This window comes from Protopterus annectens, chromosome 6.part0 (assembly GCF_019279795.1).
Source record: "Protopterus annectens isolate FY-2018-M chromosome 6.part0, PAN1.0, whole genome shotgun sequence".
NCBI lineage: Eukaryota > Metazoa > Chordata > Ceratodontiformes > Protopteridae > Protopterus > Protopterus annectens.
In genome coordinates this window covers 139,511,407-139,655,585 of record NC_056737.1, presented here as the reverse complement: position 1 = coordinate 139,655,585, position 144,179 = coordinate 139,511,407, and positions in this window count along the sequence as shown.

The following is a 144,179-nucleotide window of genomic DNA, read 5'->3' as shown; positions in this document are numbered from 1 at the left end:
TGGTAGATGTCTGTTGTGACTAAGTAAATGGTTAATGAATTCTGATTCAGAAATTTCTAGAGGATGCACTGTAGTTTTTGCCAGATGGAAACCCTCTAAAGTACTGACTTTACCATGGACTTCATAAAGAACTCTAGTATGATGGATGACATTCACTGACATTCAGAAGTACTACATGCATTCTGTGGGATTCATGAAGAATCCATTTTTATAGGATCATAGGAGGATACTAAGCTAATGGCCTCAGGGACCTTACAGCCTAGCCAAGTTCAACCTGTGTTCCCAAGGGTGTCTGTTTCAAGTAGACACTAAAATCAGCACCTATTGCCCCTGTCCAAGATGGACACAGATGGAAACTCTGGGGTGAATTTCCGGTCACCCATCCAATCATCCAACTTTTTCTTAAATAGGGCCAATGATGGACTCTGTTTAGCATGAATAGGAAGCTTGTTCCAAAGGTGGGGCAACCGCTGTGAAAAAAATCTGTTTCTCCACCAAGGTCTGTTGATGTCACATACCAGATTAAGGTCCTTTGAACTAGTGACCCATGTGCTATTGGACTTGTGAATGTTCAGTATTTCCATCAAAGGTGGGTCAGAGATTGCTCTATATGCAAGGCACAGGTCCCCTCTGAGCAGTCTGTATGACACAGAGTAAAGTCACAATGATTTCAGTCTGTCGACATAAGACAGATCTTGAAGACCCTGAATTTTCTTTGCAAGGAATCTTTGTGGGCTCTCCAATTGCTGCAGGTGTTTGGAAAGGAACATACCAAAGGGAGCGTTGTACTCTATTTTTGCCCTTATGAGGGAAGAGTACAGGGAGGTTATAACATCTTTTTTTCTAGGGGCAATGTCTTTACTTAAGGGATGAGCAATGTAAAATGCCCTTCTTACCACTGTGGAGACACTGTGATCGAAGTTAATGTTGCTCTCAATCTGTGTACCCAGATCTCTCACCACTGACTGTGTGCTTAGGGTATTGCTATTGATGTGGTAGTGTGCAGAAACATCACCCTTGCTGAAGAGGATGATAATGTCTTTTTCTATTAAGAAAACACAAAAAGAGCCAGCACCTTGTGAGCGTGAATATTTATTCAAAAAACCAGACCGGTTTCAGCTTGTAGCTTTCATCAGTGGTACATAGCATAAAGCAGTGATACAACTGCAATATATATTCATTGTCATTAAAGACCAATGACATAATTTCCTGTCCAAGAAAAATCTCGTCTAATACTAGATAATAAAAACAAATAAGTGATACAGAACACAATAAATTCCATACAGATTTACTGTTTTATTCTTTTTATCTTTTTTTTCTTTTTTTCAACTATTTTACTCTTGGGACCAACCCTAGAATTCTGGATAGTTCATAAATATATCAAAACCCATGAAAAGAAAGGAAAACACCACTGTTTATCATTTAATCCAGGTGGGAATAAACCCCCTAGTTTGACAATCCATTTCTTTTCCTTCATGTTTAATGTACTGTGCCACCCCATTTTAAAAGATCTGTTGCCCGATATTTTATCAGTGACTGTAAAAGTAAATTTTGCCATGTGATGAACCAGTGAATGTCTATAAAGAGCATCAGTGGCTCTCGCATTCCTAATATCCCCTAAATGTTCAGACATTCGAAATCTAAATTGTCTGGAAGCTTGGCCCACATAAAAGGCTTGATAGGTGCAAGTGGCCAGATATATGACCAAATCCGTTCCACAATTAGCAAAGCAATTAATGTTGTACAACTGTCCAGTATTTTTACTGGTGAAGGTTTTGGTTTTGAAGACATATTTACAGAAGGTGCTGTGTCCACAAGGATAAGAACCAACCAGTCTCTTCCCTGTTAATGTAGTTTGATGATAAATGGCATCCTGATACATAATTTTTTTGTAATGAGAAAAATGGGACCCTAAGGTTTTGCCCCGTCTGAAGGAAAATGAGCATTTGTCCCCCAAAAGGTCACCCAATTGTTCATTGGCCTTCAAAATATCCAATGTTTGTTGATAACATCAGTAAGTTAGGCTGTATTTCTGCCAAATGTAGTGACCATTCTCAAGGTATCCTTGTTCTCCTTCCTGGGTTTATGTTTGTATTCTAATAGGGTACCCCTGGATTGTTTTTTGGCCCCTTGCATGGCTGAGTTAACATTCTGTGTACCATATCCCCTAGCTAAAAATCTGTTGGCTAAATACTGCTGTGAAGAACAAATTCTTTTCAAGCGCAAAAACTGAGATTTAGGAATATTGTTAATGGTATGTTTAGGATGGAGACTGGAGGCGTGTAACAGGCTGTTGTATTGTGGATATTTTCGATAAACTGTAGTATGTAATGTGTTATCTGGTTGACGCTGTAAATTGACATCCAAAAAGTGAATCTCATTTTTATGAAAACTCACTGTAAACTCTGCCCCCCATTTGTTTCCATTGAGGTATTCAATGAATTCCTCCAAATAATCACTGCCTCCTTTCCATACAAGCCAACAGTCATCCAAAAAATGTCTCCATATGTCTATCTCTGGCAAATACAAGTTATGTAGCTCATTATATATAATGTGTTCCTTAACATATCCCATATATAAATCAGCATATATTGGGGCAAAGGATGCCCCCATTGCTATGCCTTGTATTTGCGAGTAACACTCATGTCTAAAATAGAAGACGTTTTTGGTAAGGACATGCTCAGCCATGCAAATAAGCAATGTGTTAAAACCTGGACGGTAGATATTGGTCTTATTTGGCTAAAATTCTAATGCTGTTAGTCCAGCCCAGTGTGGAATGCTGGTGTAAAGTGATTTAACATCCAGGGTGCACATCAACCAATGAGATTCCAATTCAGACTCCGATACAATTTGTAGAAATTCTGTTGTGTCCTTTAACCTAGCTCTAACATGTGACAATAGCGGTTGCAAATATTCTGTCAAAAATGCTAACAGTCCATGATGATATAGTTCCTGTGGTCCATGGGTGCACCCCCTTTGTGCAAAGGGATGATAGTAGCTGTTTTCCATTCCACTGAGACAAAGCCAGTGCTTAGGCTGTGACTGAAATGCGTGCTCAATGGTAATGCTAATTCTTGTTTTAACCCATGCAGAACACAGCCTGGGATGTTGTCTGGTCCCATAGAGGCTGTGTTTTTGGCCTTGGAGAGGGCATTTAAGACCTGCTCCTCAAAGATATTAGCCAAGGGACATGTGTTTCGGATGCTTTGTGGTATATGCGGCGGGGACAGCGGAGTGAAGTTTTCTCTGAACCTGTTAGCCAGCAGGTTTGCAATATCCACAGGATCTATGTATGTAGTACCATTAACTATGAGTTCATTGCAAATCTGGGCATTACCTTTGAGGTTATGGATGTAACTAAAGAATCCCTTGTGGTTATCCTTAGGGAAGGAGTTAACTTTGGAGGACTGCAGTAGGAGTCCTCTAAAGCTTGTTTAAGTTGAGGAGAGAGTGTTTCCAGTTTTGAGACTGTTCCTTTCTGCTCTTAGACAGCAATTTCTTTCTCTGATTATATAGCATGTTAATGGCAGTCGTCCACCAGGCAGTATTGCTTTTCCTTGAATATCTCGCTTTGGTCCTATCAGGTATGGCAGAGTCAGTGCAATTGTACAGTTGCTTCTATAAACTATTGGTGTATAACTCAGCATAAATGTCTGTTCCATCACTGGGGGGAGGAGCTTTGAAGCTATTTATGCTGTCATATAAAAGGTTGTGATTGGCCTTGTAGAAGTTTTTTAGTCTAGTTGTTGCTAGGGGGGGGTCTTGTGTTATACTAACTTCTAAAGAGACTGATTTGTGGTCAGATATTACTAGGGATGGCCACACACCGGGAGTGGTGCAGTGGTCTCCCATGTTGATGAGCACCAGGTCCAGGACGTTTGACCTCCATGTTGGTGTGTCTACCAGATTTTTTGATGAGCAAAGACTTTTACTCCAGACTTCACTTATGCTACACATTTCTGTAATGGAGCACCATATGAAGCATTAAAGTAGAACAATGAAAAATAATAGTTGTTGAGCAGTATGTGTTCGATAAAATATACTACACTACAGAACAGAAATGCCTTGTTGTTTGAGGCCACACAAGTAGGGACAGCCTTAGGTATAATGATGCCCTAACCAAACGACTCCTTAGCACCCCCTCTATTCCCCCTGCCACTGGCATGGCCTCCCACACCATACAAACATATTAATTTCATCTTCATTTTTCATGCTTTATCTATTTGTTGTATTCTTACACCTTTTTCCTGTCATTTCAACACACACTCACTGGGCAAGTATGCAGTATGATGACAATGGTGGGGGGGTAACTGAATTACGCCAGTGAGGTGGTCAGAGGGCTACTAGCCCATTGAAGCCATGGTGATCTAGATGCCCGTAAGTGTGTTTCTATAATTTTTTTCAGCCTTTTATTCCATTGATGGCCTGAACAAATATCATGGTAAGGAAAGGAACTTAGTCTATTTTTTCATGGAGGAAATACGTTTTATGCAAGGATTATTGTTAAAAAAAGTGAAAAAAGTAATTACTAATGCATTGAAAACTGAAAAGACAAATGCATGTAATGATATATGAATCATATCTGACAGTACTACCAAACACTATTTCCCCCCCTATAAAAGATACTCCTGTTCTTTGTTCCCCTTTAGTGTTATATTGGGGTGAAAGTGAACGCAGAGTTTTCCACAGTCATATATTTCAAGTTGTTGCTATTATACAACATGCCATCTTATCCCTATCACAGAAGACAGCCTCCTTTTGTACACCCATCTGATGTTAGATTGGGATGAAACTGAAAGAGGAAATGGGTATGAAATATATTTTAACTTTCTGGTGTCAGACTTACCGAACATGGCTCCTTAACCCTAACCCTAAAAGGCATTGGGAGCCAGACATGTAGTTGACTGTAGTTTGTCTGACGGACAATACTGCAAAGACATATTACTGAATACCACGTTTATCAAGGATTAATTGTGCTGTATTCCACACTACCATGTCTCCAATAATTTTGGTGTATTTAAGTCAGGGGCTGTGGAAGGTGATCCCCATATGGGGATTCAAGCCTTCCTGGAAAAATATGCTTCTTTCAATATTTACTAAAAGTTGCTTTCTGTGCTAGTATTCTGCAATGAGAACCACTATTTTGTGTATCCACAGGTAAAATTGGTTATGATGTTTTTTTTTTTCTCTGATATATATATTTATTTATTTATTTAACATTTGTTTACTGGGAAACAATATTGACACTACTCCTGATAAACCAACGCGCGCGCGCACACACACACACACACACACACACACACACACACACACACACACACACACACACACACACACACACACGCACACACACACTCTGAATGCCTACCTATAGGCAAACTGGAGGAATGTCAGTTCACCTACGACATATTTTTGAGCTGCTGGGTTGTATTTCTTTCTTTCTCACTTTTATGCCTTTCCCTGTTGTCACTCGTTCATCTCTAACACATATGGCAAAAAGGCTGGGGTTTTCATTTAGATGCTTTAATACATATAAACACATCAGGATGGATAGCAGCATCATAAAATATGAATTAACTAGTGAACAGACAGACCTTACATACATACATGCTTACATCTCAACAGCTAACTACAAAATGGCAGTCTAGAGTGCACATGCTCGTAATTATACACTTGTGCAAGCCCTTGGATAGCTCCTTGAAGGTATATACACACATATTGATCTACATCCTCCCGCTTAAAAAGATTGCCCTTTATACAAAACAATATCAGAGTTAGGCAGGCATTACTATGTACATTAAAAACAAAACACAATGTTCATGTCCAAGTTGCTTCTTATCTGCTACAGGGTTTAGAAATGCAACCATATCTCGTAACATAAAAGTTGGGACAAAATTTAGCAACAGGGACAGTCTGCAGTGCACAACTCCTATCAAGAATTTCTGGATTTGTCACAGGAACGGGAATGTCCTCTGGAACTTCCTCTGAAGTTGGAACACCAGACAACTCACTCTGAGATAAAGTGTCTTTCTCACAGGCTATGTGCTGTGGTATAGGCTCAGAAACCAGTCTCAAATACTTCCAATTCCACCTAAAGATTGCTCCTTCTGATTCCACAGTGTACAGTCTTGGCTCTGGACCAATATTTTTCACGACACCAATCCGATCATAACCTTTGGACATCTGCATCCTTACCACTTCTTCCTCTTGTAATGGATTGAGTGGTTTGCTGGTCTTATCATAGTAGGACTTTTGGGTTAGGTGCTTCTTCAACAGATTGGTTTTCACTAACCTATTGTTCTTGACACATGGGACCAACAATTGACTACTGATTGGTAATGTGGTTCTCGTTTATCTCGACAGAAGTATGTGAGCAGGTGAACCAAAGTGTTTATCACGAGAACATTTCTGAGATTTAAGAGATTCAGGAAAACATCACTATTGTTTCATTTTGACTTCTCAAGTAACTGTTTTGCACTTTGAAATGCACGTCCTGCCAAAACATTTGACTGCAGGTACTCAGGACTAGTTGTGACATGAGTAAAGCCCCATTCTTCAGTAAATATTTTGAACTGTTGGCTTATAAACTGTGTGTAATTGTCAGAAATAACTTTGTGCGGACTACCATGAACAGCAAAATGATGCTTCATCTTAGTAATAACAGTACTTGATGCTAGGTTTGAAGTAGGTTAATCTCGAACCAATTGGAGTAAGAGTCTACTAACACCAAACAATTTTGACCATTCCACTCGAAGATGTCAGTGGCTACTGCTGACCAAGGTAGTTCAAGAATTTGGTTTAGCTGAAGTGATTCCTTCTGCTGATGTGAGTTAGTACTATTACACATTAAACAAGATGAAATAGATATCTCAATGTCTTGTGACGTAGAAGGCCAAAATTCTAGTCCTCTCGCCCTTCTTTTGGTAGATTCTGTTACTGGGTGACCACGATGCAATATATTAATGTTCTCTCGTTGCTTAGACTTTTGAACAATTACTTTTGGACCTTTCATAATGATACCTTTGTCAGACAAAATCTCATCTCTGTATGGAAAATAAGGTTGCACTTCTTCAGGTAAACTCGATTGCTTTGATGGCCATTCTTGATTGATAAAGTGGTTAAGCCTCTGTAAAACTAGATCTGTGGCTGTGGGATCTATCAGCTAATCAAGATGTGTGGAAGAAAAATTTCTCACTTCCATGACTTTAAATTCAAGGTTCTCATTCTCATGCTGTTCTGTGGTGTTTCTGGGCAATCTGGATAAAGTATCAGCAAAATAAAGATGTTTGCCTTTCTTGTAGACAAGATTAAAATTATACTTTAGCAATCTTAGCACCATACATTGCAGTCGGGCTGCAGATGAATGCATTGGCTTTCTCAAGATAGTGACTAAAGGCTGGTGGTCTATTTCAATCTGGATAGGTCTACTATAAACATAGTCATGGAACTTCGAACATGCAAACACAATTGCCAAAAGCTCTCTCAATTTGGGCATACTGCATTTCATTTAAGGTAAGAGTTCTCAATGCATAGGCAAACAGGTGGATCTTCTTGTAGAATGACTACTCCAAGACCAAAGTTTGAAGCATCACAAGAAAGAGTAACTGGTTTGTGAACATCATAATATCTGAGAGCTGTTGGACTAGAAATTCTCTGTTTCAAGACATCAAATGCTATTTGGTGTTGCTCTAACCAAGACCAGGATACATATTTACCTGTCAGCTCTCTAGGCGGTGCTGAAAGTTGGCTCTAGTCTGGAATGAACTTGCCTAGGTAGTTGACCTTGCCAAGAAAACATTGCAGGACATTTCTCTAAATTTACATTTTAAGCACTCTGGGTCCTCCCTTGACTCAGCCGGTACAACAATATGATGGTTTTCCCCCTCTCCTGTATATACAGCAGGTGCATATACAAATGAACGCTCCCTTTCTCTGGCTTCTGACCGAGCTAAATTAAGTATAATAAATGCCTTTGTATGGTCATCTTAACCAGAAAATGCAGCCTGTATGAAAATGTTGTACTCTTGCTCAAACACTCTCCAGTTCTCAGCAGTATTGTCAAACACAAGTGCACTGGGTTTTCGAAATCCATCTGCCATGCCCACAAAGTATACACAAACACACTGATAATATAGACCTTGTAATTATGTATGAACAATCTTTCGGTGAGCTTGCAGCAACATTGAAATGCACAATAAACTCTTCAAAATACTGTACTTTGCAAAATATATTCTGTAATGGCTGTATTCTGTTAAATATGTCCTGTAATGGCTGTACTTTGTGAAATACGCCTTGTAATGGCTGTACTTTGCAAAATAGCTGTACGGTAATACTGCACAAACATGCAAACACTTTATATACCTTATAACTCGGTTATGTTTGCTCAATACAAAAAATAAATATTTTTCAAAAATGCAGTCATTTCCGTTTATTTTATTTGTTTTATGCGATTCAGACTTTATTTCAAACATTTTCCATAGTAATTTGAATATTTTTAGCAATATCATAGATATCGGTTTATATGAATATCATTTAGAATGTTCTGTATGCCTCGTTTCACATTTTGCAAAAAGGAAATAGTGCTGAGCAAATTTTAATATCTAAATTCCTTTCTGACCTTTTCTGCAAAGTATGCACATTTTAGGAATGATTCACTCCTTTATATTAGCTGTGCATCTCTCGGTCTTGCTTCTGGATCCCACTTCTGACACCATGTTGCTCATTCATCTCTAACACATATGACAAGAAGGCTGGGGTTTCATTTAGATGCTTTTATACATAGAAGTACAGCAGGATGGATAGCAGCATCATAAAATATGAACAAACTAGTATACAGACAGTCCTTACATGCATACATGTTTACATCTCAACAGCTAACTATAAAATGGCAGTCTAGCTTGTACATACTTGGTATTTGTACACTTGTGCAAGCCCTTGGATAGCTTCTTAAAGGTATATACACATATACTGATCTTCACCTGTCAGTTTCAAAATACAGCATCTTATATGTTTCTTTATATTACGTCTACCATTCTGTCCATTTTGTTTACAGAAAAGTGTTATGTTTTCATGTTCCACAAAAAGCATTATTTCCTTTACCATAATATTTTTAAAAAATAAGGTCTTTCTCATATTATAATTCCTTTTTGTTTCTTAATAGCTTAGCTGTTATCAATTCATTCTCCCAATATTGTTTGGTGATATGAAAACTCTGCATTCTTTATAGCCCATTTGCCTTCTTCACTTTTTTAAAAAAAATCTGTTTGATTTCATATTCCCTTTCTTATATGTGTAACCTCTCTGTCTTTCAACATTAAATTCCACCTGACACCCTTTTCTTTCTTACCATTTCTCTCAACCTGCAGACTTTGGAAAAAGGAGCAAAGGTACTTGAAAAATAGAAACATCCAGCTAAAAAATCTCGACATGTAATTAACATAAAATCTGAATAAGTAAAAAATGGATGACGGAGAAAAATGAAATTCACCAATAATCACCACAAATCTCCATACCAGGATCCAATAAAGGCAGTCCCACAGCTTGGTGTTAAAAGCCAATATGAAAAAAAATTTTTTTTAGTCCACAGAGAAACTTTTCAATCCACGAACACGTGGATGTTGCATGTTCTTCCTGGGATGTTTAACCTCTATTAAAGCATCATACTCAAGAATGCTCCGGTTAGTATAACAAATTCTCCTATCCACAACGGAATCCGTTTCAAACCATATTTACTTACACTTAAGCAAAAGGCAGCTAAGATCCTTAAACATCCCAGGAAGAACATGCAATGTAGTTCTAGCAACATTGACTTCATCTGATAACTAGCCAATCCATGGGGTAGGGTTGCTATGATGAAACCTGTGACTCTGCGTTCTCAGTTCGTGTTCGTGGATTGAAAAGTTTCTCTGTGGAGTTTTTTTCATATTGGCTTTTTACACCAAGCTGTAGGACTGCCTTTATTGGATCCTGGTACGGAGATTTGTGGTGATTATTGATAAAATCTGAATACCAAATAGTACATAACTCTTCCCACTTTCAGTAGAAATGTGGTATAGTACTCAGAAACATGTTCAAGAAAAAGGTTGACAAAATGATGGAAAAATGTAAGCACATTATAAAAGAGACAGTGCAAAATCAGTAAACTTTATTGAGCTGTATCACAAAATTGTACCCACAAGGTCTTTTATTTTTGCTTCAAGTTAAGGGTGTTGTACAATGTATATCTTCTTTCTTTAAATTATTGTTGCCACTAGTTTTTTTGGGTTTTGTAGTATGGTTTCTTAGTATTAGACAGCTTCAAAAATCATATGATATGAGAAAGATTTGGAAAATTGTGGGAAGGGGAAAGTCAAGCTTGAAAATTGTGACATAATTCCAAAAATAAGGGCATCCTAAATCAGTCTTGAAAATAGGGATGTGGATCTAAAATGGGAACAGTTTAAAGGTAATTTTCTTACTGTAATATAACTATTTTGAGCAAATAGAATTACTATATTTATATTTGAAAGTACATTTTTTATCTTTTTCAATAGATCCATGTTTTCATCTCTGTGTAGACCTTTATCACAGCTATACTTCATATAACTCTTCTTTCCGTCTTGTACAGACCAAATCAAAATATCTTCCCAAGTCTTAAACCTAAATACTCTTCCCCTACACAAACTAAGTCATTAAAGTAATATTCCCAATCTGTTGCCACCACTACAATCCATATAACACCTCAAAATTCAACTATTAAAACATCTTCAGTTTCATACCATTTTTCTTTTCAGTAATTGTAGAATGCCAACTATGAATCCTGCCCAGCCCCACTCATATTTAGCACCACAAATCTTACCTCCAGCAACCTCCCCTGTATTTCTTCTGTCTTCATAATGCAGGTACAATTAAAATAATATAGAACAACCAGATGATTTCCTTCCTAAGCACTCATCTGACATAGTTGTCATAACTGAACTTACTAGCTATGAGTATAATGGGGAATATATGGGACGTGTTGCAATGTTGACACTTAAAACATTCAATAAACACTGGTGTATATCCAGACAAAATCCAGAAGGACACCAACTTATCAGGATAATTATTAAACCAACCGCATTTAGGAAAGTAGCTACCCCCTTTCTTTTTAACCTCTTGTAATCTCTTAATATACAACTTTAAAAAGTTTCTTCATCTTGCAAAAAATATTCTTAATTTTCATTATTTTTATATAAGATTACTAGTTAAACAAAAATAAATTTAAAATTTAAAAATAAATAATTCTTAGCAGATCAGTGTCTTGTCCATGTAGTGTAAGAACCAACCAGCCTTAACCTTAAAACTTACAATCATCCCACCTTATCCTATTTGTTAGAAACATTACTCATAAAAATACCTGAATGGTTATTTCACTCCCTGTCAAAGTGGATATATCAAGAGGTGATCCATATTAGATTCCCCAAGTGTCAAGTGCCCAAGTCGCAACATGTCTAGGAGCAGAAGGCTGATGGCTGTCTTCCTTAGGAAAGTTCAACTGTTGTGGTTTCTAAACATCCACTGGCAGTCATTCCTTTGTTGTGAGAGATTTCATTCCTCATCATTTGTTTCTCATCTAAATTCAGCCTCAAAAGAAAATGTCACCCAAGTTAGAATACTGATAAAAAAAAAGTAAACCTCCGAGCTTGGGCATTCCAAGATGGCCACTGACTGAAAAAATGTTAGTGGGAGCAACAGGAAAACCAGTAATTCCTATAACTAGTCAGTAATGATCTTTGCTTGTTTAAAATTCAACTTCTAGCTGAAGTTTATTCTGTCTGGATATTTTCAAAGAAAATTTAGGAAAAATAATTATAAAGTAAAGAAAAGGAGAGGAGAGGATTGTTTTGGACAAGGACTCTGCTTAGACCAAGTAGGAATTGCAAGTTATAACTCCAAACAACTTTGAAGAGAACATTTCTCTGATACACTCAGAGATCTTTAAAATAAATGGCACCCTAGGGGAGTGCATAAAATCAAATGAAGAAAGACTGCAAAAAAACGAGAAAACGCAGAACAATTACTATGAGTTGGTTAAGCTGCAGAAGTAAGAAAATGAAATTAAAGACACACTGAGACAAAATGAGGCATCCCAATAAGAACTGTTTCAAAAGTGGATGATTTGGAAGACAAAGCAAATATGTAAAATGTGAGGTTTACAGCCATCCCTGAAAAGCTAAAAAGAATATACCTTTTAAGCATTATGCAGACTAATATTAGCAACTACACTGATGTCCTACAGCAGGACATATTAACAGAGATTGCACATCATGTTTATTTCCCAAGAAAGAGGTCTGTAGTTTGTCTGATAGGCAGTGAGATTTAAATAAATTATGCTATTATGCTATTTTCTGGGATGACATGATCAACAGACCATGCTGCTTTGCCAGAGATGGCCTGCACCTGTTGCCTTGGGATTCCGGATACTGGCTAAGGCTCTTGCCACCCCTATAGTGCCTTTTTTAGGCAAGGTTCAAATGAAAAATTCACCACTGTAACAGGTACAAGCAAGCAAAATCTGAGGGTAATGCTACTCAATGCTAGAAGTCTAATCTTCAAAATGCAGTCACTCGAGGCACTCCATAAATGGAGAACATTGACATCTGTGCAGTGACAGAGACCTGGTTCAAGGCTCCAGAAAGCACCCTTGCATTACCAGGCTATAATTCATTTCGCACCTTTTGGCCACCTAACCTGGACCGAAACACTAAAGGTGGAGGCGTGTCCATATTCATTAATGATATCCACACCTACAGGCTAGTTGCTCATCATAATGCATCCCAGATTATCCAAGTGCAACTAACTCTGGGCAAGACTGCAACCCAAATTGTAGCTTGCTACAGATCCCCCACCATGCCCCAGGATTCCCACTCCTCATTTCTTGATACACTGGAAAATATTAGGGTACAACCCAACACCCTAATAATGGGCTATTTCAACTACCCCACCATTAACTGGGAAAACTACTCATGTACCAGCTCTATTGCTTAACATTTTCTGGAATTCATAAATTCCAATGCCTTGGATCAACTTATCCACACCCCCACCAGGGGCAGCAATATCCTAGACCTGGTTATTACCAATATGGGCAACTGGTGTTCCACACCAGAGGTCAATTCCTCTTTGGTCAGATCCAACCACAAACTAATCACCCTAGACATCCAACTCCTGCCCCCATCCCCCATTAGGGAAACCACCGTAAAAAATTTCTCCAAAGCCAACTTCACGCTTCTTAAGACAGAAGTTGCAAACTTCACGACACCCATGCAGATGGACAATAGAGGTACGACAGTTGATTCCTGCACAAATGCACTTTATAAGCACTTACATGAGTGCATGGATCATGCTATCCCTAACAGAACCAAGATGCTATCCTCCAAAAAAAAAGGAAGCCAATCTGGTGGTCCTCTGCCATAAACAAACTCTACAACAGAAGAAAGAAACTGTTGCAAAAAAGAGTAAAATCCCATGATTGGAGGAACTCCCTGGTCAGCCTCAGTAAGAAGCTGAGATACCTCCAAAGCTAGTTATGAAAACAAAATTGCCACTAATTCTAAAGACAACCACAAAGCATTCTATAGCTATGTCAAGAATCTGAATGGCAACACTCAGATCTGCTCTGAGTCACAGAACAATGGCACTAAATATACAGTACCGATTGATATTGCCAACATCCTGGCAGATAGGTTCAGTGCTAACTTTACCTCTCCTCTCACCCCCTAAAGGGCCCATCTCTATACCAGAAGAATGCAAAGTTCCTGTAATCACGGCTGCATAGGAAAAGAACACACTCTCCAAAGCCAAGAACACAGCATCCATGGGACCTGACAACATCCCAGGCTGCATTCTACATGAACTACAGAATGAACTGGCACTCTACCATGTTAAATCATAGCCTCACCTCAGGCTTTGTGCCCACTGAATGGCACACAGCGATGGTTATCCCACTCCACAAAGGGTGAGCCATCACAGACCCTGGGAACTACTGTCCCATTAGCCTGATGAGCCTAGTCTGCAAGGCCATGGAACTTATAAACAAAGACATTGGTAATCTCCAAACTCTGGACCCCACCCAGTTTGGGTTTGTAAAAGGAAGATCATGTCTCCTAAACCTGATAGACTTCTTTGAAGCAGTCACCAAAGCCATAGACGAGGGTAAGGTGGTTCACACAGCATATCTAGATCCTGCCAAGGCTTTCAACACCATCCCACACTCTGGAATTATAGATAAACTCACTAAACTAGGTATAAATCCCTATGTGTCGCAAGATGGGTTGACAACTGGCTCACTGACAGAACCCACATTGTGACAGTAGCAGACTCCATATTTGACTATAAACAAATGACAAGTGGAGTACCACAGGGTTCAGTCCTGGGTCCTCTCCTGTTTGGTATCTACTTCTCTGAAGTACAAGCTAACACAGAAGGTCTTTGGCTAACGAAGTTCGCAGATGACTGCAAACTAAGAGCCATAATCGAAACTCCTAATGATGTGGGCATCCTACAAAAGGGCCTCACTGAGACAAATGCCTGGTGTCAAAGTCATGGCCTCAAGCTCAATGCCAAAAAGTGCATTGTCATCCCCTTTGGTAAAACTCTGCACCCATGAACAACCACATAGGCGGTAGACTAATTAACACCAAAAATATGATAGGAGACCTTGGGACACAGGAGGACCGTAGTCTCTCCTCTTGATAATCACATCACAACAGTTGTCAGGAAATCCTTTTATGTGGCACACCTCATCACAAAAGGTTTCTCATCCAGGAAAAAAGAGGTCATTGTTCCCCTTTACTTGTCACTCATTAAACCCATTATAGAGTACAACACCCCTTTTGGTATGTACCTTACAAGACATCTACAACAAAGAAAGGCTGCAGAAATACCTCGCAAAGAGGATTACCAGCCTCAAACAGATGCCTTATGCAGACTGTCTCAAAAAACTCCAGCTTTACTCCATTACATATCATCTACTCAGGGCGATCTCTGCCTAACATACAAAGCTATGTCAAACCCAGAGCTGTTGGACATGTTCCACTTAAAGAAATCCCAATCCCTCCGAGCTACATGCTCTAGGGACCTAAATCATGTCACCACAATAAACAGGACATGCTGGAGGGATAGATTCCTGTCCCAGAGACTTCCCATACTCTGGAAGAAACTACCTATCTATATCAAACAAAGCTCCTCATTAGCACTCTTCAAGAAAAATCTTGATGACTGGATGGGAAATAGGAAATTCACTGCAGGGATCACTTCTGTTGCTCTGCTCAATAGGGACACAAGAAAATAATTTTCTTGGGTGGCAAAAGCCAGGGTACCTTTTTGGCTAGGCTTATATAGGCCCTAGGGCCAATAGCCTAGTACTTACCTATGAACCTATGAATCTATAATATTGTATATAGTGCTACAATTTGACTCAAATGTATGGTGATGTGATTGCAGATATTATATTTTATTGCTTTAGATTTAAAAGGTCTGGAAAAAGAAAATGAGTATGGTTGATGGAAATGTAAGTACAACTATTTATTAAGTATATATAAGCTATTTATTGAATTAAACATTGAATTAAACATTAATAAAAAACAGTTTCTGAGTAAATAAAGCCATATTGCTGCAGGGGTGTGTGTGTGTGTGTGTGTGTGTGTGTGTGTGTGTGTGTGTGTGTGTGTGTGTGTGTGTGTGTGTGTGTGTGTGTGTGTGTGTGTATGTGTGTGTGTGTGGGTATAGAAATATTTTAGAGGTTTCAGCTGTGTGTTGAGTTGTAAAATGAGGCCTTGTACTAAACAATAACTTTTTTCAACTTAAAAGTTACAAAGTACAGAAAATCAGTGTGTTTAGCAAAACACAGTTAATGCAAAATATACATTTACAGCTGCAGGGTGAGAAGATTAGCACTAAAGAAGTGCATAATAGAAAGCAGGGGAAAAGGCAGAAGGCAATATGCAGAGATCTTAAAAACAAGTTGAGTATTTCTTTTTACTTTGGCATATGGTGATATTTTATAGGGTTAACAGTTCAAACTTAGTGAAAAAAATCCTGTTTTGAGTTGGTCTATAAATTTAACATTTTGTTCATTTTATGTGCTGGTGTTCCTAACTGCTAGAAAACCTTTGGGTGGGTGGCCTAATGGTTAAAGTGTTTGCTTTACAAACACAAGGTGCAGGGTTTGAGTCTCACCGGCGATAATTGGCTAGGCTTGTAAGGGCAGTTAGTTTAGTACTAACCTATGAACCAAGCATTAGTTATAGGAAGCACAGTAATTTAGGGCTGTCTAGATTGCCCTCTTAGCAACCTTCTTGAGTTGAACACAGTAAGCATTATTAAGGGGATGGTGCACTAAATTGCAGAGAAGGAGGTAATAGTAAGCATTTGAGCAGCTGCAACTTGTGATAATTAAAAGCAAAAAAAAAAAAAACAATAAATAAACCAGAGTTCAATAATATAAAATAGATGGTCAGGAAGACGAAGATTAAAATGCTTATGTAGATAAATGTGTAGGTTGGTTTACCTCATAAAAAAGAAACAGAGGTTAAAAAGATTTTAAACAACAATTTTGTTTTTGCTATTTAGAAAGCAGTAGACGTATGTGTAATAACAGAACAAACTTAAGATTTTAGGTTAATTAATGTCTGTTTTGATGGCCATCTAAAAGGGACACTTGCCCTGAAAAGAACAGTGTTTTTTTTCAATATAAGCACGTCATTATTTCATTCACCTGGGTACTTAAGAGGGTAGGCGAGGGACATAATATTAAGAAAAGTATTACAATGTGCAACAAAAGTCTAACAAAAGTTGTTCCAGTATTTTTACGTGGAGTAATGAAATGCTATTAACCTGGCATATGAATGTGCATGTCAGTACAGTGAAAAGGCAAGGCGGCATTGTCTTACATATGGAGGACTAAGGCAAAAGCATTAGTATTACAGAGACCCACTGAGATAGAGCAGAACATTAGAGCATGACAAAGAAGGGATTCAGGGGGATTATTCAGGAGCAGAAGATGATGAGGTAATAATATTACTGGGAAAAGGGTGTTGCTTAAATAATAGAGAAGGGAAAAAGGATTGATATTGAGAGCTTGTGGCAATGAGGGGCTATTGCATTGGAAATATAATTATTAACTTAGCAAGTCTCCCAAGATTGTGGTTTGAGAACTGATGATAATGTTAGGGGTATATAAACGGTGTTCAGCAAGTGGTCATAATTATAGTGGAAGAGTGGACTACTGCATGTCATAATGACGATGTGTCCTATAGTATGTAATAAGGAGGATATGTCCTATAGTATGTCATAGTGAGGATGTGTCCTATAGTATGTATTAATGAGGATGTGTCCTATAGTATGTAATAATGAGAATGTGTCCTATAGTATGTAATAATGAGGATGTGTCCTATAGTATGTCATAGTGAGGATGTGTCCTATAGAATGTATTAATGAGGATGTGTCCTATAGTATGTCACAGTGAGGATGTGTCCTATAGTATGTATTAATGAGGATGTGTCCTATAGTATGTAATAATGAGAATGTGTCCTATAGTATATAATAATGAGGATGTGTCCTGTAGTATATAATAATGAGGATGTGTCCTATAGTATGTATTAATGAGGATGTGTCCTATAGTATGTAATAATGAGGATGTGTCCTATAGTATGTCAGAGTGAGGATGTGTCCTATAGTATGTATTAATGAGGATGTATCCTATACTATGTATTAATGAGAAGGTGCCCCATAGTATATAATAATGAGGATGTGTCTTATAGCATGTATTAATGAGAATGTGTCCAATAGTATATAATAATGAGGATGTGTCCTATACTATATAATAATGAGGATATGTTCTATAGTATGTAGTAATGAGATGTGTCCTGTAGTATGCATTAATGAGGATGTGTCCTATAGTATATATTAATAAGGATGTGTTTTATAGTATATATTAATGAAAATGTGTACTATACTAAACAGTAATGAGGATGTGTTCTATAGTATGTCATAATGAGGATGTGTCCTATAGTATGCAATAATGAGGATGTGTCCTGTAGTATGTCATAGTGAGGATGTGTTCTATAGTATGTAATAATGAGGGTGTGTCCTATAGTATGTCCTAGTGAGAATGTCTCCCATAGTATGTATTAATGAGGATGTGTCCCATCATATGTAATAATGACAATGTGTCCTATAGTATATAATAATGAGGATGTGTCCAATAGTATGTAATAATGAGGATGTGTTCTATAGTATTTAATAATGAGAATGTGTCCTATAGCATGTAATAATGAGGATGTATTTAATAATGATGATGTGTCCTTTAGTATGTATTAATGAGAATGTTTCCTATAGTATATATTAATGAGCATGTGTCCGATAGTATGTAATAATGAGGATGTGTCCTATACTTTGTATTAATGAGGATGTGTCCTATAGTATGTAATAATGAGGATTTGTCCTATAGTATGTATTACTGAGGATGTGTCCTATAGTAAGTCATAGTGAGAATGTGTCCCATAGTATGTATTAATGAGGATGTGTCCTATAGTATGTAATAAGGAGAATGTGTCCTATAATATATAATAATGAGAATGTGCTTTATAGTATGTAATAATGAGGATGTGTCCTATAGTATTTCATAATGAGAATGTGGCCTATAGTATGTATTAATGAGGATGTGTGTTATAGTATGTAATAATGAGAATGTGTCCTCTATGTAATAATGAGGATGTGTCCTATACTATGTAATAATTAGGATGCGTCCTATAGTATGTATTAATGAGGATATGTCCTATACTGTATAATAATGAGGATGTGTTCTATAGTATGTAATAATGAGGATGTGTTCTTTAGTATGTAATAATGAGAATGTGTCCTCTATGTAATAATGAGGATGTGTCCTATACTATGTAATAATTAGGATGCGTCCTATAGTATGTATTAATGAGGATATGTCCTATACTGTATAATAATGATGATGTGTTCTATAGTATGTAATAATGAGGATGTGTTCTTTAGTATGTAATAATGAGAATGTGTCCTATAGTATGTAATAATTAGGATGTGTTCTATACTATGTAATAATGCGGATGTGTCCTATAATATGTATTGATAAGGATGTGTCCTATAGTGTGTATGAATGATGATGTGTGCTATAGTATATAATAATGATGATGTGTCCTATAGTAAATAATAATGAAGATGTGTCCTATGCTATATAATAATGAGGATGTGTTCTATAGTATGTGATAATGAGGATGTGTTCTATACTATGTAATAATGAGAATGTGTCCTATAGTATGTAATAATGAGGATGTGTCCTATACTATGTAATAATGAGGATGTGTCCCATAGTATGTATTAACAAGAATGTGTCCTGTACAGACCTCCCAATTATCCCGAATTACTCGGTTTTTACCAAGTTTTGGGGTCAAAATGAAGGGGTGCCACGATTCCCGTGTGGCACCCCCCCCATTTCCGATGTTCTTGCTTTTTTTTTTATGTTTTGAATTTCATCGCTGTTGGAGCTGACATCATCATGTGCGCGATGATGTCAGCTCCATCAGTGCTACCAGCCAGTCGGAATTGAGCTCAAGGAGCTCATGTCATTATTTACGGCTGGCTGTGTGCGGGTGGGAAATGGGAATTAAACAGCAGCAGCACTAATGCTGCCGAGAATGGGCTGGCTAAGGCTTTACTTTACTTTTTTAAACTGCTATGCTGAGAATGGGCTGGCGACTGGCGTTACTTTATTTTTGCACATTTCTGCCGAGTCGGTGCTGATGTAAATGGACTTTGGGCTTCAGGCTGAGAGAACGGGATGAAGCAAGGCAAGGCATTAGGTAAGGAAAAAAAGTGTGTGTGTGTGTGTGTGTGTGTGTGTGTGTGTGTGTGTGTGTGTGTGTGTGTGTGTGTGTGTGTGGCTGGCTATTCACTTATTGTCATTTTACAGGTACGATGCCTAAACACTACAGTTGTGCATGTGCGGTGCAGGTGAGTGCACACACTTATGAGTGTGTATATTCATGTGGTATGACCATATTCAACTAGAATGAAATGTTGTGCCAGTATAAACTTTCTCACAAAAAAGAATGTAATGTGTAAAATGATAATAATAAGGGATGAGAAACATATATGCTTTGAAGAGAAATGCTGCTAATTAACTGTCACAGAAACTGGTAGGGCTTGCATAAATATACACAACGTCATTTAAAGAACATAGGCAGGCAAGAAAGGAGCTATGAAAGCAATCGTAGCCTGGCTGCTTCATGCATTCAGTAATTGAGAAAGCACTGCTAGAAATACCTTGGTCTAAAGATTAGATTTGGGGTTTCATTCCTGTTTTTAATAGTTGAATGTTTTTATCTGTTTTCCAGAAGGAGCAAAAAAACTGTTTAGAAATTAGAAATGTCTTTTATGATGGAAATGTTCTGAATTGGGAAGTTTTATAATTATTGGTTCATGCATTTTCTTTCATTACCTACAGTACAGCCTACTATAAAAATGTTCATTCAAACAATAAATTTAAAATGTGCTCTGTCTAGCAAGTGTGCTGTATTATACAAGGACTATAGTTTAATAAAGTCAGGAAGGTGCATCAAAGAAAATAATGCATCATGTATGTTTCTTGTTTTGTGTGCAAGGAGCCAATGGTTTGAAAACAGCCCAAAGGTAATCTTTATCCACCCCTGGCCAGATGCATTTTCTTTGGATGTGGTACGGGTTTTAATGCTGTTTCGATGAATGGATGAATATGAGTTTCAAGGGCAGAGAAGTATTAATGCCAAATCTGTTTTCATCGTGAGACAGTATTGCTTTGTTTATCAGATGTCTGTTAGTGTTTCTGCATTGATGTGCTGCAAAATGTAAAAATAAAATCCAAATAATCATTGTAGAAGTAAAGCAGTATGCAAGCACACATTCGTGCTTATGGTAAATGGGGCAAATAGCCAGGTAATGGGATACTGGAATGGCTGCAGGGGGACCCTGGTGCCATATTTTGGTTGCCTGTTCTTCAGTTTGTGTTCGAAAGTTGGTATCTCACAACTCCATTGGAGTGGGTGGGGTTATGTAATTATGTATGCAAATTAGATGTTAATCAGTGTACAGATTTGTACCTATTTTTCATGGGCCTTATCCAGATTTTTGATATTTCCAGGCTGAGAGGTATGGCTATAGTATATATTAATGAGGATGTGTCCTATAGTATTTAATAATGAGGATGTGTCCTATAGTATGTATTAATGAGAATGTGTCTTATAGTATGTAATAATGAGGATGTGTCCTTTAGTACATAATAATGAGGATTTGTCCTACAGTATTTAATATTATGGATGTGTCCTACAGAATTTAATATTAAGGATGTATCCTATAGTATTTAATAATGAGGATGTGTCTGGGGGCCCAAAGATTTGAACATCTTCCTCTTACTCTGGCACTTATTGTAAGGGCAGTGTTCCTTCACAGTCCACTTAAAAGCATGCATCCTGTTCTTTCTCCTGCCTAACTAGCCTCCCTACAATTGCTTTATTTCATTTCCAATGCCTAATAAAGCTGCATATGTTGTTTTACTTTCTGTTTCTCACTTTTTGACTGCTAATGTAATTATAAGACCTTATTAAGTCCTGCTGTTTTTGTTCTCCTACTCCATCTTAACAGCGCAATATCTTTATAAACTCATATTTATTTGTCCAGTGTCGGATGTGAGGCACTTTGCAATGCATCCTTAAACTTGGTCAACACTGCAGTCTGAAAAAGTTTGATCTTAGGCTCCCTATTCACCTCTAAGAGTTAGTCAGAAACTGAAGAAAAATCCTTTGCGGTAGAAGAAGGGAATGTTAGGGGTATTGAAAAAGGTGTGAAAATATATTACTAGTGATTAAAATGTTTAAAAGTATAAGAAAATATGCCAGGTCAGTAGGTATATGATTTTAATATGATGACGGTTATTCTGGATGCATGTTAGCTCAAATCCCATCTGAGTCATTTAGACTGGACTATATTCAGTAATTCAGGTATAGAAGAAACAATTATAAAACTAACCAAACTACCCCAGCACCTACAAAAGTCCTGTTAATCCACTATTTTTGCTTCTAATACCCCAAACCACCATATGGCTACAACTAGATTTAAAATCTAGAGAAACTGTTTGACAAAACTTCATTCCTCTGCATGGAGTAGCAAACCTTTGCCTAGAAGCATGACTTTGTCCCACTTTCTAATTTAACCAGAAATCCAACCAATGATATAAAGGAAATCTTAACAGGGATAAACATATCTCATTACATGCAAAACCCAAGTATTTCTAGAAACAAGTGAGCCAGTTAATAGAAAGAAAACCTGAGAGTAACCGATTTCCTTCAAACCTCCATGAGTACTCTATACCTTAGCAATGCCCACACTAAGTTATTTTCATTCCTTAATTTCAATAACCCAAACACACTCCCACCAGATTGTGTCTCACCAACTGTATATTCCCCTTTTGCTTTCCTCAAGGAATGACAGATCTTGAACTTAATAAAATTGTACCTGACATACCAGTAGGAACTGATATTGTACATCCTTGATTTTTAACCCTTCATACAGAGCACCTAAAAATCTTACTTTATCATATCTATAATATAACACTGTCATAATTTCATTTCACCAATTGGAAGCAATCAAAATTACCCTAATCCAAAGTTTTTTTAACAGAAACTCTGTCTGACTTTTGGCTAGATGGTATGCTTCCCAGTCTAGACAAAATACAAACAACTTCCCAGTTATGAATATCACTTCTTTACAGGAAGGAGCACCATCACCCTAGCATATGACATTCTAATGAATACAGAGAAAGGCTACCTGAATGGGTCCTTAATTATAGCTATCAAAGAAGCCTTTGATCTAGTCAACTGCCACCCCCTTTTCTTTCCAATGCCCGGTTACCTACTGGCTTTAGCCCAAAATCCTCATAACTTTTCAGGCACTTCCTCTTAGACAGGCATTTCTGCAGGGAAGTCAGTTCCTCCCTTCTTTCCAGCTTCTCCTTATACCCCCTCCCCAATGTATTTCCTGATATTTTGTCTTCTCTCCTCTTCTTTTCTCTCTTTTTATTAATCATCTCCCAACCAGTCTTCCTGACTTGCAATCATTATTTACCCAGAAAACATGGTTATCTTCCAATCCAACTGTTCCAAAGAATGATTAGAAAACAGCTTAAACAAGACCTCCTCTGGATAAATAGTTAGCTTAAGAAAATGATCTTAATATTAAGCAATAAAAAAGAAAATAAATTCATGAAAGAAAACTGGTGTATGGTAAATAAAAACAACCATCCCATGAAAGAATCAAACCCTTCAGACATCTTTGCATTTAGCTTGACCAGAAACTGGTCCTTCCCTTAGATCAGTCAAAAATCCACAGTTTTTGTCAGGAAAATTAGCTACATCCTTTCCCAGAAGGAATAACTGCTATTGGAAAAGGAATAATTTCTCCCATAGTTGGAATGTGATCTCCCCATTGTTGACACCTCTAAAAATATTTTATGCTGTTCATAAACTGGGAAAGAATTTGCTGATTCATAACACTTGCACCAATCCCAAAATATTATTCTGTTTTGCCAGTAAAGCAAAGAAATGACTTAATCTTAGTCTCAGTATGTAATAAACTACAAACATTTCCCTTCATTACTGGATATTAATTTAACTGCGGTGGTGGTGCTGCGGTAGCGTTGTCGCCTCACAGTTAGAGCGTCTCCTGTGTGGCGACATTAATGAATGAGCGTTCCTTCATTGAAGGTTGTGCATTAGGCCCGGCAAGCCAGCACGTAAAACTCTATTGCCGATCATTAGCAGACCGGAGTTCCACTGTGGCGACCCCTAACCGGGAAAAGCCAAAAGACACAAACAAACTGGATATTTATTTACTCAAACTACTACCAGCTTAGGCCCTCTCCTTCCAGTGTTCCTTCTTTGTGTATGAGCTGTAACATACTTATTACTGATAGCTTTTTCATACTAGCCCTAAATTTCTGAGAGATACTGCCCATTACTTTCAATGGCAGCAACATCTTTACTGAATTTAGATCTGCTTTTAAAGATTACCTTAAAACTGCAAATGCAAATACTTTAAAAATCAGCCATCCCATTTAGATCCAGTATATATCATCAATGCATATTAATTGTTTAACAATTACTATTGTTGTGTTTCATTTCTTAAAATGTAAAATGCAGATAAGCTTATCTATGGTTTATGTAATTCTGTTAATATAAGAATGTGCAATACCAATGTTTAACCTGCAATGTAAATTTCAAATGTTATTGCTTTTGTCTTGTCAGTGTATACTCAGGGGGTATAACACATTAAAGAATCAGTTTATTTAAGTCTAGGACTTGACTATTTCCACTTTTTTATAGCTTGATGAGAGTTATCAAGTTATTATACTAAAATCCTTTCAAATTAAATCATCTGCACCATTTCGGAAGGCTGACTTGTGAAACTTCTTAAATATTTTTCTAATACCTTGCATACTCTCAAAGTGATACAAGGAGCCAGTCTTAAATTTTGACTCTATTCAATGAATGTTTCTGTATCCTGGGAACACATATCTGATTACTTTCCACCTTTATAGTCTTTTGGAATTATGATTAGATCATTTTAACTTTGCTAAAAAATGTTTTAATGTTCCAGTACCTAGACACACTTCACCTTTCCAAAGAGATTTTGTGTGGTTTTACTGGGTGTAGACAAGTTTATCATCAGCCACGTATGTGACTCGGATACTATTAGATAATATGACAGAGTACTGATGTTGGCACTGTCCACTCTTGTCCTGCCGCAGATTTGTTAGACTTGAACCTTGGCCTAATTTAGATGTGACTTTGCTTCCAATGTTTGAAGAGGAATTGACCTAATGGCTGGGCACTTGGATTACACGTACTGTAGAAAACTGTTCTGACATATCTAATTGGTTTAATATGTTAATTCGGATTTGCTTATTTGATCACCTTAAACAAAGCCCTGTTATTTCCCTTCCCCATTATTTGTATATAATTTATTGTTTCCAAGCCTTGTTTATAGTATATTCATTTAAGTTATAAGTAATACCATTAGTTGTGTAACAAGACAAAATACCACTGCTAATTAAGGATTTCTTCAGGGTTTAATATTTTTATATAGAATTTGTTATTGAAGCAAATATGCATGACATTAAATCTTTTCTCTTTTTCTGAGGTGCCTGGTCTGTGCTCCTTATCACTCAAATCTTTTTATCAACACCCCTTCTTTGTATTCCTTCCTTCCATCCTTCTGTTTCAGATTATTTGGTTTGATATTTATTAAATCTTGTTTAATAAAACAAATTCTCCTGTGAGAGGCCAAAGTCATGTCCTGGTATAATGTCCAGGATTAGTTTCTTTACCACAAACCCATTTAGTACCTGGTTGGGCTCCTGCTCCGCACCAGCCCTAATATAGTTTAGATGCCAGACAATTAATGAATGTCATTAATTCTCACTGCCCTAGGGTACTCCTTCATAGTCTGTGTAATGTCAATAATGCTGTTTGATCAGGGTCAGCTTGTCCTAGCCTTTAAAATACTTGGAAATGCTTGTTCAGACACATTTCCTTCCCATGCACCAAGGATCTGCTGGGCCTTCATTGATTCATTTTAAGCATGCCTTGGTTAAGACTGCTACACTAGAGTAATGTAAAACAAGGGCTTATTATTGCACTGACAGGCTGGCACTGTATACACAAACCCACCTGAAACATGTAAGATAATGAAATAGATTTATATGGCCAGATACTAGTAAAAAATCATTATTATCTTTTATGACAAGAAGATCCTGAACAAATAAAAATGGAAGTAGGAGACAGCTGGGTCCATTGCCCAGATCAGTGTGCTCCTTTTTAGGGAGTGTATAACATATCAGCACCTGTTAAGTAAGTAGATCAGGCCTCCAGGTTTTCATTTTATGAGTCAGGATTATGGCTCTCAACACTGAGGATTATTACACCAAATTGTGGTGACTTGCACTGCTCACATCTATGTGAAACTCTATAGCCTCTTTGGTGTGATTCTTTTGACAATGCCTTTCATGAATTACTTGGGCACACCACTAACTGCTATGTACTATTTAGCTTTGCACAGCTACTTGATGCCGTCTTGCACTTTTTCATCTCATCTTTAAGTGCTTAGAATCGTGCTTATTATGAAATGAAAATTCATTCTGGTTATTTTCCAGTGCAGCGAGGGCATCTTCTTTAATTAATATTGGATTTAAACAATAGTTTTGCAACTACAACATTGCTACAGTAACTGTGTTGTTGTAAATATTTAAAATATGTCAGCACTTGAATGGCATGCTAGTAAGATATCATATAAGATTTCTGATTTTAAATTGTTGTTGCATTGTGCTGATCTGTGATTAAAATTAACATATGGCACCTACACCACAATCATCTTTACTTTTAAACATGAATGCTGGAGCTGCATTAACCATTATGCATTTTACATGTGACAGGTTGAAGTGCTGATACACAAAGACAAGCCCATTGGAATAAGCAAAGTCTTAAATAAATGAAAGAGTAATTTGTATATCTGTAACAGTGAAATATTACTGAATTCAGCAGTCCTTATGTAATTAGAATATGCAGTAGTTACCTGTCATGACTTAAGTTAATGAAGGAAAAAATTAAGTCAAACCACAGTTATTGTTTTATAGCCTTAATAACTAAAACAAAATATTCCTTGAGAACCCTTAGATAATCTGAATTGCAGTTATTATGGATTTGATTGAAATAATTGACGAATAAATGAAGCAACACATTGTAAAAGACTTGATGTGTACTCCAAAACAACATATATAAAAAAAACACGAATAATAGTTTGAGGAGAACTCCTTGTCATGCTACACTTGAGTGACACTTCTGATTTAATATGATTCATGCTCATGCACAAAATAAATAGCTCTGGAACATATTAAAATACAGTCTGCATGTCTCTGAATTACTCGGCTGAGCAGTTTGGAAAACTGCTTAACAAAGCAGCATATTGCCATACAGGAGTAAGAAGCACAAAACCTGCAACATAACACGGACGCACAACATCAACCCCAGGTGCACACAAACAAATATAAAGACATACAGGTTTGCATAGACTCTATCTTACACACGTGCGCGCATATACACACACACATACACACACACACACACACACACACACACACACACACACACACACACACACACACACAGATGTGTACACTGACATAGACACATATAGTGTCAGTGCATTCTGAATCCACAGCAGAAGGAATCAGGCTTACACAAAGCTACATATATAAGTCCAAGTAAGCAGCCAAGTGTATGCAAATAAGAAATAATTTACACAATTTTTCTTTCTTTTTTCCCCATCTTCTTATACCTATCCTTAACTGAATACCTTAACTATACTCATAAAATGTGCATTATATGATATCTTACTAATGTCATTCTGTTGATCTGCAACTACTGTCTTCTAACCTACATTTTATTTTTGCATTATTGTTTATGGGCAGGATTCACGAAGGCTTGCACGGAGTGTAAGAGATGTGCAACACTCCATGCAAGCCTCGCAATCCAGGAACAGCCCTAAACTCCATGTAAGAGACCAGCTAAAACATCTCTTACACGGACTGGGCGTGGACATGCTAAATACCTCACTTGCAGCCGAAAGGTATGCAAATGAGGTATATTAGCGATCCATGAAGCAGAAACCAGTCCGTGTAAGAGACGTTTTAGCTGCAGAAATGTACTCAGTTGACAACTGAGTACGTTTCTGCAAACTCCACAACGGAGCCATGTCAGCTCCAAAAAAAGGGTGCATATGACTCAGGCAGCATGCCAATGGCCAAATATGTGGCCATTGGCAAGATAACCCAATGCAAAAATATTAAAAATATGTTTTTTTTTTTCGACGATCGCCGATGTTTAAACTCAGCGCAGCCCCGCGCAAACGGGCTGCGCTGTATAAAACCATAAAAAAGAAGGTTATAAACCCACAAATGTGGGTTTCATGCAATACATGGAATGACAATGCAGGGACCAGCAGACCAAAAACAACATGGCCACCGTGTAGTGGTTGCTAAGGGGGGAAGCTGAGTCTAAGACATGTAACTAAGCATTAGTAGGCAATGTCATGTAAATGAGGGTTAGGATACTGAATCTCACAGTCACATAGCAAATGAGCACAGTCTGAGTAGTGTAAGAGATACATAAGGGGGAGGAATAGAGTAGGAGATAGGTGACATCACAGGGGGGAATGGTAGAAAGAAATGCAGTTCATTGGAGGTCAGTGTAACATAACAGATGACAGACACAGATCATGGAAAGAGGTGTGCCACTAGATAAGTCAGGGAAAGTCAAGAAATGGAAGGTGTACACTGTTACTTACACCAAAGTTTCTTGCTGGGCGTGCATGCGCACGTGTGAGCACCATGAAGCGCGAGTAGGGCAGTGTGCGTGCGTGTAAGGCAGACTGAGCATGTGGGAGCGTGTTGGGAGATGTTTAACACTGTTTGCACTGGTGTGCGCGCATGTAGGGCAGGCTGAGTATGTTGGAGGCTGTTGGCAGACGTGTAACAGTGTTTGCGCAGGTGTGCGCGCGTTTTAACCCGAATAAGTAGATTCTGAACCGTGTAAGCACGTGTGCGCGCGTGTAAGCCACTGTGAGCGTATTTCTGATGGTATGCACGTTGATCCCCCCTGAGGAAACAGAAAGGAAAAAGGAAGCAACAGAATTAATAGGAAGCTAGCAGGGATAACTGCTGAAGTTAGCAGGTGAAAACAATTAGAAGCAGGCAATTACACAGGCAGAATAGTAGCCCAGCCCAGCACTTAAAACTCTGCAAACAGTAGTGCAGGATGTTTCTCTTAAGAGACACTGCAAGACAGGAGTAAGCTAATAGAAGTGAAAACTGAAAAAGCTTCACTCAGAGCAGAAATGTTAGGGGCTGCCATAGCCGTCATAATGAGACATAGGCGACTTGCTGAGGGTGGTGACAATGCAGATGGTGCCAGACAACCCACAGTGAGGAGACGGAGAAGAGTGTACAGGCCCAGGGTCACCTACCACGGGTTATATGAGCTGGAGATAGTAGAGTGCTATAGAGTGGACAGAGAGCTCCTGCAGCAAATTGTTGAGCTGTGCAGGCCATGCCTCACACACAGAACCAACAGAGGGGAACCCATCCCAGTGGAAACCAAGGTATGTGTTGGCCTAAGAATACTAGCAACAGGTACCTTCCAGAGACCAACTGGCGATATGATGGGGATATCACTGGCATCAGCCTCCAGGGTACTTTACCAGTTCCTGGATGCCATGTCAGCACATGACGGTGATCATGTATATGTCCCCAATGCCCGTGAGGTATTGGCCAGCAATATGCGTCTCTTCCAGCAAAGAGCGGAATACCCTGAGGTAGTGGGTGCAATAGACTGCACGCACATACGCATCAAAGCACCAGCCGGTGAGCGGGGTAGGGCCTACATTAACCGCAAGGGCTTCCCCTCCATCAACTGCCAGGTCATGTGTGATGCCCAGGGCATAATAATGAATGTGTGTGCTGGCTGCCCTGGGAGTTACCACGATTCCCACATCTGGCATTTGACGCAGCTGTACCAGACATTTGCTAATGGGGACATCCCACACGGACACCTAGTGGGGGATGCAGGTTATGCACTGGAGCCGTGGCTGATGACACCCATCAGAAACACACACACACCTGAACAGGAATGCCATAATGAGGCACACGCACAAACACGTAATGTAATAGAGCATGTGTTTGGGTTGCTCAAGTCACGGTTCCGGTGTCTGGACACATCTGGTGGAGCCTTGCAGTACACAACAACTACATGTACCCAAATTGTCATGGTATGTGCTATGCTACATAATATGATCTTGCGAAAACAGCTGCAGCAGGACCAGCATAGGGCCGGGCCAAACAGCCCCCCACCATTGCCAAGGACATCACAGGCAGAGCGTGACTCGGAGGAGGAACAACCTGAGCCTGCCCCAGTAGGCAGAAGGAGGCGTGCCCAGTATGCCCTGGCCTTGGCAAAGAGGCAACGCGTAGCACATACACTGGCTCAGTAGGAACCCTGGGAATGATACCCCCTCTGACTCACTCAAATAATAACATGGATGCCTAAAATGACATGACCTGCTCACAAACATGTACAGGGAAGTGTAATATGCGCATCCGACAGAGGCAGCCCTGCAGCACCACCTGAGGCATGAATGCCATGTGTTAAGTAATGTAACACCATGTACTATATGCACACCTGAGCACCCTGACTAACATCCACCCTCACCAAGCATGAAGCCACAAAATGACGATGGGGTGATCAAGTGCAATAACTGGCTGAAGTAATGCAGTTAGTCAAAGGGGAGCCAATGTGTTTCAGGCTGGGTGATGCACCACCTGCTAGGGGTGGCGTGCACCTATCATGCCATGCCCCATGGATACTGGCAAAGGCTGTCAGTACCCACAGCATGCCCTGAATAGGTAAGTCTCAAAACACAAACCCACCTTCATAGGTTCCACAAGGGATAGGAACCTAGATGTAATGCTACCCAATGCCAGAAGTGTAAACAGCAAGATGTGTGCAGTGTAAACGCACACAGTATGGAGAATGTAGATACCAGTCCTGTAATAGAGAACTGGGTCAAGGCCCACATCAGCACCCTAACACTACTAGGTCACACCTCATACTGTGCTGTACAGCCACAAAACATGGAACAAGCTACAAAAGGAGGGTGACTAGCAATAAATGTCAAGGATAACCACACCCCCATGTTGGTACCACAACAAGAAGCAGCATGGATTAGCCATGGTCAAATACCAATGGCTAAAACCACCTCCCGGTATATAGCCTGCTGCAGACTACTGTCCTAATACCAGGAACTGCACCTGGCCTATGTTGGAATACATGAATATATCAAGCCCCCCAAACCACATTATATTGCTTGACTGAAAATACCCAGACATACACCAGGAGCATTATACTAGCACCAACACAGTAGGAGAAAATTTCCCAGAATCCATTAACCAAAATGCCCAGGAACAATGTACCACTCCCACAAGAGGGGTAAGCATACTGGATGTGATAATCAGCAACATGTGTACTGGATGGCAAGATGAGAAGTGTACCCCTCAACGGTAAGACCAGACCATAGAGTAATCACACTGGTTATACACATCCTGACCCCAGTCCCTGGCCAGAATACCACCGTGAAAAACATGTGTAAAGCATAGGTTGCAGCCCTCCAAACTGATGTTGAATCCACGAAAGGCCCTGTGCAAGTGCAGAATATGGGACACACCACAGAACATGTTATACAGGCATTCCATGAACACAGCCAGAAATGCTTGGAGTATGCAATCACAAATAACAACAACACACAATGCCATACACGCAGGCATCTGGCATGCTGGACTCCAGCCATTACCAAACCATGCAAGAGAATGAGGAAGCTACCACATGATAGAGCAAACATAAAAAGGGAAGTAATCACTGATCAGTAGTATAGCAATAACATATGTCCACACATACAATCCACTAAGGCCAGCCACAACAAGTAGAATCTGTGAATCCAGAGGCAATGTGACACCAGTCCCAAGTACACAGACAACCACAACACCCCCCAATAAATACAAATATATGTGATAGATGCAACCATGTATCCAAACCAGAGGTTGAGCTCCACCAACTGAGTACTGTCAAAACTAGTCAGGAGGAGAAGGTAACCACATACACCACAAACCCAGTCCCACATAGACCTACCACAACTGTAAACCAAACACATAATCACAGACAAATATTCCCGGAGGCCTTAATTACAAACACACTACACCAACAGAAGCCTCCAAAGCAGATCACAAGCAACCACAACCTTCAAACATAGCACATGCAACGAATAGTACGCAAAGCTGGTGTGCCAAACAGTCACAGGCCAGAAGGAGAAACAACATGCCTGATACAGTTGTAATAGGTGTCTGTATAGGCAGACACACTGCTGTCCCACTCACCAGATTGAACAAGGGAAAGGGTAGAGTAAGCTGCCTGTAGGCTGCCACAAAATGCCACATAACACAAGTACGCAGGTCACCACAAAGCAAGCAGAAATATGATGCACTCAATGTCCATGCTGGTGTGAATTACCTGAGATGTACCTCCCTGGTCAACATGAAAACAGACATGGATGGTCCCTCTGAGTATGTACCCCAGGCCGGTATGACACTGGCTGTGTGCAGCATCCAACCCTCACCAAGAATGATGCCACAGTACAAACACAGAATGCTCATGTTTAACAGCTGGCACAGTTACAGCTGTTAGTCCAAGAGGGTCTAATGTCTGTCTGCTTGAGATGTCAAGCATGACAAGCCATGCTGCTGTTCCAGGGATGGCTTGCACCTGTTACCCCTGTGCGTCTGGATACTGGATAAGGCCTTTTCCGCCTCCATAGAGCCATATGTAGCAAGGCCAAAAAGACTACCCACCACCCTAGAAAACATAAGTGGTAGGAAACATAAGGGTAATGCTGACCAATGCCAGATGTGTAAACTGCAATATGCATGCCCCTGAGGCACTTCCCATTATGGAGAACATCGATGTCTGTGCAGTGACAGAAGCCTGCTGCAAGCCTAGTGATAGCACACCAGCACTACTAGGTTATACCACATATCATGTGTTATGGCCCCAACACCTGCACCAAAACATCAAAGGAGGGGGAGTATCCATATGCAGCACAGACACCCATATGGCCAGGTAACTGACAATGCACAAAGCAGCGGACACCACCCATGTGCATCTAAGTGTAGTCCAAACTGCTGTACAGTCTGTAGCATGCGACAGACCACACTCTCACACACAAGAACTCCACCCAGACATCCTGAAGACACTGGACAGTATGAATGTCCCACCAAATACCAGACAAGGTACACACAAATTACCACATAGGTGGCAAACCATTATGTATGCAAGGAGTAATCAGGGACCTAGGGACACAGGTCGACAGTAATCTGTCATGTGACACTCACAATGCCAATGTGGCTAGGAAGATTGTCGATATTGGACACCGTATCATGAAAGGATTCACATCTACATCAACAGAGATCACTGTGCCGCTGTACTGTTCCCTTATCAGACCCATAATCTAGTACAATGACTCATATGGGATGTACCCACGTGACACCTGCAGCGGTTTGGAAGACCTCATAGTTACCCCACCAACAGGATAAAGGGTGTGAAATATATGTCATATGCTGCCTGGCTGTAGACACCCCAGCTGAATGCAGTCACAGACTGCCTACACAGAGGCATTGTATGTCTGTTGTACAAGGCCATGTCCAACACAGGAGTAATGGACATGCTGCACCACAGGAAATCAAAGCCATTGGAGCTGTGAGATTGACAGATGTCAGCCTCAACACATAATGAAATAAGATGTGCTGGAGGGACAGATGCATAACCCAGAGGCTCCCCACACCCAGAAACAGGATCCCAATCCATGTTAGGCAGAGCCCCTCACTGAAACCCCTCAACAGGAATATTGCCAAGTGGATGGATGATCGTACATGTATACACTGGGGTCCTCACTGTGTCACGGCCAGACAGAGGTACAGTGAAGGAATTCATAAATGGCCATAATAGAACATAGCAAGGGGTGGTGAAAGACACACACACTCTGGCTAGGCTTACTAATGGCCTAGGGTGTATAGCCTAGTATGAACCCATGAACCTATGAAGATACAACACGTACAGGACACTAAGGATAATCACAAGGCTTACCCAACTGATGGTAGGAACCATGTTGGGTATCCACAGATATGCTCCAAATCACACAGATATTACAAACAACATACCAAACACACACACATATTGCTAACATACAACCTGTCAGGTGCAGTGCAAACACCGCCCCCCCCCCAGAGTGCAAAATACCTATCCCAGCAGACTGATGGTCCCCTGACATTGCAAATGCTGAGGTAACAGCCATCATCTGCAAAGCAGAACACACAGCAGCAAAGGTATGTGATGGTGTCCTGGGCTGAGGCCAACATGGACTCCAAGAATAATGGAATGCCAAATCACACTACTGCCCATTGTCAGCCTTACCACAGAATATGTACCCAAAGAGCAGTGTACAACAACAGTGGTCTATCACAACAAAGGTGTTGCCTGAATGGATACTGCAAACTACCACCCCAGGATACTGACAAGCTTGTTCTGCACAGCTATGGAAAGGATCAGTATGTACCGCAGACAGAAGGCTATTGTGGACCTACTGATACTGGACCCTACACAGTGTGGCTGTCGTAACTGCAGATCCTGCCCCTAAACATGTTTGACCCATTTGAAGCAGTCATTAAGGTCATTGATGAGGGCAATGTGGTCCACACAGCGTAGCTGGACTGTGCACATGCTTCTAGACAATACCGTACGAGTTCAGTATGGATATGTTCACCAGCTTAAATATATACCCCTATGTCAGTAGAGGGGTTGCAAACCAGACCAAGGACAGAACTGACATGGTCAGACATGCCGCATCCATGTCAGACTACAAAGCAGATATGAGTGGCATCCCACAAGGCCTGGTCTTGCCCCCCCCCCCCGTTCTGTATATATGTCCCATAGGTATAGGCCAACATGGAAGAACTGTGACTGAACATGTATGCAGAGGAGTACAAACAACCCACCATATCCGACACCCAGCTGACACAAGCAACCCACAAAAGGGCCACCTACAAACAGACAACTGGAGCCATAGCCATGTCAGCAAGCTAATTGCAGAACTGTGTATAGACAACCACCGTGGATATACAGTAAGTGCCCACAAATTACCACACAGGTGTTAACCCATGACGTACCTAACATGTAATGTGAGACCTGGGTACAAAAGGTGATAGATATCCTGCAATGGACAGACATGTGGCTGTAGTGTTTGCAGAAACATATACTATATACCCACCCAAACATGAAGGTTGGCAGATGTAGATAAGGGGAACTCACTGTGGCTCTGCAGTCATCCTCCATCAGCGTCACAATTGACTACAATAGCCCCTGTGGGATATACCGCAGCAGACACCTCCATCAACTGTAAAGTCCACAACAGTACCCCACCAGGAGTAGAAAAGAGCATGAACAGATGCCATGTGTTGCCTGAGTAAACAAACTGCAGCCCCACACACCGCCATACTGCCCAGCTACAGGCAAGCTGTGCCTGATGTATGAAGCCATGTCCAACCTGGAATCAATGAACATGCTGCACCTTGTACAATCTCAATGGCAGTGAGCTATGCACATAAGAGACCTGAACCCCAGCACTGACATACATAGGACAAGCTGTACAGAATGATCCATAACACTGAAGGCACCCCCACTCTTCAGTAAACTCCTGGTACAGGTCAGCCAGAGAGTCACATATCGACACCCCTCAAGAGGAATCCTGATGAGTGGATGGGAGATGGTAGGCTAACTCTGGGTATCACGGTTATGTCAGAGGTAGACAGAGGCACAGTATACTAACCATGACATATGTCATGGCAAACTCCAGTTACAATGTGTGTTGAAGGACAAACACACCCTGTGACTTGCATCAGAAATGGCCTAGGGAACATTGCTAGTGTTTGCCAATGTCCACCCATGTTGTGGAATACACTAGCAATGTTGGACGAGCCTGGTGTAGGTAGTCCATATCTGAACATAATGCAACATGGTCATATGTGCACAACTGGCCCCTACACAGTCTGTTGTGCTCACTATGAAGATGTCAAGCAGTCATATGACTAAAGCCCAGGATACTGTCCACCACAGTGAAAGTACTGAACCAGTACACTATACAGTACTACAGTGTTAGGTCATTATGAAAGTATGTTGAAAACTGTCTGCAAAGTATCCCATGCAGTCCCTGCAGGCACAGTATAATCCCTGTTGTGGCAGACATGTAGCAGTTGGCCAGTTAGTACACAACATGACACCCAACACACAACCATAAACGTGAGATATTTTTGAAGTTCACACACACCCAAATATGTGGTGGACTTCAGAGTGCAACATATGGAAATCTCACACTGGGCATGCTCGCACACTTTGATAAATGAGGCATATGTCAGACAACATGCCATGGAAAGGCTGAACTGGGCATGCTCACACACTTAGGCCATATCTCCATTTAGCAGTTGGCCACACATAACTGGTATTTGTACGTGTCAGTCCAGGAACCAACCACAACACAGCAATCTGCCCAGTGCACACAGTAAATGACTACAGAGACATAAGTGATATAGTGGATCGCCGTCATATGCAAACATCTTCCACAGATACACAAGTTGGTCATAGGAACAGGGAATGCTATGGCAATAAAGACCTGCAAACAGTAGAACAGCACAACAAATATTGTGCATCCGACAATTGAACATATGGGTGTAGAGGTCAATACTAGGCTTGTTGCCCTAGGGAATGACAGCTCAGCCAGAGTGTGCTTGGCATCTGCATCCCCAGGACAGTAGGCTACTGTGCCACTGTAAAGTAGGTCAAAGAAGGCAACATGTGAGGCTAGTGAGCTGTGCCTCTGTCAAGCAGGGGCACCGTGGAGGTCCCAGGGATTGAATGTGCTAAGCCACAGCCATGTTGTCGGTGTGTGCTGGGAGAGGGTTGCTGAGGATCTCTGACAGTAGGTGTCCGTCAATAACAAACTGAGGGGAGCCCTATCTGCATTCTCTGGACGATTCCACTGTCAACACTGTGTTGTAATGATTATGTGTGAATGAAATGCCGTGCCAGAACTGTTCACAGATGTCCTCCCTCTGTGGGCTACAGCTCTGCAATGTATTAGCTCACTCTGTCTGTTGTATGGCGCATATATGGCTGGTGTACAGCTGACAGGTGTCTTGTTGTGGAGCAGTCATGGGTATATGTGGGATAGCATGATCAATGCAAACCGTACACATGCTCATAGAATGCAATTGTCAAGGATTATGCTGAGTGGCCAGTATAGTCCCCCAGCATGGGTCCTCTGAAGTCGTCCACCCCAGTCTTCACAAGTGTAGAGTCTGCTTGTGCTAAATACAGTTTGTGTGCAGTGACAACCTTGCCTGGGGGTGGAGATGGGATATGGATGTCCAGGGAAAGGTGGGTATGGTCAGATATCAACAATGGTGGTCTACCTCTGGTGTGGAACAGTGAGTACCCACGTTGCAGATGGACAGGTGCAACATGTATTCCCCCATGTGGCTGCGGTGTGTGGTTCTGCCATAGCACATGGACCCACAAATTGTAGTGGCTGTAGGGTAAAGTGGTAGAGGCCTGAGTAGTTCTCACACACAATATGCCTGTACCTGATGTTAACAACTGGAATGGTGTATGTGAACACCTGCATATCCCGGCACTGTTCCCAGGGAAGCTAAGTGTGTGTCCTGGATGTGGGTGTGGTGTTCTGGACTGGTTGTGTTGTGTGTTACAGGTCCTGTGGTCACAAAGCATGGTATAGAACATAACCTGCCAGTGCGATGTGCATATCTGACCCTGACGTAGGTGGCTGCAAATGCATATATATGCTATCCCCCACCTGACAGGTAGTACTACATGTACATACCTCTGCAGAAATAAAGATGTCAGCACCCTATAAATACTGCATGTGTAGAACAGATGCCCAGTAATTTGGATAGTGCGCTCTGCTAATGCGTCTTCTTCAAGTGTCATAATCTAGTTAGGTAGGGGTTTGAATCCCGCAAATGCTCAGTGGGTGAGTGGGGTTTGTGTGTGTGAAAAGCTGTGAGAGGGAAATGTCCCTTTTGGCAACTGGGAAAACACACTACAGGATGCACATTCTCCTTTCTAAACACAGATGATGTCAGCACCCTATAAGTACAGCAGGAGAAGAGAAACCTCCCAGTAATGCAAATAGCGTGCTCTGCTAATGCATCCGTCTCAAGTGTCATAACATCGGGAGGTAGGGGTTTGAATCCTGTAAATGCTCAGTGTGTGTGGAGGGGGTTAGTGTGTGTTCAAGACTGTATGAAAGAAATATCCCTTTTGCCAACTAGGAGAACACACTACAGGATGCACATTCCCCTTTCTAAACACTGATGATGTCAGCACCCTATAAGTGCAGCAGGAGAAGGGAATCCTCAAAGTAATGCGAATAGCGCTCTCTGCTAATGCGTCCGTCTCTAGTGTCATAACATAGTTAGGTAGGGTTTTGAATCCTGTACATGCTCAGTGTGTGTGGAGGGGGTTAGTGTGTGTTCAAGACTGTATAAAAGAAGTATCCCTTTTGCCAACTGGGAGAACACACTACAGGATGCACATTCCCCTTTCTAAACACTGATGATGTCAGCACCCTATAAGTGCAGCAGGAGAAGGAAATCCTCCCAGTAATGCAAATAGCGCGCTCTGCTAATGCATCTGTCTCAAGTGTCATAACATAGATAGGGGTTTGAATCCTGCAAATGGCAAGTGTGTGTTTGGATGAGGGGTGTTAGTGTGTGTGCAATTTTGTGTGAGGGAAATGTCCCTTTTGGCAACTGGGAGAACACACTACAGGATGCACATTCCCCTTTCTAAACACAGATGATGTCAGCACCCTATAAGTACAGCAGGAGAAAAGAAGCCTACCAGTAATGCGAATAGCGCACTCTGCTAATGTGTCCGTCTCGCGTGTCAGAGCATAGTTAGGAAGGGGTTTGAATCCTGCAAATGCTCAGTGTGTGTGGAGGAGGCTAGCGTGTGTGCAAGTCTATATGAAAGAAATATCCCTTTTGGCAACTAGGAGAACACACGACAGGATGCACATTCCCCTTTCTAAACACTGATGATGTCAGCACCCTATAAGTACAGCAGGAGAAGGGAAACCTCCCATTAATTCAAATAGCGCACTCTGCTATTGCGTCTCTCCCGAGTGTCATAATATAGTTTGGTAGGAGTTTGAAACCTGTAAATGGCATGTGTGTGTGTTTGGATGTGGGGAGTTTGTGTGTGTGCATTAACGTATGAAAAACATGTTAGTTTTGGCAATCAGGAGATCACACTACCTGATGCACATTACCCTTTCAAAATACTGATGATGTCAACACCCTATAAGTACAGCCAGAGAAGAGGAACTATCTAGTAATCTGAATAGTGCACTTTGCTAATGCGTCTCTCTCACGTGTCGTGACTTAGTTAGGTAGGGGTATGAATCCTGCAAATGGCAAGTGTGTGTGGGGGTAGTAGGGTGTGTGTAAATGCAAGTGTGAGAGAACAGATCCTTTTGGCAAATACTACAATACACCAGATGCTGCATATTCCCCCAGTAAACACAGGGGATGTCACCACACTATCAGCACAGCCAAACAGGGCTAGTTGGCCAGTAATGCCAATAGTGTGCTCTGCTACTGTGTCTATTACCATTGTCAGAGTGCAGATAGGTATGTTTTGGTAACCCACAACTGCCACGTGTGGTTGTGTCACACATTATGACCTTGTGTGGGTCTTTGTACATAACAATGCATGCCATTGCCTAAACCAGCAATGGCATTGTACACATGATGTATGTGTGTGACACATACACATAAATACCTGTGACCTGGAGTAGTTACCATGTCTGACACATGCCTCGAGTGGAGAAATGGTATTTGCAATGTATACCAATATGACTGTGTCCTACTGTGCAGGGGCCGCACGCGGTATGTGTCTATACAGTGTGGGTGTATATGGTAAAATACCTACAGCAGGGGATACACATCTGGTCTGGGCCATATAGTCTACATGTAGTTGATGTACAGGTGCTGCATGTTCCCACCTGTTGTGGTAGTGGTAACATGTCATTCCACTGCAATTCAGTGACCACATGCTGTGAACCCTTCAACTAGTGTGTTGTAGCTACAGTAATGCTCACGCACAATGTCTGGCTGGATGCAGTCCAGCCATATAAAGACAGTTCTTGAGACTGTCATATTGCCAGTGTTGTTATGGAGGATAGGTGGTCTTCCTGTGTATGGGAGGGTTGTGTGTGCCAGGCTATGAACTAGATGGCAGTCCGACACACTGTTAGCTGCACATGATTAGGCCCTGATGCTTTGTGCTGTGCCAACAACCTGGAGGTGTGTGTATCTGTGGTGCCTTGGGATACCACCCCCCTGTCCATGTGTGTTACATGTGTAGGGGACGACAGGCATGGTATGGGGCATAACCTGTCAGTGATGGGTAACACCTGTGAGCCATGAATCAAGACTCTGGTACTGCACAGACATTGCAGTTCACCGTGCTGAGGACAGTGTCCAGTGCATGCATCTTGCGGTGTACACTGCTGTTGTTGTGTAGCAGCACTGTTAGTGTCCTAACCTGTGTGATACTCATGGAGGTGGCTATGTAAACCGTGTCCTGCAGCATAAGGCAGTATGTGTGTATCAAGGAGCTTTGCCAATATACATCGGGCCATGGGTGTCACGTGCAAGATGACCCTTGCACATCATTGTGGCTTCCCTAGCATGTAAGCACACGGTGACAGCCAGCGTATACCCTATGAATGACATTGGAGACTGAGCAGAATGTAGACATACAACACCCTTCCCACATATAGTGGTAGCATACCTGGTTAGGGTATGTTGGCAACCAAGATCAGGCTCATACTGGCCTGTGCCACATGCTGAGAGATCCATTCTATGTTCCCTATCATGTAGTCCAGGGAGGTATGTCTCAGGTCAGCCATAGTGGCATGGCCAATGAGTGAGTCATATGTGTCCATGCCTCTGACTGACCTGTATGCATGTGTTCTGTGGTGGACCATAGTGCCCCTGAGGCATATCACTGTGACCTTCACCAGATACAGCCTGTTGAGTGGGATCCCAGTGCAGCACCCGAGACAGGTACCTGACACATCTGTAGCAGGTGTGTTGTGTAGCCCTACAGGCTGTGAGTGTGTGGCACATGGGATGTGTGTGCCATGTGTGGCATGTGCTCTGTTCCGACAGAACATATGCCTGTGTGCCAGTTGCGGAGGTGTGTGATGCTCAGGCAGGATGCTATTCTGAGTCCCCACGTATGCCCCAGTGTGTTCAGCATGCTGTCAGTGAGTGTCAATGTCTGACTTGTATTGTAGTCACTGTAATATTTTTTATTTATTTATTTATTTATCTTACATTTGTTGACCGGGATAGTTCGACTGGATGCGTGTCCATTTTCAGCGGAGGCCCGGGGAGAAAAGCTCCAAGGGTAAGCAGATACAGCATTACATAATACCAGCATTACATATTACAAACAGATTATTTACAGAGATTACATAAGTAAGCAAGTTAAACATTTCCACAGGTTAAAGTTAGTCCTGAGCACAAGTCAGGATTAAATTAAATTACACACTAAACTGGTTAACAGATTTTACACATTCGAGTTAGCCAGGCTTGATACATTGACATAGCCAGTTAAGTGACAAATGTTGTTTGAGTCTAGTGTTAAATTGACCTAAGGTGGAAAGTAAGGTAATATCAGCTGGAAGTGAGTTCCAGGATCTACTTACAGAGTTTGCAAAGAGAGAGAATCACCGGCTGTGTTATTAATTTTGCTAGTCTGAATTAGTAGTTTGTTAGAGGATCGAAGCGGTCTAGGATTGTTATAGGGGGTGATAATATTTTAAGTGCAGGAGTATTGTCCGGATTATAGAGGATTTTATAGGCCATAATCAGTTGGCTATACTGTATTAGGCTAGGTAGTTCAAGCCAACCAAGCTGATTTAGATTGATGCAATGATGTGTCCTAAAAGGCAGCCCAGTGGCAAACCTGGCAATGTGGTTGTAGCAAATTGAGTGTTTGTTAAGGACAGTCTTGTTCATATTCGAGAGTAGAGGGAATGCATACAGAAGGGTTGAAAGAAGGTATGGCGAGCTATGGCAATTTTAGCTGGAGGGGTTAGGAAGGCTTTTATTCTGTAAAGTGACCCTAGTTTTTTATTGATGGTTTTGATAGTTTGGTTAACATGTAGGTCACATTTGAGATTATTGTCTATGATGACACCTAATAGTTTAGTAGATGGGTCAGGGAGATTATTGTGCCATCATTTGATTTTATGGTAAAGGTGAAAGCGGTAGACCTACGTGTTGGTGAAATAACAGCAGTTTAGTTTTTGGGATTTAGGATCAGGCGATGTTCAGAAAGCCAGTTTTCTATTGTATTAAAGGTGGTCTGGGTAGCTGACCATAACTCTACTGGAGATGTGGCTGAGCAAATCAGAGTAGAGTCATCAGCATATTGGATACAGCTGACTTTTGGGATGACAGTATAAAGGTCGTTAATGAAGATGGAGAACAGCAAGGGCCCTAGTATAGAGCCTTGTGGTACTCTGAGGGTGTTAGGTAGAAGGTTAGAGAGTTTGTTCTGCCAGAGGCCAGCCTGCTGTCGACCATGCAGGTAGGATTGAAACCATTGGAGGGCTCCAGTATCTAGACAGAATGTTTGCAGGGTGTGGATTACAAGTTGGTGATCAACCATATCGTATGCCTTGGAAAGATCCAAAAGAGGGCTGAGGATATATAATTATTGTTGCGATTATGGTTTATGGTGTTAGTAAAGGCTAGGAGGCCTGAAGTAGTGCTGTGATGAGGACGGAAGCCATGCTGAGTGTCTGCCATAAGGCGATTTTGGATTAGGTGGTGCATGAATTGTCTATGAATAAATTTTCCATAATCTTTGCAAGTGGAGAGAGTATAGCTATTGGCCTATAATTGGAGAATTCAGTAGAGCTGCCTCCTTTGTGAAGTGGGATTACATAGGCTATTTTCCAGATGGTGGGAAATTTAGCTTCTACCATGGTTCGTTTGATTAGTTTTGAGACGGGGTAAGCAATAGCATCAGCTGATTTTTGTAGGTACTCGGCAGGGAGTTGATCAGCAGAAAGTGTAGTGGGTTTTACGGTTTCAATCAAGGTACGGATAAGTGAAGTGGCGACTGGTTGGAAGCTGAACGCAAGTAGGTTTCTAGGGGTGCTACTTTCAGGACCAGGGAAGGTAGGAGGTAGTTGGCTAGCTAGGGCTTGAAATGTCTCAGTAAAGAATTGGTTAAAACTATCAGAAACATCTTCAGGGGTTTTATCAATAGTAGCAGCAGGGATTGGGGTTGAAGTTTGTCCAGGATGTAGTATATATGACATGCCACCTGACAGGGTATGGCATTACTGGGTTCAGAGAGCTCAGTCCCCAGATTGGCTGTGTGGTGGCATCCCACACATGTGTTGTATGTTCCTGGCCAAGGGTGATGGCTGACTGCATACATGTGGCAGCTGTGACATTGCCACATGACTCACATAAACCACAACTGGACCATACAGGTGATTCACAGGTTACCTTTGCACATGCTACCCTAGTAGTGTGATTGCCATGGTGAGTACCAACACATAGGGCCAATGGGGTACAACATACTGAAGGTGTGTATGTGTGGGTGTACTGCTACTGTTTCATAGCACTGGCATATATGACTGCACACGTGGGTAAATGCCAGGTAAGACATGTGCAATGTGTCACAGGCAACGTACATGCATACAGGGCAGACAGTGACGTTCTGTCATGTGTAAACTTGACATACGTATCATACGCTATGCAGATGTCACTAGGAGTCTACAGAAGCACTGTAACTCTGCATTGCAGGTGTAAGCAGTGTTCCAGGGAACCCCAAGCAAACATGCATGCAAACAAAGCTACAGTAAGCAGGGCTGGAAGTAGTGCATTGTACAACAAAGAAGGGGTAACAATAACAGTAAGTAACAATGCAAATATGTAGGCACTATCAACATGTACCCAGGAATACACAGCGCAGATGCCCATGGTAGAACTGATATTATGTCATAGTTAATTGTGATTTGGATTACATTGGTACTGCACACATATCAACATGTGCAAACATCCACATTGCATAGTCGTTGTGGGCAACTTGACACCATTACTGTACATGTCCACCATTGCATATCACTACTTGCATTAGCTTCCCCCCTGTGCTACCCATGTATGCGGCTATCTGTTGACATCCTTACCACCGGCATGCAATTATGTGCAGCTGTTACACTTTGGTATGTACTATGGGTGCAGATAACAATTCAGGACATTCATACGGTTACTGCATCAGGCATGCTGGGATATACACACAGTCATAGCAGCACACTGTACTGTTACCACCATGATACTACTAATACACTTCCATGTAGTCACCCTGTGCATCAGCAATGTGTTTACCTGTTCCCGCAATGATGTTGGAGATTGCAGGAGGTGGCACAGTGTCATCATATGCACAGGGTGTGAATTAGGTATGCCTGAGTCAGCCAATGATACCACCAATTGACATGTGTGTGTATGTGTGTTGGTGAGGGGCAGCAGTACAGGGTGGGGCAGTGTTGGTGCAGTGTGTGCGTGTATGTGGTTGCCCTAGGTGTTAACATTTTGCATGTGTGTATGCACGCACACAGTTCCACCTCATGGCTGCCATATACAGGGGTTTGTGGACAGCCACAGACTGCACCTGGCAGGTCATACAGATCAGTGTCTGTGGGCACGAACACGGTACCTGTGCCTGGCAGGGGTGCTACGGACCGTATCCAGTACTAAGCCAGACTGGGTACTGTCATCAGAAGTGGGAGTGTGTTGACTGGACACAGGTCCCTGTTGGGACTATCCAGAGCCACGTGCACGTGGTCTCCTGGGGCGTTCTGATGACAGCACAGACCCAGCATTGCTGGGGCTGCTGCTGGCACTATGGGGGCATGCGCAGGCCTGTTGTCGTCCGCGCCGACTGCCAGCTGCAGCTGTTGCTGGCATACGGCCACGTCGATGCCGCAAATGCCCACCATTGCCCTGGCTCATGAACATTTGGTTGTGGAACTGCTGTAATATGTCCCCACAATGTCTGTCTATGACATCGGTGAAATTACGGATAGCATCCGCGATGTCACGCATACTGTCAGTCATGGCTGTGCGACATGCTCTCAGCTCCCTCAGACCCTGTCTGGTGTACCTTTCCATACGCGACTGTGCCTGCATGACAGCCCAAAACATAGCTGAGGTTGACAGACCTCTTTGGGCACATCTGCCAGAGGCAGTACACCCATGGATGCTCCCACGAGAACCCATGGGCAACTGTCTGTGTGGTACCATCGCAGGACCCTGCCCATGGCTGCTGTGTGGGGGCGCATGTGACACAGGTACCACATTATCCTGGTCAATGCCCACTGTATCCTGTCCATCACCTAGGGACAATGGTGACAAAGGATGTACTGGCAGGATGACTGTGCACAATGATGGGGTTGACAGCTGTGTACTGTCAATTGGCTGACCAATGGCGGACCCTGACACACCTTCCTGTACCATTACACAAATATCATCATTACCAGTACCTGTGGCACCAGATTCAGGTTCCCTGCTGCAGGACACCAGAGCAGCACCAGAACCTGTGGGAGGAAGACAGGAAACACAGTTTACAGTCTCCACACATTGTTACCAGTGATGCACTTATGCACACATGCACACATGGACACATGCACACATGCACACATGGACACAGGCACACATGCACACATGGACACAGGCACACATGCAGACATGCACACGTGGACACATGCACACAGGCACACATGCACACATGCAGACAGGCACACATGCACACATGCGCACATGCGCACATGCACACGTGGACACATGCATACATAGACACATGCACACATGCACACGTGGTCACATGCACACATGGACACATGCACACATGCACACATGCACACATGCACACGTGGTCACATGTACACATGCACACATGCACACATGCACACATGGACACAGGCACACATGCACACATGCACACATGCACACGTGGACACAGGCACACATGCACACGTGGACACAGGCACACCTGCACACATGCACACATGGGCACAGGCACACCTGCACACATGCACACCCCGCAGTATACACACAGAGCACTACTGAGTTACACTAGTGTTACTAGCACTATCAGGACTATTATAGGTATTGTTAAACACACTCACCAGCATGGATGGCCTGCCTTGCTGTAAACCCGGAGGGACCTGCAGAAATGATGAGATTAATGTCAGTGGGCACAACTGTGCCATTGATATTGCATATGATGCAGTGCAGTAGTACACCAGTTGCCTTTCACATGTCAGCTGCTGATATTGCCAGTATCACACATGCACAATTACATACTATGATGACAGATACATACCACGGACACACCTTACACATGCATAATCTAACAGTGTACAGAACAGTCAAGTGTACATATGGCATATTACCTGCACGCTCCATGTCGTGCTGCTGTGTGGATCCAGCCTCCATCATGATGCAGGTGTACTGCTGTTGCTGTTCCGGGGCTGGAGCCACAACACTTAGGAGTAGCCCCTCCAGTCTGGTGAGGGGGGGATGTGTGGCCACCCCACCTCCTGTGGCAACCTGTTGCCTGTGGATATCTGATGCACCATGATGGACACTTCTGATTAAATCACTGCAGTGATGTCGTACCTGCTCATATGTCCTATTATGCGTGCCAATATCATTTACCCTACGGACAAGGTCTTGCCACAGTGCAGCCCTCTCCTGCTGATTCTGACTGGTGCGGGAAAACAGGATGTCATACTTCCGCACCTGGCTCTGGTGTATCTCCTCATCTTCCGCTGCAGAGTAGGCGGGATTACGCTGATGCGCCATCTCCCTGGAAGAGAACACAAACAGGATATCAGCAGACTATGTCAGCAATATATGGCACACATACTATACATGATACTCATGTGTAGTGATATACTACTACTCCCATATGTTGCATGTGTGTGTGTCGTGGTGGATACACAAGTACATGGCCAGATATCAGTGCTCAGCCAACACCTGTGCAACAATACCTTCCACATTCCACACAACATAGTAGCATGCCCCATCGGTCAGCACACACTGACAGGTCCAATGCACAACTTCTCTCTGGGGGTTCATCCCAAGGTACTGTATGTGGGACGCCATCCACTAGTGTGATGTGGACACAAGTTACTCAGCCTGGATATACATATCTCACCACCACCACCAGCACAGTAGACTACTTTGATATGTATGTGATTAGACAGTTATTCACTTGTTAGGACTGAGATGGTATCCATGCAGCACACTGGGCCAGTGGAAGCCACAACCCACACTGATGACCCCTTTGCAAATGCTTACCATGGACATGCCACAGATTGCATGGAACTTGCACACACATTTCTAACCCAGACCCTATGCACAAAGATTAGGCATCCTGTCCGGTGGACCCCAGACAGAGGCAGATTGTATAACAATAGCAGGAGGCTACTGCAGGACAGAGCAGATTCACATTAAGGGAAGGCATCTGTGGTCAGCACTGGTACTACGCTACGGTCCCTCATAACAATGGCCACGGCCTACCCTGGGAGGGAAATGGCCACAAACACTATGGATAACCACAAGGCCTTCTTCAGTTATGTTACACATATGGACCAAATGCCGCAGATATGCTCTGTGTTAATACACACCTACTTAACATTCACCAAACACACAGATATTGGCAACATTCTTGCAGACAGGTTCGGTGCACGTATCCCCTCCTTCTCCCCACCAGTTGAAATAGTTATCACAGCTGTATGTAACCTCCCTATCATCTCACATGTCCAGGTGAGGGCCGCCCTCAGCAAAGCAGAACACACAGCATCACTGTGACCTCATGGTATCCCTGGATGTGTGCTACCTGCACTCCAAGAGGACATACAACCGCATATAAGACTGATAATTTATCTTGGCCGTACTACAGGATATGTACCTGGACAGTGGCATACAGCAACAGTGGTCCCACACCACTAAGGAGGCACCTCGACTGACCCTGGGAACTACCACATCATATGCATAACTGGCCTGGTCTGCTAAGCTATGGAATTATGCAGTATGGGATGCATATGCAGTGATATCGGGTACCTGCAGACACTTGTTCCCAGCCAGTTTGCCTTTGTGATGGGCTGATCCTGCCTTTTGAACCTGGCTGACCTTTCAAAGCAGTCACTACAGCCATTGCTGAGGGCAACGCACAGACAACTGCTGCCAGGATCATGGCCTAACACTGATTGACATATAATGTATAGTCATCCCCTTTTGGCGGAACTACGTACGCACAACATATCACATGGACATACCTATAGATACAGACCTATGACACATTTGGAGGGTTCACAGTATGCACACTATTAACCTGCTACTTTGCATTACCTGTGTTTGTCGCAGCTGGTTGCGTTACCACTGCTTCTGATTCCTGCTGCTACTGTCACTGCTGACAGCTTAGAGTCACAGTGTGTAGCGTGTTTTTTTTTTTTTTTTTCTCTCTGTCTCGGTTTGTCTCTCTCCCTCTGTCTGCTTCCAGACAGTGCAATGAATGTATTGCATGTGTGGAGTGTTAGTACAGGATGCTTTTGTAGGTATCTGCATAGGTCCATGTGATGGCCTCTGTACCAATTGTAAGCCAGCATTTGCTAATTGCATACAGCCAGTTGTGTACTGATTGCAGTTCTCACTGTGATTTCAGGACAGTGCTATAAAAGGGTATGTGAGATAGGTGTTGCCCTTTCAGATTGTAAGGGCGGGGACCATGCTGGTATGCTGTGGACACTGTTCTGTGAGTGTAAAGGTTAGTATCTCTCTCATGATTCAGGCTGTGTTGTAGATTCACATTTCTCCATTCCTCTCTCCTGTTCCCTGTAGTAAGTGTGTATGCACAATGACACCTACAACTATATATAGATATATATATATATATATATATATATATATATATATATATATGTACATATACATACATTTATATATGTACATTAACTGACATTATTACCTACAAGTTACCAACTAGCATGGCTGTTTCTGTTCACACACTACTATTATGGGAATCCAGTAGTTTTGACAGTAATTCTACATGACATGCTTTGGGTACTACACATCCTATATTCCCTTTACATTCATCCCTACTATTACATGTTATATTTATTTTAGCACAATGCTCTTGCATAAGAGTCATGGCTTAGTGGTAGGTCATACAGACTACTGTTTCCAAGGTCCTGGGTTCGGGACTGACAGTGGGATTTTATTTTGCTTTTGAACTGAGTACAGGACCTGTCAATCAAAGTGACTAAGGCACTTTTAAGCAGTTGTAACCAGGTTAGCGCTGGTTTGCGCAGAGCTCACTCATGCGCACCGGCGGTTAGCTCTGCGCACACACGTGCACACCCGCTTACAACCGCTTAACAGTGCTTACTCTGGTGCACACCCACGCTATTTTCTTTGAAAGAAATGAAAATGGGGAGACAGGAAAGTGGTGAAAAAGGGGTCACAAAAAGGGTAAGACAGTAGGGAAACAAGCTTGGGATTTGCAGAAGGGATGTAGGTAAGGTCCATAGCTGCCCATTTCTTCATCAGCAACAGCTGTGCATATGTATGTAATTTGGTGTGACATTTGAAACCTTCACCCCTGAGAGAGGTGTCAGGACAACAATAATACTTGTTGTTCAGCCAATTGTAATTGATAGTTTCCATGTCCAGCAGACATGTGTGCGGAATGGGCAGCTATGTATGGGGCGTAATTTTTTTGTGGGTACAGAGTGCCCTTTTTTTTTTTCAGGTGAGAGTGGTATGTCAGGTGAAGGAAGTACAGCTGGGGAGGTATGTTGGGTAGGTAAACAGACAAGACAAACAAGACGCATACAGGGGCGGTGTATGACACGTGTGGGGGGGTTACACATTTGACGGGGACGGAGGTTTGGATATCCAGAGCCCATGAGCCCACAGATGGCAACAGTGGAACTGATATCCCCACCCATAGGCAGTTGCCACTGTTCCTTCACTGCCCATGATGGGGCTGTGCTGGGGGCTGTGTAGGCCGGGCAACAGGCATGCCCATAAGTTGTGCCACCCATGCCTCAAGCTGGTGTAGGGGCTAGAGAACAGAGTCCCGAATCTCCCTACGCACCACAGTCTGGACGCTACGGAGGGTGAGTGGTGGTTCTCCTCCGGCCACACTTGCAGAGGGGGGGCGAGCCCCATCCCCTGCAGCGCTTCCAACCGCAGGTGGCACAGGGCCACCAGAGGAGGGTCCAGACTGGGCACTAGTGCCAGGTGCACTCGTCAGCTGAGGTGGGAGAGGTGGGTCCGCTGGAACCCGCCTTCCCTGTCGTCCTATGTTTTGCATTATATCATGACAGTTTGGGTTAGTGACATATTATACCATTCACAATTAGTTGTAACAGCATGCATTAGTATTCCCATTAACCAAACACCCAGATATTCACACCATTGAACAGCGAGCATAACACATGCATAATTTGAACAGCAATACACAGTCCAACAACATGCAGGGTTGATTAATGGCAACAGGCCATCAGGTTTGGATGTATGAACAGGGCAGATGCATCAATGGACATGCAAATATATATGACCCAACAGGACAAATGTCCAGGGGTGTTAATTGTGATTGCACATACCATTTTCACGTGGAATGGGTTATATGTGGTTATAGGGTGGGGTGAAGAAAATAATATTAACACCTTTGAATACCAATACATATGCTGTACATTTCTAATAGCTGCACATATATACACACTACTGTTCTAACTACAGTTTCCTATATGATAACTATTTCAACTTGGTGATAGGACTGTTACTGCAACATCAATATACATTTTATTGTTCTTCATACACATTCATATCTAGCTTTGTTCAGCTACATCATCCTGCTACATTTGCTTTATATAGCTGTAGACAAGTGTGGATGTTTTGTATATCAGACAATCATACTATCTGCATATTGCAGACTGAGAGCAACATATCCAGATTTTGGGATACACATTCCAGATGCAGCAACACTTTGAACAAATTTCGCTGTTTGGTTTTGATTCTCACATGCATTTCATTCTGTCTTGACTGCAGTATACTTTATTCAGGGGTCATTACTACTGTATTGCTGGATTGGGTTATATGTGGTTAAAGGGTGGGGTGAAGCAAATAATATTAACACCTTCGAATACCAATACATATGCTGTACATTTCTAATAGCTGCACGTATATACACACTACTGTTCTAACTACTGTTTCCAATATGATAACTACTTCAACTTGATGATAGGACTGTTACTGCAACATCAATATACATTTTATTGTTCTTCATACACATTCATATCTAGCTTTGTTCAGCTACATCATCCTGCTACATTTGCTTTATATAGCTATAGACAAGTGTGGATGTTTGGTATATCAGACAATCATACTATCTGCATATTGCAGACTGAGAGCAACATATCCAGATTTTGGGATACACATTCCAGATGCAGCAACACTTTGAACAGATTTCGCTGTTTGGTTTGGATTCTCACATGCATTTCATTCTGTACTGACTGCAGTATACTTTATTCAGGGGTTATTACTACTGTATTGCTGGATTCATGACACTTTCTCACACTCTCTCACTTGTTTTCATTTTACTATTCAGGATGGTACTTACTTCTAGGCTTTATTGACATGTTTTACCTGTAGTTATTACAATCCTTTCCAGCAGTCTCACTTCTGTCATGTTTCAATATTTCAACAGGGATATATTTCACACATGTGATTTCATCATCTTCTGCAGCTATACTTTTCAGCCTGCTGCAGGTTGTGTACAATTTTCTTACAGATGGGGCATTTTTATTTCAGAATTGATGTCAGACATTTTCATTTTTCTGTTTGGCTTACAGGCTGCAACACACTTTTGTAATCAAGCAATACTTGCAAACACTTTCACACTGTTACTTGCACATTTTATTCCTTAGTGACTACACTGCACTCTTTTGCTGACTGTCATACTTTTATATTTCTTTACAGTTACTGGTAGTGGATTACTGACCTGCCTGGTGGCGCAACCGCACCAGCCTATCACCATAGGCTCTGCGGTTCGCAGAATGGACACCTGCAGCTGTAATATAAATGAAGTAATATTGGAATACACATCTCCATAATATCAGCTAGTTTAATTTCTTACATACATAATTAAATGCAACTTACTCAGTAGTGGGGCGTTGGGCATTTGCCGGGCCTCGTGGATCCAAAGGTTCAATTGGTCCTGCTTGCATCTCTTCAGGTCCGCATGGTGGTGACGGACCTGCTCACCAGTCCTTGGAATCCCTGTGGCACTGGTGAGATCATGAGCCAACCAGTCCCACGCCTCAGCCCTATATGATCCCCACAGGACCTGGCCCTGCATGAGTTGGGCCTCATGATTGTGGACTAGGAGCCAGACCATGTACCTGGACTCCTCAACACCCCACCTCTGTGCTCGAAAGCAACTACCCTCTCCTACTCCTGTCATTCTGGCTGCAAGTCAGTTCTACAATCGTTTATGCTGTGTATTCCCACCTATGGGGCTTATATAGTCCGTTTTTCCCGCACATATCTGTGATTGGCCATTTTGGAATTGTATCAACTTCAGTAAACCTGCATTGTCATGCTCCAGTTTGTATTCATTCCTATGTATTAGCTATTTTTGCATTTATAGGTGCTGCTGTCACGGATTCGTGGTTCAGTACCTTGACTATGGTGTATAGTATCCTGGGTTCGAACCTGGCCATTACTTTTTATTTTTTATGACTGTCTAGACAAGCTGAGGGGTGTGTCTGTGTAAAGGCAGTTTTGATATGGCTTGCTCAACGTTGCCCGTCGGTTAGCTTGTTTGCGCAGTGCGCAGCTCTGCGCAAATGGGGTACACTGGTTTAAGCCTCATTTGGCTATCAGCATGCATATTACACTCAGCTCAGTTAGGGGCACATAGATTTAGCTTGTTAAACCACTGCTCAGCTACGGGCACTCATTTTGCACCAGTTAAACCACTGCTCACCTACGGGCAGATGCACTCACCCTGTTAAACTGTAGCTCAGCTATGGGCACATCTGGCATTTTTTATTGTTTTGTTACCTCACATTTCTTCAATATAAATGGGCTATTTCATTACATTTTACATAAAATGTGATTTTTTGTGTACATATTTGTCAGGGACTTCTTTCGTGCTTATTTGGCTAAAAATAAAAATTGGTGTTGTGGGGGCTCGAACCATGAATGCCTGCTCTTCAGCCAACATCTCTACCGCTACGCTATTGCTTCTTGGCTTACTTTGCATATTTAGTTCTTATATGCTCTCCCACTGACTGCTAACTGTAGCTGCGCTACGGGCACGCATAAGCGAACTCACGGTTAAACATCTTTACAATTTAAAAAAAAATTATGTGATGTTCATTTGTACATTTTATGTTCATAGTCTGTGGGGACATGTGCTGTGTTGTGTTTATTCACATTTCCATGGACTCTGTCGTGGGTGTTTACTTTGGGCACTTTTACTCTTCTGGGGGCATGTCCGCTTACAGGGCTTGGCCTACGGACATGCCCCCTACTGTCTTACACGGACCGTGTTAGTCTTAGGTGTGATTCAGCATGCTCTCATGAATATGCAGAACATGCTGACATCACTCCGTTTAACTGCAGCCTCCGTGTATGAGTTATAACTCTTGCACGGAGGCTTCGTGAATCCTGCCCTATATGTATGTAAATGTTGAATCACTTATGTATGCAAAATATCTATAGGTATACAAATGCTGAACTACTAATGTGTTTTTTGGAGCTTTTCTTTCTGGTACTCCACTGAAAATGGGTGTGAGCCCAGTCAGACCTTCTTGGCAAATAAAAGTGAATAAGTAAATACTGTAAAAGAACTACTCACACACTGTTCCAGTGTTAACACCCACACCCCCATACGCATACACACGCTACACTGCACTATTTCTGAACAAAGTAGAGATGCTTTGCTTCACCATCTGATTATTCTGCTGGGATTCATCGGTGAGTGCAGCTAAACTGCTGTCAAAGCATTTGCATTTTGTACACAGTTCTGTAAGCATCTTGTACAGTGAGTCACTGTACTAGGCAAGAATCCTTTCAGAGTAATACATTAGATGCCCAAGTGCCTGTTTACGATAGGCTACACCTACACACTGAATGTGGTTCCAGAAACCTTCACTGTTCAGCTGAGCACAGATACGTTACTGAGTGGTGAGGTGTAAATAAATTGGGAATCTGTTGTGTTATGTTGAAAGTCACTTATGAGAGTTTCAAGCTCTCTTTGTATTCCAGTGACTGTGTTTTGCACGTAACAGTTATTTTGTTTTATTTGTAAGTAATGTTGTTACTTCAGAAAAAATGTAATATCTGCATTCCTTGTGTACATCTGTATGAAACAGAAATTCCCAGATGTTTTTGGTAGAATTATTTTTTTACAGATGCCACTGTATCTGTCAGATATGTTCTAAAAACTACAAAACTAGTGAGTCCTACTGTACATGCATAAGAACAACAGTATGCTATTGGGACTAAAATTCACCCTAACCTACAATGTCTCAAAGTAAAAATATATGCTTAAGAGTACAGAGGCGAAAGATACAGCCCCTTGTGATTGAGTGAGTGTTTGTATGTTAGTGTGTGTGTTTGTGTATGTGTGTGTGTGTGTGTGTGTGTGTGTGTGTGTGTGTGTGTGTGTGTGTGTGTGTGTGTGCACATACAACATATGCGCATCATGTAACCTATTTCAAATCATGCAAGGATGTTTTTGCATCATGACACTTGAATCAGCAGTTAAATTTACTGCCTTGCTAAGTTGCAGAGCAGTTTTTGTAAAGTGTCCCTGGCTGCCAAAACAATGAAGAAAAACACGCTTGGCCTTTTCTCACTTTTGAATGCCCGTTCAGCGATTTTCTTACATAGTATTCTCTGAAGAATACATGAGGAGACCACATATACCTATGAATGCCCTTTATTATGTGTGATGACACTGCAGCTCAGACTTGTTTGGTTTGGGGTTCCCAAACCTTTCACCGACAGTACAGCATGTGATCATTACACCACATCAGTCATTTATATTGCAGTTCAGAGATGACTGGTAAGTTAAATTAAGCACTAGGCAGGAGTCTGGATTGTTTCACAGAATCAAATGCTGGGATGTCTTATGAGTTCTCCAACATCACATAGACATGCAGAATGAGACTTCTGTCAATGGGATATCTGTCATCATCATATTTAGTATTTGATCTATAGGTATGTGGAATAGTCCAGATACCCCTTTTTAGCCCTGGCATGCAACAAATGCAAAGGGAGAGTTATAATTTGAAAGCCTAAAAGAGCATATAGAAATATCCCGAGGCACAGAAAATTTTAAGTCTATATATATATATATATATATATATATATATATATATATATATATATATATATATATAGTACTGATGACTTCATTATGTGCACAGCTCCAGATACAAATCCAAATATACACAGAAAAGAATTTTACTAAGATTAGGTACTGTTATTCAAATTTATAGTATGTTATCTAAACACCAGTTTCAGGTCACTAAATGAGTAGCAATATTTGAACAACTGTAATCATAGTTGGCATATTAAGATAGTTGTGAAAACAGATTAGCTATTATCATTTCTTATCGATGGTGGGAAAAGATTCCAGTTAGAAGAGGCTATGTTTTGATCCTTTTAGGGGTACTGCATTGCTAATTTAATAGTCTGAGGAAATAGCTGTAACTTCTGATTGAGAAACAGTTTTCTAGAACTAAAATAGCTTTTAGAAACATTTGAAAGTTTGAAACTTGACTGCCATCTTGCAGAAACCAGCAAAACATGAAGCTCACTCTTACATATTAAAAGCAGGGAGAAGGTTATTGGCATCCCCAGATCCTGCCCCCCCCCCCAACACCCACACACTGCATGCATATACTCAACCCAAGATTGCTAAAATATAAAACCTAGGAATATAGTAATAGTACAAGAAATAGTATATAAACAGAAATGGAAAGAGATCAGAATAAGTAAATTTGTATATGGTTAAAAAATAGAAATATGTCAAGGGTGTGAGGTTGGCATAGTGTTTAAGGTGTTCACCTTATAGGCACAAACTGCTGGGTTTGATTCTCACATGGGATAACTGGCTGGTCTTGGAATGACCCACAGCTAATTTATGCACTTAAAATGCTATGTACAACTTTACACATAGTAAATAAAATAGAAAAAATGTAAAATCATCTGACCTATAAATGAATAAATATGAAAATAATAACTGACTTCCTGCCTATAGTAAACCAGGGAGATAATGTGAGGTAAGGGAAAGATGATTCTAGAAATATTCAGTTTGGTCAACTTATAATAAAAGATTTTGAACACCTGGTTAACTTTTCTTATTTATAATAACTCATTCAATGGCTTTTTAAAGATGATGCATACTAAAAAATGAGACACATTAATATGAATCAGAACCATGAGCTAAGCTTTGTTAGTCTAATGGAGAGCTTGACAGGTAGTCCGTTCATCTTTTTAAGCAAACTAGGAATACATTCTTCCACAGTAGAATGTTTTAGGGTTATATCATTAGGCAATTTTTTATTTGTTTCAAAAATTTTGTCCATAGCTGAAGATTTCATATTGTTATATATAAAGTATATAATATGTTCTGTATATAAATGCACTTTCATCATACCTGTGTTTTTTTTTTCTCTTATATAAATGTCTGATTTTAAACGCATATCTATTAATATAAATTGATTTAATACTCCAGTAAGGAGGGGGGAGTGTATTCAAATACTTGCAATTACATAAAGCTAAAATAATAGTTCTACAGTAAACACATTTACTTAATAAGGATGCAAATAAACTTTCATTAAAGAAATATTTGGCTTAAGCAGGTTCTGGCTTTCAAGCTAAAAGAAGAAGCACCCTTATTTTTGGAAGAACTCACCAGTAATGCCTAAAGTAAAAGTTACCTGTGTATTGCCACTGATTCCAAAGACAACCCCAAAGCATTCTACAGCTATGTCAAGAATCTCAATGATGACACTCAGATCTGCTTTGAGCTACAGTACAATGGCACTAAATGTACAGAACCAACTGATATTGCCAACATCCTGGCAGATAGGTTCAGTGCAAACTTCACCCACCCTCTCACCCCCCAAAGGGCCCATCAATATACCAGAAGAATGCAAAGCCCCTGCAACCATGGCTGCACAAGTAAAGACCGCACTCTTCAAAGCCAAGAACACAGCATCAATGGGACCTGACAACATCCCAGGCTATGTTCTGCATGAACTAGAGAAAGAACTGGCACCCCACCTAAGTACCATGTTCAACCATAGCCTCACTTCAGGCTTTGTGCCTACTGAATAGCTCACAGTGATGGTTATCCCACTCCACAAAGGGGGTGCCACCATGGACTCCAGGAACTACCGCCCCCATTAGCCTGATGAGCCTTGCCTGCAAGGCCATGGAACGTATCATCTTGGAGCTTATAAACAAGGACATAGGTAACATCCAAACTCTGGACCCCACTCAGTTTGGATTTGTAAAAGGTAGGTAATGTCTCCTAAACCTAACTGACTTATTTGAAATAGTCGCCAGAGCCGTGGACGAGAGTAAGGTGGCGCACACAGCCTATCTTGACCTCACCAAGGCATTTGACACCATCCTCCACTCTGGAATTATAGATAAACTCACTAGACTGGGCATAAATCCCTATGTCACAAGATGGGTGGCCAACTGGCTCACTGACAAAACCCACACAATGAAAGTAGTTGACTCCAAATGCAACTTCAGACCAGTGACAAGTGGAGTACCACAGGGCTCAATCCTAGGTCCTCTCCTGTTTGGCATCTACTTTTCAGAAGTCCAGGCTAATACAGCAGGTCTTTGGCTAGCAAAGTTCACAGATGACTGCAAACTAGGTGCCATAATAGAATCACCTAATGATGTGGACATTCTACAAAGGGGCCTTACTGAGACTGATGCTTGCTGTCAAAGTCATGGCATCAAGCTCAATGCCAAGAAGAGCATTGTCACCCCCTTTGGGAAAAACACTGTATCCATGAACTACCACATAGGCTGTAGCCTACTAAACACCGAAAGTGTGATAAGAGACCTTGGAACACAGGTGGACAGTCTCTCCTTTGATAATCACATCACCACAGTAGTCAGGAAATCCTTCTACATGGCACACCTCATCACAAAGGGGTTCACCTCCAGAAAAAAAGAGGTTATTGTTCCTCTCTACTCATCGCTCATCAGACCTATTATAGAGTACAACGCCCTGTTTGGTATTTACCTCACAAGAATCTACAACAACTAGAAAGGCCACAGAAATACCTCACTAAGAGGATTACTGGCCTCAAACAGATGCCATATACAGAATGTCTCAAAAAACTCCAGCTCTATTCCATCGCTTATCGCCTACTCAGAGGTGACCTCTGCCTAACATACAAAGCCATGTCAAACCCAGATCTGTTGGACATGCTACACTTAAAGAAACCCCAAGCCCTCCAAGCCACATGCTTCAGGGACCTAAACCTTGACACCACAATAAACAGAATATGCTGGAGGGATAGATTACTGTAACAGAGACTTCCCATGCTCTGGAACAGACTACTCATGCATGTCAAGCAAAGCTCCTCATTAGCCCTCTTTAAGGAAAAAGCTCGAGAATTGGGTGGAAAATAGGAAACTCACCCTGGGAATCACTTCTGTGGCTCTGCTAGACAGGGGCACAGGAAAATAACTTTCTTGGGTGGTGTGGCGAAAGCCAGGGAACTTTTTTGGCTAGGCTTATATAGGCCCCAGGGCCAATAGCCTAGTACCTACTTATGAACCTATAAACTTATGATAAAAATAGTATGTTAAGCATTTTATAATTGAGTGGAGCAGAAAACTATATATTTTGATGAACTCTTATTTGATTCCAGGAATTGGAGCTAATGATGCAAAAAATTATTTAGATACTATAACCTGTTATATCTAAGGTAAATTCATAATGGCTGGTGATTTTAATTGTATTTCATCAGATAAAGATTCCACTACAGATATAATAACATCTTCAGCCAAACACTAAATTAATTTTTTAAATCTAAAGAATTTAAACAATATACTTACTTCAATTTACCCATTATTCATAAAGATATGGAACACAAATAAAGATTGATAACATTTTTGTCTCAAATAATCTATCACTTATCAGAGAAATTTCAATAGTTTCATTACCATTATCAGACCATAATGCTATATTCTTTAATATTATTAAAAAAAAAACTCATAGTCTAATATATCACAGGAGATTACCAGTGTACATTACTAAAATAAAAATATTCAGGGATTGGTATGTTAAAGAGATCAAACATTTCCTCGAAATAAACATGAATGGTAAAGTATTTGACACTGTCCTGTGGGATTCACTAAAGGCTTACTTAAATGGAAGAGTTACAAGATGGTATATTAGTAAAACAAGAGAATGGAAGAAAGAACTGAATCCAATACAAGTCAAAATAGACACACTAAAGTTAAATCTAAAACCAAATGGCATTATCAGTCAGTCTGAACTTAAATACAACATATATTGAAATTCTAAATCATAAAGTTTCAATAAATCTGGAAAAACATAAACTTCAGGCATATTCAGTAAAACCCTTTAAGGTTGCATAACCTTGCTCTTAGATCAAAGAAAATGAATGAATGAACTAAATCATATCAAAGAAATTATAACACATATAAATAATAAAAAAAGTAGAATGGATATTAAGGCTATTCTTGAGGGATTTAAAACATTTTATGAAAATGTAAATAATTATACAAGTAACCTAGATAATGATGATATAATTGAAAATTTTCTAAGGGAGAATATAAATAATAAATTAACAACTGAACAAATAAAAAACACACATTAGACCATTCAATTTAACAGAAATAAAAGATCAAATAAAAAAGTTAAAAAATAATAAGGCACCAGGCTTAGATGGTCTTATACTAGAACTATATAAAATACTACTGGATGATGCAATTAAAATATTAGTCTACAGAGAAATAAAAACAACTGCTAAAGTCCCCATCATGGAAATATTCCCTTGTATCACCTATTTTCAAACAAGATAAGGATCTTACAAAGTGTTCACTATACAGACCCATTTCACTTTTAAATGTGGACTACAAGATTTTCATGTCCATTTTAGCTAACAGAAGTAATCTACTTATAGCTAAACTAATTAACAATGGTCAAACTGGGTTTATTTTAAATTTAAATAGACAAAGGATAATATAATAGGAATATGAACATTAATAGACTGTGCAAATAAAAATAAAAAAGAACTTTCTATCATTAGTCTTGATTTAGATAGGACTTTTGATTCAGTTAATTGGTCATAGCTGTTTAAACACTTAAAGTGTATAATTTGTCACCTGAGCTAATTGCATTAATTTCTAAGTTATACAGTAGCTCTTGTGCTTATATTAAAATAGGTTATTTTCTTTGTAATTCCTTTAAATTACAAAAAGACATAAAAGGCTGCCCATTATCACCTTTACTTTTTGCATTAGCTATTGAACTGTTTGCTAATAGTATTAGATCCAGTAAGAACATTACTGATATCAAAATAAAATAAGATTTCAAACTAAAGATTCAGTTCTTTGCTGATGATTTTTTACTAACAATAGGATATATAGAAAATTGATTAGAGCATTTAATTAGTTCTTTGAGCCAGTTTGAAGAAATCTCAAACTTAAGATTTAACAAGTACATTATTAATTAATAAAAATGTAAAAAAATATATACAAAAATATTCTGAATTCAATTAGATTAACTTCTGCTGGAATAGTAATCAAATAACATACTTTGGTATAACCATTATGTCTAATAGCGAAGAAATGATACAAACGAACTTTCAACAGGTTGTTGATAAAATTTTAAGTTTAGTCACAAATTGGAACTAAGTATTCTTTACCATGGAAGAATGATTAATGTTTATTAAAATGGTAATTCTCTCTAAAATATTGTTTGTCTTACAATCTTTAATACTATCAAAACAACTGATGAAGAAGACACATAATACTCTACTTAAATTATTTTGCCATCATAATAAACCATGAGTTTCCTTTGACTGGCACTGAAAAGGTTGAGATAATGGTAGAATATGATTCCCTGATCTTCAATTGTATACTACTTCAACAATTGAAAAAGTGATTCATAATGGAAACAAATAAACCAAGAAATATTATTAGTAAATAATAAAGGTACTGTAAATGTTGTGATGACATAGACAAGAGTACAATATTTATACATCCAGTAACCAGGAAAAAGTTCACATTTAATGTTTCTGTCACATGTAATACAACTAGTGTAGTATATATGGCTTCATGTATTAAGTGTTCAGCTTTCTATGTAGGAAAAAATACTAGAAAGGTTAAAGATAGAATAACAGAACATAAATGTGATATAGTAATGCATTAGCAAAGCATGTAAAAGAAAAGGAAAATGACCATAGTTTTATGTTTAAAGTTATTGGTCAGAGGAATAAGAGTATAAGAGGAGGAGATATAAATAATATACTTGAAGTATGTGAATGTGAATGGAATTTGCGTTTGGAAGCTGATCACATACCAGAATTAAATACAGCAGTGAATTTGAAATCAATGTTAAGGAAGAAACAGATGTTGGTAAAATAGTTAAATGCAAATATTTTTTGATGTATTTTTGATGTATTTTAGCTTATAACATTAATAGTTTTGATATATTTTAACATACTACATTAATGCATTTTAGTTTATTATACTATGATTATGGTCTACATAATATCTGAAAGTGTTTTATGCCTAGTTTATTACAATTGGATAATTGGGGAATTAGTTGGCTGTGTCACATGGTTTTACTATTTAAATATGGTTCAAGGTTTTTTTACTTTTGCATAAACACACTGAAGGAGGGTTTTATCCGAAAGCTGCTTTGTGATTTTGAATAAAAAGTTTATTGTACATTCAGCATGTCCGCATTTTCATAGTGTTTGTTTTAAATAATAAATGTACCACAAACAGTCATAAACAAATAGTTCTAATAGTTTTACCTGGTTATTATAAGATGTTTTTCATAAAAGGTATTACATCCGCTTTTCAAATTCACTATTTAAATAATATAATTTCCTCTTTCCAAAAGTTTACATATTCTAACCATTGTATTAAACACTTAATATTTTCGATGTTTCCAATTGCATATACAAATGACTACTTAGAAACTCAAAACTTCAACAAAATGCTGTTATTGAAACAATAAAGTGATATAAGCTATTTGCAAACCAAATAAAATAAAAAATCCAGGCCACAAACGTAGGTGCAAAATCCTTTATAAATCCACAAATAATCCACAGATGAGCACTTTCGTCTGATCACAAGACTTCTTCAGATGTAAGCTATTTGCATAATTTCTTAAATGATACTGATATATATATATATATATATATATATATATATATATATATATACATATACATATATATATATATATATATATATATATATATATATATATATATATATATATATCTATAGGATGTTTGCTCGAATGAGCAAACGTCTGAATCCATAATAACCGAACACACTTTAACGAAAGCACTTTTAGCGAAAAAGCGCTTTTGTTAAAGCATGTTACAAAAAAAAAAATAATAAAACACTACATTTAAGCCCCCCACCCCCCTAGTTTAATATTCTCCCTCCGAGACTGCACTACAGTGGGGAAAAGGGAAATTTCCCTTACCCGCACTGCAGTATAGCCTCGGCAACAGGCATACTTACGCGAAAGTGCTTCTTCCATTTGGGTTGCATATATATATATATATATATATATATATATATATATATATATATATACAATAATATACAATAATTGTATATTACCAGTAATGAGGATAACTGGGATCAGACCGCAGATAATTAGAGGAGACCCATGCATGGGATAAAGAATTTAGGAGCTACCTCTGTTCATTAGTAGTACAGGGGCAGTTCTTGAGTAGGTTTTCTGTTTCCCATCTATAGAGCCAAGCTATGCTTGAATATGGACAGGGATGAACTTTGTTTAGGTAGATGGGGAGTCTGTTCCAGAGCAGTGATATCCTGTGTGAGATATACCTGTTCCTCCAAACCATTCTGTTGATGTTGCAGAAGAGCTTTAGATTCCCAGTCCAACTATTATTGAAGCCATTTGACTTGCTGCTGTGCAATACATCCATCAGTATTGGGTTGGAGGATGTCTTGTATGTCAATCACCGGTCACCTCTTAGCATTCTGTAGGATACTGAATATAGTGACAGGGTCTTGAGTCGGTCCATGTAGGACATATTGTTTAAGCCTTGTATCCTTTTAGTAAGGTATCTCCGTTGGCTTTCCAGTTGTTGTAGAATGATGCTGTACAGACTTTCCGGTACTCTTAATAAGTGTGTAGCATCATTCCTGCTGTTCTAAAATCCTTTAAGTTACTTTGCCATCTTTAGCTTGCATTACTATCCAAAAGATATGAGTCAGTAATTTTCTGGCACTTGAATGCTGGAATTGCTCACTGCATGAATTGAAGTGGCTAAGCTGCAAATGATCATGCCTATGAACCGATAAGGAAACAAAATAAATTAATAAATAAAAAAATAAAATAAAAAAAACATCATTATAATCTAGCAAGCAGCACTAATACTTGTAAGCATGAAGAAGTATTTCAGGTGATCATATTGTAAAAAAAGGACTGTATAGCTTTATTTATTTAAAAAATAACAGAGCCTTTGCTATTAAAAATATCCTCACAGCTGTGAAGCAGAGATCTCTCTCCCATGTTTGAACCTTAAAAGCACTAGTAGCAAATCTTTTCCCCATCCCATCGTAGTGTGATAAAACTCTAAGGGTTTAATTCATTTCCAAAAGTGTAAGTGATTTATTCTTGCATTAGGCCTGTCTATAAAGCAGGCTTATACTGGAGTAAGTCACTAAAATTGAGAACAAGTGTTTTGGAATTGGGGCAGGCTTACACTGCAGTAAATCAGTTATAATGAGAGTGAGCAAGCCTTGGAATCTGTGCCTAAGTATGTAAAAACTAAAGCATGCCATAATTACATAGAAAATAAATGTATATGAGCAGTTTAAATTGTGCACATGATACATAAGATTAATGTTGTGTGGTTAGCATCATTCAGCAGAAATGCAGCAGTAGAACATATATAATTTAGAGTGTACACAGCATAGCACAGCATAACATAGCATAGCATACCTGTATGATACACACACAGGGATTATGCACCACTAACATTTATGAAAAGACTAGGAATGCAGCTATTTCTTCTGGTTGCTGGGCTGCAGAGAGAGTGAAGGACATTGATTATTTCAGTCCCAGGGTTGTTTTCTCATGAAATCACATTGCTTGGCTAGGAAAAATGAAAATGATTATAAAAATGATGGTCAAGAGACAGAACCAACAGGTATACAGAATTTGATACCACTGAAGATGAAGTTTCAGAGAAAATGTATACGCAAATGTTGCAAGTGTAGAGAGGACATGAAAGCCCAAACATGTAATTTAAAAGGTGTGTTCATCAGGGCTGTCTTAGAAAATATCAAACTTCAAGTTATGGTTTTGCTCACTTGTTCTGCTTTTCATCAAAAAGGAAGCATCAGATATTTAACATTGCAAATGTAGGAGATCGTATATCATGCAAACAGAAAAGCGAAAATGATGGTAACAAAGCAAAGCAATGCCGCTCTAGCTTTGCAGAAGTTTTAGAAACAGAAAGTAGCTTGACTGTCGCACTATTCGTTCACAGTATTTTTCATAGCAATGTCTAATATTAGACTGCATTGCATCTCCCTGTCAGCAGGCGTCAGCTAACATACTGTAGCAGTAAGTGAAGGTGTTAGGAGACAGTAGGTGTAATCTATAAGAAATCCATTCATCGCACAACACAAGTTAAACTACCATGTCTTGGGGATGGAGTCTGGGTCACTATAGTACTTTCAGAAGCTCTGTACTGCACTGGACATGGTACTCCAATCCTTGCATCCTGGCGGGAGAGGTTGGATGCATCAGTGTTTCACATGGAGCATTGCCATTTGTTGCTAGTCTAAAGTGTCATGGAACCACTGTGGAGAGAGAATGTCATATTGCATCATTCAGTGCTAATAGCCTGCAGTAATTATGTTTGGCAGTTCATGGCAATCACCAAGATATTGGCATTTGGGTAGGTGGATGGTGAGGATGCAACATCCTAGAAGTAACAGTAGTGGAAAGGTGCCCAGACACATTTTTATTACAGGTATAAAGTTAGTGGAGAAGTCACAGGGGTTCTGTTTCATTTTACAACTGGGAATATGGAGGAATCCCATATTAATTAATTTACCAGACACCTAGTGAAATGATAATTGTATGCTATGTACTGCCAGTCAGGACTGCCACATTTATACACATTGATCTCAATATGCATGATTTTTCTTTCCTCCAAATAAGCGGTGAATGCATACAGGTAACCTCGTTCAGGACTGGGCAAAGTACATGAACATATACTTGTATCTGAGGCAGACTAACAGAGCAGGGATGAAGCACATTTGCAGTTACTGTAAATAGTGGAAGATACCTCCATTTGTTTGTGCTTTATGCCGCCAGTGTTACTGTGGTGATTGGCTTACCCAATATACCTATGGCATATCTATCTTGTGTTTAACAAGCTCTGCTGTACAGATATCCATTGCCTAAAGCAGCAGGCATTGCTTTTCTGCATGAAGAAGAAATTATATATATATATATATATATATATATATATATATATATATATATATATATGGGTATACTTCAGTAGACTGAAATGCCATATTACCGGCACTTAAAAGGCCGAGACCAAAAGCCCAACATTTCAAAAATGCGACACCACAAATGCCCGACTATCACATACCCGAAAATACCAGACAACAATTGTATAAAATACACAGCATAAAACATCTCCTGAAAAACAGTACTTTCAAAATACATATGTGCTACAAAACACATTGTAACTCACACATACTAAAAACACATACACTGATAAAAAAAAATTAATCCCATAAATTTACCATAATGTTAATAATCTACCAAAAAATATAGCACATTTATACAAATAAAAACACCGGAAATTACAACATATAAATTAACCCGCCAACTAATACAAACCCAAACCAAACCCACTGAATATGCATAACAGTAACTAAAGCACTGACATGAATATTTAGTAGGAAATGTTACAACTAAAGAGAACAATTGAAATCCAAACAAAACATTTATGTAGCCTACACCCCCCCGAGAAGCTGCGTTCCCCCCAATCCCCCTGCAAATTAAGTATACCAACTCCAGGATCACACTGTAATGTGCAAATGGGCTGATTTCATATATATCACTGACCTCAGACTGTTGGCATTCCAATCGTTCAGTGTTCTGAATGCCGGTAATTTGAAATTTCCTTCATATGAAACCAGTGTTTTGTCCCGGTATTTTAAATTTTGGTAATATGGCATTTCTGTCTACTGAAGTAGACCCATATATATATATATATATATATAGATATATATATATATATATATATATATATATATATATATATATATATATATATATATATATATATATATATATATATATATGGTTTCATATGAAACCATCGAAGTTACAGTACATCGAGGACGACTACATCGAGACTGGACCATCGAAACCAGATAACAGCGAAAATACATATCGTCGATATTCAAAACATCGACTGCATGGAAGGTGCAGAACACACAGCATACAACTTATAAACACAGTTATAAATATACTCCGTACATACTGTAATGTAAAGAAAACAAGAGACGGTATCCACATCCGGTTACGTGACGTATTTAGCAACTGCGTTAATTTCTAGTGACGTATTTAGCAACTGCGTTAATTTCTAGCTAAATGTGAGACCACAATGGCGGAATGCTGCAGTTATACACCAGGTACTATAGGTACGTTGTAGGCATTGCTTAAATCCCAGCGAAATAAAGATATGCTCGTTGTAGATGGATATGTCTATAATTTAGAACGGAGTGTAGAAACTAAACGATACTGGTGCTGTAAGCAAAAGCATGTAAACAAATGTAAGGGACACTGTGTTACAGTATCCCTATCCGATGGCGAAATGTTAATGAAGAGTAATCCTCACAGCCACACTGGAGATCCAGGGGAGGTAGAGCGTTATAAGATGTGCAGCTATTTAAAAGAAAAAGCCATACTGTCCCATGACACACCATGTTTAATAGTTGAGGATGTTATGGCAAGTTGTAGTCTGAGTAACGTCGCTAGTGTACCTAGTCGGAAATCTTTGCTGCAACAAGTGAGAAGAGTGTGAAAAATGAACTGTACAGGGATACAGAGTAGTTCCGTTACACTATCTGATATAGATATATCACAGTACAAGTTGAAGGAAGGTTCTTTCATTAGCAAGAAATATGTAGATGAGACCACGAGAGTGGCAGTTCTCGTTATTAGTACAGCTAGAAATTTGTGTGATCTGAGCAAATGCAGAATATGGCTGATGGATGGCACATTCTTCTTTAAGGGATTAATGTGTAAACAGTTGTATAGTCTGCATGGTGTTGTGTACTTTGGTTCCAACAGTAAGACATTTCCATTGCTATATACGCTGATGTCTAGGAAATCTTTAAAAAGCTATAACATTATGTGGCATTCTATTCTAGGTATGCTGTCTGAGCTCAACTTAGTACCTCTTGTAAAGTATGTCCTGTGCGACTTTGAAATAGCTGCCATTAAGAGCTTACGAAGTAATCTGAATGGAATTGTTCCTAAGGGATGTCTTTTCCACTTTAGCCAAAACATATGGTGGAAATTGCAGAATCTAGGATTAGCTAGTTTATATAACAGGTGTGAGCAGTTCCAACTGTCTGTGAAATCTCTTATTGCACTGTCATTTTTGGGTGAAGATGAGGTTATGACTGCTTTCTACCAACTGAAAGGATCATTCCCGCAAGAGGGACAACCTTTACTTAAGTATTTCAAAGAATGGTATCTCTTGGGTAAACCGAGAAAGTTTGCAACAAGAAGTGCAACATGTATACGTTTTCCCCCTTTGTTCCCTAAAGAGTTCTGGAATGCCTCACAACTAAATGTTGAATCCCTTCCTCGTACACAGAATGCCATAGAAGGATGGCACCATCGATTGAAATGTTTATTGGGGAAGCGTGCTAATGATTTATCCCTGCTTATGTCAACTCTAGCTAGGGAACAGAACAGGACAGATGAAATACGTCTTCGTATACTAGGGGGGTTTCCTGCATCTCCGAAGAGACGTAAAGTAGTAATGAGGGAACAGCGTCTTCAAACTATTCTTCAAAATAAGGACTCATATGACACATTGAGCTACTTGCACGCTATAGCTATGTTATTGAAGTTGTGAATGTAACACTGCGACACTTGTACATATCTACTACATAATTAGCGGAATTATACTGCCAAATTGCGTGCTAAGCGTGGTTTACACTTTGTTGAAAACACCAGATTGAGGTGTATCTTTGACCTTACTAGTGTACATTTGAATATTAATTTTGAGTTCCTAACACAGAGCAGTACTGCGATGTTGCGTGACACGTTGTACGTCTTTATTTGAAACACCGAGTTTAGGTGCTACTTGAGGTTTACTAGTGGACATGTTTGTGTTAATTTTCAGTTGCCAAAGGAAACTACTAACGGGATGTTGGTTGAAATGTATGCTCTGAACATGCTGTCGTACTGGAGAGGGCACGTTTATTTAAGATGTGTTTTGCTTTACTTTACGTATATATCACCATGCACAAGTGTTGCGACATTTCTGTTTCGACGTTTTCGAATTCCGACGTTTTTGAATTCGACGTACCATGCACAAGTGCTGCGACATTTCTGTTTCGACGTTTTCGAATTCCGACGTTTTTGAATTCAACGTTTTGGACATCGACGGTATACATTTTCGATGGTTTTAGCTTTCGATTAACAGGTCCCACTCTTCTCACTGTCGATGTACTGTAACTTCGATGGTTTCATATGAAACCATATATATATATATATATATATATATATATATATATATATATATATATATGTGTGTGTGTGTGTGTGTGTGTGTGTTGTGTATATATATATATATATATATATATATATATATATATATATATATATATATATATATATGGGAACACTTTACAAGCTCGAAATATTGAAATCTCGAAATTCAGTATTTTGAATTGATAAAGTGGAAGGATCAGAAGATACCAATCCCAGAAGTCAGAAATTCAAAATCTCGAATGCGGGAGATTTTGAATTAGTCATTCTGGTGTTGCGCTGTGTTCGTGGATTCAGGTAAGTGTGTATGTTTAAGGTTGTTTGGTAGGGGCTGTAGTGTGTGTTAGTGTGTGTTGTTACTGTGATGTGTGTGTGCAAGAGGAATGTAGTTTGTGTGGTGGTGTTTTGTGTCTGTGTGTATGTAGTGCAACCTTGGAGTTAGAATATTTAAGTAGGGGGGGTGTGGGGGCGCATATCATAAGGGTAGGTGTGTGTGTTTATTTAGTTGTGTGCGTGTGTATTGCAATAGTGTTTGAAAGTGTTGGGAGTTTGAATTTCATGGTTTTGCAGTTTCAGGTTTTAGGTGTTTGTGATTGTGTAGTTTTAGTATTTGGATTTTCTACTTTATGGGCTCGCGATTCTGTAATTCGAGATTACAGAAGTCCGAGCTTATAAAGTGAATCCATATATATGTATTTATATATATGTATTTATATATAGATAGATATAGATATATATCATATACTATACTTCTTATCTATTTTCGATATTGGAAATCATGCCTCCCTCTATCTTTAGTCTATTTATTTTTATTACTGCTATCTAGACTATATTTTGGATTGCATTCTTACTAGAATTTTATGAACAGCTTGTAATTTACTTTGTAATCAGCAGAATCTCTGTGACTTAGTGTTCTTTAATTATGTGTGTATTTAGTGTTGATTAAAAATTTTAGAACTTGTCTCTGTAGCTTTTCTCCCCAGGCCTCTGCTGAAAATGATCTTTCACCCAGTCGGACTATCCCGGTAAGCAAAAGTAAACAAATAATTAATATACCTATCACAGACTTCACAGTACTGAGGCCTGCCTGTGTTACAGAATCATTTGTAGGGAAAGCAGCACCCCTGATTCCTTCCAGCATTCATATTTTGTAGTATGCAGCAATGGCATGTAGAAGTCCTCTCCTCGAATTTTCTATATTTAGACAATCTCAGAAGGCCAGACTAATATGGTATGGGAAGCATAAATTATTTTGAAATACCTTAGATTTGTCTTGGACCTCATTGCATACACTGTTTGCCTGTGTACTGAATAAATTATTACTTTTCCCAGATGGCATAACAGTAAACACTACAAACATCATAGCATCACTTGAGTTCCCACGATTTCTATTGTGTGTTAGGTGTCTGGAAGGACTTCTAGCATTATAGATGAGGTGCACAGCAGTATATCATATAAACACAGTGTCTCTCTTCCGGTCAGGATAAAACAGATGAACAGTTGTGGGTTCAGTTTAAGCAGCTTTATTACATACAAACACATCAGGATTGAGGCTTAGTAACCTAAACTTAAGTAAACTTATATACAGACTGACTACTGCATGTTAACACTCTGGCTGTTCACTCAAAATGACACAGCTGCCTGCATGTGCTCTCTATTTATATGCATGTGCCTTCACTTTGGAATTCTTCTTAAAGTCACAACACAAACTCTGTTCTACATCCTCCCTCTTTGAGAAATAAGTCATGCACAGTTATAATGACAATAATCATTGACATGCAGTTGTACAGAGATAATCCTTTGTCATGCAATTATACAGAACTAATTACAAGTGAAACAATCATGTCAAGGTTGCTGTTTACTCTAGGTCTGGAAATACAGCCTTATAGTGTGACATATAAATTAGGACTGGGACATCTGGAACATCAGCAGGAATGGGAATAGGTACTAAGACATGTCCTTCAACAGGAACATTGTATGGATTGCTCTGAAATCTAGAGTCTGTATCACAGGTAGGATGCTGCGATATTGATTCTGACACCAAAAGACGATGCCTGCGATTTCTTCTGTATTCTATACCCATAGATTCTACTAAGTAAGATCTCGGCTCAGCACATACACCTCTCACTTGACCAATTCAATCAAAGCCTTTTGCCGTTTGCATCCTCACTGTCTCTCCTTCTTTCAATGGATGAAGAAATCTGCTCATTTTATCATAGCTGCATTTCTAGAATGAATGTTTTTTGAATAGTTCGGCTTTGATTGCTCTGGTGTTTTTAGCATTAGGCTCCAACAAACTGGAACTGATGGGCAAGGTTGTTCTTGTTTGTAGAGATAGAAGTATCTGAGTAGGAGAGCCAAGTAAATTGTCACGGGGTATATTTCTGAGTTTAAGCAAATTCAAGGAAACATTGGTAGTTTCATTCTTTGGTGTCTATATTATATAATCAAACTTTTAAAAGTTCGAACGTCATATGATCGACACCATATAATTGAACTTTTAAAAGTTTAAAAATGTAATAAAAAAAAATAAACCAAAGGAAAAAACCTACCTGAATGGTTTAAGTAGGGGGGCAAGCCCCCCTGCACCCCCACAACCCCCGCTCTTTAAATATACCAACTCCAAGATTGCACTACAGTGCAGAAAAGGGAAATCTTCCCATTCCACACTGTATGGAGCTCTCCGTTGAAAAGTTTGAGCTTTTAAAAGTTCGATCATATGGTGTTAACCATATGATGTTCGAACTTTTAAAAGTTTGACAATGTGATATAGACCCATTCTTTGACCTTTCTGGTAATTGCTTTACACTTTGTACTGGACGTTCAGCTAGGCCATTTGACTGTGGGTACACAGGACTACTGGTAACATGGATAAAGTCCCACTCTTTTGCAAATTTTTAAAATAGATGATTGATAAATGGCAGCATTGTCAGAAATAACTTTGTGTGGACCACCATGGACTGAGAAATTATATTTCAGCTTAGTAATGACAGTACTGAACACTAGGTTAGGTACCCGATCAATCTCAAACCAATTTGAATAAGAGTCTACCAACACTAAGTAATGTTGACTATTCCACTCAAATATATCAGTGGCTATTGTTGACCAAGGTAGTTCAGGAATCTGGTTTAGCTGAAGTGTCTCTTTTTGCAAATGCAGTTTAGTACTATTGCATACTGAACAAGATGAAAGCACTTTATCAATATCTTTTGACTGAGAAGACCAAAATACTAGTCCTCTCACCCTTCTTTTGGTAGTTTCAAAACCTGAGTAGCCACGATGCAAAATCAAGATGTACTCATATAGTAAGGAAGTAGGAACAACAACTTTAGGCTCTTTGAAAATGATACCATCTTCCATCAACATCTCATCTTTGTAAGGAAAATAAGGTTCCACTTCTGTTGGTACACAAGTTTGCTTTGATGGCCATCCACCATTGATGAAGTGGTTGTGCTTTTGAAAAATTGGATCAGTCTTTGTATGATCTCTTAGCTCATTAACTCTTGTTGTAGAAAAAAATGTACACATCCATGACATCAAAATCAAAATTCTCTGCATCAAGTTTTTCTGTGGTATTTCTGGGTGATCTGGATAAGGTAACAGCCAGATAAAGAAGTTTGCCTTTTGTCTAGGCCATTTTGAAGTTGCACTTTTGTAATGTGAACATCATTCTTTGTAGTCTTACTGTAGCTGTATGTATAGGCTTCTTTAAAATTGTGACTAGAGGTTGATGATCAGTCTCTGTCTAGAAAGCTTGGTCATAAATATAATCATGGAACTTTGAACATGCAAACACAATTGCCAAAAGTTCCTTCTCCATTTGAGCATACTGCATCTCAGTTTGAGTAAGAGTTCTAGACATATAGGCTACTGGTCTGCACTCTTGAAGAATAACTAGACCAAGATTTGTCTAAACATGGGCTAAACTCTTGGCTAGGCTTATAAGGGCATCAAAGCAAATAGCCTAGTTACATCCTATGAACCTATAACCTCCTATGATCCTAAGACCGAATTTTGAAGCATCACAGAAAAGAATTACTGATTTCTGGACATCATAGTATCTTAATGTAGGCGGACTGGCAATTTTCTGTTTCAGGTCATCAAATGATCTCTGGTATAGTTACAACCATGACCAGGTAACATTTTTGCATGTCACCTCTCTTAAGGGTGCTAATAATTCACTGAAGTCTGGTATAAACTTACCCAAATACTTAACTATACCAAGAAAATGCTGTAAGGCTTGGACATTGTCTACAGCTCGCATCTCAAGATTGGCTGTTTATTTTGAAGGATCTGGTCATAAGCTTGAACTGGTAAATAAATGGTCAACATAAGTAACTTCTGGTAGTCTGAATTTACATTTCAGAGGATTGAGCTTTAGATTCATTTCACATTATCTTTCCAGAACTTTCCTGAGGTTTCTGTCATGCTCTGCTTCACCACTGCCTCCAATTAGTAAATCATCTACTATTATAGCACACATAAAGCTTGAAAAAATTGCTCCATTGCACACACTGAAAGACTTCACTGTCAGAATTTATTCCAAAAGGCATTCCAAGAAATATGTATCTACCAAATGGTGTACCGATTGTAGTCAGTAGTGAAGATTTAAGATCAAGCATTACTTGCCAAAATGAACTCTGCGTCTAAGACAGAAAGAACAGTGGCTTTTGACATGAGGGTCGCAACTTTCTTGACTGAACACATAGGTTGGTGGGGTCTCTTTAATGCTTTGTTTAAGTCTCTTGGGTCAATACTTATACTGATTTCATCTGAGCTTTTCTTATGAGCAAATACCATGAAAGGCAGCCATTCAATTGGTTCTGTAACTAGATAACTCACACCTTGCTGAACCATTTTATCTAAATGGACCTTGACTCTATCTTACATAGCTATTGGAACTCTTCTCGCTGGCCTGACCACTGGACTAAGCTCTGGGTCTAATTTTATAGTGTACACAACTGGAGGTTTGCCTAGCTTGTCATCGAAAATATCCACACACTCTGTGAAAATAGCATCAGTGAAACTAGAACTAAGACATGTGCTTACATGATGGAATTCTTTGGTAAAATAAAGCAGTCTCATTTTTAAACTGTCTCTGAGACCTAATAATGATTGTAGAGGTCTTTTGACTACATAAAATTGCAAGCTGCTACTCTTTCCAGCTGAATAGCATGAAAACACTACTGAGCCTTCGGTTTGAATCTCTTCATCTCTATAAGCAACAAACTTCACCCAATTGGCTGAATTGCGTTGTTCACCAGCTCTTACTCTAGCAAATGTTTCTGTTGACATACATTACACTTTGAATCAGTGTCCACTTTGAGCTCTGTGGTTTACCATTAATCAGGACAGTACAAAACACTTTGTTTTTTGCCAACAAATCTACTACATTAACCTTTTCACCAACCACTGATACACCATCTACAAAGAGTACAGTTGCAGCTTTCTATACGATCAACTTGCTTTTTTGAGTGACCTTGCCTAACAAATGAATCAGGCTTGCTTGATTTACAAAGCTTTTGAAAGTGGTTCCATTTTTTTATACTTGTGGCATTGCTGACCAAATGCTAAGCACTTTTCTCTTTTGGACTTGTGATTGGCACCACAATTAAGACAGGTAACAATGAGACTTGATTTGGGTTTTGCTGACTCACCCTTGTGCTGCAATGAGCATGTCCATTTTACTGAGCTAGTCTTAGAACTTGCTGGAAAGATACAGGTTCTCCCTGGAAATGCCACAGGGGCTGCAGCTGCCATGTGGTTAGGCCTGTTTCTGTTAGCCATGTGCTGCATGCTGTCTACGTTTGCTCTAGAGACTGCTGAAACACCTGCAAGCATATTTGTGTGCCTTTCTGTAAGCTCGTGTATTTGACAAATGTCTATGGCTTTACTCAACATTAAATCACTGTCTCAAAGCAAAATCTTTCTCACTGCAGCAATATTAATGCCACACACAAGCCTGTCCTTTATCAACTCGTCTTTCAAATCACCAACTCTACACATTTTAGCTTTGCTTCTTAAGTCAGTAATGTAAGCTGCAAAAGTTTCTCCTGGCTTTTGATCTCTTGTATAAAATAAGTGCCTGTCCAATGTAACATTTGTCTGGGGGTTACATATTTCTCTAAATGTATGTTTCAAGCACTCAGGGTCCTCCCTTGACTCAGCTTGTCCAACAGTATGACGGTTTTCCCCTTCTCCTGCATAAACTGATGGTGCATACACAAATGAATGCTCTCTTTCAATGGCTTCTGACCCCACAAGATTAAGCAGAATAAATGCCTTTGTGCATGCATCTGTATCAGAAAAAGCAGCTTGTATGAAAATATACTATTCCTACTCAAATACTCTCCAATTCTCTGCAATATTATGATCAAACACAAGTGGACTGGGTCTGTGAAATGCCTCTGCCATGCCAACATACAGTAAAAAAGACCCTTGGAATTATGTACGAACATACATACATACACAACAGAAATTTATGCCAGAAACTTGTAATTATGCTCAGCAGCACAGTACACTCTTCAAAATAACTGCACTGTCTGAAATAAGTCTCCACAGCACAAGAAACCCTTTTAAATCACTGTACTTTGTGAAACCACTCTTATCAGTGTAAGAAACAATTTGAAATGACTGCACTTTGCAAATGAACTGCACTTTGTACACAGTAATCTCTTTAAAATAATTGTACTGTAATAAAGCACACTCTGCAAACACTTTGTACACTTTAAGATACTTCAAACAACTCTAGTTATACTTTTAATAGCTTTAGTCAATGCAAAATAGTAGCTCATATCAAAACAGTGGTCATTTACTAAAAAAAATGCAGTTGCGTTGCTTTTCCATGCTCATTTTTCCCTTTTATTGTACTCACTATGCTTGTTTGACGTTTATTATTCTCATTAAGCAAATCAGAAATAGTTCTGAATGCTCTCATAAGTATTTTGAATAACTTTATCAAATACTATGGTTTCGAACATTTCATTTAATCAGTAATGCGTTTTGTGCTTTTTGTTGGATTAATAATGTGTTTTGTGCATTGTGAATGCTTTGTATTGTTTTCTTTACTAAATAAATAATTTATGCAAATTTTAATTACCTGAAATTCTTTTCTGACCTTTTTTCAATCATTTGAGCAGGTTGGGGTGAGTCATTCCTCTATATGCCTCAATTTCTAACTATGCACCTCATGGCTCAACTTCTGTCCTCTTGTTGCTTAGACATCTCAGTTCCAACACCATGTCATTTAGGCATGCCACTTCTAACACCATGTCATTCAGACATCCACTTCTAACAGTGTGTCATTCATGCATCCCGCTTCTGACACCATGTCACTCGTCCAGTCAGGATAAAACAGGCAAACAGTTGTGGGTTCAGTTAAAACAGCTTTATTACATACAAACACATCAGGATTGAGGATGTGTAACTGAAACTTAAGTAAACTGCACTCATACTGTACATGTTAACACTCTGGCTGTTCACTCAAAATGGGACTGCTGCCTGCATGTGCTCTCTATTTATAAGCATGCACCCTCACTTTGAAAGGCTTCTTAAAGTCACAACACACACTCTTTTGTACACACAGGTGCATAAGATGGTTGAGAGGTGTGTTACATTAAATTAATTCATATGTTTTTTATCAGTTTATGAGTGAAGTGTAAGTGTGTTTAATCATTTCATAGGTGTACAGCCTAGAGATCTACTTTGGTGGGCAAATTTTGTATCACCAGAGCAGAATTATGCATGTGTAGTGGTGATTAGCATGTTGACAGAGTACGTTTACTATGAGGGCGAATATTACAAACATCACAGAGGTGTGGCTGTGGGGGCAGCTTCAGCTCCTGTTTTTGCTAACATGGTCCTATGGTTTTGGGAAACCTCCATGGTTCTGAGTTCACCCTTTTCTTCCAAGTTGAAAGTTTATTTGAGGTACCTGGATGACATTTTTATATTGTGGAAGGTGACTTGGAAAAGTTAAAATCATTCCTGGATTACTTAAATCACTTTACTGACTTCTTAGAATTCACCCATCAGTATGACAAACAGACCATAGACTTTCTTGACATCACATTACACAAGAACTCTGAGGATCACAGGTAGGAATCTAACATATTTAGAAAGAACACCTTTTCAAATGCATATTTGCATTTTGACAGTCAACACCCCATCTGGCAAAAAAGAAATTAGTGAGGGGACAATTAATTAGACTCAGCAGATTGGTTTCTGATGACACACACTTTCTAACAGAGGGCAACATATTGTGTGGTATGTTCAGAAACAGGGGTTACCCCAAGAATATGTTAGATGACATTAGTCGATTTGTTATGGAACATTGAATTCCCGCTATGGTCCCATTTTTAGACAGTCTAAACATACGATGGGCACAAAGAATACCTTTGAGCAAAATGTCAGTTTGAGTCCTGATAACCACTCACAGGCACTGGTTTTACCATACAGTAGAGATATTTACTCTTTAAAGAATGCTATTAATGGTCATTGGTGTACTGTCTTTGGAAGTCTTGGGTTAACCAACAGGTTGAGGGAGCAGCCCAGATTTGGTTTTAAGAATAACAAAAAATTCAAAACATTATTTGAATTTAGTGAACGCTGCAAAAGTAAATTTACTAAGAACTGGAGGGTGAAATTGTTTGGAGCATGCAAACAGTGTAGATTCATTCAAGAAGGTAGTGGTTTCCTAGTACATGTTTTTCCAAGACTGATTATTGTCAAAGGCAGATTTGATTGTAACACCAAAGGGGTTGTGTATATTGCCTTCTGTTCATCTTGCTCAGCATTTTATGTTGGGTAGACTGTTGGACCTTTAAAAACAAGAATTTGCCAGCATGTATATGCAATCAGTAAGGCACATCAATTCAGTGCCCTTTATAAGCATTCATTGCAATGTAATGACTTTAAAAGGTCTTCTTTCACTATTTTGGAGAAAGTAGAGCACTTTGAGAGAGGTGGTGACTGGGAAACATTTGTTGAAAAGAGAGAGCTCCACTGGCAGATTTTACTGAATGCCACCATCCCCAGGCATTAACAACATAATATCTATTAAGCCTATTTTGAAAATCAAATCTAATTGCCTGTCTTAATGTGGCAAAGTCAAGGATATTTGTCATCATCATCTTCTTTCGGCTGTTCCCATTAGGGGTCACCACAGCAAATCACCTGTTTCCATTTCTTCCTGTCCTCTGCATCTTGCTCTGTCACACAAACCACCTGCATGTCCTCTCTCACCACATCCATAAACCTTATTTTAGGCCTTCCTCTTTTCCTGTTACCTGGTAGCTTCATTCTTAGCATCTTTTTCCCAATATACTCAGCATCCCTCCTCAGCACATGTCCAATCCAACGTAATCGTGCCTCTCTGGCTTTGTTGCCAAACCTTCCAACCTGGGCTGACCCTCTAATATACTTATTCCTAATCCTGTCCACCCTCGTCACACCCAGTGCAAATCTTGACATCCTTAATTCTGCCACATCCAGCTCAAACTCCTGCCTTTTTGTCAATGCCACTGTCTCCAACCCATATAACATAGCTGGTCTCACTACCCTTTTGTAGACCTTCCCTTTCACTCCTACTGGTACTCGACTGTCACAAATCACTCCTGACACACTTCTCCACCCACTCCATCCTGCCTGTACTCTCTTCTTCACCTCTCTTCCACACTCACCATTACTCTGAACTATTGATCCTAAGTATTTAAACTCATCCACCTTCGCCACCTCTACTCCTTGCATCTTCACCATTCCTCTATCCTCCCTCTCATTCACACACATATATTCTGTCTTAGTCCTGCTGACCTTCATTCCGCTTCTCTCTAGATCATATCTCAATCTCTCCAGGGTCTCCTCCACCTGTTCCCTACTCTCACTACAGATCACAATGTCATCTGCAAACATCATAGTTCATGGGGACTCCTGTCTGATCTCGTCTGTCAACCTGTCCATCACCATTGCAAATAAGAAACACAATGCAACTCCTTCCGACATTCTCTGTACTTCTCCATCAACACTCTCAGAGCAAAGATCGCATCTGTAGTGCTCTTTCCTGGCATGAAACCATACTGCTGATCACTAATCATCACGTCCCTTCTTAACCTTGCTTCCACTACTCATTCCCATAACTTCATGCTGTGACTTATCAATTTAATCCCTCTGTAGTTACTACAGCTCTGCACATCACCCTTATTCTTAAAAATCGGTACCAAAACACGTTTTCTCCATTCCTCAGGCATCCTCTCACTTTCCAAGATTTCATTAAACAAGCTGGTTAAAAACTCCACTGCCATTTCATCTAATCACCTCCATGCTTCCACAGGTATGTCATCTGGGCCAACAGCCTTTCCATTCTTCATTCTCTTCATAGCTATTCTTACTTCCTCCTTGCTAATCCATTGTACTTCATGATTCACTATCCCTACATCATCCAACCTTCTGTCCCTCTCATTCTCTTCATTCATCAACCCCTCAAAGTACTCTTTCCATCTCCTCAACACACTCTCCTCGCTTGTGAGTATGTTTCCCTCATTATCCTTTATCACCTTTACCTGCTGCACATCTTTCCTAGCTCGGTCCCTCTGTCTAGCCAATTGGTACAGGTCCTTTTCTCCCTCCTTATTGTCCAACCTTTTATACAACTCTTCATATGCCTTATCCTTAGCCTTCGCCACCTCTCTCTTTGCTATGCACCTCATCTCCTTATACTCCTATCTACTTTCTTCATCTCTCTGACAATCCCACTTCTTCTTTGCCAACCTCTTTCTCTGTATACTGTCCTGTACTTCCTCATTCCACCACCATGTCTCCTTGTCATCCTTCCTCTGTCCAGATGTGATACCAAGCACCTTTCTAGCTGTCTCCCTTACTAGCTCTGCTTTAGTTACCCAGCTATTTGGTAACTCTTCACTGCCACCCAGTGCCTGCCTTAACTGATCCCTGAACTCCACCTTACAATTACCCTTTTTCATTTTCCACCATTTGATCCTTGGTGCTGCCCTCACACTCCTCCTCCTCTTCTTGATAACCAACGTCATCCTACAAACCACTATCCTATGCTGCCTAACTACACTTTCTCTGGTCACCACTTTACAGTCTCCAATCTCCTTCAATCTGGCCCTCCTATATAAGATATAATCCACCTGTGTGCATCTTCCTCCACTCTTGTATGTCACCCTATGCTCCTCCCTCTTGTTAAAATACGTATTCACCACAGCAATGTCCATCCTTTTCATAAAATCCACTACCATCTGACCTTCTGCATTCCTTTGTTTAACACCATACCTACCCATCACTTCCTCATCCCCTCTGTTCCCTTCACCAATATGCCCATTGAAATCTGCTCCAATCACCACTCTCTCACCCCTTCATCCAATTCACTCCAAAATTTTTCTTTCTCATCCATTGCACACCCAACTTGTGGAGCATATGCACTAACAACATTCATCATTACACCATCAATTTCCAGCTTCATAAACATCACTCTATCCAACACTCTTTTCACCTCCAAAACACTCTCAGCATACTGTTCCTTCAGAATAACTCCTATGCCATTTCTCCTCCCATCCACACCATGATAAAACAATTTGAACCCACCTCTGATACACCTAGCCCTAATCCCCTTTCATCTGGTCTCTTGCACACACAATATACCAACCTTCCTTCTGCCCATCATATCAGCTAGCTACCAGTCATACTGCCAACATTCAAAGTTCCGACCCTCACTACCACAGTCCTAGCCTTTCTCCTCTCTTCCTGCCTTCGGCCATGTCTTCTGCCTCTTCTCCTCCTTCGGCCAACAGTAGCCCAATTTCCGCCAGCCCCCTGTAGGCTAACAGCACTGGTGGCAGTCGTTCTTAACCCGGGCCTCGACCGATCTAGTATAAAAATGTTTCTTGGTGTCTGCATGAAATGTTTTGGTGAAGTTTTACACCGGATGCCCTTCCTGATGCAACCCTCCCCATTTATCCGGGCTTGGGACCGGCACAAAGAAATACACTGGCTTATGCATCCCCAGTGGCTGGGTTCAAGGATATTTGTAATTTTCAATATTTTTATATGTATTTTTTATGACATAATTTTTTACGACATCCACCAACTTTTTTCATTTAATTTTATTCTTATGAAAGCATTTAATTTATATATTTTTATATTTTAATTATTTGAAGGAACATTTATTGACATATATTTATTTTATGCAGTACATTTTATGTAAGTATATTTTATGTATTTTTTAACTGTGTACTTCTAGAGTTATTTTAAGTGTGCATTTAAGAGTGTTTGTTTGTTATATATAGGTTCATAGGTTAGCACTAGGCTAACTGCCCTTGCGAGCCATTGTAAGCCTAGCCAATTATCCCTTGTGAGATTCAAACCCTGCACCTTGTGTTTGTAAGGGCAACCACCTTAACCATTGGGCCACCCTCCCCTTTAAATATTGTTGGTTCAGGCATGCAGCCTCTTTCTGAGTCTTTGAAAAGGAAGGAAGTAACTCTGGTACAATTTCTGATGAAGTTTCTGTGTTTTGGAACGAAAGCTCTAAATCTGTGGTGAATAAAGATTTGGCTGGGACTTTTGGTGCAGCGTTTTTTATTTTCAAGTTTGCATAGTTTGCTGTTTTGTGGTTTATTTTATTCATGTTGACAGAGTAGAAAAGCAAATATTATAATCAAGTTCATAAAGGTACAGTTTAGAATTAAGAAGGTTGTCTATGTTTTTCTAATAGATGATCAAGATGCCGTTAACGTAATTATATGCATTATAGTAGACAGAGCCTAGCATGCATGTACTGTAAAAAAAAGGCATGAAAAATAAATTGTATGCTTTATCAGGGGGATGGGGTTAAATAGCTGTGATTGATATGAAGTGCCAATGTGTCGCCATGCAGAAGGGGATGAGCAAAAAAAAAAAATGCCTCAAGACTTGTGAATGTGGAGTGGCATGTATGGATGTAAAGCTTGAAGACAGCACATTTCTGATAAAGAGAAGAATAACGAAATATTGAGAGGGGACATAAGGGGCATTTTGCAGGTAAGACCTTCAGTGTTTATTGATATTGCTTAATAACCAAGCTGTTGCACCAGTGTTTGATGGGATATTGATACAAGTGTGGTCCAAAGTGCAGTATAAACAGAACTGTAACTATATGGCTAGGAGACATATGAGGATTTGTCTGGAGTGAGGTGGAGTGGGGAAGGAAATCATAGTAGACTGTCGAGGAATAGGGAATGTGGGGTGACTCAGGGTAATGGTGAAAAAGAGAATGTAAGGGAAACAGATGTGAGGAAGAACAGGTAGAGGAAATACATTGAGTGCAGCCAGTACAGGGAATGGGATGCTGGCATTACAGGCAATCCCAGGTCATTTTTTTTAATTATGTTCAAAGGAATGTATTTTTACAGGCTTGGGATAGAGAGATTGAGATCGTATATGCAGGGAAAATGTTAAACATGGGTGTAGAGAGGGAAGATGAAGTTCAAGTGCAGAATTATCACAAAAAATATAACTGGAGTGTGTAACCCTATCAGAAGAAGAAGAAATATAAGGATGCTGGGAAGGAAAATTAGTGAAAGAGGAGGCATGGTTGTAAACAGTAGGGGGTGAATATGAGTGGCAGCTGTAATGTGGAGTCTTCTGCAAAAGGGTTGATGAGGTTTGTAAAGGAAAGTGGGATGGTAGTACATGATAATGGTGATAGTAAAAGGAACGCTGTGGAAGTTAGAAGACACTTATGGGCTAAACTTGAATAGAGGTGATTTTTATTTAACTCTTTGTGGAATGGGAAAATCATAAAAAGCGATGGAACTGGGAACAAATATGAGATGTTTTCATGTTACCACGCAACCAGAATTTAACATATGTGATAAGAGAGGGTAGAGTATTATGCCCAGAAAGACCTGTGGGATGATCAAAAAACTAGGATGTTTGCTAGGCAGGGCAGGGCATATGCAGGAGGTGAAGTATGAATTCTTTATGCATTCTTCATGGATGTGAGAAGCCAAGGGAAAAAATGGTTCAGAAGGAAAGGGAGATATTAGAGGAAGGAAAAGGAGACATAATGGAAGGAGCTTGTCTTGCTAATGGATGAATGAAGTAAGAAGAGGTCTGTTATTTCAGGACCTTCCAATTACATTGAGTTATAATGTGATTCACATAAAACAGTACAATTGAGAGCAGGAAAGGCTAGAAAATATTGAAGGGAAGATATAATTAAGAAACCAACATTTCATATGAATTGATTGAAGCTAAGTGTTCAGATGATTATAGAAGACCCAGTGGAAAAGAATCATCATGACTTGCAGTCCATAAGAAAGCAGCCATTGTGGAAGTAGAAAAAATACAGCACATGCTGGCAGGAAGAGGTAGCATAACAGAGATAATGATCTTGTCTGGGATTTTGTGCATAATGTTTCATATAACATTTATACATTAACTAGCAAGCAGTTCTAGAAGAGTGTGATAATTCTTTTTGGGCACAAAGAGGCAGTAAGGGAGAAGAATGAATAACTGGGCCAAAGTCAAAAATACCAGACATGTATAGCCAAACTCAATGGGAGAACAGGGAGAGAAGGAGATAGAAAAAACGGATGGTTTCTCAGAGTAATGAAGGAGTGGGGATGAGGGTATACAGATGTAGAGTGCAAAAGGGAGAATAGGAATTCTCCAGTTCAAATGTATATAGCTGATTAAAAACTAAGGAAAAATACACATGTAAAAATTGAAAAGCAAACCAAAACTATAACACAGACAAGTGGCATAAAGCTTAAGAACAATAAATTAGTTAAAAATAAAAAAATATATATTAGAGCTAAACAAAAAGGAAGTTACAGTTAATAAAGGCTAATTGAATTAAAGCTTATCTGGTGAAGGGTAGAATTCAGGTAGCCCTCCAAGGATGAAATATGAGATGCTTCCTGAACATAGAAGGACAGGTACAGCTGAATATCACCAACATATGACAGATAGTAAATAGCAGTCCCTGCAATGACCTCTAAGGAAACAAATCAGTCAAAGGCCAAGTACCTTACTCCATGGTGCACACCTTTAGGCACTCAAGCAGATCCCATGATCCACAGTGTCAAAAGTCATGAAGAGGTCATGCAAATCAGCACTGAATACTGCCTTTAGTACTTCAGAATCAGGAGGTCATTTACAACTCTGACAGTAGGCTTTGTACTGTGTCTAGTTCTAATTTCAACAAAATAAAATAAAAACCAAGAGTCCAGCCATCAAAGCAAACAAATATAACACATACAAAACATGAATAATTGTGAAGCATGTACTTGCTTCTTTGTAGACAAAACCAACTAGAAATTAAAAGAAAGAATTAATTATCATCTCTCTGAAATATAAAGGAGGGTTCATTCAAATGCACTGAGTAAACATGTTATAAGTTTTGGTAATGAATATACTTTTACATTTATAGTCCTGCAGAAGGTGCAGAACCCCAAAAGAGGGAGAGACTTAGTTAATTTACCAGAACTGATGGAATATAAATGGATTACTTATTTTAGGGCTGATACTGCCCCTGGTTTAAATAATGTTAATAGTCTTAAACCGGTTTTAAATAAAAGACAATGTTATCAATGATTTTATTTTTTTCATTTATGTTCATTTGTATCTTATTCATGTTTTCATGTGGTTTATTTTACCCTGGCTGCTGTTATAATTGATTGTTGTTGCCTTTATTACATGTATTATATGTACGTTTAAATGTGGTCATGTGATGTGAGGATGTGTTTGATAGGCTGATGATGAATATAAATGATTGGCTTTAATTCAATTTTATATGCATTGATAAAGAACTGGTAAGGTTCAAAAGCTTTGTGTTTAGTAGTGTTTAATAAATGGTGTTTGCTTTGATGGCTGGACTCTTGTTTTTTATTTTATTTTGTTCTGATAGGCGTTGTAGTTGAGTCCACTTGGCCACCTACGAAAGGCTTTTTGAGTTATTTGTTCTAGTTTCAGTCAAAGATCTAACAAGCCATTTAACATGCAACAGGAATACAGCTGTGCATAAAGCATATTATGAGTGACCTTACTGATAAAAGAAAAATTGCATCAAGTGGTATCTCCTTAGTCAAAGCCTTCTTTAATGAATAAGGAAACACCTTATTTATTAATGAGGCTTAAACTCACCAGTGAGAAGCTGGTCTTGGCAAGTCAAGACAAGTTTTGATTAGACTTTTTAAGCCCCAGACCAAGAACACAACTGCTCAGACACATAACTGAAATGATGTCCATGAACTAGTTACAATTAACATAATCAAGACTTGCCCATCAGAAGTCCAAGTTACCTATCTCTGATAACCAACTGCACTCAAAGGGTGAATCCTGAGGGAAGGAGAAGCGTACCTTCATGATCTTGTTTGTAAAAACTTTGCAACTTCCTCACACCTAACAGAGGAACAATGATAATGGTCACCAGATAGGCTTACTTGCATAGTCTGTTGACATTCTGCAAGACTGCAGCCTGATCCTGTTGGACTTGAGAAAGAAAAGCCAGCTATTATTTTAGCTGGATAAGTTGAGTGTTTTAGTCAAGAGCTGGAAAGGAAACTTATCTTGGGATGTGAAAGAATGGGATAACTCAGGATGAGACTATACAGAAGAATTTTGGCAGCCCAGATGAATAGAACACTGAAGTACAATATCTGTCTTAACAGATGTAGTGTAGTTAGTGGATTCAAGGAATTGTTTAAGATATTCTATATGATGTTTTGTACAATGATTTACAATGAATGTTAAATGTTAGAGTTTAAAAGTTCATGTTTGAGCGTATGTGTTGAATCACATTTTGTTATATTATTATAAACGGTTTGAATTTAAAATTGACCGTACACTAGACTGGTTCTTATAGTAATTATTAAGGGATTATACAAGGGGAAATGGCACAGTCACTGATGTAAGCTGTAAATTCACCATACATAAGGACTGCATAATATGTATGGAGTATTCTGAAATGTTTGTCCAAAAAATAATTTGTTTAGAAAATGATGGTACACCTTAGGAATCATGTGTTCATGCAATTCCTATTTAAAAAACAAAGTTTGCAAGAAATCCTATTAGAATTTTACTCTCCTTTATTGCCCCCAGGTGGAGTGCCAAGCAAAATGTGCTCATATGCCCCTCTTCACCATTAGTTGAAGTGATTGTTGACCCCTGGCCTAAATGCCTTCATTGTAGATACCACAGTACAACTCTTAATGAATTAATATCTCACTCACTTATTCACTCCCTCCTTCAGCCACTTTGGGTATAAAGCTTCTTGTCATTTTTATGATTGAGATATCCACTCCACTATGGATAAGAACTCCCAGAGAATGATACTGCTAATGTGGGCCACATAATATATTCAGTGCAGTGACCAATTCAAAATAACATTGATAATAGTGAATGACTGGATGTTTAATGTTAAGTTACTACAAAATCATAATCTTAGGAGGGGCACAGAAGAATACTGTGGTAAAATCAGGGGATATACCCACATTATGATGTATTAAGAAATATATAAGGCAACAGTTTGTTTCTCTAGTATGCCCTCCATTCAAAACTTCCTACAGACACTAACAAATATGGATACCATTAAAATCTTCAAAGATAAAGAACATCTGTTTATTGAATCTACCTGCAAATGCTACCACACCTGTGGTTAGGTAACCTACCCTTCATGAATAATATAATATATGTAATAAACATGATAGAGACATATTAAGGCAGAGGGTCTATATTATAAGAAGGAATGCTTAAATGTCGAGCACCAGTTTGTCGACATATTATAAGCGAACACTCTTATAAGCGAAACTCTAAAGATCTAAAACATTAAGTTCGAAATGTCATAGTTGGCCAACACATGCCAATGTAGCAGTGACGTAAAGATCTGTACATTGTGAGTTATGCATGTTTACCTTAATTTTAGTGTGATCCCAGAGTTGGTATATATAATTAGTATGGGGTGCAGGAAGGCACAGCCCTTCTTCAAAAATTAGAGAAAAATCAGTGTATGTGTGTTAACTGGTTTGTGTTTTGGGAAAGTGCCGTTTTGGTCAAGTGTAATTTTGGAGATTTACTGTTGTCAATTGTTATGGTTACTTCTTTTACTTTACAAACAGGAAGGATTGTAGCGTATATTTAGGGTGTTGGCTACAAGTGAAATTTACTGTGTTTGCAGTTCATGTTCAATGTGGCAGTGGAGGATTGGTGTTTCGGTTTCAACTTTGTCAGCATTCGCTTATAAGAGCATTCACTTAAAATGTGTCAACAAAGATGTGTTCGACATTTTAAGCATTCTTATAATATAGATGCTAAGACAGATTGGGCTGATGGGCAGGGATGACGTTGGGGCTTGGGTCAGGCTACTGGGGCCTGAAGTGTGCAAGTTTCCCTGGGAAACAAACTCACTCACTATAGCTCTGGCCATGGACAGAGTTCAGTGAACTGGTCTATCATGCCACACACACGCACTGAGTCAGGTAGAACAATGTAATGAAATCCAGGTATCATCCTTTGAGGATGATCACAGTTTGCTGTTCAAGATGACTTGAGTATTCACGTATGAATGCTGGATTTATTTTTTCTTGTTAAGTTTAAAACTTCTGTCCATATTAAATTGGGCATGTAAGATTATATTGATTAAGTGTAGAACCACATCACAGAAAATTACCTCTCTTCAAAACAGCAGAAATACTTTGGTTGCATGAGGATCCTATTAGCCATCATATAAGAATTATTACTTCAAATATCAACAGTGTTATCATATAGACAGATGTAAACTCTACTTCCTGTAAAAGTATATAAACTAAACTCTGCCATGCAGACCCAGTGCAAGTTGTTAGGTATGCTTTCCTGTTGAAAGAGGGAAGGAAACTGTATGCCACTAATATTCAGGTGGCATTCACATGTTTTAATTACGCATCAAGTGAGTTGTTACCATTATGTTAACAGTATCTTCTCTCTGGATATGCTTTATGTGAAGCACTGTGTATTCTCATGTCTGACATAGCAGTCAAAACAGTGTTCAGACAAGAAGTACACAAGACATTTGTAGGTGGTTTAGACATGTAGTGATGGTGCTGGTGGTAAATAAATTCATTTACAGAAATAAATCTCTCTGGATGTTGATTTTTACTATCTGCAGCAGGGATGGATGAAGTGAGAATGATTTATAGGAAAATCTCAAGGCTATAATGTCCTAGTGAGTGTTTACTCAATATGGATGCTTGTTGCATTAACCGATAATAGAGCACAGCATTTACTGATACTGTGAGGCTTAACTAATATGCTATGTATCTTAAGTGACTGTAACAAGAATTTTGCTGTGAAGATGCCCATTTTTCTGTATTTATTTGCAGCATGTATTCAGTGTGGTATAATTTATAGTAGTAAGCAATCTGCACAGCATTTACTGATACTGTGAGGCTTAAGTAATATGCTATGTATCTTAAGTGACTGTAACAAGAATTTTGCTGTGAAGATGCCCATTTTTCTGTATTTATTTGTAGCATGGATTCAGTGTGGTATAATTTATAGTAGTAAGCAATCTGATATGTTTGTTACTTTATTGCCACAAAGGCAAACTGAATTAAATGCCACTGTTATGAGAAGGATCTTCTTCTTTCGGCTTTTCCCGGTTAGGGGTTGCCACAGTGGATCATCTGTCTGCTCATGACTGGCAGTGGAGTTTTATAGTGTCGAGTTGCCAGCCCGGCACCCAACCTTCCACAGAAGGCACACACACACACTCACACCTAGGGGCAATTTAGAACATCCAATTCACTTACTGCATGTCTTTTGGATGTGGGAGGAAACCAGAGCACCCAGAGGAAACCCACATGACCACAGGGAGGACATGCAGACTCCGCACAGAAGACACCCCAGCCGAGAATCGAACCAGAGAACCTCTTGCTGTGAGGTGACAGTGCTAACCGCTGCACCACCGTGGCCACCCTATGACTTGGCCTTTGTAGACTGTACTGAAAAAGACCACTTTCTACCATGTAATTTTGTTTAAAGATGAGTTAATACAAATTATTTCATGGAAATCTGCATGTTTTGCCATTGATAATTTAGCTTATATTTGTATTGTTCTGCTATTTAGTATTCACACTGATGACTGAGACCATTTTTGTTTAAAACTTGTCAATCAGGACAGAGCATAGTTACAAAATAAATATTAAATGAAAAAAATAGAGGGCAATATGCTGAAAAACAATTGCAGTGTGGTGCCGTGTGGTGTTAATACAAGCAAGTAATCAAGTTTCCCCATCTTATAAACAGAACTTCTGGAGGGATATCTTGAAAGTGATAACTTAAATAATCTATGATGCTTTACTATAAGGCATAACAATAGAAATGAATTACTAACAATTAATCAGACCACTGCACATTTGCTAAAAATACAACATCTATTGAGATTTTTTTTATCTTTTAGTGAATCTAAAAACTTTAAACAGAATTCCCTAGACTTTTCTACTTGTGTTTGAGAATGAGTGTATATAACTTGCATATATAGTTAACATGCCACCTGAACTGCTATGTGGGGTCTTGGTTTAATACCAAACCTTTAAAATGTCCACGAGTGTATATAGCTGATTAACATACTGGGAATTCAAGGACTGATACCATAAATCCAACAACTTCAAAACATTAAGTACAAGCTACTTCAAATAACAGTGAAGTCTGAAACTTGCCATTTCACATTAAAAATACTGCATGGCTGTATTCCTATCTGAGGATCTACAGCACCCATTACTTATTTATAACCCCAAGATCACTGCACCTTGGAGAAGAGGAAATTCTCTGAGATACAAAAGATCTAGTACACATTTCCTTGCTATCACACTCAAATGTTCATATAGTTAAGTATTTACACTTAAGTTCCTCAGACATAAAGTGAGAACGCACCTAAGATGTGATCTATAACATGCCACGCTGTAATATAGCAATCACCGATGTGTGTGGTATATTGAAGATTTACACACGGTTGGTGTGGTTTAATCATGAGGGCGAAATCTGAGTGATTAAACAAAGACAGCCATGGGTAATGGGTAAAAAGCCATGGGTCAGTCTTCAATATATCATGCCCAGGAGTCAGTTATTGCTATTATACAATGGGATTATTTAAGAAAGAAATTACTTACTTTTCTTAAATAATGTCTTTTTATAATGAAGCCATGGTGTTCTTCTGCACTGTTTCCATAGTCTGCTGCTTTGTTGATGTATTATGCTTGTGTATAGGACTTAACATCCAGGAGGAATACAATGCAAGGAAAATCAGGTAAATGTCTTTGGTTTTGCATAACATACCTGATTCTTGTTGTATTTTCTTTGCGCTCTTTACATATCTGTCGACCTCTTAGCTCAAGAAAACTAGAAAGCCTTAGCATATATTAACAGAAGAAATTCCATCGGACCAGACGTTTTTCTGTTGGTATATGCTTGATTTACAACATGCTTGCTTGTTGGGCTGACCAATCAGCATGCATGTTTTTGAATGTTAATGTGCTACCATTGTATAGTAGTAATTTTACCAACGCTTGATGTTAACTCACTGGTGAACTATACAGCAAATAATCAGAATGTTGAATGTTGAGAAAAATCTGTAAAAATGATACTTGTGGTTTATATCATTCCCACTACTAAAATGTGATGTCTTTATTGGAGTGTTAAGCAAGGCCCTAGACTGATTAACCTATGTGTCTCACATAGAAATAAAACCCTGCCTTAGTATTTTTGAAAAAGGTCTTTATCACTGTTATCTGGGCTGAGGTTAACTATTTATATATCTAAGCAGGAGTCAAAAGACAGGTTAGATTTTCCACACAGTTCTGGAATGCTACACATCTGGTGTCAGTGCAAATCTAACCTTAGTTGAAAACTGAATGTGTAAAATACATTTGAATAGTGGTTTGAAAGTTGCATGTAAAGCTGTCTAAGTAACCATTTAGTTTAGTTACAGAAACGTTGGCTTTAACTAACAATAGCAGCTAATCTTTCAGTGTATCCAGCATCAAATACTAACAAATAATGAATCTACTTATTCCTAGGTGCAACAATTAAGTCGGTCAAAATAATGAAGGCAATGAGTATATGTTACATAATGCATGTTAAGTTCAACATCTCTTCTTATTGAATAACAGCAAACACTGTAACATCTGGTAGCTGCTGAGCTTCAGAAATAAATATGCCCATGGAATAAGTCAGTTTAGATATTCGGGAAAGTTACATTTTCAAGTTAATACAAATATAATGCATACTAGAAATGTTACCAGCAATGCTTCAACTGTCTGACTTGCTGGAATTTGACAGGGCATTAATGTGGCGGGGTTAATGTGTGACAATAGAAAAATCAGCTAATTATGTTTTATTTCAGGAGTTCAGAAAGTGGCACACTGCATTGCTATCATGTACCCTAGCCCCAATACAGGATATCATACTACCTCTTCAAAGATTAGTTAAATGACCTTCCCCATGTTTGTGCACACAAGGAAGTGGACATGCATTATGCTTCTAAAGACCAGAGAAGCCAGTGTGCTATTTAACCTTTGTGTTCAGTGAAATACTGTTTAACCACAAATTTCCTGTCTGCACAATTTTACAAAACTGTTGAATAGACAGTGATCACAATGGACAGACAACAGTTGCAATGCAGCTATATAAAACAGCTATGCAAATGTTAAAGTTCATTTACTAACAGCTAAAAGTATTTTACTGAAAGTGCAGCAGTTGAAGGCAGTTGTTCCCAGCATGCCATTTGCACTTGTATGCTGCCCTTGCTGTTTCCAATACTTACAAGATCCTAGGTGGACTATAATATATATACAAAACACAGTCATGTCTTTGATCACTTTGCCCTACTAATGAGTCTTATTGCAGTGGAAGGCTTGAAAAACTGTTCGTGTTCTCATCCAAAAATTTGAGTCAGGACAAGAGTTTGTTTCTGAGAGGAGGGAAGCAGCTTATGAACCTTTGATAACTTTCCACAAATAATGAATCATGTTGTTTCTGAGGTCTTTGAAAAGGCTTTATTGAGATGTCGGATTTTCAGCCAAGGTATGAATCTCTGTTTGGGTGGGGGCAAGGGAGAAACTTATGAGCTAGTCTACATGAGACTGTCTTCCTAGTTTCTGTCATGGAGAGACTAATTATTTTAACACCACTTTTACCACTAAGGACAAACACTATTAATTATTTTTTGCAATGCATAACTACAGTTGCAGTTACAATGCATGCACTTCATTTGAAAGCCTTCAGTGATAAAATACAGAGTATGAAAACAGACTAGAAAATGTTTTTCCTATGTGCTCATCAAATAACTATTTTAGTGGAAACTCAAACATGGACAACTTAAATTCAATTACATCTGAAATGAAATACCTGACTTTGATTTGCTGTTTTGGAAACCAGACCAGAATATCTTCTGATGGAGTGGGGTGGGGGGCAGGGGCAAAATCTCTTTAGGAATTAGGTTATGACATAATGTTGTGCATAATTTTATGGCTACATTTATGGATTTTTTTTCTGACAGGCTTAATTTCTTCAACACATTTTAAGAGGGTTTTCTAACTTATATATCTCTTGTATATAGTCTTAAAGTTCCATAGTTATGTTAAAAGCCACAAAACAATTTTGCAATATCTTTATTTTCTCAGTTTTTAGGATGTCATGGAATATTTTTGGAAAAAAAATCATTGTGGAAGGTACAATGTGCCGTATGGAAATGTGACAAAGTCACATGGATCATAACATAAAGTGCTTTTAATCTTCATTGTCAAAATGACATGTACCTTCACTTGACAAGATGATATATGATTAGCAGGAGCGTTTCTTACAATATCACATCAATATAAAGTCATATCTAACTATGGGAAAACCCTTCTGTTTCTTCTTCATATGAACCCATTTTGCTTCCCAACACAGATTACAGAAAGAATGATTCCATTTTTGCTAAGATTGTTCTGTATTTTATCAAAACTGATTTGAAATAATCAATCTAAATTAATTAAAAAATTACTAGGTAAATACTGGCCATAGAATTGTATTTCAGCTTGTTGTTAATTGTATGCAGTGCAGACTATGGCATCCCCCTCTGCCACTTGCACATCTATACACAAACATACCAATCCCAAACAATTCTTGATTGTAAAAACCTCAGATGTCTGATTGTGATCAAACGAATGAACAAATACTTAAATAGTGGTCATAATAATGTATTTCTTTTCATCACTATCAGGCACATACATTGCAAACTTCCCTTGGTGCACACTTTCACACATGCGTAGACACACCCATACTCAAACACATTTTTTTTTCTTTTTTTCACACACACACACACACACACACACACACACACACACACACACACACATGCACGCGCGTGTGCATTTAACTATTAAAAAATATATACTGTTGTACAGGTTGGCTGTCAGTCTTGATTATAGATTTTATTTAAGAAAAACATTTTTTCTCCCACTTGCAGCACCATCTGCAAGTCATCCATATTCTTTCACTTTTCATTGAGGCTGTCTTGTGCACTAGTCACTTGATCCAGCCCGAGCCAATGGGAGAAGCTTCAAATTGCTTCATCTAGCAGACCAGGCATCACCTACTGAAATATCATTTTTATCTTGAAAGTGATAAGAAGACCTTTAATAAGGCATAGTCCCCTTTATAGTTGTACCTAGTGTGGAGTGAATGGGGGAGGGGTGTCCCACAGGTGCAAACAGTTAGAATATGTGAATAGTGAGTGCTGATAGTCTGGGACTGCAGTACTAGCATGAACGCTAATACTGTATTTGCAGTCACAGCTTAAGAACTCAGGATGTGCAATTTAACTAGAGCAAGCTGCTTGTTACATTTGTAGCAAGGAGCTTGGTACAGTTTAAGACAAAGTGCAGATTTTTTTTTTATAACTCTCAAGTGTAAATTAAGGGGGACCAGTTTTGGGTACTGCATAGGGCCCGAGATGACCTTGATATGATTCTGGTTCCCTTTTGCTGTCTGGTTGAATATGCATAAATGCTGGGCTGCTTGAAAACTCACTTAGTCAAGGCAACTGACTTTTGACTTTTTAGTAGATCAGAGTCCTGAAGTGGAAAAGTCAACTATTTCTAAGAAAAAAAAAACACACACACACACACACACACACACACAGATGCGCTCATACAGACGCACACACACACACACACACACACACACACACACACACACACACACACACACACAAACACACACAAACTCAATCAAATAGAGTAATTTTACTTTGAAATAACAGTAGCCCAGCATTCCAGTACCATGGGACGACCATGGAGACAGGTCAATCATATGCCACAAGGCCACACTTGTTTACTCTTTCACTGACTGGATTTTAATTGTGAAAAAAATATAGATGAGCAACTTCAGCAATAGATCATTTCTATGTACCTACAACAGCATACAAAATAAGTTAAAAACAAAATTCCAAAACAGACCAATAGTACAAGCAGAGTAAATGAAGTGGCCATTGTGGCTGCCATGAAGTCTAAGATGGAACCCTTTGCTATTTTTATAGACATGACTTGTAAAAGAATATTAGGCTCAAAAAATACATAGAGACTCATGGCAACCTTTAGAAAAACTTAGCAATGTTCCTTTTGGTAAGGACTATATGTTTATTACTATTGATGTCACTCATCTGCATACTGTCATCCCTCACACTGTCGGCATTGACTAGTTTGTGGCTACCCTAACTACACACAGTGAATCTTCTGCTCTCCAGATTAAATTAATTGAGAGTTAGTCCTTTTTTTCTTTGAAGGTGAGTTTTATCATTAGGTTTCTGGGTTAGCCATGGGGGCAGCTTGTGCCCTCATTTATGCCAGTAGGGTATTGAGTTATTGGGAAGAGAATTTAATTTTCACTTCTGAATTGTTTTGGCAGGGGGTTGCATGTTTTAGATTTCTTGACAACATCCTTATTATATGGAAAGGGATCCCTGATCAGTGGTTAGAATATAAGAAAGTATTTGATGCAGCTACTGAATTTTTTTCTTTTACATGCCAGTTAAGACATGGCAGCATTGGTTATTTAGGCATCACTCTAGGGAAAGACAGCACATCAATAAAATATACTTCAGACATTTTTCGAAAGACAACTTTTTCCTATTCAGACTTACACTATGCCAGTTGTCATCCCTTTTTCCAAAAGAAAGGCATAGTAAAGAGACAATGGTGTGCTTGTGCAGAGCTGTTAATGGTGGCCTCAATTTTATTCATCAGATTAACTTGCATTGTTTATTGCATGAGGATATCCGAGTAATCTTTTAATAGAAATCAAGCATGGAGTGCTTAGTGGTAGATCTCCTAAGTTTTCCCACTGCTAGGTAATGCTAACAGTTTTATTGAGATACTAATGTTACATACTTTATATTCCAGTAACAAGAGAGTCAGTAACAGCTTGTCATTTATTTTACTGTACATTACTGATGCTTACAAATATGTGAACATTCTTTGAGACAACTGGAACACAATTTTTACTGATGAAGTTATGGCTAGACTGAGTGGCCCCCCCTTGAGTAGTGTTTAGCAGAGACTGAAATCTTAAGAACTTATTAGAATTAGAGCCAAGTTCCACTCGTGTAAAGTAGAGACCCATGGCCAAATGTGGTGATTGTAAACAATGTCACTACATTCACGAGGGTCCTTATATTTTAACTGAGGTGACAGACAGATCATTTCCCTGTCCCTGTGAAAGATCATGTGATTCCACCATGGTGGTATAAATGGCAATGTGTACCTCCTGTCCTGACTTTTATACTGGGAAAGCCACTCGAAAATTCAAGGAAAGGATATGCAAACATTGTTATGAAATTAAGAAGAAGAAATAAATACCAACACTTTATTAAACACAGCCTGGTTTGCACTAACTTTAAGAACTTTGTATTTTCTATAATGGATTTTATCCAACATAGTCCTAAAGGGGGTGATGCTACTATTTTATTGGAGCTCAAGGAAATGAACTGGTAGCTTAGACTTAACTCTAATATCTACCCTGGTCTTAATGACATTATTTCAATAAGTAGTGGGCTTAAATTGAGAATTTTGAACTGATGATTAACTTAGTTTAATGTTAACTCACAGCTACTGTGTTTTTTAGTATTATTATAATATTTTCTATATTAAATTCAAGATGAATGTAAGATTTTTAAGTAAGAAGTTTTATGTTGCCTTAGTTTCTAAGTCCTTTAAGGTTGATGTTTGGTTCAGTGTATTAACTAATCAATTATGCAACATCCTTTTCTTGATTGGTTTAAGGTTTTATAAATTGTGGATTTCTTTCTGTGCACAGTTTACTCTGAATATGTTCTTAATTTAGAATGAAAGAGCTTAATGCTACAATAAACATTGCCACTTGATTTGCTCTGCTGTACTGTTGGACTGTTTTAGAACGTCTGTTCTTTTTGTTGCCGATTAATCATTTATGTTTGACTCTTTGGGATCTCAACGACTTTACCACATATGACTTTCCTAACAAGAAGTGCAAAAAATAACTACAACAGAAAAAAAAAATATATATATATATATATACATATGTGCAATAACTATTAATTAGTTCATAAATCTATTTCCCTTATCCCTTATGTTAAATATAGTCACATACCTCAAAAGTGGTATTTCATAACCCTTGTGGACTTTCTGGTAAAGAAATGCAAATAAATAAATACTGTCACCTTAATTATCCTGCATTGACTGACAATTTTATAAATCACTGTATTTCCAGAATTAATGTAAACATTTCACATTATTCCTCTACCATTAGCTGTGGGTCACCTTAATCCTATCATTGCTATCTTTGCAGTTTTTGGAGTAAAAAGAGAGACTCAAAGGATGCCAGAAAATGAACCATTAAGTATTAATTCTGAAGCATCTCTGGCTCTTTCTATCTATGTGACATATACATATATACACATCCATTTAATTACATACACAAATTCATATGTGTAACTATTTAGCTGCAGATGGCTTTTCGGTCTGTCTAATCAACCAAAATAATGCCGATGCTACCATCCCATGGGTGCACCCTACTATTTTTATAGTATTCCACCTGTTCCATGACTTCATCAAGATCCCTGATGTTTTAATCTGCACCTCCATTCCAGTAGTTCTTTTTAACTGTTGACCACCCCTTCAGTGAAATGGTATTTCCTCATGTCTAGGCTAAACAGTACACAGTACACAAACCCTTCCACTGTCTCTTAGCAGAAATAGCTATTCAAACATCTCACTCTCCTTATTCCTACACAATACATATACCCTACACAAAACAAAACATTCCCACAACCACTCCAAACTCAAATTAAACAACACTAATCTTCCTAAACCACTGTCACATAAAAATTACACTAATGCTGTTATACACCTCCTCCTCTCTCACACAATGTGGCGATATCCACCCTAAGCCTGGCCCTACACCTTCAACCACACCAAAAACCCACCAGCTTCAACTGGTAACAATAAACACATGTAGCATATGTAAAAAAATTACTGAGTTCCATGCATGGCTATCCAATCACACCCCAGATATTGTAGCTGTAACAGAAATGTGGCTAAAACCTCATATTGCTGATACTGAAATTCTTCCCCCAGGGTACAACATACTTTGTGCTGATAGACTCCACAGAAAAGGTGGTGGTGGAGCACTAATCTATGATCACAGCCTTAACATAGCAATCTATCCCAAACAACCCCCTATTTTTGCTAATCTTACTAACTTCCCTTCAAATCAACAAACATATACATATAATTATAGCAATAATCTACATCCCACCAGGACAAAATATCCTCCTCCTTGAGGACTTTTTATCATGGGCAAACCAAAACATCTCACAGGAAACCATAATTCTAGGCAATACAAACATTAACTGGCTAAACCTAACAACCAATTCTCCAGTCAATAGCATAAACCTAGATAGCTTCACACAGCTCATTACAACTCCCACCCACAGCCTATCCAGTACATCTGAATCCACTCTAGACTAGATGTTAGTATCTCACCCACAAAATTATTCCAACTCAGGTACCTTACCTGACATACTAAGTGACCACCACCCAGCATTCACCCACAGGACCCACCTTCAAATATCAAAAACACATACCTACAAAACATCCAGAAATCTCTCCCACTTTGACCCTGACATATTTGTAAGTATTGTAAAATCCCAAAACTGGCTCCCGCTAAAATCATTCCCCCTAGATGATGCCGTTAACTACTTCAACAGACTCTTTGTGGACACACTAAATAGCTTAGCCCCTACTAGAATCAAACGTACCAAGGCTAACCATGTTCCTTGGCTAATTAAATCAACAAATCAAAACCTCCGTCATAGAGATAAAGCATGGAAACAGTGGCAAAAATATAAAACTAACCAAACTGAACTTGCCTATAAGCAACTCCGAAACAATTGCTAAAAACTAGTCATACAAGATAAGAAAAGCTACTTCTCCTCACAGCTATCCACCACAAACAGCAACCCTAATACGTTTCGGAAATCCGTTTCTACATTACGTAATCCTGGCACACCACAAAATCCATCCCCAACACCTAACAAAAGCCCACAGCAAAGCCCACAGCAAATCTCTCATGATTTTAACACCTATTTTATTACTACTATTCAAAACTTAATCAAAGACCCTAAAAATGACTCCTCACTTAAAAATAAAGCCTCCCCTACACTTGACTCCTGCACTAATAATCTAACAACAACATCATTTTGCATCCAACCCATTCCCACCTCACAAATAGGCAAACTTCTCAGTAAACTTAAACCCTGCTCCCTCTCTGCATATAAACTTCCCCCTGAATATTTAAAGCTAGCATCAAGCGCAATTGCATACCCAGTCAGTATACTAATAAATCGATCCCTCTCTGAAGGCTATGTCCCAAACTTATGGAAAAAATCTATCATCACCCCACTTCATAAAGGTGGAACCTTCCATGACCTGTCAAACTACAGCCTAATCTCAATACTTTCACCACTATCAAAAATATTAGAAACATGTGTGCATAATCAATTACTTAAACACCTCCAAGATAAAGAGCTTCTCTCTCCCACACAGCATGGCTTCCATCCAGCACATAGCACAATTACAGCCCTGCTCTCTTTTACTGATACTGTCAACAAAGCCCTTGACTCTGTTCTCTATACCTCAGTAATCCTACTAGAACTGTCAACAGCTTTCGACACAGTATCACACAACAAACTACTGTACCAAATATCAAAACTAGGAAGTTCCCCCAATTCTGTCAAATGGTTCACCTCCTACCTCAATAACAGGAAACAGTAAAATGGCAAAATGTGCAATCTACCTATCAAATAAACAACATAGGAGTCCCTCAGGGTTCCATTCTAGGGCCACTACTTTTCAATATATTTATCAATGACCTTCACAAAGTATCTCCACTAGGTAACCTGATCCAATACGCTGATGATTCGACAATTATTTCTTCCGCCAATACCTTCCCTGACCTTCTCAACATAACCCAAAAGGCTTTTACCTCAATAGAATCCTGGCTAAATAATTCTCAATTACTACTAAACGCCAAAAAAAACAAAACTACTCCTATTCACTTCAAAACCACCTAACATAGACTTTAAGGTTTTTTCTAAAGATGGAATTGAAATAGAAATAACTAAAACAGCCAAACTATTAGGTATAACAATAGATGACAAACTCACCTTTGAACCACATATTCATAACACAATAAAAAAGGTTCTCTTCAAACTAAGCAAACTGTATAGACACAAGTTATACCTCAATAAGCAAACCAAAGCTAAACTAACAAGTACCCTGCTCTTCCCTTCCCTTCTATATGGATGTGCTATCTTCACCAATCTACTTTCATCCCTTAAGAATAAACTGAAATCCTGCTATTATAAAATAGCTAAGTTTGCCTCAGGTAAACCAAACCGTACACACCACTGTGAAGCAACTGCAGAACTCAACTGGCTAAAATTCTCAAGCCATCTTTCTTATATCCAGCTAAAACTAGCACATAAATTAATCTTCAAGCCCCACCTCTGCCCCTGCTTCATTCAGTCATACAAACGTACAACCCTGCATGGCCACTTAGATCCTCTCAGAAACAACTAATAAAGGTCATAAAACCTAACAAAGTCTATACTCTTATAGCAAAACTTTGGAACAAAATTACCCTCCCATATAACACAAATGGAATCTGCTAAACTCTTTAAATCATCATTCAAACTACACTACCAAAATAACTTGTCCTGTCACTGCACAACAACTAAACCTCCATAGCCTCCCCACCTCTTGCCAAACCATCCTATAGGGTAATCTCAACTAACCCCTGTACATATTGCTGCCCTTACTGCCTAACCTTTTTCTCCTTCTCCCTACCTCTTGCTCCCCTTTACTGCTTTTTTTCCATCCTTCTCCCTGCTTCTTGCTACACTACCCTATGTGACACTCACAACTTACCTGACTAGTACATCTGCCCTTTTACTCATGGGATTAACTCTCTGCCGTGCTTGAAACCTTTCTGTTAATTTTTATCTCAAGGTGGAACTACGAATAAGTTCTCATAATGTACTGTATTGAATGTACTACCATTATAGAACATAATGTGCATTGAGTATGATATTTGCATAGAATGTACTACCATTATGTTATATAATGTACAAATGTTTCTATAACTCAATATGTCTTAATGTTTTGTATGTACTACCTTGGAGCTTTTCTCCCCAGGCCTTCACTGAAAATGGGTCAATGGCCCAGTGGACTTTCCCGGTCAACAGATGTCAATAAATAAATAAATAAACCTAGTCCCTTTCAACAAGCAGTTGTACACTGTTCTCCCTACATCATCTTCCTTTTTCAGTTATGTGCCCTCACTCTTACGTCTTATAGTTTGCACCCATACTGTACCGTGGACTGCCTAATTTTTCCAGTGAGTACAGTTGTAGTCTTCTGTTTTATCAGTTATTACCAGAAAAGTCTGACTGGGCAAGTACTCTTTTTCACAGAACACCCAGCGGGGAAGAAGCTTTAAATGCATTTACACAAGAAATTGTGTAAGCAGGCATCATGTTCTGTTGTCACACAAATTAACAAAAAGTATGTGGTTACAGATTTGAGACTGATATTGAGGTAATAATAAAGTATATTAAATATGCAAAATGGTGCAGTGAAACATTGTTGCAAAGTGGCAGTGCAAGAACAATTTTTAAAAGATGCACAAAATGGTGAATGGAATGGAAGACAGATAGAAAAAATGCTTTACTGGTTCCTACTCCTCCTCCTCTTTCCCAAACCTTTCCTTCTCTCTTATATCTTATACTTTTTTTTTTTTTTTTTTTTTTTTGGCTGACTGTCCTATTTATTTTTTATATTTTTTTTTTTTTCTGCTGCACTGCACTTTGTATCCTATTCACTGTTGTTCCTTTTAATACAATATTTAACTGTTCTGCCTCTTTATCCTTTTCCTCTGCTGTTCTAGTTTATCTATGACCGTCCATCTTCCAAGTGCTCTTTGTTTCTTCAGCTTGCTATATAATTCATTTTGCCTGTATAAGCCTTGTTGTTTTACTGCTTGAGTCCTAGTTCTTACATCATTTAACCGTTTTTGGACAGGACTTCTCCAAGTACTGTCACCAGTCCATTTCCATCCTCAGGGAATACCCTCTTCTCACTTCTGTTTCCCTGTCTGCTTCTGCCATCTTCCTATCCATTTTTTCATCAACTTTTGTTTTTATTTTAACATTCTCATTTCCTCAGGGTATGCATTAGCTACCACAGCTTCAGAGTCTAACTCCTCCCTGCTTTCTAAAATTTCCCAAATATTACATCCCTTTCACTCCACACTCTTTAAGACATACCTACCTGTTATCATTCCCTCCATTAAATTTTTTACCTGTAATTCCTGTCAGCTTCCTAAATTGTGTCATTATATGTTTTTCCTTTAATTTATACTACTTTTTCAGCCCTCCTTCCTTTCAGTGGTTGAGTCACCTAGTCTGTGACAGGTACCACTTGTCTCTGACAGATGCCAGTATTGGTCCATTTCTGTACTTCTACATATGGAATCTGCAAGGGGAGGAGGCAGTCTGGGGCTCAGTTTTTTTTTTTGCTCCTGTATGGTTGTCCTAGTGATTTCTGTTTATTTACTTTGCATCTCAAGCAAAGTTGGCAGTGCCATGATTGCTCCCCAGGCTAGTGAAAGCGGATAACATATGCATACTAAATCTAGAGCAACTGATAATTGTTTTTCAATCTTACTCACAAACACTGGCTAATCTACAATGTATGTACTGTACCTGTGTACTATGTATGTATTCTACCTACATTCCAAAGTTCAGCTGTACACCACAAATCTATTACTTACCTTTATTTTTAAAATTAATATCTTTTTTGATTGTTCTCTCCACTGTAACTGTTTGTGCCGCATACCACTGTAAAAGCATGTCTCTTGTAATTTGTGTGTATACTGATTATGTCTAAATAACTAAATGTGTCTGTAATTTTTCTTTGTGGAGCTTTTCTCCCTGGGCCTCTGCTGAAAAAGGGCCTTTTCGGCTCAGTCAGACACCCCCGGTTAACAAATGTAAAATAAAAATAAATAAAAAATTATATTATTATTATTCCTCCATGATCATGGCCTCTCGAGAAAGAACAAAAAGTGTTTTACTTTACTGCTCTGAACAAGTAGTATTTTACATTTGTTTTACAATATAATTCTTTCTCCAAGTGGCAGGGACTTCAGCATTGGAATTACAAAATAAGGAGTACTTACATAGGGGTTGAAGTAAGCTTCACCTCATCAAAAGTATTGGTAGGAAGTCTTTTGATTGTAATTGTGTTTAAAAGAGTTGTTTACATCACTACTGCCAATATCATCTTATATGTACTTGAAACTTGTGCAGATAATGTATATGGAAAAGTGCTTCAGGGAGTGGGAAATTGAGATATAGCAGACCTGCATTTTCTAGATCCTTCTAGTCCCCATGCCGCCTTTGTTTGTAATGGTAGAAAAGTACTTAAAATGTTACAATAAACATATACAAGTGCTGTTATGTAAACTCATTTGAGCACGCTGTTGTAGGGGTGTTTAAAAGTCCTGTTAAGTGAAGCTGATAAAAGAAAGGTATAGTTGTTGCTGTGGTGACATTTCTTTGCCTTCCCAGTTTTACAGGTAAAATGTTTTACCTGAAGAAGTCTCACAACTGGTTGAGATGAAAAGCACTTTGTGTATATTAAAGAACATGTTTTATTCTTTTTAAAAAAGTGTGTATTAAAGAACGTATTTTATCTTCACTGTTGATGTGGACTCTGCATTTCTCTGTGGGCATATTGTATCAGTTTGCTGCTTGTCCATTTCCTAGTTGAGTGCCTTCCCAGTTTTAGATGGGGCACTACTAGTGGTAATTCTGCCGATGGTGGTTTCACAGGACTAGAGCTGTATTTTCTGGACTCTTTACTTATTTAACCCTTTCTCTAAAACAACTTAAAATACTAAAAAGAGGGGTCTACCTGATTTTATATAATCTTAACTTAAAGGTCTTTAAAACAGTTAAATAACTTTCTTTGTCCATTTTTAGTTATATACTCCTTGGCAACCTCACTACATAGAGCATACTGCTGGGTGTATTTATACAACTTAATATTTCACTGCAGATATGTAATGCTTATATAAGCCTGTAAGTATCACTGAGAAAGTACAGTGAAATAAACAGATGGGCTCACAGGCACAGAAGGACGGGGCATAACCTGAAGATTTCAGGAAGAATTAGGATTTTTCTCTTTTCATAGACTTTCCAAGATGGTGTGACATTGGAGGTGGTGTATTAGAAGTGAGTTGTGAGGATAAAGCCACAGCACTTGACATAAAGGGAGGTGCAGCTTTCCCCCTGCAAAAAAGTAAATAAATAAATAATGCTGTCTGCATGCAGTGGTCTAAAGGAATGATGGGATGAGGGGACTCTTTTGAATGGAAAGTGGACATTGGCAATCCAGTGTTGGTATTTTTAAATTAGCCCAATATATTAAGTATTATTTCAAACTTTTATGTTCCAGGTTTTTATACCACTGCACTGATATTTTTTTATATATAGCTAGATAGGAAATGAATGATTGATGAACAACCTCATAAGTTATAACATTCATCTTACCTTAAAAGATAAGCTAACTAAAGAGATTACACATTTAAATCAATGGGTGGCATTTGCAACCACCAGAAATTAATAAAGAGAGTCCTTTTATGTGGAGGCTTTTGCCCCCAACCCTCAATGTATGGGGTCTGCCCCATACCTCTGGAACTTAAACGTGACTTCAGGGATACACAACTGAGTAGAAAGTGTAAATTTCTCAGTATTGTTACATTCCATTTCATGCATTTTATCTGTAACATAATCTAACCAACTGATGCCACCAAAGAAACTTTAGCATGTGATAAATGCATGCAAAAATTAATTGTATAACACCTCTATATACGTGTGTGTGTGTGTGTGTGTGTGTGTGTGTGTGTGTGTGTGTGTGTGTGTGTGTGTGTGTGTGTGTGGTTGTGTGTGTGTGTGTGTGTGTGTGTGTGTGTGTGTGTGTGTGTATATATATATATATATATATATATATATAGATATAGATATATATATATATATATATATACATATATGGGTCCCATACCTATCAACCTGGAAGCATTAAAAATCTGGACAAGGCCCATGAAAAATAGGTACAAATCTGTATGCTGTTTAACATAAAATTTGAATAAAAAATTATGTAACCCCACCCACTCCAATGGAAACTAAAGAGCAGACAACCAAATATGGCACTAGAGTCCCCCTGCAGCCATTCCAATGTCCAATTACATGGCTATTTTTCCCCATTTACCATAAACAATAATGTGTGCATATTGCTTTATTTATACAATGATTATTTGGATTTTATGTTTACATTTTGCAGCACAACAATGCACAAACACTAACAGACATCTGCTAAACAAAGGAATACTGTCCCGCAATAAAAATAGACTTGGCATTAAAACTTCTCTGCCCTTGAAACTCACATTCATTGAAACAGCATTGGAAACCATACCACATCCAAAGAAAATGCATTTGGCCAGTGGTGGATAAAGATTACCTTTGGGTCGTTTTCAAATCATTGGCCCCTTGCACACAAAACAAGAAACATACATGTGTTTTTCGATACACCTTCCTGACTTTATTAAATTGTATTCCTTGTATACTACAGCACATTTATTAGACAGAGCGCATTTTAAATTTATTATTTGAACATTTTTCCAGTAGGCAATGAAACAAAAAGCATGAACCAATAATGACAAAACTGCCCAATTCAGAACTTTTCCATCATAAAAGTCTACTTTCACACAAACACACATACACACACACACACACACAATATATATATATATATATATATATATATATATAAAATAAAATGACAGTAGTGTAAGGCATAGGCATCTTGCACAGCTTCTTGCACTTATTTTCAATTATGTTTTTTTTTTGTTTGTTTTTTTTTTTGGGGGGGGGGGACAAAAGGCCAAAACCAGGGACACATTTTAAACATTGCTTGTATAATTTTGTAAAGTTGCTAGAATAAAATGTTGTGTTATCACCATGCCTTTCACTGGCAAGTCTTGAACTCAAGACCCTGTGCAGTACAGTCAGAGCAACATACCACTATGCCAAATCAGCAGTTTGTCCTTAAAGATAGGAAGACTGAAACTTAAATGGCTATTTAGTGAATTCATTTCTCACTTCTGATCTTATAAACTTAGAAAATTGCTAGAATAAAAGGTTTTGTGGTACCATTTATTTTCTGAAGAATATGAAGTCTGTGTGTTTTGTGTGCTTTGCTCTCTAACATCATATACAATGTGTTCTGCTCAGTGGAAAAGGTACTTCAAGGCCATTTAAACCAAACATGCAGTTACAGAGGTTTTTCTGTCTTACAGCTTCCAAAATTTCACAGCAGACATTTTTTCCTCTCACTACTAATTCTGGCCTGCAATGGAAGTAGGTGCTACAGTCAGCTTATGATATTAAAAATATGAAAAGTAAAAAAGAAAATAGATTCACAAAAATGGCAAAAACAGACAGCCCAATATTAAAAACTATTACCCTTCAAACTGTAAACAGAAGTCTCCCCTAGAAATCCAATAAAATAAGAACATGGCACTTGTTTTAAAAAAATAATTTAAGCAACTCCCCATATCACTGCTAAAGCCTAACATTTTGAGAAGTTTTCAACTTGGCATCACTGAATCACTATCACCTGTGCTGTAACTCTGAATTAATGCAGTTTCAGTCCAAAGTGGAATTTGAAAGAATGACTCAAAAATGACATTTACAAACAAAATTGTACAATGATTCAACTTAATAAGATAGAAGGATCCCAGAAGTAATTAACCAGAAAGATTATTGTCAAAATTCTCTGTAGTTAAAATAATAATCCTGTGCAAAGGTCAGTCAGTTAAAATGGCCAATTTATTATTATTTTTAATTATTTTCAACAAATGCTCATAGCTCTCACAAAATCCAACATTTGAGCTCAGATTTTCAACTTACCATCTATGAACTATTTCCAGCCCAACTATATCGAATTAGTAAAACTTAGATCCCATAAGGGATTTACAGAAATGATTGTAAAACATCCACAAAAGAAACTGCATAACATCATAACATATTTAGAAAGAATGGTAACTAAAATGACAGTCCAGAACATTTCATAACAGAATTCACATAGTACAATTGCAATTAGTTGAAATGGGCAATGTATTTTTTAAACATTATTTTCCAACATGTGCATGTAACTCTGCCAAAACAGTAGAAGCATACCATCTGGCTATACACCATGAAACACACTGTATTCTCACCAGCAACTGTGATTCCTTTGTCTATGGAGATTTGCAACTACAGAACTGGTATATATAATTTCGGGAAGGGGGGGGGGGGGCTTGTGCCTCAATAAAAAATGTTTGCAGTTTAATTTTTTACCCTTGTGTGTTTTAGGCATTAATATTTTGCTACTGCAGACTGTTGGATTTGTTTGTTTGTCATTAGATGACTATATATAGACAAACAGAAGATACCAAAGCAGATTTGCAGTTTGTATTAGTGCGAATGTTTTTTTTTCACCCAAATGGCTAGTAAATAAGGGTTTATTTTCCCATCTGTGCCTACTGACCATCAGCTAAATCTGCTGTAAGTACTGAGCCCATTTATTCCCTGCGACTTGGGGTATCCAACATGAAAGTGAGAGCCGAATAGAAGGGGGGAGCACCACCTATTTTAGTTTACTGTACCAGTATTTGTTTACGGGGTAGAGCTCTGTTCTCACTGGACCTTTTTCAGACTCAGCGCAGAAGCAGTATCTGGATAAGTGACTTGCGCAGAGTCACACAGTTAGGTAATAGAGGCTGACGGAATCAAATTTCTTACCTCTAAGCTAAATGCCAGACACAGGTAGCCATGGTAGCGGTTTATGCCCTCATTGCTAAATGCCAGACACAGGTAGCCATGGTAGCGGTTTATGCCCTCATTGCTAAATGCCAGACACAGGTAGCCATGGTAGCGGTTTATGCCCTCATTGGCTTCCACAGATTCCTGCAGTGAAGATTTTCTGTTTTTAGATTTTGCCCAGCCCTCTGCGTGACTGATATTTAAATACATTAAAAAATGTGTATTTATTTGTTTATTTATGTTTGTTAAAATGGCCAGTCCAAGTTGGCCATGAAAAATCCCACCTCAGAGACCAGAGGAGAAAAGCACTAGTAATTAAACATAAAAAGTATTTAAATGAATATGTGAATAGCACAAGGAACATGTATATTACTAAGGTATATACAAATTAAAAAAATGTTTTGAACAGTATACAGCAATCTTGATTATATACTTTGTAAAGCTAAAAACAATAAATGTTGTAGCTTTCAAATAGAGATATAAGAGAGAGTGGTAATATAGATAGCTGGTAGAGGAAGTGAATTGTACTAGAGATGAAGACTAGAATAATTAAAGAAGTGGTATGTAGGGAAAGAGAGTAAAGTAACTGGGAAAAGAAGAAATTGAGGTGTGAGAGAATAAAAGGATGACTGAGGTAGATAAAGTGGGTGTGGTAGTAACCTGTGAGAGATGAACTTATCTAGCCAAACTGGAGGTAAAGCTCTCTCCAATCAAGACTGAACTTGACAGTCAAGAGGAGAAGGTAAACACTTGCACCACACCACAGTCATCATATAGTCTCACTAAATCTACACCACCAAAATCCACAAATAGAAACACAAAAACATTCGTGGAGGCTCTCAATAATAATCTGCTCAAGAAACAGAGACCTCCAAAGCAGAAATGCAAGCAACCTCCACCCCCCAACACAACCCAAATGACACATAGCCCGCAGACTCATTGTGCCACTCAACCACAGCCAATAAGGCAAAACAACGTACCAAACACATTAGTCATAGGTGACTCTATAGTCAGGCACACTGATGTCCCACTCACCAGGCTAAACAAGGAGAAGGTTACTGTCAGCTGCCTGTCGGGTGCCAGGATCCACCACATAACGCATGCACTCAGGTCACTCCACAACAAGTACAAATATGACTCTGTCATTGTCCATGTTGGTGTGAACGACCTGAGACGTACCTCCCTGGACTATATGAAATGAGACATGGAGGAGCTCTCCGATCTTGTAGCCCAGGCAGGTATGACCCTAGCCATGAGTAGCATTCTGCAATCACCTAGAATGATGCCGCAGTACAAGGACAAAATTATTGACTTCAACAATTGACTAAGCTTCTGGTGTCATTCTAAAGGGGTCCAGTATCTGTCTGCCTGGGATGACATGGTCGACAGACCACGATGCTTTGCCAGAGATGGCCTGCACCTGTCACCCCTGGGATTCCAGATACTGGCTAAGGTTCTTGCTGCCCCTATAGTGCCTTTTTTAGGCAAGGTTCAAATGACAAATTCACCACCGTAACAGGAACAGGCAAGCAAAAACTGAGGGTGATGCTACTCAATACTAGAAGTCTAAATCTCAAAATGCACTCACTCGGGGCACTCCTTAAAATGGAGAACATCGATATCTGTGCAGTGACTGAGATGTGGTTCAAGGCTCGAGAGGGCACCCCTGCACTATCAGGCTATAACTCATACTACACTTTTCAGCCATGTAACCTGGACCGGAACACCAAAGGCAGAGGTGTTTCCATATTCTTTAAAGATATCCACACCAGGCTAGTTGCTCAGCATAATGCAGCCAAGGTTATGCAAGTGCAACTAACTCTGGACAAAACTGCAATCCAAAATGTAGCTTGCTACAGATCACCCACCATGCCCCAGGATTCCCACTCCTCTTTTCTTGATGTACTGGAAAATATTAGGGTTCAACTAAACACCCTAATAATGGGCGATTTCAACTACCCACCATTAACTGGGAAAGCTACTCATGTACCAACTCCTTCGCTCAGCGCTTTCTGGAATTCATAAACTCCAATTCCTTGGATCAACTTAGCCACACCCCCACCAGGGGCAACAATATCCTAGATCTAGTCATTACCAACATGAGTGACCGGTGTTCCACACCTGAAGTCAACGCCTCATTGGTCCGATCCGACCATAAGCTAATTACCCTGGGTATCCACATCCTGCCCCCACCCCCCATTAAGGAAACCATGGTAAAAAATTTCTCCAAAGCCAACTTCATGCTTCTTAAGACAGAAGTGGTGAACTTCATCACACCCATGCAGATGAACAATACAGTTACAACTACTGAATCCTACACAATTGCACTTTATAAGCACTTACATGCGTGCATGGATCGTGCTATCCCAAACAGAACCAAGATGCTATCCTCCAAAAAAAGGAAGCCAATCTGGTGGCCCCCTGCCATAAACAAACTGTACAACAGAAGGAAGAAACTGTTGCAAAAGAGAGTAAAATCCCATGAGTAGAGGAGCTCCCTGGTCAGCAGTAAGAAGCTGCGATCCCTAATAAAATCCTCCAAAGCTAGTTACGAAAACAAAATCACCACTGATTCTAAAGACAACCACAAAGCATTCTATAGCTATGTCAAGAATCTCAATGGTAACACTCAGATCTGCTGAGTTACAGCACAATGGCACTAAATATACAGACCCAACTGATATTGCCATTATCCTGGCAGATAGGTTCAGTGCTAACTTTACCCCCCCCCCTCACCCCCTAAATAGTCTATCTCTATACCGGAAGAATGCAAAGTTCCTGTAATCATGGCTGCACAGGTAAAAACCACACTCTCCAAAGCCAAGAACACAGCATCCATGGGACCAAACAACATCCCAGGCTGCGTTCTACACAAACTACAGAACGAACTGGCACCCCACCTAAGTACCATGTTCAGTCATAGCCTCACTTCAGGCTTTGCACCTGCTGAATGGTGCACAGCGACGGTTATCCTACTCCACAAGGGTGGAGCCACCACAGACTCGGGGAACTACCGCCCCATTAGCCTGACGAGCCTGGTCTGCAATGCCATGGAATGTATCATCATGGAACTTATAAACAAAGACATTGGTAATCTACAAACTCTGGACCCCACCCAGTTTGGGTTTCTAAAATGCAGATCATGTCTCCTAAACCTGATAGACTTCTTTGAAGCAGTCACCAAAGATGTAGACAAGGGTAAGGTGGTTCACACAGCCTATCTAGATCTTGCCAAGGCTTTCGACACCATCCCCCAATATGGAATTATAGATAAACGCACTAAACTAGGTATAAATCCCTATGTCACAAGATGGGTTGCCAACTGGCTCACTGACAGAACCCACATTGTGAAAGTAGCAGACTCCAAATTCGACTTCAAACCAGTGACTAGTGGAGTACCACAGGGTTTAGTCTTGGGTCCTCACCTGTTTGGTATCTACTTCTCTGAAGTACAGGCTAACACAGAAGGTCTTTGGCTAATGAAGTTCGCAGATGACTGCAAACTAGGAGCCATAATCGAAACTCCTAACGATGTAGACATCCTACAAAAGGGCCTCACTGAGACAGATGCCTGGTGTCAAAGCCATGGCCTCAAGCTCAATGCCAAAAAGTGCATTGTCATCCTCTTTGGTAAAAACTCTGTACCCATGAACTACAACATAGGCAGTTGTATACTTAACACCGAAAGTGTGATAAGAGACCTTGGGACACAGGTGGACAGTAGTCTCTCCTTTGATAATCACATCACCACAGTAGTCAGGAAATCCTTCTACATGGCACACCTCATCACAAAAGGTTTCTCATCCAGAAAAAAAGAGGTCATTGTTCCCCTCTACTCATCACTCATTAGACCCATTATAGAGTACAACGCCCCTTTTGGTATGTACCTCACAAGGTATCTACAACTGGAAAGGCCGCAGAAATATCTCACAAAGAGGATTACTGGCCTCAAACAGATGCCCTACGCAGACCGTCTCAAAAAACTCCAGCTTTACTCCATCACATATTGCCTACTCAGAGGTGATCTCTGCCTAACATACAAAGCTATGTCAAACCCAGAGCTGTTGGACATGCTCCACTTAAAGAAATCCCAATCTCTCCAAGCTACATGTTCTAGGGACCTAAACCTTGTCACCACAATAAACAGAACATGCCGGAGGGATAGATTCCTGTCGCAGAGACTTCCCATACTCTGGAATAAACTACCTATCTATATCAAACAAAGCTCCTCATTAGCACTCTTCAAGAAAAATCTTGATGATTGGATGGGAAATAGGAAATTCACTCTGGAGATCACCTCTGTGGCTCTGCTCGACAGTGGCACAGGAAAATAATTTTCTTGGGTGGCAAAATCCAGGGCACCTTTTTGGCTGGGCTTGTATAGGCCCCAGGGCTGACAGCCTAGTACCTTCCTATGAACCTACCTATGAACCTATGAATGAAGAGACGGCAATGAGATTAGAAAACATGGAAGAGGTAGAGTGAGCATAGAGAATTGAGAAGAAGAAATGGCAAGCAAAAGGAAGGATGAAGGCTAGGCATTAGAGAAAAAAGAAGCACTATGCATAATTGTAAAACAAGTATGGGGAGTGTTAATGAGAATGGATTAAAATTAGTTAGTAATCATGATAAAGAGAGGTATAGGTGTCATACGGTAGGGATTTAAAGAAGAGTTTGATAGAATATAAGGAAGTGATGAAGAATTTGGAAGACTATAGGGAATTAAGGTAGAGATGGTGATAGTATACAAAATTAATGAAGAGCTGGAGAGGATATAGGGAATTATTGAAGAGCAGGGGAGAATATAGGGAATTAATGAAGAGTTAGGATAACACAGGGAATTAATAAATAGCTGGGGATAGTATAGGGAATTAGAGATGAGTTGGGGACAATGTAGGAGTGGAGTGCATAACCAGATGAATAAGTACAGGAGCAGATCCATGAGTTAGACAGGTAATCTGTTATATTATTTTTGAAGGAGCTGAATACTGTGCTTTATCTGATAGATAAAGGGAGGAAGCTGCACAATGTGTATATGTGTATGGAGCACAGCATCACCAAAGTGCTGTAAGATTTTTGACCACAACAAGGAGTCTGCATCAGCTGAGTGTTTAGGTTTTATAAGAGAATTCACCTTTAAGTAAGGAATTAATGTAGGGGCATTTATCTGGAGAGTGAAGTATTCTGTGGGCCACTTGTAGCTGTATGAAGATAAGGATATTTGGGAGTTCAAACCAGTTTAGCTTTTCTTTAGAGCTAAACGATTGTGGGAAAATGTTGGCACCTTGGTTGCAATTTTTTTGTTTGAGTTATGTTAATGTTTGCAAGAACTGGAGAAGCATAAAGTAGGGTAGAAACAATATTTTTGTGTGGTTCAGCAGTGCAAAGGTTAAACATTCTACACAGACAGCCTAAGTTTGGTGATTTTTGGTATGTGCACCTTTACCTCAGGGCCTACTTTGCCCTCCCCATACGTGTGTGTTCTTCCACATACAAACTAATGATAGGTACAATCACTAGCTTGTTAAGCCAAGCTGAAGTCCTCAGTCCATGAGCTGCACCACAGGCCCCAGAGACCCTCTGCTTACAGGTTAAGAAATACAGCAATTGGCTGGAACCATCATTCTTTATTCAATATTGAATCCTCACTCACACCCCCCCCCCTTCCCCTTGCATGGCTCCTATACTGCACAAGCTTCTGATTGGAAGCTGGTCATAATCATGGCTTTACTTTTCTATGCGAAATTGCTGGGCAGAAATAGAGAAGAAGTTTCATATGCAGTGACATTTCAGATTTTTTTTAATTTGGAAAAAATGAAAGAAAACCATGTTTCAAATGTGCTGCTTTTATTTGAGAACTGTAGGCTTGCTGTTTTGAAATTATATATAACTAAAATGTTGGATGAAACCACTTTTCTTATTTTTTTTTAGGACCAACAGTTTCTAAAATGCACCATTTGGGTAGTTTAAAGTAACATAATTCTGATTGCAATTTAAGCAGAGTGGGGAATTGTGATTCTTAAACAGTACCGCAGTACTTATATCAAGTCTGTGTGGTCTGCACTATGCAGTACAAAACACACTGCAAGTGTAGTTTAATACTGTCTCTAAAGAAGGCTGGTAGGTGTAGCTGTCTATAAGCATGTATTTCTACATGGTAGATACTCCCGCAATCCTGCAGACCCTTCTGAATATCAGGCATGACAAAATGACAGCTCCCACACTGCATCCTTGTCATAGTTACATTTATGACAAAGTGACAGCCCTGTTCCCAAATGCACACACAATATAATGACATCTCCCTTTCCACTGTATTTCACTGTCACTAACATAGAGTTCAGCTTTCCTTTATATTATCACCTGCACAGTGAAGTTACATTGCAACTTCCCCCATCCTTCATACACTCCCGGTCAACAAATTTAAATAAACAAATAAATAAATAAAATAAATAAATCCTTCATGCAGGTATTTGTATCGCACTGGTGGTGTGTAATAGTTCCCTGTCCTCTTCTTCTTCTTCATCAATAGGTTATGTTGGCAATAATTATGCTCCTATTACCAAAGGGCACTAGAACGGAAATCCAAAAAAAAACTGAAGGACCAGCAAAAATGTCTCTGACTCTCACTCCTGTCCTATTTCAGTCTTTCTCTGCAACTTCCGTAATAAGTTTATAATATTTAGCATGCCTACCTTGTGGTTTTATATGAAAATAGCATTTATTATGTCTAATATGTAGTTGTAATAAATTAGAATGTTTTTCCATTTGTAGGTAGACAAAACTGATATCACAATGCAATATTAATTTGTGTGGATTTGTTGTGTGTATTCTATGAATAAGCTCAAAGCTGAAATGTTTCTGTTCCTTCCTGTAGTTAATGGCTTTAGTTGGTAGAAAGTCCAAAGATTCATTTTTTTTCCTCTTGCTTTTATAACTTAAAAACATTATTGTCACATTACATCTGACAACGTGTCAGTATCTGGCTTAAAGAATGTCAGCAAACAATGCAGTTAAGAATATGGATCAGATGTAAATCTTTGCCATGCTGTGCTTAATTGGAAAAGTCTGTCCTCTGTCTGCTGACTCTGTCTTAACTGAGCAGACAGCTTATAAGGCTCATTTTTAGAAGCTCCTTTCTTTTATATGGTAAGGCTACATTACAAACAGTCAGACTTTTTTAGTTTGCCAGGTAGTGCTCTCCAAAAATAGTTCCTGTTCTGTCCCCTTCATAATTCTACAATCTGAATTTGTTTTTTTTTTTTTTGCATTTCGTTTGTCTATGCCCCTTCAGTCCACTAAACAGAAACACACACACACACACACAGACTCATGCACTCACACCAGACACATAGCTAGATCATCTGGCATCCTGTGCTTGTGCAGTTCCCCAAACTGCTGCCCCCTCTACCTCATACTCAAAAACACAAAAATGAGAATCACAAAAAAAAAAAAAAAAAAAAAAAAAGACTTGTCTGCATACTACTGATGAAACAATAGGCTTGCTACAACCATTCAGATGTCACCAGTAGTGCAGTACATACAAATCCGCAATATCGTCACAGCTTCATAAATGCATTGTCGATATTGCCCTCATAGTCCATTGGCATCTGTTAATCATGCTACCTGACAGCTTGCTCTCTTGCTCTTTGGTCTGCTACACCCTAAGCCCCTTCCTATGTACAGCTCTGACACAGAGATACACACACATGAACACAAACCTTTCTCCAGTATATGTTTGAGAAAGGAAAAAAATCAGTCATCTGAATTTCATATCCTTGTGCTCTTAAGTAAGCATGTACTTAGTCTTTGTTTTATATCAGCTATCAAGCAGAGGCATCTCTAGCCTTTATGGTTTAGTTCTGTAAGGTTTTAAAAATGTGTCATTATCCACTGTTACAAGATCTGCCATTATTTGGTTGGCGACTAATTATTCTTGCAATAGCTACTATCCTAATGTTTGAGGTCTGGGTTGTTATGGTTGTGAACATCTCTCAGTGTTCTGTTTCTTAGGACTGCAGTATCATTTATAGGTTATGAGATGGACTACTAAACAATCATCTTTACTGGTTACAGTATCTATGTTTAAATGTGTTTAGGAAAGCAGAATTGCATTTTCTGTAGTAGGTAAGAATAATGCACAGAAAAAGGAGCACATACCACAGCTTTTAACTTTAAGAATTTGTTTCTGAGTGGAATATAAATCCATGCATCTGAGAAATTCTATTTCAGCAGTCATTTCTAGTATTGAAAGGGTGCTATATGGAAAAGTACTTGTACTAAGAGAACTTTACCTGTCTTAACGTAGCCATGTCAGACTCCAAACCAGTTACAAGTGGTGTCCCACAAGGCTCAGTCCTGGGACCTCTCTTGTTCAGTATATATTTCTCAGAGGTACAGGCCAACACGGAAGGACTGTGGCTGACCAAGTTTGCAGATGACTGCAAACTGGGCGCCATAATCGACTCTCCAGCTGACACAAGCATCCTCCAAAAGGGCCTCATAGAAACAGACAACTGGTGCCAGAGCCATGGCCTCAAGCTAAATGCCAAAAAGTGTATAGTCATCCCCTTTGGCAAAAACAAAGTGCCCACAAATTACCACATAGGTGGTAATCCATTAAGTACAGAAGAAGTAATTAGGGACCTGGGGACCCAAGTTGATAGCAATCTCTCATTTGACAACCATGTGGCCAAAGTGGTTAGAAAAACATTTTATATAGCCCACCTAATCATGAAGGGATTCACATCTAGATCAGTGGAGGTCATCGTGCCTCTTTACTCATCCCTCATCAGGCCCATAATTGAGTACAATGCCCCTTTTGGGATGTACCTTACCAGACACCTGCAGCAACTGGAAAGTCCCCAAAAGTATCTCACCAAGAGGATCAAAGGGCTCAAACAGATGCCATATGCTGCCCGGTTAAAGAAACTCCTGCTCTACTCAGTGGCATACCGCCTGTTCAGAGGCGATCTGTGCCTGACGTATAAAGCCATGTCCAACCCGGAATTAATGGACATGCTGCACCTCAGAAAATCCAAATCCCATCGAGCTACGCGCTCGAGAGACTTGAACCTCAGCACTGAAATAAATAGGACATGCTGGAGGGGCAGATTCATAACCCAGAGGCTCCCTTCACTCTGGAATAAAATCCCAGTCCAGGTTAGGCAGTGTCCCTCATTGACTCACTTCAAGAGGAATCTTGATGAGTGGATGGGAGATCGTAGGTTTACCCCGGGTATCACTTCTGTGTCACTGTTAGACAGAGGCACAGTATACTAACCTTGAAAAAGGGCATAGCAAAATAAATTTAAAATGGGTGGCGAAAGCCAAACACATTCTGGCTAGGCTTATAAATGCCCTAGGGCAGATAGCCTAGTATGAACCTATGAATTCTTAATGAGATTACAGGGTTTAATTTTTTCTGCCTTCAAGACCACACATTTGTAACTAGGACATTTCAAACACACACATAAACACACACACACTCACACACACACACACACACACACACACACACACACACACACACACACACACACACACACACACATGCAAAACTGCTGCTTAAAAAATATAGTAGTACAAAACATCAATGACTATTTTTAAAAGCCCTAGTTCTCCTGTGAAATAGAAACGTGGCTTACATGCACTGAAACAGACAAAGAGTCAGTTGTGCTCAGCTGGGTTAAGAGACTTTTTAGTATTCCAAGAAGAGGGACAACCAGGGGGGGCATATGCATTTTGAGTGGGGGTGCATGTCTTGTGTGCCCCCACAAGAACCACCCCTGACTGTAATTGTATAAAACACACTTATTACACAAATTACTGTCATATAAAGATTTAATTTTAAAATATGAGGAGAAAACAACTTCAGCACTATGATTGAAAATAATTACATCATGGATCTTTACATTTCAGACATAGGAGAATATCAAATGATGCATCTAATTCTTCTTGGAGATGTACAATTAATTATACATGTGCATTTTTTCAAACACTTTTATTGAATTATCACTTGTGACATAGGCAAATTTACATTCATATAAAAGTAATCAAACTATATTAATATAACAAACAGTATACTTCACATATATTGTTGCATATCATATAACCCAAGCAATATTACATACATTTTTCCAAGTCCTGCCTTTTTTAACAAGAAACATCTTTATTAAACCATCACTTACTACATAGGCAGTCATACTTTTATAAAAATTAAAACAAACCACACTGACACAATCCTAGTCGCAAGCATTTTACATCATTAACCATACTGACACAGTCCCAATTGCAGACATTATACGTCACTTATAATCCACCCAATATTTCTTACTCAAATATTACATTGGTCATTTAAGTCCTGCTGCCTTTTAGATCTCATTCCTCCTTTGTATGTATCGTTCCCACAATTCCCATGTTTTACTATGTAGTTTGTTCCTACCCTTTTCATTTTTTCCAAAATTTGCATTGCTATTGGAAATACTAATATACTGTCTGTGAGCTTATGATAATTATTTAGGATCTGAACTTAATGACACAATGCAGTTATTTTGCTTTTTTATTTTAATAGCTTTCATGGCCTGTTCCCATGATCTGATGAAGTGGATAGTGAAAAGAGGCTATGAACGTCCTTATCTCTGATTTTTAAACTTGTTTTTGAAGCATTAAATCTATTTACTTACCTGGCACTTCTGGAAGTTTTTTGTGTGTTGAACCAGGATATTTTGCTGTGCTGTGCTGTGACTGTTTGTCTGTTTTATTTGGTTTTAGATTTCTTACAGCACTGTGACTCAGTACTGCAGAGAAAGTTGCTTTGAAAACTAAAAGGGTTGTCTTAATACTGAGACTACAAAACAGCGCTGTTGCATTGTAAAGGCTAGAATAGCAAGAGCTAGAGCCAGATCCAGCACTAAGTGACATAGGCAGTCGCCTAGGGCCCTGTGACTATGGGGGCCTACTCTGGTCAGGAGGCTTCAACATAAGATGGAACACTGGAATGGTGAGGATGGGGCTGCCACAGGGGGGTAGGGGGTTGCTGCAGGAGGGTCTGCTATGGGGTCCCAATGTATTACCCTGCTTAGGGGCCCCATTTGACTATGATCTGGCTCTGCCAAGAACTATGAAGAGAGGGGTGATATAAGGAATAAGATAAATTATTACATTCCTGTAACATAGTGCCAGTCTGGCTTCATTACTCTCTGTGATGTTTATTGCAGATGTAATAGAAACAGAATGAGCATGTAGCTGATGACCGGAAAAATTTAGGTGCAGCAGTTGCATGATGGGGAAAGATTCTAAGGAAGGATTTGGAAGGGCTGCCCAAGTGAGGAGAAAGCAGGCAGTTGAGGTTTACTAAAACAAGTACTAAGTTTTATTCTTGGGCTTAAGCAACTTAGGTGTGAAGCATCAGTTATGAGGAAAGGAACTAGTGCCAACAAAGAAGAAAAATGATTTGGGCTTACGGATGACATTTGGACAAGAGCATGATGGGTGGAGTGAGACAGAAGTGGCAGCAATAGGCAGAATAATGGGAGTGCATACTCAGAGTGACAGATGCTAGCAGTAACAAGGAAATGCTCTTTCTATCTAGTCCTAATTAGGCCACACCTTGACTACCTTGTACAGTACTGTGGACAATGCAAGAAGAGAGATAGCATGCTGTTGGAGGAAGTGAACACAAAAGCCAGCAAAATGATGCATAGGATAAAGGGGAAAGTATATGACCAGAGACCAGAAGAACTGAGTTTCTCCTCACTATGGGCCAGAACAGTTAGTAAGATATGATGTGGCTTGAGAAGATAATATGTCAGCGAGGTGTGACAAGATCATTCACAACAGGAAAGGCTAGGGGGGAATTACAGGATGCAGATTATAAAGACCAACTTTTGTTTCAATTTACAAAATGTACATTCAGACATATGATTGGTGGACTATTATGTGGCTGCCAGACTGTTAGAGATGAAATCTAGGGAGACATTTAAGATGGCAGTGGAACCGATGGAGCAGGAGTGAAGGAGGTGGTAGGTAGGGAGAGGAGGAAGAAAATTCATTCAGTATCAGTATGAACATGCACAGAAAATTCCTTCTCAAATGTACTTTAAAAGCCAGAGTGGAGAGCCTTATTATCTCTTTCTGCCATTAAACAAATGCAATATAAATGTAAACAATGTACTGGTCAGTGCTAGTCTGTGACCTGAAATTGTGGACAGGCTAGGATTCAGTGATGGACATAATGTCACCAAGTCAGTGGCATGTCAGTGACTGTCAACACACCTTCCTACAGCACAGCTCTCAATGACCAAAATAACACATGACAGGCCATCTGAATCATCTGTATGCCTAAATTTGTTTTGTATGCGTCTGGCCCTTGTGCTGTACTATCAACTCCAATGTTAAATCCTACGAAGACTGAGCAGAGGGATACAGACATGTACCTTCTTCTGATGAGGTCCAGCAATGCCAATGCTAGTAGAATAACTTACCACTTTATATCCTGTAGAACATTGTGTCTAGGTCCAAACAACCGTTTGTCCCATCACAAAATGCAAGGTTGCTTGTTGTGTGTGTAACAAATTTATAAACCTCAACCTGCACTTGCTGCATTTTATGATTGCAGTTTACTGAAATGAATATGTTTAGCTGTCTGGAGTGAAGAGCATATCATAATAAAACATTTTCTTTTTCTTTTTTTAACGCACCCCCACTCCCACCTATATATAAATGCTTTTCATCTTTCTGTTCCCCACCACCTTTAATACATCTATAGCTCCATTTTGTTAATCCTAAATTTTACCCTTCACTTGGCAAGCTTCACAACTCTTTGTAGGGCAGAACCTGATGGCTGCTTTCACAACATGTGATTGACATTCTGACCCTCTTTTCTCAATCTGCTGCTTTTGAAGTTGCCAGTTTACAACAGTTGTCCCTCGTTTTACACCAGGATAAAAGATCTCAGTGATAGCCGGCCATCTTATCCCCAGAATGATCATTCTGATATCCTGAGTGTGTTTCATGTCCTTGTAAGCTGAGATTACAGATGGATATATTATCTCATTGCCAGCAGGCTGTTAATACAGTATTTAATTTTGCTTACAGATCTACTGAGTACATGGAGAAAATAGAATGTCACTATGGAGCAAATTATATATACCATTTTTGTTAAACAATCACTGAAAGCATTATTAAGATGTACTAACATGCAAAGGTTGAAGGACAAGGACGCTGTCATGTTTCACCAGTGATTTGATTCTTTATTTTGTTTCACTGAATAGTGTGGTACTGATCTAAATGGCATAGGTCACACATAGTTGATGGCGGGGAGTTAGGAGGAATCTAAAGTGTACCTGTTGTGCATATAATATGTATGTGATATGGTGCACAGTTGGGTCTATATTATAATAATGCTAGAAATATCGAAAATGCCAGACCTTGAAGTGCTTTTTGTGAGATTGCAGTACAGTGAAGATCGGAATATTTGCCCTTTCCTCACTGTAGTGTGATCTCAGAGTTGGTATATATATATTTAGCGGGGGGTGTGGGGCGAGCAGCCCCCCACAATAATGAGTTTGGGGTATGGCATTTTCGATATTCCAGCTTTCGCAATATTGAACTTTCGTTGTTCTAATATAGACCCGCACAGTTCACTTACAACTTTTTAACCTTCCGGTAACTCTAATGTGTGCATGGTATTTCTAAAATGACACTTTAAGTTCAGTTCATCATAACTACCACTTTGAGTTTATGGAGTTTATCAGAACTTCTTCTTTGAGTATATGACTGCAGCACAACTTTTTTGAGGGTAAGGATATAAATTTACCAACTTTCAAACACACGTTTCTACAGGTATTGCTTCCTGTGTTACCTTTTGCACATTAGAAAGAAAAGATGCTGTTTGTGTGGTGGAAATTTATTTAATTTTAATGACATAGCTGTCTTATAAGAGTTAAGGTAATTTTAGTACTTGTTCTTAGAAATGTACGCTAGTGTATCATTGCGAATAACTACATTTATTAATTTATTTATTTTTATTGAAGTCTGACTGGGAACAAAACCCATTTTCAGTGATGGCCAGAGGAGATAGGCTCCAATGTACAAACACACAGAATGGCACTAACATTTCAAGGGCAATAATATACAATAGTCTGTACAACCAACAGAGGTGACCTTTGCCTAACATACAAGGCCATGTCAAACCCAGATGATGATAATATATGCTCCTCAAAAAAAATCTAGATCCAGAGCCACAGGGCAGAGACTTAAAACCTCGACCTGGCTATTAATAGGGTGCTGGAGGAGGATTCATCACCAAAGACTCCACAAAGACTCTAAAAAATATATATAAATGAGGCATGAGTGAGAGAGCACCTGGCCTTGTTCAAATCTTGAAACCAATGACCAATGGATGGAGATATATATAGGATACAGGGAGTGTCACTGCTCAACAGAGGCACAGCAAGGCAAAATGTATAGTTAGTTATACATACAAAAGGTGGCGGGCCCGTGGCAATAAAAAAACTATGGGCTAGGCAGCAAATGCCTCGGGCAGATAGCCTACCTATGAACCTATGAACATTTTCAAAACAGGGAGAACTAATTTTAAATTTGATAAAGTATACAAACAGCCATGTTGTTGGTATTTTCAACAGAAAGCAATATGCTTTACAAGAGGTACAGTGGTGAGAGAGCTAGAGTTGTGAAATACAAGACAAAGACAGTTGATGGTGAAGGAGTATAACAAAGGGGGGGAGTGAGTCCGTTACAGTACAGAGAGAAGGAGGAGGATATGGAGGGAGCTGAGCAGGGATGAAGCTGAAGAGGAGTGATGTGCTAATCTGGTGCAGCACATTTGGAGAGTCAGAGTTAAACAAATGATTCTTCAGCTGAAGTTTGAATGAATTTAGCAAGCAGTCCTGTCTTACTGTTAGGCGCTGAAGTTCCAGCTTTTAGGCACTTGATGGGAGTAGACAGAACAGCCTGCAGAGTTATTGATAAATATGTCGAAGTTCTTTGGCAGAAGAGTGCAATTTTCTGAGTGGGTTGTATGGTTTGCATAGAGATGGACAGTCTATTATTATTATTTATTTTCACGTTTGTTATTTCTGTCTTCAATTCATGATGTTGGGAGTTCACAGATTAGTATACAGTAACATAGAGAATGCATGCGGATAAATGGTGATGTCCTGAATGTATGTTAATATGATTTATACTAATGATATTTACAAAATAATCTTTATATGTACTGTTTAAGAGAGACAAATAGTTTCATTTAAAGTTTAGGAATCTAGAGGTTTAGATTCACACTTATGCCCAATGTGTAAGACCTGCCAAAGGGACATTGGACACTCACTGTGTAATTAATTATGTTTTTTTTTTTTTCCCTTTTTTGGGGGGTGAGTTGGAGTGGCCCATTCAGATGGACATGAACAAGAATTTATACAGAGAGAGACGTGCATAAGATCACAAAAGTACAGTATGTATGGCTTAAAGGTAAAAACTGATTTATATATATATATATATATATATATATATATATATATATATATATGTGCATTTATTTATTTATGTATGTATGTATGTTATATTATGTTGCCGAAAGCTGTTTACAGTGAATACAGCAACATCGACCCATAAACAGCGAAAACCCACTAACTCGAACAGCCAGGTAGTGATTTAGGTGGTGTGTCATGTTTGGCTGGTCTGCCAATTTTTCCCCTAGTAAAAAAATCGCTGACCTGGCCATTTGCGTTAGTGGGTTTTCACTGTTTATGGGTGGATGTTGCCGTACTCACTGTAAACAGCTTTTGGCAACATAATATAGACCCGTATGTATGTATTTATTTATTTATATCACTTCAGGTAGAATGCATTCACATGTGGGCCACCCACTGGTCTCCTGGTCTGATGGAAGTGCAACTCAAGTATTGGACAAATGACTGTACTGAGACCTAGTGAGGGTGAGACTCCTAAACTGGACAGCTGCCGGTATCCTGGAGTGATAGAGCAGGCACTGAAAGACTGAGCACCCGCTGGTGCCCAAATCTGATGGATATGGCATTGGAAGCTTGTTCAGACACCAAGAAAGTAGACAGGATGGACTTGCTGCACACATTTTGGTGAGGCTAATATAAGAAGACCACCCCTACAGTGGTGCCATGATTTGATGGAACTGACACATGGAAATTGGACAGGTAAGTATCATTGCCTCCTATGACCTGACAATGGGGATACAACATTCTCTCTGAGGCCTCATCTTGAGTTTTTGTTTTTAATTTGGGATTGCATGAATGGGGGATGGTGTATATTTTATGTGCATGGAGTTCAAAATGTTGCTGTAATAACTGTCTGAGTTCCATTAGACTGATGATATGGCAGAATGGAAGGATTCATTCTGATGAATTTCTGTCTCAATATTTTATTAAAATTTTAACATTTTCCTACTAGCTCACATACTGTTTATTTCAGTGGACCATTATAGACCTATAAGGATAGCCTAGATATCAGCTCTTTTCTATTTACTAGATGAAAAAATACTGTAGTTGCAATATCTGCCCTTTGATAAGGAAATAAAAATGAAGAAAATAAGTTAATTCCACTGTTTTGAGCTTTCAGCAGGTTATGTTTGATATTGTCTCACATTTCTGCAACATTTCTGCACATGTTTATGTTGGAGAGCTGATAAGAAAACTGACTGCTGCAGATTGCATTCATGTACTCAACTTCTGTGTGAAGCATTTTTATGTAGTTGACTTGAAACACACTGTATAAGTGCAACACAAACACATTCCTTTTCACAAGGCAGTTCCTTGTCTTCGGTTTCATCAGGAAAAGTTGTTAAATGGAGTGTGCCAATTATGCTCTGAAATCTTCAGGGAAATAAGCTTGCTGTGCATTTCCCTGTCATCAGAGAAGTATGTAACTTATCTAATGCATTCACATCAGTGTCAACAGCTTTTAAAGGTATTGTTTAATCAGAAATATTATTTTCTTCCTGCCCGTTCCTGTATGGCAACACTACGTGCATTGCAGCTTTAAAAGCTGTGAAACACTTTCTGCTCCTATATTTTCCCAACATATAATACACCAGAGCAGCTTAAGCTACTTGAACTATTCTGTGGCATGAAAAGGATAAATAACTGACTATTGTCCAGGTGGTCTGGGTTTGATTAGTGGCTCAGGGGTCTGATGTCCTGTCAGGGAGGAATGGGAATGGATGCCCATACTGGGGGGAGATGACCATATGGGTGTTTCTTGCAATGTTACTGGATGGAGGCTGGGGATTTTGCAGTAATGTGGACATGGGCCAAGGAGGAGAAAGGGTGGTGTCTCTGATAGATCTGCTGTGAAAGTGGAGGAGTACCGCTAGGGTCCCCATTACATGCCCAACCTGTAACCATGTAATGCTGTAAGGGGAGGGGGTGTAATGGGTAGACCACTAGAGAATAAAAGCCCCTGCCAAAATTGGACATAAAGATTACCCAGCCTGCTATTAAGGTCCACTGCAATCCCACCATATATCAGATTAAGTCCTTGGGTGTAGGTAGAGTAGGAGAGGCTGGTAAACCCAGCAATGGACATGGGCTACTAGAGTAGGCATCATGAAGATGATGTAGGGGAGCAAAATGGCTCAAAATTAAAAACACACAACTACTGTGTATACTATTCCTTAAAAGTGCTCCCTCCAAGTGCTCCCTCCAATACACATAATTTCTAAACAAAGACAAGTTTTCACAGGGAAATTCACTTTTGAGGCATCACACCATTCACATAATAAATTAAGTGCTTGCTTTATGTAGTCCATTATGAGTGTCTTAGTGAAACTCCACTTTACTTTAATGTTTGGTATCTGTGATCATTATGACATGAAGAAATAATACAAATGATGCAAATAATAAAGAATAAAGTCTCACTTTTTCTCTTGAAACCTTGAAGACAGAATTGTACACATTGTTGGAAAGAAAAACAGATTGCTACAAATAGCAATCAAACCTAAATGAGGAAGTACACTCTCAAAGCTCAGTAGTCAGGTAGTCAGACCTTGAGCAGACGAAGAAGACGTTGTATAACACTCAGGAAGTATGCATTATGGCTTAGAATCCCATTCTTGACAAAGATCCCACTCAGAGAATGTCCATTGACCATTGCATTAGACACAGCCTTTCATACCTCACTAAAGTTAGGGCTGAAGGAATGGTAGCTTGTATATCTGAGAATTCTGAGAAAAATTAAATCATGACATACACTGAGGCTCATACATAATAATAAATATTAAATTTCATGGCAAGTGAAGCCTTTTGGCTAGTAACTTATTATTTAGTAAGTGGCCATGCTAAATTTGACAGAAAAAAATCGACAACTAGGAGAGGGCTGACCATGCATTTTTAGCCAGATTTAGTTCCCAAAACTGTAGCAAGATTCATGTCATTTAACAAAATCCTTACTCATCAAAGCCCAATCTGTTTAAAAAATTAAGGTTGGTAACAGTGAAAATTTTAACAAATGAAACACCACTTATCACAATGATACTCAGGTCATTGAAAAGTATTACTTAAATATGACTCCTAAAACAAAATATAAGAGCGGACATTTTTACATAGGGGTCTCTGTTTCCTTTTCCTCCTTATCACGCAATCCTTAATTACATGTACTAACTCCATAGCAAAACCGCCGTGGAAAAGTCAATAACTTTGCAAGCTATGGTATTTCACAGTCTCATGGTTCATTTTTAGCATAAATGCAAAATCATGCTTTTCTTTATAAAAGCTTAATTAAACCTTGTTTTGCTGAACTGTTATTGCTTACCTGGATTTTGGCAAGATGGGTGTCTCACATGACATGATCTCAACATAGCATTATCATTTACCATTTTAGCAAAAGGCAAAAGTCACCACTGCCTGGCCACGGAACAACCTATGGGACGTGGATGTCACTGCACCGAAGATTATAATCTAGGGCTTGTTATAGACAAGGTTATGCTGTACATATCAGTTTCTACTGCTTTGTTTTCTATTTTGTTCATGAATAGAATCAATTTTCCCCTGAATGAATTAAATGCAAGGATTACTTCATAAATGTGTTTAAAATTAATGTACTTTAAAGCTGTTCTACTTCGGACTTTGATACTATATGCATACAGAGTGAAAAAGTTGCATGCCAAACTGTTTCATTTGGAAATACATTTCATAAGTACATCTTAGAAGATTCTTGTTAGAATCACAGCTGGCCAGTTGAAGCAAGCCTGCACAATGAACCCCTGTGGTTTTACATAATAATCTTCCTGTCCTGTGTGACATAGTTTCTTCTTACAGACCAGCTTTACAGATGGACAGTAAAATCATTAAATATAATTTTCTGACATTTTAATTAACATGTGTTTACACCTGTTTCAGTTCACTACATCAGGGTGCCTTTAATAAGATGGGAAAAGATTGGCTAGTGCCTAATACAGCAATGTGTTAACGAAAGTGTAATTTATCAGTAAGAGCAAACCGAGGTGCAAGCATACGACCTTAATTAATTGGTCATGAGATTAATTATGCCACCTTCACAGGCATGATACTGCACTCCCTGTGCTTTTTAACACATAAGCACTGTGCAGTAAGATTTTTTTCCTCATCATAAACAGATAAGATGTCCAGTCTTCATCACTGTCTGAAAAATGAAATTACTACATTTGAAAGTAAGTTCAGTCCATGAAATCACTACGCAGGTTGATGAATAATCATAGCTCGATATGAAAACCCATGAGGCCACTTTAATTTTTTGAAAGCATTGCTTGCAAAGGACCTGATGGATGTCAGATTGGTGAAAGAACTCCATTAGTGAAACAATAAAATAGCCACTAATAATGTGCACGTTTATCTGTGTAATTATAGTGATTAAAGTGACAGTGATATGTGGTCATTTGTTTAGTTTAGCACTTTACTTTCACATTTGTGCTGGAAATGTCAACACCCAGAAGTACCCTTATGCAAATGAAGAGAAGGATATGATGGACTTGTCTCCCACTGGGGTTTAACGGCCTGGTTCTACACTGATTTATGGGAAATAGCACACACATCCTGAGAGGCATTTAATTATAACTACATTATTCTCTCCTCCTGAGTAATAAGTAGAGAAGCAGACTTAGTACAAGTTTGTATTTTTATTTCATATATGAATTAGAACACAAAATCATTAATAACAGAATATATACTAACTTAATAACTCATTTATTGAGTTTAAAACAATGGCAATAACTTTTTTTAGTTATGCCTTTCAGGCTTTTTAGGAAATGTGGAGTTATAAACCTAAATGCAGCAGAAAGGGGAAACTAAATATAATGTCTTTTAGTTTGAGTAGTTTTTAGTGTGTGTGTGTGCGACACAAGGACTAAAAATACAGCCCACTCCAGCTGTGTCACTTAAAAGAATCTTTCAGGCAAAAGAGTGCATTCAGGAAAAAAGCTTAACATCTTTGAATTGCATACAGGGGTGGTAATCCCTCTCCCCTACCCCTGAAGTTCAGTGACCTTGTAGTAAATAAAATTAATGCACATCTTGTGATATAGCTGCTTGTTTTAGAGACATGATACCATTGGACTTCAGCTTGGAAGACATTTAGTCACACAAAAGATGCAGCTCTTTTGCAATTTTTTTTTTTTTTGTTTCAGCAGATCTAAAAATGGTTAAAGGATATTACCCCTAGAATTACACTAATTCTGAATGCGTACGTACGTACATGCTAGATGCTGCCCGCCATAGCGTACACAAGCAGACAGTCCATCACTAGCCATTGTCAGCAGTTCCATGATCGGTAATATTCTTCCAGATTAAACGCAATGAACGCCTAGGCCTTTGGGATTTGCCAAATGTACTCTGAAGGAGATCTTGAGTGCTACAGGCTAAATGCCGTAAAGAAAACCATCGGCAGTGTGAATGTGCACATAATGTGAATAAGCATTAGTCTTAATTTCGCACAGGGCTCTGCAACTATCAGTGCCATTATTACCGCATATGTATCTTCATCTTTTAGCGATTCATCTTGTACTTCCGACAACTGATAATGTTTTCCCTAGTGAATAACAATCAGTGCTTCAGACTGATATTATTCATTAGATAACAAGAGTTTAGGTTATTCCATCATTGTGACAGCAGCAAAGATTCCATGCCATGGAACAGTGAGGATTTATACAAACGTTTTACTTGCTTTTTTTTCTTTTCATAAAATAATTCTGGTTGGTATATGAGTAAGTAGGAAGAGAAAAATAAAACAGCACCACTGATATTAATCTTTCATAGTTTGTATGAACATGCTAAAACTGCATGGTAACTTACAAAATCAACATGAATTCATTCTGAAAAGACTATACAATGAAAATCTAAAAATAGTCCTGGAGTAATTTGCAAGTGTGCAGATGTAGAGTGAGATTCCATCAAGGGAAATGCTATCCAAATTCAGAGCTGTAGATTTCTTCAACTCCATGCAAGTCTGAAAATAACTGCTGTGTATTTGTGTGTGTTGCTTTTCCCTTCCCATCAAATACCTGTTCATTAAAACAAAAATGAGGTATGTAACCTTGTTGATGGATGGAGTCATTGACTGAGAAACATGGAAGAAGGTGAGAGCACAAAAACATAGGGTAAGGAAGTTTTTCCTTAAAGTTATTATAGTTGTAGTTACAAGTGGTGTGAGAAATGCATTCTCTACTGTCACAAGTGCAGGGGGCCTTGCCTTGTGCAAAACACACTGCTTTGGAAGAGGCAAAAAGTATGCTTATCTGACAAGTATGCTTAAATGTCAGTGGCACAGCAGAGTCAAAAGCAGGCTGTTATGTCCATAGATGGTTGCACCTTGGTGCACATTGCAACATGGAGAGAGTTTGCATGAGGCAGGCAAAGGATAGTCAGTTCCATCTCAAGAAGACTTTACAACCCAACTAGAACTGCTGACATTGGGACTTGAAGTGTTAAAACTTGAGGCAGCTGAGTCAATACAGCAAATGGAGGAAGAGGGGAGTGAGAGAGGAAAAAATGCCAGCATGAAAAGGAGTAACAGCATCATCCTATGCCAGAGACTCACAAGTCATGCAGAGGGGAAAAATCACACTCTAGATGTCCATGTCAATATATTTTTCCCCAGTATAAAGTAGAGAGCGATTTGGGCCTTTGAGAAAGTGTGTATTCAACACCAAGGTGACTAAGGGTAGAGGTTAAGGCTTTTAAGTGTCTTCATGTGTAAAGCAACACATGCAGTTTCTAATTTCAGGGGTGTTGATTGCTTAAAGTATGATGATATTAAAGAATGTTTGCTTGCTTGTTATAAATTGATACCAAAGCAGTACAGAAAGAAGTTTAGAGAATACAGAAGAAAGGTAGATCAAAGTTGACTGAATTTATTCAGAACTCAGCATTTATGTTCACTACTGGGTTTGTGGATGTATGGTCACCACATTTGATATTCTTGCAGATCGTTTGGTCAAGGAACATTCTCCTAGTACTATGCCTGAGGACATGAGGTATTGCTTGACATACCATGAATGTAACACTGATTTAAGGAAAAGAATGAAAGGACACCTTTATCTAACTAGCAGGTTGCCACTTTGTAAGGATGATGGGGGGACCCCTCATTGCACAGGGGTACAGGGGGCAGTCTTAAGCCATACCAGCAGGTTATAAGTAGGAAGCCAAAGGATTAGGAATGTACCTTGGTCTTCAGGTTAGATGTTTCAGATGTAACAACATGGGGGTGTGCACAGTTTCATTTTCCACTAAGGTAGGAGGTGGAGAACAAAGGTCTCAGGAAGCATCAGCCAAGATCAGCACTATGACAGCTGTGGACTGACTGTAGATGACAGATATGCCGTACTATCACACGAGTCTGTATCCTATTCTGGTAGAGTGGAAGGAAGCCATTGCCAAAATGAGGATACAACCTTAGCTATAACCATAATCAGACCTACAGCGTTAGACCAACACACTACTTGCCTGGACAGTCTACTCCTTTTAGGGCCTTAGTTGTGAAACATTCCAGATACCTTTGTCCAGCGTCTGTCTGGAATGGGAAGGTATCAAAGCAGCAGAATGGCCATATTTGATTACATTCTTGGTGATGGTCATAATAGGAAATAACTTTCAGAATGCAGTACCTTGTGTGCCTGATGCTACATGCAGCCAGGAATGGCAGTATTTTCTGGGGAGCAAAGTAGGGCTGAGAGATCCAATCAGACCAGACACTTATGCCTAGTGCTTGTTTGCTGCCATTTCAGAGGGACAGCTTGTGACTAGTGGTGAACCAAGATCTAAACCCCAGCAGATGTTAGGTACTGGGTTTCTCTGAAATGGTGATACCTCTAGGGACAAGGTAAGTGATAGTAGTCAGAATGAACTTGAGGCACCACTGGTAGATGGTATCAGACTTTTTTGGAAGGGAAGCTGGGGAAGATCACTAAGGAATTGAAGCAAGTACAACTCTCAGACCCTATTTTACAGGACTGGAGGGAGGGAAGGGAATGAGGAGGAGCCAGATATTCAGGGGCAACTGATGTCCATATACTGGCACAAATAATTGTTGTACAGGGAATGAGCCTCTAAAGGAAGGGTACAGGGAGAAGTAGTAAAGTATTTGGCAGTAACCAGGTCCTAATGAGTGGCACCTCTGGACATAACCCAAGATATTACTTTTGCAGGCCATATGGGCATAAAGGATACTAAAAGACATCACACGTAGATTTTTTTTTTCTTGGAATTATGAGGGGTGTAATAAGGTACTGCAAAACGTGTGAGCACTGCTAAAAGGTTGGCAAGGCTGGAAACAAGGCAAAGGTTGCTCTGATTCAATTGCCTGTTATTGAGAAATAGTTTCAGAGACTAGCTATAGATATTGTGGGATCTCTGAGAACCACAAGCTCCATAGGTAAGAAATATATCCTAGTAGTAGGGGATTATGCCTCCAGGTTCCCAGAAGAAGTGACTCTGTCTTCCGTTGACACATAAATGGTAGCAAATGCTATAATAGATATTTCAGTAGGGTAGCTTTTCCTAGGGAACAGCTGACAGACAAAAGTGTCAATTTTATGTCTGACCTGCTGGCATGTTTGTGGAAGCGCTGTAAGGTAAAATGCCAAAAGAATACTCCCTACATCCACAGACAAATGGACTGTTGAAGAGGTCTAACTCTACACTGAAAACAATATTGAGAGCATTTGCAGACCAGTTCAACAGAGAATGGGACAAATATATGACCCATCTTTTCTTTGCTTACATTGTGGTGCCCCAGGAATTTACATGTATTTACAGTTTGAGCTACAATATGGTTGAAGGAGTCTGTTGTGGAATTTGACATAATCCTTAGGACTAGGCTTAGTGAACTCATGGGGATAGCTCAGCAGCACCTAGAACATGCAAGACAGCAACAAAAGATCTGGTATGTCATAAAACCAGAAACAGAAAGTAATTCTCTAGGGCAACAGATGATGGTACTTATTCCTGTGAGGAACAACAAGTTGCAGGCAGTTTTGGAAGGCCATTTTACCATTGTAAAGAAATTAAGTGGTGTCAACTACATGATAGAGTTGCCAGGCAACAGACAGAAACAGAAACTGTACCACATTAACATGATAAAGCCACATCATGACACAAACTTCCTGCTACTTAGTATTTACAGCGAGCTCAAGAGGAGACAGAGGGACTCTGCAGGTAGACATCCTCAGTGGTGCTTGATCTGGCATTGGATGCTTTGGCCCTCTCTCCACAACTAGACCCTAACCAGGTTCAGGAAATCTGAGCAGAACTGCAGGGATTTGTGGATCAGTAATGCTAAACCAGGGTGTACCCACCTGATAGAGCACTATGCAGATGCAAGACCCATGCAGCTCATCAAACTAGTTCCTTGTAGAATGCCTGAAAGAGACAAAAGAGAGGTGATCAGAAATACATGTTAGAAATGGTAATGATCTAGCAATCCTACAGTCTCCTGGCCTCACCACTGGAGCTGGTTCCAAAGACAGATGACAGCACCCGGATGTGTGTGAATTACCAAAAACTGAACAGTCACACAGAGTCAGCTGCTTACCCATGACCACCCAAGCCCGGGACAGATGAAACGTTAGGGCAGATAGATGATGCTAACCATCAAACTACTGTTGACTTTACACAGGGTTACTGGCAATTGACCTTGACTTCTGCACAGGGGGACAGGCTGGCATTTGTGACTTCATTTGAGCTATATGAGTTTAGAAAAAATTATCTTTGGTATTTAATAACACAGCAGGAACCTTCCAGAGACAGGTAGGTTAATCCTGGAAGTAGCAGGAGATTATGGTTTTGCTTATCTCGTGGTCTTGGGCAAAACATGAGCAACATGTCAGGGGAAGTGTTGGGCAGATTGCAAAGGGCAGGCCTTGACTATCAATGGTAAAAAATGTCATGTAGGTATGGCAGAGGTATCTTGCCTGTGATACAGATTGAGTGACAAAAAGATTAGGCCTGACATTACCAAAGGTTGAAGCTGTTCAGTCATAGCCCACCCTTTCTGCCAATAAACAGGTAAGGGCATACTTAGGGACATCAGATTGCTACAGGAAATGTGCTCCCAGGCTTAGTACAATAGGTACTCCTGGTACACACCTTACCAGTAACAAAGACCAGATAACATCTGTATACCTGCCTGTGAGCAGTCATTTGAAACGTTATAGGATTCTCCTAGTGGACTCTCAGTTCTTACCATTCCTGATTATTGTCAAAAAGTCATTGTACCGGTTGATGCTTCTAACTATGGGGTGGGGGCTGTACTTCACAAATTTACCTCAGAGGGAGAATAGCCATCCTATTATGTAGCTCAGTTGCAGACTTCAAGCCAGACAGGAGTTTTATAAAGCCACAGAGAAAGAGTGAGTGTCTTTGTTTAGTCTGAGCCTTGCAAAAGTTACATTACCTTTATGGCAGAACATTCACTATGAATCCAGACTACAACCCTTTAAAATGGATACACAGATCAGGTTGGCAGACTAGTTAGCTTCTTAGATGGAGGTTAGCTTTACTGTCATATAACTACCTATCATAAGTATGTGAGTATATTGGGGGAAATAGACATTTCTTCATAAGAGATTGCTAGTGAGTAGAGTAAAATGACATGGTAGAAATAAGTAGAGAAACAGTTATGGGGAAAAAGAGAGATTTAAGAAACATAATAGGGATTATTTACAGCAGTTGACATAGGTTACAGAATTGCCAAATGAAAAAAAATCTCACAGGATGAGAAGAGGTGGAATTGCAGCATGCTAAAGGAAAAATAAGACAGCATTTGGATATTATGCATGAGTTTAGAAAGCGTGCTATTAAGCAAATATTTTTGATAACTCCAAAATATCAAAAAATTAACACAATGACTTCAGCAACAGAAAGTAGAAAGAGTTATTGTCAATCTTAGGGAGTCTACAATAAGAAAAATAACCAGAAAAACTATAGAAATGCCTGAGATATTTCAAACATTTTATGATGATTTGTATAAAGGAGAGAAATATGAAACCAAGAAATAATAATATTTCTGGATGACTTAATTATGCCAAGATCAAGGGCAGATGAAGCTCAACAATTAATAGGTAAAATGGAACTGGATGACATAAAAATGGTGATGTATAATCAATCACTAGGGAAGCCTCCAGGAACAGAAGGTGTTCCTGGTGAAGTTGTAATAGAAGATACTAATGATGATCAGAAAGGTTTTACTTGACAATATTTTAAAAGGGGAGGAGGAGAGTGCTAGTATCTTAGAAGAAAGTTGTGGCAGATGTACTCAAAGAGGTAAAGACCCTTCAGGACCAGCTTCATAAAGACTCATTTTGATATTAACTCATGAGAATAAAGTGCTTATGTCTGTCCTAACTAAAAGAATAACAAAGATATTGCCAAAATAAATACATGTGGATCATTGTGGGTTTGTGGAGGAGCGGCAAATATTTCATAAAATTAATAGAACAATGATGATCCACAGTGAAGCAGAGTGTAAGAAAAGTGTACTATTAATGGTGAGTCTTGATACAGAGATAGAATTTGATGTCATCAGCTTGGAATTTATGAGTAGGGTAGTGGTAGCATTTGCATTCCCTGGTGGAATAATAGGGTTAATTAGAAGGATATGTATATATAATAGTACAAAGTCAAGTATTACGGTCTCCAGCAAGTTGAGTTTGAGCAGCGTAATCAGACAGGGGTGCCCTCTTTCCCCTTTATCATTTGTTTTGCATTGAGACCTACTGAGAAGAAAAGAGGGAACCCATAAATTCAAAGATATAACTGGTAGGGTGCTCAAGAAGATGTTGCTTTATTTCTGTTTGATATTATTTTCTACTTGACAAATCCAGAAATGGACATTTTGGTGCTATAGAACATTTTGAACAGTTTCAGGTCTTTTCAGGATATAAAATTAATGAACATAAACTCCCACACATGAATTTTGTCAGTAATACTCATATTTATGGGGACATGATAAGATGAAATATTTAGGCATATGGATTACAAAAAATTCTCTTGTAGCAGCTATGGTTTTGTGGGAAGGAATTAATGAAAAGATAAAACAAAATCTGGGAAGCTGGAAGCTCTTGATAATGGATAGTTAAGACAGAAACAATGAAAATGGTTAAAATCCATTTTGTTTTTTTTTTATATAGGCCAGCCATATTTTATTAAACAGAGGAGAAGTTCAAAGAATTTATTTAGGAGTCAGAAGAAGAAAAGAGTTAAGTGGGTTAGGTTTATTCTCCCCATAGAACAAAGTGCTTTAGGATTACCTGAATTGAAGGGATACTTCAGAGTTATGTAGTTAAGGCTCATATACAGAATTCAAGCAATGTGGAAAGGGATGATGATACAACTGGGCACTTCAAGAAGCTTGGTAAGAGTAGTACTTAACAGGAAAATCAGTAACCATACAGAATATTATATTCATAAAGTAATGCAAGAATTAAGCCAACATGGAAATGGAGAAAGGAGGTTTTACTAACAGGAATGACTACAAAAAGAGATACAGAAAATAGGCAGGAGGGGCTAGAATTTACTGGAGAAAATTAACAAAGGAACCAAGGTTTTTAGAGTAAGTAACTAGCGTGGGAAAGGTAATAGTATGAGGTCAAGAAGTTTGGACAGCAGGTTAGAGACTGCCTTCCCTAACAGGAACTGGTAAAAGAGTACAGGCAAAGATATTGAGATATGTGACTTCTAAGTGAAAGACCAGATCTGATGTTGTTAATCTTCGTTTATTCCTTACTGATGGGTTATCAGTTCTGTCCTCAGAACCGAACTGGTAATATCAAGCTCCCGTCAGCCAAAAACTCTCAAGGCAAGGTTCTACCCAGAATGCTCTGCTCCCTGTTACCCCAGATCTTGTTTGCTGCCTTACTGAACAGCAGTATCAAGCCACTCTTTCAGCTGTCTAATTTTTGACAGTTTATATATTGTTATTACTCTACAATTTTCTCAAACGTTCATTCTAATATTTTCCTACCCTATCTCACACTTTAGACTCACTCCCTTTAGTCCTTTCCCTTTTTTACCCTCTTTTCTTACCTTGTGGTAATTTTCCATTACCATCGTTGGTAATCCTTCCTTTTTTCCTTTACCCTTTTCTTGGGTAGCCATTATTCTTACTTTTGCTACTGGGCTAATTCTCCACAACAGCAATGTTGGATAAGAAAAGTTCCGTTGGTTTCAAGCAGTGCAAGGATTGTGGCTGTAAGTTACTGCTTTCCAATGGCCATGACTTATGTGTCTACTGTCTTAATGTCTCTCACTTGACTGTAGATCCTCCGTGTGGGATCTATAAAAACCTCTCTACCAGGACTGTCAACAAGAGGAAGAATAAGTTAATTTTGAAAGGTCTCCTCAAGACTCCTTTCTCTGAGGCTATTTCTGGGTCGGAGGGCTCACCCCCTCCTGTTAAACCTCGCAAGATGTGTTCTTCTTCTTCTTCATCAAAGTCACTTCCTTCTTCTCCCTCTGGAGATCGTAGGGAGTCGACTCACAAGAAGGTGAAATTGATTACTACTCCAGCTCTGCCACCGGTGACCCTGTCGGCTCCAGGCTTGGCACCACCCCAAATGATCCTGACTACAGCCATGTCTCCTTTATCGATATCGGCACCGGCATTCCTGGTGCAGACAACTATGGTTCCGACAGATTTGTCACAACCCCTAATGGCACATCAATACAGGTTCAGTCCCCTTCTGCACCATTGGTACAGTCACCTTCAGCACCAAGTATGACTCTTCTGTACTCCACGGCGCAGACTTTTTGGCACCGACATGTACTTCGGTGTAGTTCTTCTCAGCACCATCCTTATTGCCAGTGCTGACACTTTCCACTACAGCTCCATACCCCTTCGGGTCAGACCTTTGCCTTTATGGTGCAGACACCTTCAACTACCACAGCATTGACATCTTCAGCGCAGACTTTTTCCATACTGTTTTCTTCGGTGCAGACTTCCTCAGCTCCGAGCTCTGCACCTATTGAATTAGCAAGGACCAAATATTCCCCTTCATTGGATCCTTTTGCAAGCATTCAGTATAGTCCTTTCCTGGAAAGCCCAGAATCACCATCAGCCTTCTCCATGAGATCAACCAAGAGTCTTTCTGAGCAGGCTGTGTTGCGGCTTATTGACCAGTTACTTGTGGCCAGAGGTCTCTCTCAACCATCGAAGTCCATGTTCCTTCATTCAGGTGAGCGTATTTTGCTTCAAACCCCAACGTATACTCCTCATTCAACTTCCACTCAAGTCTCGAAGCCTATTACTCCGACAGCAGCTTCCCTCCCTCTGACTCCAATAGTGGATCTCACTTTGGAACCAGAGTTGTCCTTGTGGCCTTTGGTGCACTGGGCATTGGGCACTTCTCAGCCAGTGGCTGTGCCATTGGGGAGGGCATACCTGGCTCCCTGCCAATTTTTTTATGGCACCTTCTAGGGATGCTCTCTCTCTTATGGTTCATGGACATCTTGAGACTCCTGGTCTGGGGGCAGGCTTGTTGGGGTGGGGTGTGACCCCAGTTCCAAGGTTGTCATGCTCGGTTCTGGGCTCCCATCCCTCCTTGGGTGGGCCAGCCTTCCAGACCATGGAGAGGGCTCTTGCCTCTGCTGGCAAAGCTCATTTGTTGGAGTCATCTCCCCCCCTCTGTGCCACAACTGCCACAAACTTCAACTCCCATAGGCATAAGAGCCTCAGGTCTCTCCTCCTCAGGAGACCCCCCCCCTGCAGTCTTCCCCAGAACCTCCCACTGAGGAAGCACCCCGCAAAGCATCATGTAAGAGGAAACACATGAACTCCACTGAGGAGTCATTGACTGAATATACAGATTTTGATGACGGCAAAGGGTCCCCATGGTCACCCTCTGGTGAGGTGTCCATTGGTGACATCCTTGAGATCCTTAGGCAGAGGGTTAATTGTAAGCCCTCTAATCCTTCCTCTGAGGAATCTGTATTCCTGCAGGCTTTTCGTGTCCGGTCCCCTACCTCTTGGGTCATCCCGCCTGCTGATGAACTCATCCAGCTCACCGTGATGTCAGCATGGAAGGCTCCTGATACCATGGAAGCGATACCTAAGAGGCCAGATAAAATATTATTGCCCCCCGCCAAGCACCCCCACTGGTCACGTGGTCTCCTAGTAGATGCTATGCTGGTGGCAGCTGCTACTAAGAAGGATTTGGCAGAAGAGAGCCAAACTGTCCATCCACCCATCAAGGAGTCCCAGGCGATTGACAGATTAGGGAAGCGTGTATTTGCTTCATCGACCTTCACCGTAAGGTCTTTGAATTATTTGGCACATTTTACCAGGCTTCAGCAAGATCTTATCAACCAGCTCTCTGAAACTTTGGTAGGAGCTGTTTCTGATGAAGTCCGTGATAATGTGGCTTCTCAGATAGCCACCCTAGAGTGCATTTCCAACTCTTCCATGCATCTTATTGCTCACGCAATGGAAGGGGTGGCTAGAGTGGCAGGAGCAGGTATAGTCTCCAGACAACATGCTTGGATGCGCCTGTGTGACTTTGTGGACTCCTTTAAGGCTTCCTTCATGAATGCCCTATAGAGGCTACTTCTTTGTTTGGTCCTAAAGTCAAGGATATGTAGGCATGGTGCGAACAAGTTGGCAAGACCTTGTCTGCCATTGGTGTCAGACACTCCACCCCTCAGTGATTCTACTCTAGAAATCAGAGGAGTGGAAAGATCTGGCACAAGAAATCACAGGGTTCTTTCCAGGATGCATATGCCAAGTTTTCCCTTAGAGGCAGAGGGGGAAACTCCAACGGAAGACACCCCTTTTGGGGCAGAGGAGGTCCATAAAACCAGGGTTCCAGAGATTCTTTCCCTGGCCAACCCTATCAGTGCTCCTGAAGCATTGCCCAACTGCTCACCTCTGGAAGAGGTTGGGGGTCATTTCTCCTTGTACCCTGCTGCCTGGCAAAACATAACAACCGACTCTTGGGTACAACGGAATATATCCAGAGGCTATCACATCCCTTTCCATCTTTGCCCAGTCTCATCAAGAGTGTTACCCGACGTCCCACCCAGTCAAATGAAAACAGCAGCACACGATATCAAAAAGCTGCTACAAAAAGAGTCATCCCGACGGTCCCCCCAGACCAGATAGGATCCGGATTTTACTCAAAGTTCTTTTTAGTGCCAAAAAAGACAGGGAACTGGAGACCAATTATGGATCTCAGTACACTAAACAAATTTGTAAAAACAGATAAATTCCGGATGGTCACAGTTCAGTCTATCCTTCCTCTTCTGGAAGAAGACGATTGGATGTGCTCTTTAGATCTTCAAGATGCATATTACCACATAAAAATGGACAAATGAAAGATACCTCCACTTCTGTATAGGAGCCAGTCACTACCATTTTCAAACCCTGCCCTTTGGTCTCTCTACAGCCTCTAGAGTGTTCACAAAATGCATGGCAGTGGTTATCGCTCACTTGTGACTTCAAGGATTCCAGGTGTTTCCATATCTAGACGACTGTCTCCTTACTGCCCCCACTATGCGTCTACTGGAAGAAGCCCTGCAATATACTCTCTTAACAGCTCGAAGCCTGGGAATCATTATAAACTGGGAGAAATCCAACACAACCCCAACTCAGTCTCGAGAATTCTTAGGGGTACTGTTGGACATGAGAAATTGCACAGCATCCCTTCCAGGATACAGACTTCAGAGAATAAGACAATAAGTTCAACCACTGCTCTGTCACAACAAATCCCCAGCTTGATCTGTACTTCAGCTGTTAGGGTCAATGGCAGCTTTGATTACCATTATTCCCCTAGCCAGATTACACATGAGACTTCTTCAATGGCTACTTCTCACTCAGTGGTACCCTCTACAATACCCTTTGTCTTTTCAAATAAATGTGACTCAGAGATGCAAGCAATATTTACTCCGGTGGACATCTCAGAATCTCCAACAATGGTCTGGGCCTTTCACCCCCCATCAACTGATAGCCATGGTGACCACGAACACCTTCCTGATGGAGTGGGGGGGCTATCTCAGGGAAACTCGGTCCAAGGCACCTGGTCAGAGACAGAGGCCCATTTGCATATCAGTGTCCTGGAAATGAGGGTGGTGCTTTTATTGATGCAAGTATTTCACTCCATCCTTCTGTCAGGGACTATTGCAATCCAGTCAGACAACATGTCAGTGGTCTGGTACATCAACAAACAAGGGGGCATCGGATCTCACCCGTTATGCTGAGAGGCCTTGAGAATATGGCAATGGGCAATAGCTCCCAACCACTTTCTGACTGCAATGCACATTCCAGGGAGCTCCAACGTGATAGTGGACAAATTGAGCAGGTGCATTCTACAGCCTCACGAGTGGTCCCTCAATCCTCTGACAGCGGCAAAAATTTTCCACCGCAGGGGCCAGCCTTGCTGCGACCTATTTGCCTCCCCAACCAACTACAAGTGCAGCAACTACTTTGTCCTGATCACCCATCGGGGACAGTCACCAAGGGACGCTCTAGTCCGTGCTTGGCCCTCGGGTCTTCTTTATGGCTATCTCCCTCTTCCCCTCATCTCCCGATTTCTAAAGAAAGCACGACAGTTGTAGAGCAAAGTGATCCTCATTGCTCCATATTGGCCTCGACAAGTCTGGTTTCCCTTCCTCTAGCCTCACCTGCTTGATACTGTGGATCCTCAATCCATCCCCAACGTTGATCTCTCATCCACAGGGTCTGATTCACCCCAGTCTAACAACCCTGAAACTGACAGCTTGGTTTCTCCACTTCCTATGATGCCAGGCATGAAAACCTTTCATCCGCAGTAAGCAATATTCTTATTGCATCTCATAAATCGTCCACCAGACTAAGCTGTCTTAACAAATGGAAGAGGTTTTCTATATGGGCAGCAGATAAGCAAATAGACCCCTTGTCAGCCCTGGTCTCAGTTGTATTGGATTACTTCTCACATCTTTTCCACTCTGGGGTGTCTGCCTCTACTATCTGTGTACATTTGGCTGCCATCTCAAATTTTCATATTGGTTTTCAAGATTCTTCACTTATGTCACACAGACTCTGTAAGACTTTTTTGAAAGGGGTTATCAACATAAAACCTCCCTTTAGAGAACCCGTACAGCCCTGGGATTTGGCTTTGGTTCTGCAAGCTTCAACAGCTCCACCCTTTGAACCTGCGTCTTCTTGTGATGTAAGATATCTCTCTTGGAAAACTTTGTTTCTGATTGCAATCACATCGGCCAAATGATTGTCAGACCTTCAGGCCTTATGCATCAAAGCTCCCTATCTTATCTTCCATAAAAACAGGGTATCACTGAGAACCAATTCTACTTTTTTACGAAAAGTGGTGTCAGAGTGATCTGTCAACCAGTCTATTGATCATCCAGTGTTCTTTCCTAACCATTCTAACAAGGGAGAGTATTGCCTGCACTCCTTGGACGTTCATAAGCAATTATGTGTTTATCTGGACAGAACAAAATCTACCCGTAAATCAGACCAACTCCTTCTGGCTTTTTCTGGACATAGACGGGGTCATCCTGTAACAAAAGTTACATTGGCTTCATGGTTGAATCTACAACAAAAACAATCTCACCTTGCCTCATAGAGTCAAAGCACATTCTACAAGATTTATGGCAACTTCAGCAGCTTTCCATGCTAAAGCTTCCTTCAGTGATATTTGTTCAGCTGCAACTTGGGCCAAACCTCATACTTTTATTCTTCATTACAAATTGGACTTGGCCTCCAGAGGTAGAGCTTCCTTTGGTTCCATGGTGCTCAGGAATGTCCTTCCATGAAGCCACCTAGGAATACAGGTAGCTGGGGACTCTGTCCCATCAGTAAGGAATGAACAAAGATTAACAACATCAGATAAAGAAGTTATGTCTTACCATAATGTTCCATCTGTGTTGTTGATCTTCATTCATTGATTACTTCCCACCTTCCGTCCCCCATCTGGCGGTTCTTGGTTGATCTTATGTGCTCCTTTCTGCTAGGTCTGTTATGACCAGAGGTAGTCTCTACTTTTATCTATCAACTTGCAAGCTCGATCTGAGGTAACAGGGAGCAGAGCATTCTGGGTAGGACCTTGGCTCGAGGGTTTTTGGTTGATGCGAGCTTGATATTGGCCGGCTCAGTTCTGAGGACGGAACCAATAATGCATCAGTAATGAATGAACGAAGATCAGCAACACAGATGAAACGTTATGGTAAGACATAACTTCTTTTTTTGTTAGAGATTCTAATTGAGTCTAAAGCAGAAGTTGCTTTTAAAAAGTGATACTTTGTATGGCATATAAAACACTGCATGAGAACTATAATAATCAACTGGAAGAGATTAGAAAAAGACTGGGGAGAGAGACTGGGAAGGCAATATGAGATAATACAGAAAAGAAGAATGCTGGGGGGCATCTGTGTGGCTCCCAGGTGTGCAACCAATTCCAGAAGGTTTAGGATTTCTGCTTGGAAGTGGTTTCATAGGTGCTATAATACCTCAAGCAGACTTCATCAAAATTTTGCTCAGGTAGACAGCAAATGCTGGAGATGAGATGGGACAGAGAGACAGAGAGAAAATGAAAAAGAATTAACTGGGAACGTGTTTTTGGGAATTTAATGAGTAAGCAGATTTAAAACATTTCTTACAGAGCAGATTGTCAGACATCTTGCGAGAAGGACTTGGTTGTAACTAAGGAAATTATTCTGCTGAGCTAGGATATAGGATCTAAACTGCCCAGACAGGGTAAGATCTTATTAGGTTTAATGTTATTGGCTTTCAAAAAAAAAAAACAAGTGCTATACAGTGGAAATCAAAATCTAAACCAACTGTAATTGTAATACTGAATATTGTAAAGGAGATAAAAAAACTCAAGTTGAGATCTTTAGAAAAAGGACAAAGCAAACTACTTAGAAATAAACAGAATTTATGTGAGCAAAGCATACATAATAATGTTCTGGAGGAGGAGTGAGGTTTAAGGGAAGGCAGGAACTGAGCATTTTATGTAATGTTGCCATGAATGGTTGTTAAAAAGAAAACATATTCATGACAGCAAAAAATGTTTGCTATGTTTTGTTTTCTTTTCTATTATTGTAAGTGTACTTATGTCATTGACTACTATGAAAAAAAATGTAATCAAGGAATATTAAAAAAAAGTACTTCCTTCATTTTCCCTATCAGGTAAAGGGCCAGCATTTAGTATAGTCCACTTTTGTTCTGCTGACATCAGCCACTTTGTCTTTGACCCTGTAATGTCATCCGATTTCAAATTAAAGAGCAATCCCAGAATGGATTCCCCTTGAAGTTTGCTGTTTATATTCCACTTCTTGGAAGTACAACACACTACGGCATCTGCTACTTCCTCATTTACAGACTTTCTATCCATGCAAGTACATTAGAACCTGTTCTTTATGTATACAGTTTATGTAACAGTTTGCATTCTGACTTCTGTATACATAGTAACAGATGTTCTTCTGTGCTCTAACTGTAACATTACCTAGTCACTAGAACTGATGAAATTCATTCAGGAATGTAGCCATCCTATGAATCCATTTTTGTATGACTTGCAGTTGACTACAGTTGACATACCCTAACATTCTTTATTTCTTTCTTTCAGCATTGACTGCAGTTGACATACCGTAACACTCTTTCTTTCTTTCTTTCTTTCTTTCTTTCTTTCTTTCTTTCTTTCTTTCTTTCTTTCTTTCTTTCTTTTTCTTCAGTGAATGATTCATGTTTTGATCAGTAACAGGCTAACTCGTCTACAGTTTCTGCATCCACGGTGTTGCCACATATGTGAGCAGGTACTGAACTATATACATGGTCTTCTGCTCATTTGTAGGGATTGTTATTTTCAGTGTGCAACCTGGGCTATAGTATATTCATCCCTGTAACAATGACCATCTTGACAGTATAAATACCACCTGCTAACCAGGTCAACAAAGAACAAATACATAAATAAATAAATGGAGAGTTAATTACCCAATGAAAATGCATGCATTAAAATCCTCAGATTTATATACTCTAAATGATAATTCATGTACCAGTATCAGCGAAATTACATAGTCCCTAAAAATTCATGAAAAAAAAAAAAAAAAAAAAAACAATCTGGAAAATTACATAATTGATGGACATTTCTGCAGTAGAATTTATAGAATTTCATGTTCTATGAGCATTCACACATTAGAGGCTGAGTAATTAAATATTCAATAAAAATCCCTGCACCAGAAACTGTACCATTACGTATTCCAAAAATATTCCTGCATCAGCTTGTACAAAATTAAATA